A 144,179-nucleotide genomic window follows, 5' to 3' on the forward strand; every position below is an offset into this window, starting at 1 on the left:
TCACCGTTTTTGATTGGAAACAAGAGGACAAATTTAACGAGAGAGATACCAAGGCTTAAAACCCCTGGGAGAGAAACAGTGGCTGGAGCAGAAGTGCTTTTCAAGGCTTCGGTTCTGGATCAGTCAGGCAGACACCTGTGTGTATATATAGACAAATCTTCAAACACCACCTCATCACACCTAATGACTGCCTGTGACCTCTGCGGAGCATCTGTATTCTCTACTTCTGGCTTTTCCAACAGCACAAATATGGGTCTTTACACTCAGTCCTGGTTCTCAATCTATTCCCTAACACTAGTCTTTGTTTGTTTGTTCTTTTTTCCGATAGGCAAGGTCAAATAAATGAGAAAGCAAATACTTTTCAGTTTTAATTTTGATCCAGATCTAAAATTGTTAAATGACTTTTTATTCATCACTCTCCCATCTCTCCCCTTTTTTCCTTCAGTGATTCAGGTAAATGCCCTCCCCCCCCCCCATCACGAGGTCTGGTTCCCCCAGGAAGAAAGTCAACATTCTTAGAATGAGGCTATCAAGTAAAAACAAAACAAACAGAAACAGAAAGACGCAAACAGACAGACAGACAAACAAACAAATGGTGCTTCCATTCTCCCCGGTCCCTTTGGCCAATGATGCGGTGTGCTTAAATCCGTTTACAGCAGCTGCTTGGGTGTTAAGTTTTGGGCCGTTACTGAAAAGGTTTAGTAAGGTCCCTGCCAATTGTCGTCGCAGCACAACAGAAAAGCAACCCAAGCCCTTAGTAACAACGACACTACAATGGCAGAAGCAAACGGGGGTGGGCACAAGTAGGAAGAGAAGAAGAGTACCTGGGATTGCCAGATTGGAAAGGGGGACGTTGTGCAGGTGAGCGGGCAGCGAGGCCATCCAGTCGGCGTTGCAGACCTCCGATGATGTCTTTGTCCCGCTGGGGTTGGGGGAGCAGATGGTCCCCATCCTGAGTTTCCTCCTTACCTTCCTAACTGCTAGCATCCCTCTTTGTCAGTCAACAAACTGCCCAGGCTCAGCTCGGTGCCACTCACTCGGAGAGCATCGTGGCCCGTCGGGGCCACCTGGGTCGGGCCAGTCTTGCAGAAAGACCTGCCGGCCCGGGACGCGGGGCGCAGAGGTGGCCCCCCGCCCCCCCCCCCGCAGCCCTGCAGCCCCGCAGCCCCCGCAGCCCCCGCCCTCGCCGGCCCAGCCGCCCTTCCCCTCCCCTAATCTGCTCAGAGCTGGCTCCGTTAAACTTCTTACGTGGCCCCCAGGAGCCGGGGCCAGGTAGGCCCGGGGCAGCCACGCCCGCAGCCGCTCACACGACAGGTGCCCCCGCGCTCACCGCCGCGCCGGAGGGTCGGTGCCCCGCGAGCGCCCGGACGCGACCTCGGCGGCCAGACCTGCGCCCGGGTGGGCGGCCCCGGCGGGCGCGGACGCCGCGGCCCCTCCTCCCCCTCCTCCTCCCCCCGCGGCTTCCCGGCTCTCGCTCCCCCTGCCCTGCGGCTCCGCCACGGCGCCCCAAGCAGCAGCCGGCGGCCCGCGGACCCCGGCGGCCCCGCCCCGCCCCGCACTGCCGGGCAGATTTGCCGGGCTGCGCGGCCCGTGATTGGCCGCCGGCGGGGCGCGCTGCGATTGGCTGCCCTGCGAGCGCCCCGCCCCGGCCCCGCCCCCGGCCCCGGCCCCGCCCCCGGCCCCGCCCCCGGCCCCCTCCCGCCCCGCAGAGCTGCCCCGCGCCCCGCGCCCGCCCGACCTCCCGCCTCCCGCGCAGCCCGCACCCCGAGGTTGAACGCGAGCCCAGACGTTTCTTCCCTTGCACCTTCCTCCTCCCCGCGCACACGCGCTGACGGGCGCAGAGCGTGTATTGCATGTCCAGTAAAACCGCAGCAGCAGCCGCGGAAGACACGGCAAGTGAAGAAGCCGAGGGAGGGGCAGTCTGTCACCGTCAGGGATGGTTTGTTGCGACCGCTAGCAAGGTCTACCTTGCACAGCACTTGTCCCCATTTTTTCCAGAGGACGGGATGATGGTGACTTACGGTGGTGATTATTCTGGTATTTGAAACCTTCTTCCAAATTCTTTGTCCCGTTTGCTCTTCACGGGACCCCCCAAAGGGCAGGGAGGCTTGCAGGTAGGATGCCCTTTTGGCAGATGAGATGGAAGTCCTGGGGCATGCAGGGAGCAGTTCGTGTCCTGGCAGTTATCTGCAAAGCCCATTTAAACAAAACAAACAAACAAAAAAGCCCCTGGAGTCCAGAGGCTTGCAGGCACAGAAACTCGTTTCCCTGCTTTCCGCAATATTCCCTACTCCTTCAAATGGTGCTCTTTTTTTAAAAAAAAAAAATATTTTATTTATTTATTCATGAGAGACACACACAGAGAGAGAAGCAGAGACACAGGCAGAGGGAGAAGCAGGATCCCGGGACTCCAGGATCACGCCCTGCGCGGAAGGTAAGTGCTAAACCGCTGAGCCACCCAGGGATTCCCTCAAGTGGTGCTTTTTCATGGTGGTTTACAATAGGGTCTCTAATGATAGGAGAACTTGCACATCAATAATCACTGAAACATCTTGGCAGGCAGGTAGAACAAGAAAAGCACCCTGAGCCCTGATCCTGGGGCCCTGGAGGGCTTTAGGTCTGGCCACTCCTGGGTGACTCCGGAAGGGCTTCTGTGAAAAGCAAGCAGCAGGCTTTGCAAAAACTGACATTAAATCACTGAAAGGCCCCACTGGACACCAAGGTGACTCCAGCCCCAATGCCTGCACCCCAGCCACCTTTAGGTGCACATAACTCATATTGCTGCATATTGCCCCCTTTTGCCTTTACTAAAATGTCCTTTTCCAGGCTATTCTTTTTTTTTAATAATAAATGTATTTTTTATTGGTGTTCAATTTGCCAACATACAGAATAACACCCAGTGCTCATCCCGTCCAGTGCCCCCCTCAGTGCCCGTCACCCATTCACCGCCACCCCCTGCCCTCCTCCCCTTCCACCACCCCTAGTTCGTTTCCCAGAGTTAGGAGTCTTCATGTTCTGCCTCCCTTTCTGATATTTCCTACCCATTTCTTCTCCCTTCCCTTCTATTTCCAGACTATTCTTAACATTCATTTAAGCCTTCCTTATTGCCCTTTGAGCTGCATAGAATTATCGGAAGTTTGTTTGTTTGTTTGTTTTAGAGGAGTATCCCTTGGTTAATAAAAAGAAAATGTACACTATTTATCATGTATCTTCGGTGTTTAAATGGAACTCCAATACAGTGCTCTTTTTTTTTTTAGTTCACCACAGGACATTGAGAATGTCACCTGGTTGAGTCCACAATTTTTTATTCCTCATAGAAAAAAAATCACTCTAAAGGAATATTCCAACATTTACTTTGGAAATGTTCCCTTTCTGGGCTTTCCTTGAGCTTAAAACCCTTTTTAAAAATTCCTAAATGCAAACAAAGCTTTATGGAAGCTGACTAAGACAAGCAAAATGTGTTCTTGAAGCTCTATTGTGGAATGCTAATTTCAATGTCATTTTTCCCTTTGACTTTTTTTTTTTAGCTCTTAGTGGAAGGAGTGAGCATATTAAGAAAGCATTAAAGGGATCCTGGGTGGCACGGTCAGTTAAGCATCCAACTGTTGGGGTCATGATCTCAAGGTCCTGAGACTGAGCCTCAACTTGTGCTCTAAGTTCAGTCCAGAGTCTGCTTAAGACACTCTCTCTCTCCCTCTGCCCCTCTGTCCTCCAATAAATAACTTTTTTTTTTAAAGAAAGCATTAAACTTTAGACTTAGAGACATCACTGTGTGAGAACTGAAAAAACAGAAATAAGTGGAATCACTTAAGATGAGAGGTTTTGTATCTCTAGGAAACTGGCAACTTCTTTGATCACAACTACTTGACTTTGCCAAGAAAACAGTTCAAAAGAAGGCAACACTCTTCGTATATTCTTGAGTCAGTCCTGGAAGAAATCTTGGAGATGAAATCACAACATGTAGTACAGTACTTGGCATATAGCAAGTGCTCGATAAATGTTTCTTAGAAGGAGACAGATGCTTGGTAAAACATGTTCTGCAGGGTTCTAGGTAGTGTCTTACAGCAGTGTTTTTCTAACGGTAATGTGTAAATCCATCACCGTCTGATTACATTATTCTGAGATGGACCCAGATTCCACATTCCTAAATTTCCAGCTATGCTGGTTCAGACCATACTTGTAGGTAGTAGTGTTTTAGAGAATAGACTCATGTTTGATAGGTGGGAACTTGTATTGCTTTTTCTCTTTCTTCTCCAAGGTTTAAGAATATTTGTATATCACTTTTATAATTTAAAAAACTTATATTAAGAATCTCAGCTAAGAGGGGCCCCTGGGTGGCTCAGTCAGTTAAGCAGCCTGCTCTTGATTTTGGCTTAGGTCCTGATCTCAAGAGTCCAGGGATGGAGCTCTATGTTAGGCTCTGCACTCAGCCCGCAGTCTACTTCTCCCTCTCCCTCTGCTCCTCCCCCTGCTGTGTGCTTACTCTCTCTTTCTCCCTCTCTAAAATAAATACAATCTTTAAGAGAGAGAGAGAGAGAGAATCTCAGCTAAGAATCTGTAACTCTAAGAGATTAATTTTTCTCTCATGTAATGTAATGGAAACCAAATTATCAGTGGGAATTTTATACTATGCCACAGGTATTCCAGGATGAATAATTTTAAAATAAAAGTAATATTTAGGATTTGGCTAAGCAATATTTTCTTACATGCTTCACTATGAAAGTTGCTGAAGGGTTGGAGGACTAACAGAAGGAGTGTGATAATTACAACAGAATGGAGTGCTTCTCATGTACAAATCGTTCCACTAGGTGCTAGGAATGGAGGAAAAGTTAGGTGAAAGTTGGCATCTTCGGAACCTCAGATAGTGTATAATTCAGGAGAAAAGAGAGTGAAATATGTGAAGTACATGGTGTGATGTCACATGGAATGAAAGGATAATGGAGACGTGTAGGTACGATCACCAGCCCCGTTTGACAAAGGACACTAGAGCTTAGAAACTACACAATTCTAAGATCTCATAGCTAGTCAGTGGCAGAGCTGTGACTCCAAGCCTGTTGCTCATTGGGCCAGTGGCACAATCATATGGTAACATCATATGTTACCACTGAGTAACCCGGTAAAGGTTGTTTATGACCAAAGTAGATTAAAATGTTTGAAATTTGTTTTCCCTTGTAGACAAAACAGGCCATTGCAGGTGTTTGAGGAGTAAGATGACTCGCATCATCTTTAGGAAGATAAGTCTGCTGTCATGAAAAATGGTTGGAGAAATACAGTCTTCCAAGTAAATCACTGAAATCAGTTATTTAAACAAGAAAAAAAGTGAGAAAGCTTGTTGAAGCCCTGGCACACAGACCCTAAATGCATGGACTTTCTTAATTATGCTGCTTGCTTCCCCATTCCCACTTCTCACCTCCAAGGACCTAGAATTCTAGGGCCCTAGTGGATGGTCTGACTAGCTCTGTAATTATTATTATTATTATTATTTTTGGTCACTTGAAAGTCTCATTAAATTGTTCAACCATTTCTTGTTATAGACAACCAAATCTGTTTCCAGGAGCATATCTACAAAGTGAGTTTCCTTTTCTGGAAATTTTTCTCAATAACTTGATCAAGGGCCTCACTGAATTCCTGAAGCTGTGACTATGGGCTTTGCCATCTTTGGGAAGCTACATTATATTTCACAGGTGTATGAGATGGTTCATGTTCTTTGGGATCGTGTCATAAATGAATAATGAGGGTCCCAGCAAGCACCCCAAAGAGCTTGCCATTTGGACATGTCCGGTTGGTGGAGCAAGATAGCCTGGATTTTACTTAATTGAAGACACCCTAGGAAGCACGGAGGAAAAACTTTGACTTAATGACACGGCGACTCGGGCTGTCTCTGGTCCCCAGATCCAAGCCTCTGTGCTGTCTTACTTCCTAGGATGTGTCCTAGGTGGCAAAGGAACAGATCTCAATGAGAATCAGAATCCAGGCACTTTGTTTGGTCTGGGGACATTGCCTAGAGGAGAATGAGGTGATAGGATGCTTGGAGTTCCACAGGCACAATTTTTTTTTTCTCCTGGCTGGGGGGAGGGTGTGGGGTGAGGGAGGGGCAAAAGACTGACATGAGGTACACGAAAGCTGGGATGTAGGCTGCTCTGTTTTGTGTCTCACAGCAGCAGAGTTTATCCCTAGCCATTCCCAACCATCTTTCCCCAAGTCAAGCCAAAAAATTCTGCGATAAGGATCAGAGTAGGATGGAGAAATATCATCAACGTGGGTGGTGTTGGGGACATGATGACAGCAGCAGCAATTACCTCCAGGAAGAGTGACATCATCGTAGCAGCTCGAGCCATTCAGGAGCCTGCAAGGAGAGGGAGGGAACCGAGCGCATTGCCTTGTGAACACTACTTGGTACAGCTCAGATTTTCCTGACATCCAGGGCAGGATGAGGCTCTGGGGAGCCAGTGATGTTGTAGAGTAGGGCTGGAGCCAGACGCCATGTCCTTGTGGCCCATGCCCTGCTGACACCCAGGTGAGTGTCCTTGAGGACCTGGGGTAGAGAGGAGCAGTAGCTGAAACAGGAAGTGGTGGTATGTGCCCACCAGGTGTTTCTGGCCCACGACTGGGATTTCTGTTGATGACACAAAAGTGGATGGCAGTAATGACCGGCCAAAGGTTGTTTCTCTCAGGTTTAAAAGCTTGGTATCAAGGAAGATCCCGAGAGCCTCTGTGTCTTTTATATTTATTGGACATCCAGGATTTTTTTTAGTATACGTCAAAGGAAATACCCTTTATCAACAACACAGCGTCACTACAATAACTTCGAGAGGAGCTAATAGCAGCTAATGATCGTAAAAGGAGTTTAAGATCCCTTTATTCCTTCTATCACACCACATTCCCGCATCCTCTTCTGCTCCTCTTTCCATCCCTCCCTTACCTCCCTTCCCATCCTTCCCTTCCAGAAAAGTGATCCAGAGAAAATAAAGGCTCTGAGGCCTTTATTTCCCAGCTGGTTAGGAAGTGGTAAAAATGCCTGATTTAATATGTTATAGAGCCACCTTCTGGTACTAAAGGCACACTTCACGCACACAGTAAATTTCCTTTCAGTTTCAATTATCCTGAAAACCATCCGCCCAGCACCAGTAAGACCACTGGGGAGCTTATTTAGGAAGGCTGGATTCCTTGGTCACACTCCAACCCTACTGAATTAAATCCCCTGGGGGTGACACCTTTTTATTCTGCCTTTTAAAAAAGCTCCCAGGGGGATTTTAATGTCCCAAATGCTTTATTTATATCAAGACTTTGAAATGTCGAACCAATTCTCTTTCAAAAAAAGTTAGGATAGGAAGAACGGCAAAGGAAATGGACTCTTATCCACGTCATGTGTAGATTTATGCAATTAGAGGAGAATATTTTGGCAAAGATGCTTAATCCGGGGTTAACTGGCAGGAAAACCAACTGCTCTCCTTCTTTGCCCCACCCCAAGGTCGCTGGACTTGAGAATGACATCAGCTGAGGGGAGCTTGTGTGTACTACTGTATGTGAGGAAACACTTGACCTTCAATCACAATCAGAATGACCTCTGTACATTCGCTATTCATCGAGCATATTGGATCTTAAAAAAGAATGCACTCTTTTCAATGACCTGACTGCACTTGGGGTTGCATCAGTTGGAAACAGCATGATGACATGTTACCTATGGAACAAAAATCAGAGTAACTGAGAGCAGATATTATCATTCTCTACCAACTTTATTACTAAAATTACAAGTTTGAGAAATCGACTTCAACCAACAATTTAAAAAAAATCCCAATGTAATACATTTTAGTGTAAATAAAGAATAATGAGACCTTAGTGTCTTTCCCTTATCAACTCTCTCTGAATGGTAGGCCATGGTCAAAAGCCTTTAGTGTGTTCTTTGGCTGTTTGCTGACTTGGTTTCAGAGGATTCTGATCTGTTGAAGTTTCTGCAGCTAACCGCCCAACTCAGCCACACGTCTTGTTTCACGGAGGAAGTTGTAGTTTGTCTTAACGATCTATTGGTGCCCACAGCTTCCACTTCCCTTTAGTAGCGAAAGTAAAAAAGAAAGTAAAGTTTATGCCATGCATCTTTGTTTCAGCCATGTATAAAAGCGAACGTTCTAGGAGTCAAGAGTTAGGCAACAGAATGAAATAGGGGAAGATCGGAGTCCCTGCAATTGGAAATATCCAAGCCAAGTTTAGCAACAAGAAGATAGTAATGTGGTAGAGGGTGTTGAAGCATTTGATAGAAGATTAGACTAGATGAGTTTTATGGTCTCTCGAGCCATATTCTGTTTTCTCCCCTGCTTCCAGCTGTAGATACTATTTTTACCTTTTCATAGTTAGGTCTTTCCTTCTTCTCCTCTCTATTACCTTTTCTTACTTAAATCTTTGACTTCTTTTGCCGGAACTGGGTCTAGTGGAATGTCTTCTATAAATATGGACCTGATATTTTAAAATCAGTACCCAGGATGAGATGCTCGGACCTCAAGAACTGAGCCTCAGGAAACACTAGAAGTTCTCAGAATGAGGCATTTGAATGTCTTGGATGAGAGTCACCTTTTTGTGCTTCTAATACCTTTACAGTGGTAGGACTGGTGTGTGTGCCGTCCTACGGCAGAACTTTTCAGTCTTTCCTCCTGAGATGCCCCAAGTATGAAGAAGAGTAAATGCATACTGCCCAGAGCCCCATATGGCAACCACGGATCATGGCATTTCCTTCAAGTGGCATGGTTTGTCTTTTTACAAATCCACTCAAATTTTGTTATATATGCATATATAACTTGAATAAAGTTGATGTCCTAGATGTCCTAGGTTTATCCCGTGGCTTTGAGTCCTTCTTGGCATATACATCCATTTCCCCGGGCATTTATCCCATAATATGAAAGTCTCAGGTCTGAGAGAAATGCACCAAGGAACGGATTATACATAGCGAAGCTCTGTAGGTTTAATCTCCAACCTGGATCAGCAGAGTAAAAGACTACAGGTGGATTTTGAGGCCAAAACTTGAAATAGTGTCTATTTTCCAAACCTTAGGCAACATGGGGCAGCAGTGGGTTGAGAATCAGGAACATGAGCCAAACTTTTTTTTTTTTTTTTTTTTTGCCATGAGAGACACGACTATCTCCTTAAAGAGAGTAGAGGGCCAAAGACTTCCTATTCAAGACTTAACTCTCTGCCCTTGACTTGATCAGGAAAAAACTTCACGTGTAGAATTCCCATGGCTACTCTTGGACCCGTTGAGATCTGCTCTTGCTCTCAGAGTTTCAGACCATGGCTCCTCACTTGGCTAACTGCTGTTCTTTTTTGCTTTCCCAGCTTTATTAAGATATAACGGACACATAACATTGTGTAAATTTAAGGTGTATGATGTAATGATTTGTTAACATGTATGTATTGGGAAATGTTTACCACAATAAGGTTAGTTAACACATCCTTCACCTCACATAGTTACATTTTTGGGGTTGCTGTGATGAGAACAATTAAGATCTATTCTTTCAGCAACTCATAAGTGCACAACATAGTATTGTTAACTATAGTCACCATGCTGTTCGTTGGGTCCCCAGAACTTATTTCTTTTACAACTGGGCATTTGCACCTTTTGACCAACATCTCTCGATTTCCCCTCACCATTCTGTGGTGTTTACTTATTTTAGTCTTCACTGATTCCTAGGATCTGGCCTTCTCTCAGTACCTGTGGATACATGCCTGATTCTACCAATCTGAGTAAAATATTGAAACTGACTCAGAGGCAAGTTCAGGCTAAGGCACCTGCCAAACCACCCAGATCTAGACCCTCACCTGACTGACCTCCCAGGTAAGATTTTGAAGACCACAGATGTCAAGGGGATGTATTCATCTGTGACACCGAGTAAGTAAAAAAAAAAAAAAAAATCTCAGGTCATCGTGATGAGTGAGAGACTGTCACCTGTCTCAGCTAAATTCTCTGTTCCACAAGACATTTTTCTTTCTCCTATTCACTCATTGGCCATCATCTGTCATTCACTCACATGATACGTGACTGCTAACTCATCCAGGGTCTGGCCCTCACTCTGGAGGGTGCTGATACGTACAAAGCTATCCGACACCCTTGAGGACATTCAAGTCCGACAGAGGAGTTCATGGCCTGCATGCCCTTATCTGCAAGTTTTCGATTAAACATTACACTAAAGCAAAGACAATACACTAAAAAGTTTGGTCTCGGTAAAATAGAGAGTATCTTCAAATTAAGTATTTACTGAACAAACACGTGTGGGTCATTTATCAAAAATTTGGGGTGATGGACACAGTACTCTAGGAGGGGAAGGGTTAGTGATTGTTGAGCCTTCTACCTCCAGCACCTGCTCACTGCAGGCTGCTACTGCCCTGAGTGTGACATCTGGAGACAGGGCCTGAGGGAAACCATGAGCGGTTTCCATAATTTCTACGAGGGTGTCAACAAAAACCGCTGCCTCAGGGTTTGAGGAAGAACTGTAGTCTCTCTCTTGGGTGAAATCTGGAGTGACATAACTTAGTCTCCTTTGATATGAAATGGTTTAATGGTGAGAGGAAAAGCTTGCCCTGGAGTTCTGGGAAAATCAAAGGGCTCTATTCATTTCCTTAAGAAAGAAAAATTGATTGAAGTTTTGATGGATCCCAGCCAGTACCTAAGGCAGAATAAGACCCAGAAATGAAACAAAAACAGCCACCAACATGATGAATCCTCATTTATTTTCTCCTGAACTTTCAGATTAAATAACTCCCAGAGAGTAGTCAAACAAAACTCCTTGGAATGAACAGATCTTTGTCATTTGTCATATCTTCTAAGGGCTGCAGTGTTTGAAAAAAAAAATAGGCTCATTTGAAAAAGAAAATAGGTGAGTTTTGAGTCAAATTAAGCATTATTAAAGTCTCACTTAAGCACTTAAAAGAATTCTCTTTGGAAATAATTTCAAACATTATAAATGATTGCAAAAATAAAAACAGACCCCCCACATTCCTTTTATCTAGATTCATATATTGCTTCTCTCTGTGTGTAATAGTGCATGTGTGTATATGTGTGTATTATATGTACACGCACACACAACCATCTGTAAGTAACTTACATCCATCATGGCCATTTACCCCTAAATATTCAACTTGTATTTACTGAGAATAGGAATATTCTTTTACAGAACCACAACAGAGATATCAATGCTTTTATCTAGTCTTCTGTCCATATTCTGATTTTGTCAGCGGATCTGATAAATGTCAGATCTGACTTGTCAGATATCTCTATCATCTATCTATCATCTATCTATCTATCTATCATCTTCTATCATCTATCCATCTATCTATCTATCATCATCATCTGTCTATCTATCACCTATCTATATTTTCTTTGTAGCTTTTCTTCCCCTCCAATCAAGAATCCAGTCTGGAGTTAGATATTGCAATTAATTGTCACATCTTTTTAGCTTCCTTTAATCTGGAATATTTTTAGAGCCTTTCTTTATCTTTTAAAGATTCTGTATTTTGTATTTATTCAGTGTTACTTTGTGAATGGATTTAGTTTATTTTTTCTCTGCCTTAATAGTGCATCAGTGATTTGTGTCCTTCCTAGGGTATCACATCTAGAGGAGCACAATGTTCATCTATTCCTCACTAGGGATGTTAATTTTGATCACTTACTTGGTCAAGTTGCTGTTCTCCACTGCATAATCACTGTTTCTTTTCCCTCCCTTGTAACCAACAGGCACACTTCTGGAAGACCCTCAGAGGCCATGAAAATATCCTAATTGTCATAAAAAACTTCTTCCTTGATTTAGCATTTGTTGATGAATCTAGCTTGATCCCATCTTTCCTCCCCCACCTCTCCTTCCTCTTGCTTTCCTTTTCCCCTTTCTCTCCATCTTTCCTTACCTATATTTTGATCACCTATTTCTGGTAAGGATTCATAAATTCCTGGTTTTTTCCCCCCAATGGTTTCTAATTAATTAGTATGCTTAATTATATTGGTGCTCAAATTATCCCAAGGTTAGCCAGTAGGAGTCCCTTTAAGCCGACTCTTGCATCCTCTGGCATACCCCAGCATTTTTTGGAATGGGTTCTTATTTTCGACATAACAAAATACTCCATCTCACACTATATCTTCTTTGCCTTTAATCAGAGATTTCTTTGAAAAGTTCTGATTCCTTTCAGCAAGAAATTATGTTAAGGAGCAATATCTGAGTGCCAGGTGTGCTCACTATTACTGGAATATCTTTGCTCCTTGGTCCTTTCAAAAGACATATCTGGGAAAGAAAGGCATGTGTAAATGTATATACTTACAATACAACATACACAATTAAAATTAACACCATGAATGAGAGACGATCGGACATTATATTATATACATTACATATGTTTATAATTTTTCTTTCTTTCTTACAGACAGGTAGCATATTATATAGTCTTTGTACTTTGCTTATCATTCTTAATACTATCTCCTGGAAATCACTTTATACCAGTCAATGGAGATTTTCTTCTTTCCTATTTTGACAGCTGCACCATCCTTTATTTTGTGTATTTACTATAGTTTATTCAACTAACCTCCTGTGTTTGGACATTTGGATGGTTTTCAATCCTTGGCAATTACAAATAATGCTGCCAAGAATAACTTTGTGCATATATTGTTAGAGGTAGAGCTTCAGGGTAAATTCCTGAAGAGAAACTCCTAAGTCAAAAGATAATGTAATATGTAGTTTTGTTAGATATTGTCAAATTCCTCTCCATAGTGGTTTCACCATTTTGCATTCCTTTCAACAACGTATGAGGGTACCTGTTTCCCCATAGCCTTGATAACAGAGCATGTTGTCAAAGGTTTGAAATTCTTCACAAGTGAATGAGGAAGAAATGATGTCCTAGTGAAGTTTTAATTTGCATTTCTTTTAATATCAATGACTGAACTTTTTTGAAGTATTTAAGAATTATTTTAACATCTTCTTTGTCAATCTTGGTTCATATCTTTGACCCATTTTCCATAGGTTTTTAAGGTTTATTTATCCTCAATATTTGTAAGTTCTTTCTCAGCCTTTATCTGTAATATATGTTGTGAACATTTTCACCTCGTTTATCATTTGTCTTTGACTTTATTTTTTTGTCATGCAAACTGCTTTTATTTTTAAGTAGTCAAATGTATTCATCTTTGCTTTCATTGTCTCTGGACATATATATTTGTAAAGTTACATTTATAGTAATTGTTACAGTATGGATGTATTATGACTATAGTATATATTATAGCACATGTGTATATGTATATGTACCACAGTACGTGTATACATATAACAACTTATAATGTCTGTACACTACAATAGTGTACGTACATATGTATATAGTTATATATATATATAGATATGCATGCACATATTATGTATATACATATCGTTAAGGAAATATACCATTTTCTCAAGCGTTTTTATTAGGAATGGGCACTGGATTTTGCCAAAGGCCTTTTCAGCATCTTCATCTTTTAAGATTAATTGCATTCTCTTTCCTCCTAAGCCCTATTTATATGGTAAATTATACTAGGAGATTTTATGTTATTGAACCCTTCTTGCATTCTTGGTATGCATGATCCTTAATAAGGTTTTCAAGCCCTGTTACTGTGTCTCAATGCCTTTGTTTCTATTGACGACCTCCTCTCTGAAGCTTTTTGAAAATATTTCTTACACTCCCTCTCTGAAATGATACCCTCTTTTTTATTCATTTCTCTTCTTTGTACAAACTTTTCATATGCATTTATTTGTTTAAATGTCTGTCTCTCCCATTAAACTCTACACTCACTGAGGATATGGAGGGTGTGGCTCTTAGATATTTTTAGATCAGTTTCTTGAGTGTGGAAACTATGAACTCTAAATGGCCATCCAAAAGAGGTACTCAGGAGCAGTGCTCGTCATACTTTTCTATTAACTAGCCACAGAAATTAAAATCAATTCCTATTACAATTATGCCAGATTCAGATCTATTAGGCGTCAAAGCATGTCCCTTTGGATCAGTGCAACAGTTTTATGTATAAGATAAATCCAATGCAACCCAACTACCTATAGTTCCTATTCCATTCCTAAGAATGGGATTATGCTGATTCCAAACTAGTGGTGCAAAAGCGGCTCTACCATAGACAGAATTCTCCAAATCCTTTTCCTCTTACTGTTCACCATGAACAGATACTTATGCCTTGATGAAAGGAAGTGCAGGATAGAGAAGCTAAGTCTTGTACGTTCCCCAGATTATCAGGATCTCCACCAAATCTCTCCTCACAATTTGTGTCACTGTTTTCCATCCCCTCCGCTCTGTCTTCCTAGTACTTTTGAGTATTTTTTTCTGGTGAGAGCTAAATGTCATTATTACTGTAATCAGTTTTATTTGTTGGTAGGACTTCTTTGGACAGTTAATGGGGAGTTTTCTGACGGAACTCAGGGCAAATGTCCACATGTACCTGACATATACCAAGGGTTGCTGCATGTAGCCCCATCCATGTTTCCTCTCTTTAAGATTATTTATTTATTTGAGAGAGAGAACAAGAGGGGGCAGGGCAAAGGGAGAGAGAGAAGCAGACTCTCCACTGAGCAGGGAGCCCACCTTGAGGCTCGATTCCACACCATGGGATTATGACCTGAGCTGAAGGCAGATGATTAACTGACAGAGCCACCCAGGTGCCCCCACATTCTCTTCTTTATATTGTGATCTTGGGTCTGGTACCGTATGGTACCCTTCTCCTCTATTTTCCTCAGTGTATCACCATATAATCACAATCTTACAGAGCCTTTGAGCAAACATGAGGAATCTTAGTGAGCAGACCAGGCAAAGAATGTAACAGAAGTTAGAAGACTAGAGAGATGTGGGTTGGGGAGAAAAATTGTATTCTATTCTGTGGTGTTCTTATTCCTGTGTTAATTTGTTCAGACCCATCACAGAAGCACTAGACAGTGTTTAGGAGTAATTTCAAGTATTCTCTGGCCATGATCTTGCCTAAGGTCATAGTATCCTACTCTCTCTGGTCATGCCTTCCTGGCTGCAGCACCCAGGAAAGAAGCCCCTTTGCAGGAGATGCAAAATAAAATGCCCTGTGCTCACCACTTTCATCTTGTGTTTCTCCTTGGAACATCAATCCATTTCTGCCAGTGAATGTCTTTTTCTCACATGGTGGTAATTTTCACTCACCATTTCACCTATCTCTGCTGGACATTCAATCTTTGGTTGCTGTTGTCAGAAACTCAGGCTATGTACGTCAGCCCTCAGAGAACAGAATTTCTATATTTCTGCAGATTCGATCTTCAAGTTCAAGCTAAAGCCAACCTTTCAGCATGCCAAGAGGCCTGCCTTCAAGAACCTCTTCACTTGCTCAGAACTTCTGAGGCAATGCTCTTTTCATTATCTCTGGCCTTGGTTAGATTCTCTAAACATCTGATCTTGATTACTCTTTTTTCTTTTCTTAGTTTTTTAGTTTTTTTTTTTTTCAGTTTCTTGACTACTCTACCCTGAAGGGTCAATTATTTCTACTTTTCTTTGTTTTCTGTTGACAGTTTTGGGCATTAAAAAAAAAAAACAATGTTTACTTCAAATCACACAAAATACCTCTTATTTATAATGAAGGAGACACCAAAGCAATTAAATATTATGATATAATGGAGATTGATCACTCTGTGGACTGGAAATCAAAGATTGGATTTCCATCATTTTGGCTCTATCACATCTAATTATGTGATGTGCAAATCAAATTCAGAGTGTCTTAACTCCTTTTTTTTTTTTTTAACTCCTTTTTTGGAATAGGACTTCTAATGCCCATCCTGGCCAAATGTTTTATGATTTAAAGACATATAATGCAAAGTTAATTTGGTCAAGCCAGCCATATGTTCTTCAGTTAAAACTTACGCTGAATCAAAAAAAAAAAGCTACTATTTTTGATAAAGGCACATTTTCTCTCTCACTCTAGGCACTTGCATATGAGCCAAAATATGCCTACCTCTGGATTTAACTGCATAGGTTAACTATTACTGAACAATGCTGTGTAATGGTTACACAATTTCGGCATACAACAATATTTAATTTATGCACCTTTGAGGTAGGCTGGAGATTGGTTGGTCTAGACTCTGCTTGGTGTGGTTCTGGTCTGCTCTATGGGTCTCATCTTCTTCAAGCTGGCAGGTTAGCCTGAAAGTGTTCTTCTCATGGTAATGGCACAGAACAAGAGTGAGTCCAATCACACGAGCAACTTTCAAGCCTTGGCTTAGTCACACCCATGATATTCCACTTTCTAAAACAAATAACATGGCCAAGCTCAAAGTCAAGGCATGCTTATGGTGAAGGTAGATAAGGAAGAGGATGTTTCTGAACAATAATGTCATCTAACACACTGTGCTTTGAAAATAAGTGATGGAAATTCTTACGCCTGGCTTCTTCTCAGTGAAAATGAAGGCGGTGATGAAGACATCCAGAAACCTTGGGGATTAGGGTCTAGTGTTGCTATTTCTTATGTGGGACACAACTAAATCCACCTCTGGAGAGAGGAGTTGCTGGGTTAAGACAGATTCTATGGACTTACTTACACACAATTTTCAGGTGCAGGAGAAATGGTCATTTCAGTCAAATGAGAGAGATCAAAATCACAGCACTGCCTGAAAAGCATCTAGAGTCTCTTTATTTTGTAGATTTGTGAAAAATTCCCTCTGAACCACTGCATGAGTATCCCTCCATGGGTAAGCAGCTGCTGCTCTCTGTATTCACATTGGAGATGAATTTGCAAATGTTGAACAGAACTTATTAATTAATAAGACTAAAGCAGGTCAATTCAAACAGAAGCTGATATAAAAACGCCATGTGACATCTGTCAAAGAATAGACTGAAAAATGATAATGGACTTTTGTTATACTGTAAAACTGTCCATCCCAATCTCAACATTCTGCATCTCTGCTACTTTTACCCTAATACCTCTACTTGTATTCATGTCTCCTAATGAAGCAGTGAAATAAAGCCATGAGGACCTGAACACAAATTACTGGTGATTAAATTGTATTAAATAAAAATAACTACATGTGAAGCAACCAGTATATACACACACACACACACACATAGTCTTATTTATTTCTATAAATAACTATATATATATAGTCTTATTTATTTCTTGAGAATTAATGAGGAATTGGGGGTAATTAAAGCAGGCAAACATTAGTTTATTTTTCCATTCATTGGGCTGTATTAGTTATCTATTCCTGTGTAACATATTATACCTAAAGACAGTGGTGTTAAATAATAAGTATTTATTATCTCATACAGTGTCTGTGGGTCAGAAATTCATAAGAGGTTAGCTGAGTGGTCTGGCTCTCATGAGGTCCCACTCAAAAGATCAACTGTGTTGTTAACTGTGGACTTAAGTGGGGGCTGGAGGACATGCTTGTAAGATGGCTCATTCATATGGTTGGCTAGTTGATACTTGCTGTTAGCAAGAGCTTCAGTTCCTTGACAGGTAGACCTCTCAATAGGGCTGCTTGCATGTCTTCACATAATGGCAAACAGCTTCTTCCAGAGAGAGTGATCAAAGAGGTCAAGGTGGAAGCTACAATGTGTTTTACGACCTAGCCTTGGAAGTCACTTCTGCATATCTTCTTGGTTATATTGCGCCTGGAACTGGTACTTACTTACAAGATTGTGCAAGTGCATGGCCCTGAATTTGAATATCTCTTTAAATTTTACACCCTAGGTATCTTGCTTGCCTTACCCTAGTCCTGGTCAGCTATACAAGTCAGTTGCATTCAGTATCAGAGAGGACTATATGAGTAGAAAGAATCATAAAGGACACGTTGGGGGGCTGGTCACCATAAGAAATATGTACTTAACCAAGATTCTGATTAATGAGGAGGGACTTCCACTGATTCAGCAGTTCTCAACTTTGGCTGAACTCTCTAGTCACCTGGAAGTGTTGATGCCTGGGCCTCATTCCACAAGGATTCTGATTTAATTATTCTGGGGTGGGACAGCCATGGTGTTCAAAAAAACTCAAAAACCTCTCCAGGTTATCCTCACATGCAGTCAGGGATAAGTACACTGCAAATGAACTAATTGTTCCTTTTGAGACTAAAGTCTATGTAGCATTTGCCTATCATATCTACAGCAACATATGCTGCTCCTTCCTAGGGCAGTGGTGTTTGGGTGGTTTAGAGGGATGAGGAGCATCAATAATTTATTCACTCAGGAACTCTGGTTGAATACAGAACAGGTCTGGCTAACTAGGTTTCTTCTCCATTTACCTATACATGATTTGAACTATTTTATAAAAGATTGGTAGGAGCAGGATTAATTCATCAATGCTAGTCTGATTTGAGCCTGTACATATTTCAAGATAGATGAAAACATGAGAGTCCCCGGATAAAAAGAGAGTAATAGGAATTACAAGAGTTGGATTGGAATTAGGGTGCCTGTTTATTCGTGTAACAACTTGGTAATAATTTGATGTACCCATGCATATGCACTCACACATGCATACATACCCAGAGGTAAAGCTGAGGATAAGACCACTCTTAGCTTATATCATTTGAGAGGCCAGTGAAGTGTTATCTATGTCTACTAGGCTACTTGGTTGTTGGCTAGTTTTCCCTTTGATCCCTCCTCATCCCATGGGGCAGGATGCTGGGTGGAACACGGTGGGAAAAAAAGAGGATTGGGATTGGTGTTCCTCTGCAAGGTATTCATATTCGGTTTTCCCTCCAGCGAAAATTAGCAAAATATTTTCAGTACACAGACTACTTGCACTTATTTGGAACACTTGATAGAGCCTTTACATTTTCTTCTTTTTGTAATTTTCCTAGGGAATGCAACAAACCTCAGAGATGATCATACTTTTGGCAAATAGTTTAGAATGTTGGCAGATGCCCAGATAGAAGAGGATTTGGCTTGGACATATGCTTGAAACCATTGTCGTCACCTCAGTCAGAGAACTAAAATGAAAAATAAAAACACTGCAAGTACTTTTTAATAACAGCAGTCTAATTTGCACTTCTTACATAATCAAGAAAATTCCTACAGATCGCATTGGGTATGAGCATGACATTGTCTCTCATTCTTGCTCAGTTTCAGGCATGTGCAGATGAAACAAGCTGAGTTGCTGGGAAACAGGTCATTCTCTTCTGACATCCATCGCAGCTGCAGTACAGGCTTGGCTAGAGGGCAATTATATTAATAAAGCACAATATCCACCTTCTCAGAGGATTCTAGCAGAGTTCTAGTCAGCAAAGTCTCAAGAGACTAGAGTGTCTCCAACTCATGACAAGGCAAATCACTTCCAATGGACTCTTGAATGCAAGTGTACTTGACGGGAGGTGGGGGTGGCTTGAAAGGCGGGGGTCTTTCCATGCTAGGAACAAAACATCACTCTTTCAATGCTAAGAATATGAGGCAATGATCCAAGGAAATAGGAAAGTAGGGAACAGAGAAAGAGATATGTCCACCAGTCCCCTCAGAATTTTTCCTTCTGCTCATTAGCCATGTTACGATAATATCATTAATTTTTTTATGGTATTTTATAGATTGCAAAGCATTTTTATCATAACATTATTTAATTTGTATCTAGGGATGGGATTCACCATTCTACAGATAATAGTGAGGCTCAAGGTCTTCAGCAACTTTCTGGTCTTTTAACCAGAACCCATACTCTCCATAGCAACTGCCTCCTAATAGAAGTGTTTCTCGTATGTGGGTTAACACACTCCCCCAGAGACAAAATTTTTAAATTCTGGGACTGAAGAGTGAATCTTTTCAAATAATCCCTTTGCCAACCTTACCCCCAGCCTTCACCCACACATTCACTGTATACTGTGAGGATAGGGTTGAGGTGGGAAGAAAAGCTCTTCTGAATCCTTGAATTGGTTGGTACTAGAAGGTTAATGCCGGAATCCCTTACATTTGAATCAGTGAACATTCTTACAGTACTGTTCTATGTTAGCACAACACATCTCTTTGTCTGAAGTGCATCAAGGCATATATGTAAATTTGGGATTTAGCTGTACAAATGCTCCAGATCTGTTGATATCAAGACATGGAAATTCATCTGTGAGCAGATTTCTATCCCTGACTCAAACACCTCTACCCTTTGTTGGTAAATCCATAGCACCTTAATTTCTCCAGAAAGATGGACATGGACAGGGACATGGACATGGACATAGAGAAAGACACACACATACATACACACACACACACACATACACACACACACACACAGAGAGATATTCTCATCTCTATATAACACAAACATTTGAATACAGAGTGATAAAAAATCAATTCAAAATTTCAGATTTCCATTTTAATATTTTAATAAAAATATCTAATGCTTATTACCTGTTTTTCTGATGCTTTGGTGCCAACAATATATTTCAAAAGATAGATAGAATTCTGAGAAATTTGTACTTCTGTATTTTCAGGGATATTATAAAGTCCTCAAGGTCATATGGTAGCCAAAGCATAGTCCTTGGATAAGAGCCCAGGATTTCTGACTACTGCTTTAGTGGTTTTTTTTTTTTCACCATGAAATACTCCCTTCACATGGTTATAGAGTCTTTGAGGTTACTTTTAGTAGAAGGTACTGTACAGTGGTCACTGGCATCTTAGATGGTAGCAGTAAGAGAAGTGGAAGAGGAATCTGTGTGTTGTAGGGATCTCCTCTGATCATGGTCTAATCTGGATCCAAAATAGCCAAGTCAGAAAAATGAAGCTTAATCTTAAATGCCATTTCAGATTGTGGAGTGGAAGGAAAAGATTTTTGGAAAATATTTTAATAAGACAAAAGAGGGGTAACCCACAGTTTACTTTCTTCTATCCTTAGGGAAAAAGGAAAAGGATGGTAAAAGCCCATTCTGCTGAAAAGCAGCTGGAGTTTCTTAATATTACCTTTCTCAGTCAATTTCACACTTGAGCATCTGAGCCCAGCTGGGCCCAGGCAGTTCAGAGATGCATGAAAATGAAAAAATAATGAAGATTAAAAGAAAAATCAGTTTTAGTGTTTGAGGTGAGGCAAGGCTCAGTTCTCATTTCATGCCCACTGACTTCTTCCAGACTGTCACAGACCGAATAGATTGAGGGGGACACTGAGTCAGTTGTGCAACTCATCCCAGCTGGATGGTCCTGGGCAAGCTGGGGAGTTTCTCTGGGCTTCTCTGGGCCTCATTTCCACAGTTCTGTGTGAGAGGAACTTCATATAGGAGTGATATTTAAAGTGCTGGGTGCATATTTTGTACTGAAAAAGTATCCCTGTTCCTGCAGATTCAGTATACTCACATTTCCTTCTGGTATTGACACCATTTTCTCACTCCAAGACCAAACAATGCTATGCAGAAAGAGAGCAGAGCTGCTACGATCACCGGCCAGGACATTCCATCTTTAGGTTTATTAACCGAAATACCTGCAAAGGGCATAAAGAGAGACAAACATTAATGCCAAACTTTGGCAATTAGAAAGCAGGATGAATTGAACTGTCTCTTCTACCTGTTTTCTCCAACAGCCATCATGACCACAATCATGCTCTGCGATCATATCTATGCCTTGTTCTTACTTCTGTTTTTGTGTGTCTGCAGTTAACTTTTTTGGTGAATGTCTTCCTTGTTAGAATTTTCCAGAACTAATCTTTTTTTTTTTCTTTTCTTTTTCCCAAGGCCCTGGATAATTTCTGTCACATAATGGCCAATGAAATGTCATTTGTAAGAATGAATAAATAAAAGGGATAAGCTTAAATCTGTATAACAAATTTACTCCAGTAAAGGAAACTTTATATGTGAAATAATGGCCTAGTTTTGTCTTCTCTTATTCTTTAAGGAATCATCAAATGCTTTAAGGGATATTAGTGTATTAGGAAGAGGAAGAAACAGTAAAAAGCATTTTAACATTTTAATGTTCCGATGCCCTAAAAATCCAAAACTGAGAAGGCTTGGCTACTATCTTTAGATTTGTAGTGCTCAAAACACCATCATCCAAGACTTTTAATTTAGATGTCACTCAAGGAATGATATCCAAAATAGAGATTTTTTTAAAGATTTTATTTATTTATTCATGAGACACACACACACACACACACACACACACACAGAGTCAGAGACACAGGCAGAGAGAGAAGCAGGCTCCATGCAGGGAGCCCGACGTGGGACTCGACCCCGGGTCTCCCGGATCAGGCCCTGGGCTGAAGGCAGAGCTAAACTGGAACCACCTGGGCTGCCCCAAAAATAGGGATTTTTCTAATCCTTTCTACCACCTTCCCTCTTTTTCTTTTTTTCTCCTATATGTATCCACAATAGAAAGAGAAGTGACAAAAGGGATAAAAGTGAAACCAGTTAGTTTTGCTCTTTCCATGGTCTGCAAAGGGAGGGAGTCAAAAGTAGAGGGCTGGCAGAAATTACATTGGTGGCTGATACATGCACTGATTTATCTTAGCCTTTCTGATTATATCCACACTCAATTCATTACATTTTTAGCATTTGTACACCAAGTCAAATTGTGTGAATCAAAGACTTTCAGATATTGTTGATTTTAGACCAAAGGCAATGTAAATATCATATTCTGGACTGTTTTACTTCTAATATGAAGGAAGAATGAAAAAGATTGACTCTCTTAAGAAATAAGGTTGTCTGATTCTACTGTATAGAATAAAAGGAAATGTTTATAATTCCATAGTTACTTAATATTTTCATTTTTAAAAAGCATTTTACAATCATGTTCAAACAGCATAGAAATATAAAACTGTAATGAAAAAGGAAGTGTCCTTATGATTTTGGATGCCAGTTATCCATATTAGAGGCAATAAATTTTGATAATTATGTATCACACTGAAAATTTTCTATGCATATATAAACATACATATGTATCATGAATATATGTCTCTCTTCTTAGAAATGAGGGCATACTATACATATTGTTCTGTCCCTGCCTTCTTTCTTCTTAAAAAAAATGCTCTTGGAATACTTCCACAGGCAGTGCATAGAGATTTACCTTATTTGATTAAAAGAGTGGATAGCTCCCAAATGTATAGATGTATCATGGCTTATTTAATTGGTCTCTTAATGTTTGAGGGTTAAATTGTTTCTAGGCTTTTGTTATTTCTAACAACACCCCAGTGAAATTCCATACATTATGGATAGATCTTTTTTTCTTAAAGATTTTATCTATCTATCTACTTATTTACTTATTTGACAGAAAACTGAAAGAGAGAACACAAGTATGCAAAGCAGCAGGCAGAGGGAGAAGGAGAAGCAGGCTCCCCACTGAGCAGATAGCCTGACAAGGGGCTCGATCTCAGGACCATGGGATCATGACCTGAGCCAAAGGCAGACACTTAACTAAGCCACCCAGGCGCCCCATGGATAGCTCTTGAGATTATGTAGACCATTTCGGCAAAAAGTCCATTTTGTATCACAATTACCCGGATTGATTTTCTTTCATTGTTTCAACTAGATTGTCAACTGATTGTAGGTAGATATTAGGTTTTTAATTTTGTTCATTGCCTCATATTTATTATAGTGCTTTTTATGAAGCTAAGCCTCAAAATATATAGGCAAAAAAAACCCAGATTCAAAATATTAGTTACCAAATCTTTTCTGTTTTACCTAGTTTGGACTGTGGCAATATGATGTCATGTTTACAACACAATCTAGAGTCTTGGAGTCTTCCTGATGTTCACCCAACCTCGGCCTAGCATATACTGAGGGTACTCTGGAAGCCCATGTACTCCTATGAGACCTACCCATACGCTATGTTGTATGTGCAGTTAACTAGTTCACACTAGTTTATTGTAGTAGTGGAACTGTTAAAGACTAGAGTATTATGATCATAAAAGAAACAATCTTACAAATAGTCAACCCAAAACTACACAAAATTCTGTTTTAGTCAAGTCAAAATTTACTAGGCTCTACACTGGTAACATGGAGGGATATAACATTTTACTCCTAAAGTTTCAGAGAAATAAAAGAACAAAAGGTTTTAAATAGGTCTTAAACCAATGCTTAAATTTTTTCTCCCAACCAAATACAGAAAATGAGACCATTGACTTCAGAAATGTCTCAGTGGAGAAGCAAAGCTTCAATCTTGCTCCATGTTTGAACTAGGCAGTTTTTTAAAGCATCAAAATCTGAAAGACATTGGTAGGACTTCAGTTCTATTGCCACATTGTATGCGGGATAATGCTCCAGTGATCTGAGGACTGGATGACTTTCCTTACAGAATAAGGTAAATAATCAAGTGGAGTGTTCACCAGTCAAGTGAACACTTCTTGAAGTGAAAGAGTTGATTATGCCTCTGAACTTACAATCAAGACCTGGGCTGGGAGGGTCTTGACCTCTTATGATATAAAACAAGAAACTATATTCAGTAGTGACAAAATTTTATTAATTATAGAAATACTCTTTGTTCTAACAATCTTTCTTGTCTCAAGATATATTTTCATAGGATAAAATGTTTCTCACTACTTTTCACCTGGCTAATCTTTATTTATTTTTCAGATTTTCATTTAAATATATCTTCAGAGGTTCCTTTCCTATTAATATCAGATCCTTTGTTACACTCTGACAAACCTTATACTATATCACAGTATCTGTCTCAAATAAATTTAATTATATGACTATTTACTTAATATTTATCATCTTCAATAGAGTATAATATTCAGAAGGCCAGTGTTTTCAAGGTCTCTCCTGTATATAAGACAAGAAAGATCTACTTCTTTCACAGTGTATACCCAACAACTGGTACAGTGTCTGGCAAATGGTAGGTACTCAGCAAATATTCATGGAGTGAGAAAACACAGTATTTAGAAAAAAGTAAATGACTCACCAGTAATATGGATGTGAATATTTTTTGTAGATCCATTGGCAGTTGTGGGAACTTCTGAAAATGTTCTGGCTGTGCTGGTGAAGACATCACCTAGGAATACACAGGGGATATTTGAACTAATCCTAATAGCCATCTCAACCCAATTGAGGGGTGTAAAATATTATTGTATTTCACTTGCCATTAGGAAGAGCTCATTTTTAATGGCCTAAATGCTCCTACAGTACTATGTATAAGGTTTAGTAAGAACCAATTTACAGCTAGGCTAGGACCTTAGAATCTAACAACCGCCAAAAGAGTGAAATTCTCTATTGGTTTAAAGAAGAAAAAAGAAGCTGTATAGCACACCGAACAAAACAATATCTGCTAAAGAATCTCCATGAGAAATTTAAGTAGTTATAGGAAAATGTCTTATGTTGTAACCATAGAAAAATGGAACCTATCTCTATTCTCCCAGGGTACCAGAGATCCAGTCAATCAAAATACCGATTCTCCTACTATGACGTATTGGATAAGGTCAATTAAACTTCCATCTTAGCAGACAAATCCGTGTTGACAAATCATCTCATTTTATAACGGAAAACTGAAATTTTAAATGCTTTGTAATGTATTTAATTATCCAAGATATGCTATTTTATAGATTTCATTTTGAAATAAAATAGAGAAAAAAATCTAAGACTTGGTTTCTGACTATCTTCTTTGAAGACCATGGCTGGGAAAAATTTTGGTTCTATTCATTGTCATTTTCATCATCAAGGTACACTTTTCAATATCTATCTGAGTTTCGAACCAGTTTTTGTTTTTCCACCTCTGCCCAAATAAAGCAGACTACTATCTTTCTTTTCTGTATTTCCCAAGTACTCACCATGAATTGTTGAGCTTGCCCCTGAGGAGGATGAACTATATGTTTCGTTGGGCATCCATGAAGCTGCTAAAGGAAGAAGATATTGGAAGAGTCAACCTGTATAAGAATAGTTATGTTATTTTATTTATTTTTAAATATTTCATTTATTTATTTGAGAGAAAGGGAGAGAGAGAGCAAGCTCAGGGAGAAGTGTAAAGGGAGAGGGAGAAGCGGACTCCCGCTGAGCAGGGAGCCTAATGTGGGGCTTGATCTCAGGACCCCAGGATCATGGCCTGAGCCAAAGGCAGATGCTTAACCAACTAGGCCACCCAGGGACCCAAGACTAGTTATTTTATTGTCTCTTCTTGACCTAATAATTTATAGTAAAATAATAAAATGAAAAAAAAATATTATTAATGAATATGTAAAATGAAATTACTTAACTATTCTGCAGCACACATTAGAATGTCCCAAAATAAAGTGGGAATTGAGTGAAAACTTGTGATCCTGATGTCTCCAATAGGGAAGGTTTTGATTATGGCCACTTAGAAGCAGGAGGCAGGAATGGATGCACAACATTAGGAGAGGTTTCTCCAGTCACAGAGAGTGTGTTGTAACTGTTCTGGTGTCCACCTAATACATAGGAGACATAACCAGGTGTGTTATGGTGGCCTTTACTCAAGCAAAGGTGCCAACAGGACTTTGAAGACCTTGGTAGAACATGTACAAAGGAACAAAATAGTTTGTACATGTGGATAAGCCGATATTCTTATTTGGCTATGAAAACTTAATGATGTCAACAGTGAATTATCAGGCCTCTTGGGTCATAGGCCTTGCTAGCTGTTGCATTGAGTCATCTTGATGGATTCAGAAGCAAACATTCCCTTTGAGTGGGGCAGTACCTATGTTTTTTGAAGTAGATCTATCAACTCATTTTGTTTAGTTCCCCATCTCTGGCAAGAAAGGTCTACTTCTTGGCAGGCTCTGCATTTCTGTATGTGATAACAGGCCTATAATGCAGTGTAAAGTAAAATAGCTATAGTTACAAGGAGTTGCAGTCAGTAGAAAAACATTATGTTCATTTATTTAAAACATTAGCATGTATGCTTTTCTATGTTAAGTGCTTTCCTGTGTGTCAAGACCAAAACAAAAAAACCAAAGCAAACCAAAACAAACATTAAGAAAAAACCAACAACCCTTAGTCCTCCTCTTTCTTGGTTTCCCCTAGATGACAATGGCAGTTGCAGCTGCAGACAAAGGTATGTGATCAGGCCCTTCAGGAGAGGTGCAATTCAGTGCTTTCCGGGATTGCTCACAATACAGTCTGTCATAGCTAGTTGACTTGAGGTCACCGCAGAGATAAGGGGGGTTTTGTACACAGCTATTTTGGGTCTGACTAGGTCAGGGTGACGTTCTTATCTTCAGTATAGTTATCTGACCCTGCACATGTGATCCTGACTTTTTGTTGTTGTTGCTGTTCTAGAATAGAATACCAAGGTCAGGGACACTTGGGTGGCTCAGCGGTTGAGCATCTGCCTTCGGCTCAGGGTGTGATCCTGGGATCCGGAATCGAGTCCCAAATCAGGCTCCCTATGAGGAGCCTGCTTCTCCCTCTGCCTATGTCTCTGCCTCTCTCTCTCTCTCTCTCTCTCTCTCATGAATAAATAAATAAATCTTTTTTTTAAAAAAGAAAAAGAATACTAAGGTCAATAGATGATCATGGACTGAGCCTTTTTCAAAAGACCATTTTGAAAGGCTAAGCCATTTAAGGTAGGGATCTGAGTAACAAAGAACAATAACTAATTAAAAAGAAATTAGAACTAGGCCTGGATTTAAGTAAAATTATGATGAAGGCAATTTGTTTTGGATAAGCTTACAAGATTTTTTGCCCAATATGGTGCCTCTTTTACTTCTTATTTTTAGGGATTGATACCTTTTTTCTTTTTTTTTATCTTTTCAAAGTCTATTTGCAAGAAAGGATGTGATTAATTTATGCTAAGATATAAATAGTTGAACAAGTGCTAACCCTTTGAGGGAAGTGGGTATTAGATTTTTTTCCATTTCATGTTTATCAATAGCAAGTAAATACAGAACATTTTTAAAAGGTTTTATTTTTAAATCATCTCTACACCCAATGTGGGGCAAGATCAAGTGTTGCATCTTCTACTGACTGAGCCTGCTAGACACCCCAACATAGAACATTTTGTAATGGTCAGTTACATATGGGTACCAACAGTTTTTTCACCAAATGAGGAATGCCAACTTTTTCTGGTCAATATTAATTTTCCCCAGGCAGAATAACCAAGCATAGCACAATTTCAAGAGTTGGTGATGCCATTAGCAGCACAATCCATCCAAATTACAAAAAATGGTGGTATTTAAAATTACTTGACCAGTTTTTAAATCTTCCTTTTTAGACTTCTAGGAATTCTCCAAGTGTAGAAAGGCTCCTCAGAAAATGTGTGACAAAATTAAACTACAGAACCCACTGTGGAAAGCAGAGTTATTTTTCTAATTTTGGCTTTAAGATTTGTTTTTAATCTGTTAAAAAATATGGTGGGGAATCTGTTGAGAGAGGTGAAGAAAAAGGAGACTCCAGTTGATGAGTTCAATATGTCTGAAAATACTTAGGTAATGTAAAGAAAAAAACTTCAAGAGAAAGAATGTATTTTACATAAGATTCTTTCAGCAAGATGAAGAGATGAACAATTCTTGTATCAATTACTCCCATAGGAAAGAGGTCTTCCTGAAGAATACTTATTTATAGAACCCTAAGTAAGATAGAGTTGGCTACTTCTAAAGATTCATATTTCACTAACATAATATATTTTCTTAAAGCTCATCCTCTTTTATCATTTAGATATCCAATATTTGGGATGTGCTCCACATTGGTCACTCCATCTGCCAATCTTAAGTCTCCTTGAGAGTCTCTCAGCAGAATTATGTTTCTATGTCTTTTAATTCATTTAAATATTCTGTGTTCTTCAAACCACCATTATGTTTGCTAAATACATGAGTTAACTCTCCTTTAAGTCTTTTGAGACTCCATCTTCATCAAAATCCATGAATAAACACTACTTTGACATTTGGCTGATAAACCCCAGCTTGATGGATAACCTTGAATACATCACCATTATCAGCCGAAAATATGAACCCAAATAGGTGCTTTAGCATGCCTTTCTACCACAAAGGGGTACTTTCATTTTATGGTTAAAAATAATCAATTTTGACAACATAGTATTTTTCCTTTGTTGCAAAAACTATCTTGTCATTCATTTGTAACCAGTGTACAGTGATCAATAATATTATAACATGTTGGGCATCTTTCCCCTTTGTGGGAAAATCTATTTAGTGTCATAGCAAAGTCCATGGTTATCTGCAGTTTGATAGCTCCTTTTTTGATAAAGCTACAGATAATTTCTTTTATTCTTACAGGGTCTTGGTGCAAGGTGAACTTCTTTAGAATTTGGGCATCATTTCTACATGTACATTTACCAAGACGTATCTCAGTTATCCAATTTTCCTTATGACATTTTGAGTTCTTCTGTCCTTGATTCTATCCTGGAACAATGGCATGGGTGGCAAGCAATATCCAGAAATGTAGGACTTGGATACTGGAAATCTCAGTGATCTTGATTTTCTACCCCATCCTCCACTTCAGGGTGAAAATGTACTGGGCCAGCACCACTCCCTACACTCTCTACACCAGTATGCACAGGCTGGCACCAGCTACTCTGTTTGTTCTTGCCAGACAACCTCATTCACAGATGGGACCCTCATGCTCTTCCTGACCATGAAAAAAGATGACACTCATGATCTTTGGAAATGCAGTGCTTTTGTGATAGCTGTGGAGAGACCCATGAAGCCCACAGAATTTGGTATTTTAACATAAGCTAGAACTTACAATCAGAAACAAATCTTTAATATGTGGTTGATATAATCAGGAACTAGGTATCAGGACTGGAGGAGAACAGTGTTTTAGAGAAGAGGAAAATAGAATGAGAAGTGACCTAAGACATATAAGATTTTGGAATTTGAGAGCAAGAGTGGTGAGTGTAGAGAATCAGCATCGTAGCCAACGGTGAGCAGCATAGCCTGAAAGAGGGGCAGGGCCCAACATTGCTGTAGGCTCTGGCATTGCTATGTCCCCGTAATTGACTCTCAACCCCTCAACTCCAGCCTCTCCATCCCCCCTGCCTATGCAAAGTAGAAGAGGTTGCTATGAAACTATTAGGCACAGTTACCAAGAGCCTTCGATGAACCAACCAGGACCAGGAACAGGGTACAATGCAATTGCAAGATTTACAAAGAAGAGTACATAAATTTTGAAGAATAAGAAATGTATGGTCAAAGAACAAAGTAAAGACCCCAAGTGCTGTCTTTAAGAGGTACTCTGAGGCCCAGGGGTGTATGTGTGTGTGTGTGTGTGTGCGCACATGTATGTGAGGTAATGATAAGCTTGTTGATTTTGGTAATGAGGTAAATTGGAGGCATAGGGTCCTAGGGAGACTCCTATCATTTTTCTGCTTGTCTAACTTAGAAAGACTGACTGATTTCAATGTGGCTTTAGACTCCACTGGACCAGATGGAAGGCAGGGAAAATCAGAAAGAAAAAAGTAATTAAACTTCACTTTTCTGCTCCAGGGCCTGATCATCTCCATGGCCTGATCATGTGAAAATATCCCAGGATGTTATTAACCTTATACACTTGGAGTATTTAGATGGTCAGATTTGGTATCCCCATTTCACAGGTGGTTAAAATACGCATTTCTGTTTCAAGTTGGAAACTTGCAAATGTAACTAGGATTAGATACTAATATTCTAAAGTTGATAAAATGACAACAAAAGAATGTATTAAAACATATACTTATAAATTTAGTGTAAGCGCAATGCACCCAGAATCTTCTTGTGACATTCAAATACATATAAGCTATGCAAAATGCATGTATAAGCAAATATCACATTAGAATGTGCTCACAAATAGCAAGAGCCATAGAAACACTGCTTGTGGGTTTATTTCACCAGATATCCATCCATTATCATTCTCTTACTGCCTGTGAACATTTCATAAATCTATTGAAATAAACATACTGGAAGGGAAAAAAAATCCTATTACCAATGCCTGTCACGAATCTTGCCAAATGCATCATCTAATATTGGATGTCACATTACAGTCCAATCCAACGAGTAGAAACATGTTTCAAAAATTGTTTGGGAGTGAGCAATCAATATTAACTTGTTGGATCCTAATGTGTTTTTGTGAATGATTATAAATAGAGCAACTCACTGCAGGGATTTTTTTTCTCTAAGCTTATGGATTAAAAATGGCAACTAGTAAACAAGATATCCTTATTTGCATAAGTAAGAATGTGAGTTTTCACTGCCAGGAAAATTTTGTTTGTTGGATTTTGGAGTGCCTTCCTAGATTTCACAATTTCTAAGGCTATTTCATGGTAAGAATGGTAAAGAGATATCTGAGGATAAATGAAGTTTTCAAGTGGGGAAGGACAGAAGATACGAAGAATTGCAATAGTTCATTTCATTATGAAATCTACTAAAAAGACCAAGAATATACTTGTGTAAATTATAAAGTAGTTTCATGCAAGACCTTTCAGTTTTCTAGTTTCCGGGGCAGAAAATACTTTGGGTTGCCTCTACATTACCATAAAGATATGAGGCATGGAATGAACAGGATTTCTTTTTTATTCTGGGCACACGTAATATTGGAGTAACAATTTAAGTAAAGCAAACAAAAAGCTCAAAAATTCCAATTAAGTAGATAATTTCTTTTCACTGTGTGCGTTTGGGTGTATTTTCTTGTTTTTGCCCATATGTACACATACTCTTTCAATTATTCAAGAAATATTTGCTGAGCACCTACTGTATGCCTGCCACTGCTACAGACATTATGATACTACAGTTGACAAGACAGGAAAAGGTTTAGGTCCCTGTTCTTGTGTATCTTACATTTCAGTATAATTTCAGCAAAAAATCAAATCAATAAAATAACGGAAATCATCAGACACCAAGTAGTTTGCTGAGAATGAAACTATAGGTTAATTTATAAATAACCATAGCATAAATTTAAGTTGGAGTTCAGATTTGTCCTATAATATTGTCCAATAATCTTTTACTTTTTAAAGATTTTATTTATGTGTTTATGTATTTATTTATTTAAGAGAGAGAGAGAGAGAGGAGGAGGAGCAGAGGGAGAGGGACAAGCAGACTCCACACTGATTATGGAGCCCAACACAGGACGGAATCTCACAACCCTGAGATCACAACCTGAGCCAAAACCAAGAGTTGGATACTTACCTGACTGTGCCCCTCTAATGATCTTTTATCACCATTGCTACATAATTCCCCCAATAACCAACAGATATTGATTCATTTATCTATTCAACAATATTTTTGAGCACCAGCTGTATGCCAGGCATTACTTTAGGCACTGGGGATGCAGGTAAGCAACAACAAAAAAGATTGAATTTAACTTGTATTATACTATCAAGAATAAAGAATGACAAACTTGTGTAGGTAAAGGAGAATCCAGCATAGTTCATTACAAATTCAATTTTATGTTAACACCATATAGGATAAATGCTAGTCTATTAAGTATGGACTTTCATCCCCAGTCTACCTAATATTTTTATTTTCAATTTATATCTGATTGGTTAAAAATTTTCCAGCCAGTACCGTTGTCTCTACAATTAGATGTACTGGCTAGCTTAGTACATTATGGCTATTGTTTGGATTGGCTTCATAATATTGCACTGAATTATTATATCATCCTATTTCACATCCTCTTATTATTGGATATATTTTTCCTTAACACCCTCCCACCCCCACTCATACACACAGATTGTTGGACTACTATAAATAACATCATGTCTTCTCCCTGCCTCATCCTTTGTATGCCTCTTCCAAAGCAAATGCTGTTTTGAATGTTGTGTCTATTATTCACTTGCTTATATAATTTTTAAGTTTTTATCACATATTATGCCTAAGCCATATGGTGTTTGGTTGTACTTACTTTAATATTTTATATTAAAATATCATTCTGGGGTGCCTGGGTGGCTCAGTCAGTTGGGTGTCTGGCTCAGGTCATGAATCTCAGGGTTGTGACATCAAGTCCCATGGTGAACTCCTTTCTTCGCACAGAGCGTGCTTAAGATTCTCTCTCCTTTTCCCTCTGCCCCTCCCCCTGTTGCACTCTCTCTCTAAATAAATAAAATCTTAAAAAATATATATATATGATATATATATATATATATATATATATATATATATATATATATATCATTCCATATATTGTCACCTGGCATTTACTTTTCTGACTCAACACAATGTTACTAAGATTCATTCATGCTGTCATTCACTCATTTTTCATTGCTCTATAATATTTTATTATATGACTATGCAATTATTTATTTTCTTGACTATGGTTATTTAGGTTATTTATAGTTTTTGCTATTATGAATAGTGTTTTCCCCTGACGTTTGTGTGCATATTTCCTGGATTCATGTACTAGCATGTGTGTAGGGGGCTGGAGTATATATCTAGGAGTGGAACTGTTGGGTTGTAGAGTATGAAAATATTTGGCTTTAAAACACCACGTCAAAATGGTGGAAAGTGATGGTACCAACTTATACTTTCACCAGCAGCATATAAAAAATTATATTAATCTACATTCTAGCTAACACTTGAGAATTCCAGACTTGTTAATTGATTGATTATGTGAAATAGTTATCTGATTCTTGTCTTTGTTTGCATTTCCTGATCACTAGAGAAGCTAAGCATCTCTGGATGTTTTGTAGCCATTGCATTACATCGTTTGTGATGTGTCTCTCTGCTCATTTTCTAGTGCTTTTGTATTTTTAAAAATTGATTTGTGAACATTCTTTACATATTCTTGATATGAAGTCTTGATCTTTTGTCAATTACATATTCCTGATCATTTTTCAAACACATATGCGGCAAATATCTTCTCCTACACTATAGCTTGCCCTATTTTTTTTTTTGCTTTTGCTAAATTGTCTTTTGATTAAAAGAATTTTCTTGACTTTATGGTATTCTGACGTTTCCATCATTTTTTTAAAGATTTTATTTATTTATTCATGAGAGACACAGAGAGAGAGAGAGAGAGAGGCAGAGACACAAGCAGAGGGAGAAGCAGGCTCCATGCAGCAGGGAGCCTGGTGCAGGACTCGATCCCAGAACTCCAGGATTGCCCTGGGCTGAAGCCAGGCACTAAACTGCTGCGCCACCCAGGGATCCCTGTTTCCATCATTTTTATGGTTAGTACTTTATGTCTCTTTAAGCCCTTCCTAACCCCAAAGTCAAAGGGAAATTCACCTTTATTTTATTACATGCTTTAACGTTTTGCTTTTGACATAAAGCTCTCACACTCTATGAAGCCTACTTTTATGTAATGTACATAGCAGGCATACATTATAATACTTTTTTATTATAAATAATCAGGGTTTGCAGATCCATTTGCCGATTGCCTCTTCTTTTCACAGGAATTTGCCATGCCACCTCTGGCTTGTCTAGGTTACACTTATTTGAGGAGCTCTGGATGTGCTCTTTCATCTGATGCTCCCCTTTTCACTTCTCATAGATGGGCACTGAATTCACAGATGTCCGTTATATTATTAACATATTTGTTAAAAAATATGTTAAATTAAATTATAGAAAGTCATATATAGACTAGTGGTCAAAGTGTGTCATGAATTAAGGTTTATGATTAGTCCAGATCTGTGAACCTGAGGTCCACAAAAGAGAAAGTAAATAACGAATGCAACGAAGAGCAATATTATACATGTTCCTCTTTGCTCTTTGATTTATTTCTTAAGGACAGTTCCCAGCAGTGAAATGACTGAGCCACGGGGTATGAAAGACTTTAAGAGGCTTTCAATGTACAACTTAAATGCTTTCCCAAAAGAGACACACACACTTACTCTTTGTAGCCAAGGGCCTAGTAGTAAACCCAGAGTTCTGCACTAGTGGCATCTGGGGTCTTTGCTTGGGCCACATCCCTTGCCACTTCCCTACTGTGCAGATCTTGGGCTTTTACCACTGAGAGGCAGTATACTTCCTCTTCAGATCCTGTCGATACCTGCTAATGCAGCATCAGCACACGCTGCTGCTAGGTGGCCAGAGTAAGTGGCCAAACCATTTCTGTGCCTCACACTGGGCTCCCTCTTCTCACTGCTTTTAGTGATATGTGTATTTTGGCTGGTTCATTCTTTCCCCAGACATCCTCATAGTTGGCTCTTTGATCTCTGTGAGTTATGTCTTTACTAAGATGTCACCTTTCTCAGGAAGGCCTTATGAATCCACCTTGTTTGAAATAGCAGCCCACCCTCCCACCGGATCCTCAAGGTCTCCCTTCACTGCTTTCTTTATTCCCTAATCACCCATCACCGTTCACCTGTCTCTCTTCCACTGGAATTTGCAACTTAGATCTGTTTTGTTCACAGATGTATCCCCAGCAACTACAACAATGCATTAAAGACAGTAGATGTTTTCTAAGTATTTGTTAATATGATTATGAGCAGAGCACAGTGTAGTTCATTATAGGTGCTGGATGAATTAATGAGGCCCAGAAGACCCCAAGGGACTCACAGTTACACGTACAGTTTGTGGTATCTTTCCCATTAGAGGTCCAGGAGTAGTTGAAGCCTTGGGTAGTCACACTGGAATTGCTGGCTGAAAGACAAAATTCTCAGAATCCAACCTTTTTCTACAGCTGTAATTTAACTTTACTTTGATGTGCTGAATTTTTAATCTATGTGACTTTGGGGAAATCTGAAATTGAAAATATGCTTTCCTACACAGGAACACAGCTGGCATATTAAACACAAGCTCTGTAGTTTATGTTTAATGCCAACTTGTTACTGATTTTCTTTCTTTTTCTGTTCTTGTCATCAACTCCGATCACTGGGAGTACTGTCAAGACTACTTTAATGTTATCTTAAAATTCCACAAGAAATGAGAAATGCAGTATAATAATTCACCACCCCATATTTTAAAGATTACAGTGATTGTCATATCAATTTATAGCCACCATTTAGATTACAATTCGCCACAGAGCAATTCAAAAGCAAAATATCAATATCAAATGAAAAATACAGCCTCTTGCCCAAACCTCAACATTGTCACAGCTGTACTAAAACTTGTGTTTTGTCTGTTTCCAGTCCCCTAAGGAAAGCCTTCCTATACTCACTCTGTGGGGCGGTATTTGGAGTCGAGGCACCCACGTCTTCAAGGGCTGTGGAAGTTACAGCTGGATATCCTATTTTGAAAACAAAATTCCCAAGTTGTTATAAGTGTTTACATTCCCATGTTTAATATACTGCTGTAACTAATGAGGGTGGTGTGCAGAGCTTGGAATATTAGAGAAGGAAAGTGAATACAGTCTAATGACTTCCTTTATAAACTATGAACCTGAGTCCAATGGGCATACACTTGTGGCTGCATATCCAATATTCAATATCATTTATATTAACTCAGTTCTCCTAACTCCCAGTGTATTATGTTCACACTTTCAAAACATGTTGTTTTAGTGTCTATTGTGTGCCAGACTCCAATCTACATGCAACAATGAAGACAAGGTTCTTGCCTTCATGGAACTTACCTTGGTAGTGAGTTTTCACAATTGTACATAATATTTTCTTTCTTTTTTTTTAAAAAAAGGATTTTATTTATTTATTCATGAGACACACACACACACACACAGAGGCATAGACACAGGCAGAGTGAGAAGCAGGCTCCCCACAAGGAGCCCGATGTGGGACTCAATTCTGGACCCTGGGATCACACCCTGAGCCAAAGGCAGGCACTCAACTGCTGAGCCACCCAGGCACCCCTGTACATAATATTTTCATATGCTCAATATGATTATTTACCTACTTCAGTTCTTAGCTTTCAAAATCATCCCCATCTTTATAGTCCATCATTTCCCATTCTTCCCCACTCTCTATTCCTCCCAAAATGAAAGACTAATTCATATTCAATTGAAAATATCTCCAGGGATGAAGCAAGGTAAATTAAAAAAGAAAAATACCCAATCACAGTCCATTGAAAACATGGTTCTATCTCTTGGGAAAACAAATATATTTAAGATCGCTTATATAAATACTCAATTCAAGAAGATAACAGAGTAGACAGAAAGGGAAACTAAAGCCAAGGAAAATATAGTTAGAGAAAGTATGTTGATCCTTGTTGAAACCTGGGTGGGGATATTATACAAAATTCATTTCTTGATGTCGTATACTCTTAATTGATGTGGGTCCCACATTTAGTCAGAACTTTCTAGTAATGATGCTAAGAAATAAAGAGTATATGTTATGCCATTAATGGCTATTATAGGATAAAAATAGTCAATTTCAAGAGAAACACAGCTATTCTTTTTATTGTGATTAAAAACAAATTTCTATTTATTTATCTATTTATTTACTTATTTATTTATTTATTTAATTCATGTGAGACACAGAGAGAGGCAGAAAGAGAAGCAGGCTCCCTTCAGGGAGCCTGATGTAGGACTCGATCTCAGGAGCCTGGGATCACGACCTGAGCCAAAGGCAGACACTCAACCACTGACCCACCCAGACATCCCTCTCCCTAGTCTTTTAAAAAAGAAGACTGTATACTGTGTCTAATATTCTTAACAATGTCCTTTTAGTATGACAATCAGTATACTCATTCACCTGTAAGCTTGAGTTAGTAATGAATGGCATCCCACCTTCCCAGGCACCTCAGTTCTGGGAAATGACATGCTTAAATAAAAAAGTAGATAATCAAATCTCTGAAAATAAATAAGTAGGATACACAAATAAATTGGCATCATGATTTATGCATCTGAAAGTGATTTACAGAAATGATCAATAACAATCATTTTGCAATGCAGGCTGCTAGTGGACACCAAAGACACGCTGTACCCGAACTTCAGGAATATAGTCAGTTATGGAGAGTTGCGTTAGAGGCTGCCTCAGATGGTGCCGTATAAGGAACCAAAATGGGCAACCAGCATCAGGATGGCAGATAAAATGTCTTAAATACTGAATATGCACAGCTTCATTTATCCAACAAATACTTATTGAGAGCTCAGTGTGTATGAGAATTGGGAATGAAGTGAAGAGAGAAATATGGCTCTTGCTCCCACAATTTAGTGAGAACAAAGGTCAGTGTGGTAGACTAGCAGATGGTCACCAAACCCCTTCTTCTCTCTGGTACAGGTGAACTATATCTCAGAGCCTCCTATGGGGTTGGTTAGGTGTGGCTGTGTACTAAGTCTTAGCCAATGGAACATGAGTGGGAGTTATGGTTGTCATTTTAAGACCTGATGTATAAAATCTTCTATGTAATAAGCATCATGATCTTCTCTCATGTGTTATCAGATATTATGATGCAGGGGGACTTAGAGGTCACAACCTAAAGGCGATAGACCTGCTGGAAGCCTGGGTTATTAAATGATGTATGGAACAGGACACCCAGCCACTGGATCACAGAGTGAATTTGAATTTTATTTCTTTCATTGAGACGGCTTTGTCTTTATCTGCAGTGATTCCTTCAATAACTTATTTATTTATTTTTCAAGTTTTAATTTAATTTCTAGTTAACATATAGTGTAATATTGGTTTCAGGAGTACAATTTATAGTGATTCATCACTTACAATACAACACCCTGTGCTCAACACAAGTGCCTCCCTTAATCCCCGGTACCCATTTAGCCCATCCCCAACCCACATCCTTCCAGCAACCCTCAGTTGGTTCTCTGTAGTTAAGAGTCTCTTATGGTTTGTTTCCCCCCCACACCTCTTTTTTCCCCCCTTTCCATATGTTCATCTGTTTTGTTTCTTAAATACCACATATGAGTGAAATCATATGGTATTTGTCTTTTTCTGACTTATTTATCTTAGCATAATATACTCTAGCTCCAACCATATCCACATCATTGCAAAGTCCACTCTCATCATTGTTATTTAATGTAGTACTGGAAGACTTAGCCTCCGCAATCAGACAACAAAAAGAAATAAAAGGCACCCAAATTGGCAAAGAAGTCAAACATTCACTATGTGCAGACATGATACACTATGTAGAAGACCCAAAAGACTCCACCAAGAAATTGCTAGAACTGATAGGTGAATTTGGCAAAGTCGTAGGATAAAAATTCAATGTACAGAAATCTGTTGCATTTCTATACACCAATAATGAGGCAGCAGTAACTGATTTTAAAGTTTTTATGTTGTTATGTATTTTTAAAGTTATCTCCTATCCTTTTTAAAATAAGGCAAGGCAAAAAATGCATAGAAGGATATAAATGACTAATAAGTAATCTTTGGATACTGAGTGATATGCTTTTCCTAATTAATAGAGGAACAAGTGAAAAAGGAAGGGGGAGGGGAGGGGAAAGAGAAGAAAGACTCTATCCAGGTTTTAAATGATTCTCGGAAGAAGAAATGAATGATCCTTTTACTCTGGGATTTAATTCCTTACATTGGAGAGAGTGAAGCTTTCATTGTTGGTCAATAGTCACCTCTCATGGATGACCGACCTACCTTCCTTCCTTCCTTGCTTCCTTCTTTCTTTCCTTCCTTCCTCCCTCCCTCCCTTCCTCCCTCCTTCTTCCCTCCCTCTCATTCTGAGAAATGACCTCTGTAGAATTCACTGAATGATTTAGTAAGTAAAAGCAGAAAAGAATGGTTTTAAAGTAGTGATGTAATAACAATGGTGATAATGATTAAAAAAAATAAAGAACTAAGAAGTAATCACCAGAGACCTTTGTATTTATTTGTAGCCAATAGTACTATTACCTAGAAATCTCAGTCTATATGGAACTGCCAGCCACCTTTGAAAATATCTCTTACTGGGGATCCCTGGGTGGCTCAGCGGTTTAGCGCCTGCCTTGGGCCCAGGGCATGATCCTGGAGTCCCGCATTGGGCTCCCTGCATGGAGCCTGCTTGTCCCTCTGCCTGTGTCTCTGCCTCTCTCTCTCTCTGTGTGTTTGTCTTTCATGAATAAACAAATAAAATCTTTTTAAAAAAATCTCTTACTTAACAAGCTAATGGACATTTTCCCTAGCCGGTCAGATTGTCCACACGGACCATTAGCTCCATGTGATTTAATTTTGTCAGTAATCAGAGGAATCCCAATGAAGTATGATAACTTGACTGAGAACTTCATTGGTATTAAAATGACTAAATTTCTTTTCTGAAGGATCAGAAAATAATGTGACATAAATCCTTGCTTACTGCAGGTTTACTGCAGGGAAAGGAGAATTCATTCATTGATTCCATTTAACATGTTGTTCTTGGATCACGTTGGAGGAGGGACGCTAACTGCCCCAGGCTCACGGTATGGCCCTGATCTTCGTGTTACTGTGTCTCCTGCTTGGCATAGGTATCAGTGCTGCTCTACGCTTCCTCTCATAGGCCTGTGGAGTTTATTGAGGGCTGAGTGTGTGCCAGTAAGCGTCTGGGAACAAAAAGATCAATGACACCTCATCAATAACCCCAGGGAACCCAAGCTCATTTCGGTCTTAATCGTCTCCAGCTGAATGTTGTTTGGGTCTGTACCAGGTTGCATAGATTATTGGAAGAATGATCTCTTTACTCTGAGACCTTGTTCCCCATGTGCAAGTCGTGTTAAAGCCATTTAGAAAACTATCTAGTTCTTTCGGTATTTTAAAGCCCACTCACTCCTCTTGGCTTTACAGTATACTTCAAGGTTAAGATTGGCATTATGCAACCTGACCTCTAACAATCTCCACCTTGTTATCTCTTGCTACTGCCTTCCCGTGTCCTTTCATTTATTGACCCAGGATTTGGAAGCCTCTATCTCCCAGGCACTGTGCTTGGCACTGGGGGCATCATCATCAACTCCCTTGGAACTGAAATTCATGGAGGATACAGACACCAACCAGAGAATACAGAAACCACTCCAAATCTGAGAACACATGAAAGGGGGAATGGCTTATTCAGAGTCCCAGGGAGGTTTCCCTGAAGGATGTAGTGAGGGTGTGGGAGGGTTGATGGAAGCCTCCAAGCCTCCAAGCAGAGGATACAGACAGTACAAAGGCCCAATGGGTGGTCTCATGCACTGTTAGTACCAGCAGTGTGTGGTACGTGTCTATTCAGGGTTGGGCCTTTGTAAGCCCTCAGCGAGGTACTGTTCTGTGTGTTGAATTGAACTGAGGATGAGATTGAAAGGCATCACTTGCCATAATGCACACCCATGGCCTCAGCAGCAGAGGCCAGTGATGCAGCTGTAGGACACTAGTGGCAGCAACACTGCTTGTTTCTCAGGGCTTTTTGTGTGGTTATTTTTGTTTTTAAAAGAACGGTCTTCCTAGATGTTGACTTGGAGATCCATTAACTGTAAGAGGACATGATTGGCTATCTTTTGATATAGAGCATTTTATAAGAATCATATGCCTCTTAGCCAAGTCTTTGAAATTTATATTGATCATATTTCAGCATGTGAATATGACAGCTTGTTTTTGTGTTTTCTGTTTCAAGGGTTATATTTACACTTACAAAACAGCAAAGCCTCTTCAGCACTCAATAGTTGGCTCTGTATGATGACATGCTGTGTAGGAGAGTAATATACCAAACCCACTGACACAGAGTTGCTTGCTTTGTCTGTTGGTTGTTTACTTGTTCTTCAGTTTGAATGCTCATTGTTATTAAACCTTGCAGGTATCCAGAGATAGATAATAATGACCTATGTTTCCAGGAAAGAAGAAAGGGGTGAGTAGAAAACACAACTTCATACAAAATGTCTTGCTTATATTAATTTGAAAACTGCCAGGAGGTTAGATGAGAAGTTTCAAAACTTTCCTAGCCCATTTCTAGTTCAACTGAAAATTTCTTTTTCACTAAAATTAAAAAAATGACCCCCTTTATATTATCACTAGAAATTCAATTAAATCAGAAGACAGCTCTCGTCAGTCAGTCCCGAGTTAAGCAGAGGAGATAGAAACATGTTCTATAAGAGCTAATTCTGGTTGGCTCCTCATGACATTATGAAGCAGAATGGAATCTCTTCACCTGGACTCTTGCCATCTTCCCAATGACTGTCCCTCTCACTGCCAGAGAAGGGAAACAGAGGGCAATGCTGGAGGTCTCATGGGAGAGGGGGAATGGGTCCAGGATGGTTAATTTGGGAGAAATATTGAGATATTTTCCAAACAAATTTTAAAGATCATTTACTATGGACTTACTGTGTACCAAATAAAAGAGGCAGGTGAGCAGTCTTGAGGTGAGGTAAGCGGAGGATAAAGGATAAAACGGTCATTAAAAAAAAAAAGAAATATTGATTTGGTCATTGTTTCCTTCTTTAAGGAATTAGAAAATACATGTAAAGGTCTTGACTTATTTTGAGATTAGCTTTGTTTGCCAGACTCTTCTTTTGATCATGGCATGCCTCCTCTGACTGGCCAGTGTGGGTCTTAGCCTTGTAGTTATTCTTTACGAATTTTCACATTTGATACTCATAATAACCATATGAACTAGCTAATACTCACTCCTGGTTTTTAAGATAAGGAAACAATATCAGAGAGGTAAAATGACTTGCCCAGGTTACATAGCTAGTAGGCAGCAGAGATAGGAATTGAACTCAAGCCCGTCTGACACCAGAGATTGTATTCATTCCCCTCTGGTATCGTTATAAATCACAGTTAGCCTTGCTACAGAAGCCGAGTGCAGCTCTGAATTCAGTCATGGTCCTCAGCACACAACCACCCAGAATCACTGAGAGCCTCTGCCTCTCTCCCATCATCCCCTCTCAGCCTCCCATCATAAGACTGCCCAGTCTTCAAGCCCTGGCCAGGAACTGTTTTCTTCAGGGAACCTTCCTCTGCTCTCCCTGAAGCCCTTCCTTTGTTAATCAATTCCTCCTTTGTACCTGAAAAAATATCCTTAATCCCCAGGATATTTACTGAGTTATCAATACTCACAGACAACCATGGGTTATCACTGTTCTAGGGGATAGAGATACATCAGTAGACAAATCAGACCAAAAAAAAAATGCCCTTATGGGATTCGCTTTCTTGTGGGGAGAAGCCAAACTACTGTATCATACAGGATGTTAACAAATAAAATAAATAAAAATAAAACAGAGAAAGGGGATAGGAACTGAAACAGAGGAGGCTGTAGTTTTAAGTTAGATGGTCATGGAAAGCCCCATGGAAGAGGTGACATTTGAACAAAGATTGGGAAATGAGAGTATGAGCCATGTGGATTTGGTGGGAGAGAATTTTCCATGCAGAGGGGAAAAAGTGGAAAGGCCCTGAGGTAGAAGCACCGCTGGCATGCTGTGGGAACGGTGAGGAGGCTGATTTGGATGAAGCAAAGTGAAAGAAGAGCAGAGGAGAGTAGTAGAAATGCAAGAAATTGGATATAAGATGAGAACTTTCAGGCTAACTCTGTAGATATTTGCCCTTCCTCACCATCCTGGCTCTTCCTCCACTCACATGACCATGATCCTGGCAGCGTTTTTATTTACATCACTATCCATCTCAAGTAGAAGTAGACATAAAATTCCAGGGCCAGATAATCTGTTTTTAGTAAAACACACACACACACAGACACACACAGACACAACTTAGATGAAGATGGGCTGGTGGTTAATTAATCAACCACTCTGTTTCCTACCTTAAGTTTCTACTATGTTCCAAAGGGATTTAAGGGGACAAATAATACAGTGTGACATTTTGACACTTGTGAACCAGGTAGTATATTAGGTGCTTTGTATGCCTAGTTCTTTCTGTTGCTCTTAATAATTCATTGAGGAAGGTACCCATACTCCTGTTCTTCCCTTTGTTCTTTCTCTTGTTTTCTCCCATTTTCTTCAAGCATCCTCACCTTCAACCATGCTTTTAGAACCTTGTTTGTTATTTGCCAGCCCATCACACTTATGCCAAGAACAACAGCTCTCTGTGGATCATCTCAGCGGATAAGCCATCGCCTTATGATGCTTGCTCATTTTCACAAAATTATTTTACTTAGTAATTTATTTTAATTTTTTATCATTTCATATTATTTTATTTTTTACTCTGGTAAGTATACTCTTTAGTTCCCATCATCTATTTCACCGATCACTCCTATCCACCTCCCCTCTGGTAATCACCAGTTTGTTCTCTATAGTTGAGTCTGTTCCTTTTATTTTTTTAATTTTTAAAATTTTATTCTAATTCAATTTAATTAACATGTACTGTATTATTAGTTTCAGAGGTAGAATTCAGTGATTCATCAGTCTTATATAATACCCTGTGCTCATTACGTCACATGCCCTCCTTAATGTTCATCACCCAGTTACTCCATTCCCCCACCCCTACCCCCTCCAGCAACCCTCAGTTTGTTTCCTATGATTAAGAGTCTCTTATGGTTTGTCTCCATCTCTAATTTCATCTTGTTTTATTTTTTTCCTCTCTTCCCCTTTGATCCTGTTTTGTTTCTTAAATTTCACATACAAGTGAGATCATATACTGATTGTCTTTCTCTGATTGACTTATTTTGCTTAGCATAATACCCTCTAGCTCCATCCACATCATTGCAAATGGCAAGATTTCATTTTTGATGGCTGAGTAGTAGTCCATTATATGTATCCTCTCTATATATATATCTTCTTTATCCACTAAGAGTCTTTTTCATGTTTTGCCTCTCTGTTGTTTCTTTGCTTATTTGTTTTGTTCTTAAATTCCACATATGAGTGAGATCATATGGTATTTGTCTTTCTCTGACTGACTCGTTTTGCTCAGCATTACACTCTCTAGCTCTATCCATGTTGTTGCAAATGGCAAGATTACCTTCTTTTTTATGGCTGAAAAATATCCCATTATATAATATATATGTAATATATATATATAGTGGCTGCTTCCATATTTTGGCTATTGTTAGTAATGCTCCAATAAACACAGGGATGCATGTATCCTTTTGAATTAGTGTTTATGTATTTTTGATAAATATCCTATAGTGTGATTCCTGGATTCTGGGGTAGTTTTATTTTTAATTTTGGGGGGAATTTCCATACTGTTTTCCACAATGGCTGCATTATTTTGTATTCCTACCAACAATGCAAAAGGGTTCCTTTTCTCTACATCCATCCTCACGAACACTTGTTTCTTGTGTTTTTTATTTTAGCCATTCCAACAGTAGGAGGTGATATCTCATTGTAGTTTTGATTTAAATTCTCCTCATGAGGGATGCCTGGTGGTTCAGCAGTTAAATGTCTGCCTTCAGCTCAGGTCATGATCCCGGGGTCCTGGGATCTAGTATGGCATCGGGCTCCCCGCGGGGAGCCTGCTTCTCCCTCTGCCTGTGTCTCTGCCTCTCTCTCTCTCTCTCTCATGAATAAATAAATAAAATCTTAAAACAAATTTCCCTCATGATGAGTGATGTCGAGCTTCTTTTTACGTGTCCACTGGCCCTCTATGTCTTCTTTGAAGAAATGTCTGTTCATGTCTTCTGCCCATTTTATAATTGGATCATTTATTTTTCTGGTACTTATTTGTATCAGTTCTTTTTGAATTTTGGATATTAACTCTTTGTCAGGTATACCATTTGCAAATATCTTCTCTCATTCAGTAGTTGCCTTTTAGTTTTGTTGACTATTTCCTTTGCTGTGCATTAGCTTTTTATTTTGATTTAATCTCAATAGTTTATCTTCGCATTTATTTCCCTAGCCTCAGGCTTTTATTTTATTTTTTAAATAAAAAATGTCTATATTTAAGGTGTACAACGTGATTTGATATACACATACATGGTGAAATGATTAGTACAGTCTGCTAATTAACATATCCTTCCTGAAATAGTTACCATTAATTTTTTTTGTAGAATGATTGCACTTGAAATCTACTCTTAGCAAATTTCCAATATTCAATACGGTATTATTATAATCATCATGCTGTAAATTAAATCTCCAGATTTAGCAATCCTATTTAACTTCAACTTTATACCCTTCGACCTACATCTCCTCATTTTCCCACTTCCCCACCCTAGTTAACTACCGTCCTACTCTTTGCTTCCATGTATTTCACTCTTTCAAATTCTACTTGTAAGTGAGATATGCAGGTTTCTTTTTCTGTGTTTGGTTTATTTCACTTAGTATAATGTTATCTAGGTACATCATATTGTTGCAAATGGGAGAATCTTCTTTTTTTTTTATGGCTGAATTATACACACACGCACGCAGAGGTGCACACACGCGCAATTTCTTCATCCCTGCATCTGTCAACGTAAGCTTAGGATGTTTCCCATTCTTTTAAAGGTGACTGATTTTCTCTTCTTTTTGTATATACCCAGAATAGAGATTATCGGATCATATAGTAGTTCTATTTTTACTTTTTTGATGAACCTCAAAAACTGTTTTCCATAATGTTTTTCTTATTGTTTTGCATAATGGCTGCATCACCAAGGTGAGAAGAGTCCTTTCTCTATATCCTCTCCAACACTGTTATCTTTTATTTTTTTTTTTGGTAACTGCCACCCTACCAGGTGGGAGGTGATATCTCATTGTGGTTATGATTTGCATTCCCTATTGATTAGAGATGTTGAGGATCTTTTCAAGTACTTGATGGCTATTTGCGTGTCTCCTTTGGAAAAATGTCTATGCAGGTCCTCTGCCCATTTTTAGAGTTGTTTCTTGTTTTGCTATTGAGGTGAATGAGTTCCTTACATATTTTGGATATTAACCTCTTATCAGATACATGGCTTAAAAATATTTTCTCCCAATGTATAGCTTGTCTTTACATTTTGTTGTTTGTTTCCTTTGCTGTGCAGAAGTTTTTTAGTTTGACGTGGTATACCTGTTTGTTTTTGTTTTTGTTGCCTAAGCTTTGGTGTCCTATCTAAAAACTCAATGCCAAGGACAATGTCAAGGAGCTCCCCTGTATGTTCTTCTAGGATTTCTATAGTTTCAGGTATTATGCTTAAGTTTTTCTCTATTTTGAGATCTTCGTGTATGCTGTAAGATAATTTCATTCTTCTGGATGTAGATATCTAGTTTTCAAAACATCATTTATTGAGGAGTCTATCCTTTTCCTTTGTGTATTCTTGCCCCCCTCCCCCGCCCTGTTAAAAACTAGTTGACCATATATGGTTGAATTTGTTTCGGGGCTCTTTATTCTGTTCTGTTGATCTATGTGTCTGTATGTATGCCAGTACGATACCGTTTTGATTACTGCAGCTTTGTAGTATAGTGAGAAGTCAGGAAGTGTGACGCCTCCAACTCTGTTCTCTCTCAAGATTGCTTTGGCTATGTGGTATCTTTTGTGAATATAAATTTTAGGATTGTTTTTCTATTTCTGTGAACAATGCCATTGGAATTTTGATAGGGAATGCACTAAATCTGTATATCACTTTGAGTAGCATGGGCAATTTAACAGTATTAATTCTCCCAATCCATTAACATCAGATGTCTTTCCATTTGTTTGTGTCTCCTTCAAATTCTTTCCCCAATGTTTTTGGTTTTCAGTGTACAAGTCTTTCACCTCCTCACTTATATTTATTCTTAAGTATTTTAGTTTTTTTGATGCTATTATAAATGGGATTGTTTTCTTGATTTCCTCTTTGGATAGATCATTGCTGGTCTCACTGAAATTCTTTAAAGAGTTGATTTTTAATGGATACTATGTAATAGAATTTACAAATGGAGCTCTTTATACCTTCATTTTAGATGAAGTTCCAAAGGCTAAGAAAGATATAAGGGCAAGTCATCCTTACTTCTAAAGTAGACTTCTAGACCACCTTTGAAGGGCATGTCGAGTGGGTTCCATTAACTCTGGTCCATCATCAACCTCAAGACTATGTAAGGGCAGAGGTGCCCCAGGTGAGGATTTTCTTAAAAATAGTCATCAGGGTGCTATGAGTCGGGTCTCCTCTAATGGGGGGAAACTTGGGGGGGGGGTAAAAGAAGAATCTGCCTCCTTACCTTAGTCCAAATATAGTGTGGTTTCAAGAGAACCACTCAGAACTGTTGGCCTATGTATCCTGGAGTCTAGGATGAAGAGGACCAGTGCCTGACTCAAGCTGAGGAGACTACACTGGGAGCCTATGCTTAATTAGTAGTGTTGAATGGGCATAGAGGAGAGAGATTTGGCCATATTGGAGAAGAAGAGTCTTCCCCCAAGTAGAAGGCCAAGGTGCATGTTTTACCAGACAAAACAAGATGCCATGAAGAGAAATCTCACCCAGGAAGAACATGTAGAGAAGCAAAAAGCTCCTAAGGGGACAGACCTCCAGAAGCTCAGGGGCTATAGCAAGATAAAGACTGGAGGAGAGACATGGCCTGCATCAAGGGAACAATAGTGACAGGCCAGTTACAGATTTCTGAGAAATCTGCTAAAGTGCCTCATGAGGTCAAGATGGCACATTTTTTATTCTCCCCATCTAGAGGGCACTTAGGTCAGGCTATAGTCAGCCTGACAAGGAAAGTCTTTTATTATCTACCTCTCTCCTCTTTTCCACATGATATGACTCCTAAAGAAAGGTCCAAACCAACAACTAGGAGTGGAGGAGAGGATTGAGCCAGGACATCACAGACATTTCTTCCACTCACTACCCTCCACCCCCAGACATAAGACACATAATCTCACACCCCAGGCTTCTGCAGCTGAAGTACACCCACACGTGGTGGGCAGGAGAAGGCGGGGGGGAAGTTCTGCATCAAATTAATTTTTGCAAGTTTTGATATTACATTTGACAAGCCTTTTTAATTATTGACATAAGGCCGTTCTTGAATCTGTAAAGGACCAGACAACATTTAATATAGGAAAATCACCAAAAAACCCTTCAGAGTCTAAGGAGGATTTATTCAGGAGAGCTCATTTGGACAGGGAATAATGGGGAAAAGAAAATTCTTTTTTTGCTAATGTACCCAGTTCAGCTTATTTATTCAACTAAACATAAAGTTATTTTGTAAGTTCAGGCTGCAGCTGTCAGAATGATCTGGTTTGTCAAGCTCAATTGTCCAAGACTTTGCCTTATTTCTATGTAAAACTGAACCCGCAGATTAAATTTATTCTTTCAAATAGTATTATTTTTACTTGACCTTCCACCTATTGACATAGTGTCTATCTACATAGCGACCTAGCTTCCTTGGCACATGTGTACATTGTACTCCATCAATTCACTTGCAGCACAAAGAGCCTTTAAACCCACAATGACATTGACTGGAGCCCTGCACTTAAAAGAATATGGGCCTTCAACTACATCTAAACACATCTGTGCCAGCTTCATCAACCCCTGCTGTCAGGATTAGGTGGACATTGACCTTCACACCAGCATGTAGGAAATATATGGTGTGATATCTTGATCTCTGCACAAGACTGTTTGCTCAGGGGAGGCAGACTGTTTGAGGAACATGTGCTTACTGAATGGCTAAGGCAATGTGTATTGCTGGATTACTGGTCTCGAAAGGGTTTTCGGGAACCCCTGGGGGAAATGACAGTAAGCAGGACAGAGCTCATCACAAGTCTTGCAGTCTGTTTATACTCAGTAATTTATGAAATGAATGGAAGAAGAGGCCATCCAATAGGTTTCTTTCCAGAGATACCTTACTCCAAAGAGGGAAGATTGGATAAACAAATGCTCAAAGTAAACTAGTCATCAAGAAAGCTACCCTTGACCTATGGGTGACAGGTCTGGAAAACAATGAGAAATTTTTTAACAACCTGCAACATGTGTCCCAGGTGAAAAGTGGTTGGGAAGATGCAATGACTGGAATTAAAGGGAGAGCACTGGAGTTTTGTATGGATTCTGTACATATCCCTGGGCAGTGAGATTATAATGATGTTGAGAAGGCAAGGGTGACAAATGGAGGAGGCCTTTTTTTTCCAGTTTATTTCTGACTGAGGAAATGTTACCCCCACTTCTGGAGGCTGCAGTTCTCAGAAAACACTAATCCAGAGAAGAGAGAGATTAATATAGGCACAACTGTCATGTTGACTTTTTTTCATATCAGCTATACCAGCTTGACACAGGACTGGATTTATTCAGTGTCTAAAGACATTTTTTGAGCACTCATCTTGACTGTCAGAGGCAGTAGGACTCAAGCTCTGAAGCTGGTCTGGGTTCCATCTTGGATCTTGCACTTTTTGCATGACTTTGGTTAAGTGATTTAACCTTTATGTGCCTTGTTATCTTCCTCTGTAAAATGAGGATAATGATGGTGCCTGTAGCATTGTGTTGTTGGGGAATTAAATGAGATAATATATTTACCATCTTAAAATGGACCCAGGTACATCAAAGGCACTCAAATACTAGCAAATTAATATTATTGCTTAATACTATAATTTAATCAAGGGAGCTAGTTAAAAATTTTGATAATTACTAGGGAAAAAACCTGATACAACACTCTTCTAAAAACCTTTTATCCCTCCTATTTAGGCAGACAATGGCGAGGCTTCTGTTGGTAATCGCCTCCATTTCTATATATACCTCCTCTAGTTCAGACCCTGATCACTTAAAATCACTTGAATTCTGCATCATTTGGTCTTCTCTGTTCTTGCTGCTACTGCTTATCATACACATCACCTCTGTTTCACTCATGTTTTTCATGTACTCACAAAGCCACTGTGGCTCTTTGTAGGCATTCTATTCCAGACCAAATATTTAGCCTGTAACAGGAGCTCACCTTTACAGGGCTCCAATTCACCGCAGCAAGCTGTGGCCCTCCCCACAAGCATTGGCAGCACTCCCTCTGCTCACCTTCTCATGCCCAACACTCATTTGATTTTATTTTTTTACTCAGGAGGATTGCCTGAGGGTCTGTCTCTCATCTCTCTTCCATCTGTGTCTATATATTTCCTTCCAGACCTCTGTGCAGACTTCCTTGGTTCTGGCCTCCTCTGTTACCTAGCACTCATCTACTACAACAGGCAGGCTTTCTCTAGATCCCCCTCTTACTTTAAAACTCAACATCCCAACCTGTGACTGATCTTCTGATCTGCTTCCCCCATGATTTATATTTGACAACCTTGTCCAACGGCATATCTTCCCGTATAACCCCCCAGCCATTCTACATGCTTTCTCACAAATCAGTAGTTTCATTGCATCTGTTCCTTCATTCTGTACTCCTGGGCAGCTGTTCCTTCATTCTGTACTCCTCAAAGTCTGACCCCCACCCATCGAGCACCAAGTGTCCTTACTTGGAGAGTTAGCCAATGGCTAGAGTCACATTGGACCTGATATTTTATTTGAAGTGTTCAGGAGTAGAAAGATCTAGACTGTGAGGATGAGCTAAAGCTTTAGAGAAGGCTAAATATCAAAACCAACACCATCAGGTTCAAGGGACATAAAAATCAGAGGCAGAGACAAAAGGCCTTTAGCCTCGTGGACAATGAAATGGGAAGGTAGGCAAGTAGGTCATGCTACAGTGTGAGCCCCGTGCAACTGGGTCCAGCACCTCTAAAGTTCCTGGCACTTTGTAGGCACCCAATCTATATTTGTTGAATGAATGAATGTCTTGGATGATTGACACCATTGGGATTGGCATTTCTGAGGCCTGTTCTCTTCAGTTACACACCCTGTAGTCAGTTCAGACCCAGAGTTAGAAGGCATAGGGCGCTAGTCAGAGCAACAGGAGCCCCTGAGTTATGGGTTGCCCCACCTGAGATTGGTCAGTTGCTTCTTATTGTTCCATCCCACCAGCTTTCCTCATCTTCCCATTTAGCTTGTCAGCCTCATGTCTTTTCCTAGGACAGGGCTGCATTCTGCATCTGGGCCTCAAAATACCAGCAGTTGAGGCTGACTTGCTCTGGGCTCCCTGGGTAGTAACTCTTGCAGTTTGTTATGAATTATAAAGTTCCCCTTCTCTAGTCAAAGAATATTGTTTCCATTACCTTACATTTATTTTAAAAATATCCTTTTGCTGAGAAAGAAAAAAATACAAACTTGGATGTTTGCAGTAAGACATGTAGCTTAATAATTATGGCTGAATTATATAGTGCATTCCATCTTAGAATTTGGAATGAAACCATACCCTTTTGAAGTTGGTTCCCATGACATGTTCCATCTTGCCTCCTTTCTTAAAAGAACACAAAGGGTGAATCCTTTTAGCTTCTGAGACATGAGGCAGCTAGTCATCATGTGATTTCACAATTACCCTCCAGATTTACAAGGCAAAATTTGGATTTTTCAGTTGTAATTCAGTGTTTACTCTTAAGTTTTATTTAGCCTAAAAGAGCCATTAATTTAACATTTTTTGACATTTTAGACTGAAAATTGTTTCAAACATAATTGATTATTACTATTTTGATAGAGGTCCACAATTTGTAGAGTGAGCAACAGATAGTCTTGTTATACCTGAGTCTTGATCTAAAATGGTTTCTCAAGCTTGGCACCATTAACATTTTGTACCAGATAATTCTTTGTTGTGGAGGCTGTCCTGTTCTGTGCTATATAATACGTAGCAACCTTGGCTTTAGCTAGGAGCACCCATCCCCCCAACCAAAAATGTCCCCAGACACTGCCACATGACCTTGGGAGGGAGGATGGCAACATTTCCCTGGTGAGAACCACTGATCTAAGATAGTCCTGAGGTTCAGTGTGGTAGGATCTTATTTTAAGGAGCTCTTGTGACTCCCCAGAGATTTCTCACCATATCACCTTAGTATGATAGTAGATCAAGTAACAATTTTCCCCTGCTATTTAGCAAATATGTTCATTTGACCGTATTCTCTAACACTAGAGCTATCTTCTATTGCAGACCCCTTAAGGTAACAAATGTCCTTTTCCTTTCCTTGAATTTCTTCAGAGAAAAGGAATTGTATTTGGTGTGATGGATGCATTTAATGTTTGTCAACTAACCCCATGGAAAACTCAGCTGGAAGAAATTCATTTCTGCTCTCAACTAACAGAATGTTAACATCATGAGGGCATAGTTGTTTTCTCCTTTGGTCGCTGTTGTATTTCCAGCACCTAGAAGAATACCTGGTACATGGTAAGTGCTTAATAAATAGTTGGTAAGTGAATTATATAACTTCATTTCTAAAAAAAAATTTTATTGGGCTGCTAGCCCCATTTCCTAAGGGATAACACTGAGAATTCTTAGGATGGGGCTTGAGGCTCTCTTTATTCTGCATTTTCTAATCTTTCCCCTGCTTCTCTGCTACACAATCCTTGACCCAAGCATATCTACTAATATTTTCTCAAATTCCCACAAACATCCTTGCCAAGGCACAACTACTCACTTTGTTCTCTTTGCTTAGAATGTTTTTTTCAAGCTCTCAATTGAGTCAAGTAAATGCAGCACATACTTAAAGGGTCAGTCATCTTATTTTCTCTCTTTGGTGAGATTTCCTGACTCCAAGAACCCATAGGGACATCTCCTTATTCAAAGTCCAAAATTTGCTAGTCTGTACCTCTCCCTGAGGATTTTAATTCTACAAGATGTAGCACCTTTCACCTTACCATTTTGAATTGCCATTTTCATGTGCACATATCATCTCTTCCCAGGTATACTGCAACTTTTTAAAGGCAGAAACAAATGATCATCTCTTTTTAAAGAAATCTAATAAATGACACTTATATTGTGAAGGAACCGTATTCTCATTAATTCTTTTATTTATCCTTTTATCCAACTAGTACTTTTGTGCGTCTACTCTGTGCTAGGCATATGTCCTCTGTTCTCCCGAAGTGTTCAGACCAGTTGGAGAAAACCTGATATCAAATGTGGTAAGAACTAGATTTGAGTCAGAAGACTGTGGTTTTGAATACTAATCTTTGCCACTTACTAGTTGTGTGATCATTTAAGCTCAACATCTTAGTGACTTCATCTGGAAAATGGGGATGATAATGCTTGCTCTGTCTGCCTCTCATAATAAAGATCAAACCGCATTGCACTTTATGTGCAAATATTTTCTAAATGACAGGATATAGTGGTTTTAATTTGTCTACAAATTCTTTGATAATCTTCCCTTCAAGAAGTGGAGCCTAATTCTCCTCCTCTTGAGTCTGAGCTAGATTTAGTGACTCGCTTCTAACAGGTGCAATAAAGCAAAATAATGCTGTGCAATAAAACAGCAGTGCAACTTTTTTCTTGGTTACCCTATTTATTTCCTTTGTCTGAGGGAAGGCAGCTGCCATAATGTGAGAAACCATATGGAAAGGAACTAGAGCCTCCTGACAACATGCTCAAACTTGGAAGCAGAACCTTCAGCCCCAGACAAGCCTTCAGATAACCAAAGTCCTAGCCAACCCCACTTGACTATAACCTCATGAAAAGACCTGAAACATAGCACCCAGCACAGCTGCTCCTGGCTTTCTGACCCCCAAATCATGTAAGACAATATATGTTTTAAAAGTTGTTTATGCAGGGGGTAATTGGTTAGGTAGTGCTGGATAACTGGATAATATGTAGCATACTAAAGAAATTTAAGGTATTATTTTTGACTGTTAATATTTGTTTAATGAAGAATAATATAATCTATTGGAGTTTATTGCTGAATCATGATGAGCTCAAAGTGGAAGAAAAAGTGGCTTCCAATAAAAATCACAAAACATTAAGATCTAGAGAAAAATCAGATGGATGTAAAATTTCTGATAGGTGATTTACAGACATTTCTCACCTTGCCACAAGCTTCATTTTCTGAGAGGTTTCAACCTGTGACAGTGACTGCAGGCTACATGCCAAAAGGCTACAGGCTGGAAGAATTGTTCATTTTTCCTGACTGCTTTTGTTTTATTTCATTTTCGGTTCTCATTTTGAGCTAAAATTGATAGTTTTAATTAAATAAGAAATCAGAACTGTACTTCTCCACTACATATAATATACATTTTTTTATACTAAAGAAAGTAACCATGGTTCTTTGTTAAACATAAAGGCCATAAATGTGGGAATTTATTATTTGTTTGCATCAATGTGACCTTCTGAAAGTCACTGCTATCCCTTTGCCATAAGTAACACTGACCCAGCCTGGCTTCCATTATTAATAATGCCACTGGGAGGCTGAATTCATAGACCTCACCAGTCAACTTTGTCAAAATTAATTTGAACCAGAACAAATTTAAATTTAAAACTATCTAACTACATCTGGTCCACAGGATGCCCATTTATAACCAATTTCTTAAACACCCCACTGAGAGCACAGTTGTGGAGGAAGACTGTCAATTTATTAACCTATTTAATAATAAATACAGAATTTAAATTTCTCACTGCATATTTATTGACTCTAATTTTGCCAGGGCTTTAAGTGAAGGGCTTTGGAAGTTATGTTAACTCTTTAAAGCCATGAGAATAGTACTTAATATGTTTGCCTTAAGTGTTATAGGTAATAAAAGAATATGAATCATACAAATCTTCTGGAAATATCTTCTTTATCAATCTGCTTGGTTAAAGGGTTGGATACTTCATGGAAAATAAAATAGTGCAGTTACTAGCTAAACATGACATGCTATAATATATAGAGAAAATTCTGAAGACTCCATCAAAAATCCACTAGAAGTAATAAATGAATTAAAGTTGCAGGGTACAGAATTAATCCCCAGAAATCAAAAGCTTTTCAATATACTAATAAAGAAGTCTCAGAAAGAAAAATTAAGAAACAATTCTGTTTATAATTGCACCAAAAAACCCTCAACCCTAAGAATAAACTTAACCAAAGAGGTGAAAGTCCTGTATTCTGAAAACTATAAAACACTGATGAAACAAAATGCAGATGACACAAATAAATGGAAAGGACTCCATGTTCATTGATTGGAATAATTAATATTGTTAAAATATCCATACTGTCCAATGCAATTTACAGTCTCAATGCAATCCCTATCAAAATACCAAACACCATTTTTCACAGAACTAAAACAAATAATACTAAAACTTGCATGCAACCACAAAATAGCCCAAATAACCAAAACAACTTAAGAATTGAGCTGGAAATATCACAATTCCAGATTTCAAAATACACTACAAAGTTACAGTAATCAAAACAGTATGATACTGCCATGAAAACAGACACATAGGTAGTGCAACAGAATAGAAAGCTCAGAAATAAACCCATGTTTATATGGTCGATTAGTCTATGACAAAAAAGGCAAGAATATACAATGGGAAACATATCAACAAATAGTGCCAGGAAAACTGGACAGCTACATGTGAAAGAATGAAAATGAACCATTTTCAGACACCATACAGAAAAATAAACTCAAAATGAATTGAAGACCTAAAACCATAAAAATCCTAGAAGAGAACACAGGCAGTAGCAACATTTTTCTAGATATGTTTCCTAAAGAAGGGAAACAAAGCAAAAATAAACTATTTGAGCTACATGAAAATAAAAAGCTTTTGCATAACAAAGAAAACCATCAACAAAACAAAAAGTCAACCTACTAAAGGGGAGAAGATATATGCAAATGATATATCCAGAAAGAGGTTAATATTTAAAATATTTAAAGAACTTATAAAACTCAACACCCCAAAACCAAAAATCCAATTAAAAAATGGGCAGACGACATGAATAGACATTTCTCCAAAGAATCCAGGTGGCCAATAGATGCATGAAAAGATGCTCATAATCACTCAACATTAGGGAAATACAAATCAAAACCACAATGAAATATCACCTCACACCTATCAGAATGTTTAAAATAAAAAAACCCAAGTAATAAGTGTTGGCAAGGGTGTGGAGAAAAAGAAACCCTCATGCACTGCTGGTAGGAATGCAACTGGTAGGGCCACTGTGGAAAACAGTATGCAGGTTCCTCAAAAAATTAAAAATAGAACCACCCTATAATCCAATAATTGTGCTCCTGAATATTTACCAAAAACCCACAAAATTACAAATTCAAAGGGATGCATATTGACAGCATTACTTACAATAGCCAAACTATGGAAGCAGCCAGTCTCCATTAATCCAGATGAATGGATAAATAAGATGTGACATTTATAATGGAATATTATTCAGCCATAAAAAGAATGAAATCTTGTCATTTGCAACAATATGACAGAAGTAGAGAGTATAATGCTGAGTGAAATGAGTCAGAGAAAGACAAAAACCATATGATCTCACTCATGTGGAATTTAAGAAACAAAACAAATGAGCAGACAGAAAAAGACAAAGAGAGAAATCAGGAAACACTCTTAACTATAGAGAACAAATTGATGGTGACCAGAGGGGAGGTGGGTGAGGAAATGGGTGAAACAGGTGATGGGGATTACAGAAGGCACTTATGATGAGCACCAGGTGATGGACAGAATTGTTGAATGATTATATTGTGCACCTGAAATTAATATAACACTGTATGTTAACTAAATGGAATTAAAATAAAAATGTAAAAAAACAAAATAAAAAACTTATACAAATCAACACCAAAAAACCCAAATAATCCAATTAAAAAAAAGCAACAGGTGGAAAGCCCGAACAGATATTTTTTTTCTACAGAAGACATACAGGGAAATGCAAATCAAAAGCACACTGAGATATCACTTTACTCCTGTCAGAATGGCAAAATAAAAAACAAAAAAATAACATGCTGGAGAAGATGTGGAGACAAAGGGACTTTCGTGCACTAATAAAATGTAATTTGGTGCAGCCACTGTGGAAAAATAGTATGAGGAAAAAAATAAAAATTGAAATACCATATGATCCAATAATTTTACCACTGGGGATTTACTGAAAGAAAATGAGGGGTTGAGCATCTGGCTTTGGCTCAGATCATGATCCCTCGATCCTGGGATCAAGTCCTGCATCAGACTCCTCACAGGGAGACTGCTTCTCCCACTGCCTATGACTCTGTCTCTCTCTGTGTCTCATGAGTAAATAAATAAAATCTTAAAAAAAAGAAAAAGTAAATTCAAAAAGATATATGTACCCCTCTGTTTACTGCAGCATTATTTACAATAGACAAGATATGGAAGCCACTCAAGGGTCTATCAATAGATGAATGGATAAGGAAGATGTAATATTATGCATCTTTGAAAAAGGATGAGATTGTGCTATTTGCAATAACATGGAAGGACCTTGAGGGTACTATGCTATATGAAATGAGTCAGACAGGGAAAGATAAATACCATATGATTTCACTTCCATGTGGACTCTAAAACCAAACACAGATACATAAGCAAACAAACAAGCAAAATCAGATCTATAAATACAGACAACAAACTGATGTTTGCCAGAGGAAAGGAGGTGGGGAATGGACAAAATTGGTGAAAAGGAGTGGGAGATACAGGTTTCTAGTGATGGAAGGGGTAGGTCACAGGATGAAAGGCCCAGCATAGGGAACACAGTGGTATTTTAATAGTGTTGTATGACAACAGACACTGGCTACCATTGTGCTGAGCACAGCATAACACAGAGAGGAGTTGAATCAGTATGTTGTACACCTGAAACTAACGTAACATTGTGTGTCAACCACACTCAAATAAAAAAAAATTAAAAAAAGAAGAAAGTAAGACCCTGTGAAAACTTTCTTACTTGTAGGAGATACGCTGTTGACTGGAGAGGGTTGGGTGCCAAGAGTAGATGTGACTCCTTCAAGTGGAGGATCTGCTGAGGGTTTCACGGAGCCTGAAGGGATGAAATGGACAATAATGATGAACAAAATGTTGTAATAGAAAGATGATGTGTTGACTTAACTTCCCCCACAACTTTATCCATTCACCTAGGAAATCATTATGGAAGGGCCGTTACATGCAAGGTCATGCGATATGTGGTGGAAGATATCAGGCTGTCTTTAAGGACCAGATGCCTCGGTAACAGGCAGGGAGCCAGGCATTGTGTTGCGTGTAGGGCACCAGGGGGATGCAAAAAAGGGGCATCAGACAAGATTGGAAGGTCAGGGGAAGCTTCCTGAAAGAATATAACATTTAACCAAGCCCTGGTGAAACGATTACAGCAGCTAATATCTCGCAGCATTTGAGAAGTAATCATACAATTTACAAATTCTGAGCCTGCAAACTTTTATTGGCAGGATAGAAACGATGTAACTATCCAACTGGAAGTAACATCAATGAGCCTAAGATGAATGGTGTGATTACTGCTTTTTCGAAAACGCCTATTTTTGTCAGAACATTTTTATCTTGCTATAACTTTTCTCTTTCTCTGTGTCGGGAGCAGGTAGGGATGAAGGAGGGGCTAGACTATATTGTTTTATCATACTAGACATTTATGTCAATTCCTTAGAGCTCCCATTATGAAACTGGAAAATAGCCCTATTAGCAGTATAAAATAATTTACAAATGCCAGAGGATCTACTGACTTTAGGAAGGTCTGGGTTAAATATGGTTAAATGATTTTGAGGCTAGGGAATTTTGTGATTTTTCTAGATACAGTGACATTGGGTATAGTGTCACACATCTGATGAGCTGTGTCAATTATCTGGACATTTAATTATAAATTATACTATTGGTTCTATTCTATAATTTATTTTAAGAGAAAAGTATATATTACATAAGCTGTCACCTGATAGCATATAGCACATTGAAAGGGATTTGTGTTTTGTAACCGAGATGTTTCTAGATTTTATTTTCAGTGTTGGTAATGTTGTTATTGCTGTTGGTTGTAGGTGATGCTTGCAGCTGGCTCTGACTTGTTATCACACAAGTGATCCCTTGCTATTAAGTATTAAGCTCCGAGGACGTAGGTGTGGGGTGGGGAGAAAGTAACCTGGAGAGTAGACAAATAGGTTAGTGGAATGACCACCTTCTTCCACCCAAACCATCTGAAACATGTTTGAACACTTCAGCATGACATTCAAATCCAATCATTATTTTTTCCCCCTATTTCACTCCCCACTTCATTTCCCAATGCGGCCTATCATCTTTTATATCTCAAATCATACCCTCAATCCAACAGGTGATGTTTCAACCCAATTTCCCATGGATTCTTGCTTTCTGTGCATGCTGCTTCCTTATACTTTCCCACTGCAAACTGCCTGGTAGGCACCTTCTCAAACATGAAGAATCCCGGGGATCTTTGTGATGTGCTCTTAGTCCTCAGTGTTTAACTTAGCAAAGGCCTTTTTACTCTACATCATCAGTATATCCCTCAAGAGAAATGATTAGTGTTGCTCCTCACTGTATTTCTGGTTTCTGGCAAATGCAAGTGGATGAATGAATGCGTATGGGTTCCTCCTAACCACTGAAAGAGAGAAGACCGACTTTAAGTACATATCTGACCACCGATGCATAATAAGGATCATCTTCCAAAGTAGTAACCTTAATGAGCACGGGCCTGGAAAAAACAATGCCTAGCTGTTTTTCTCTGTAGATTGATTGGAACAGAGAATGGCAAACTATGGCCCACAAGTCAAATTCTACCCACTGCCTACGTTTGTAAATGAAGTTTTATTGGAACAAAGCCATGTCCATTTGTTTCTGTAATGTCTATGGCTGTTTTTGTGTCCTCAGTGACAGAGCTGAGTAATTATGGTAGAGACCAGATGATCCACAAAGCATAAGATATTTACTACCTGGTAGATAAAAACAGAAAATGTTTGTTGACTCCTGGAAAAGAAGATATTGATAGGTTATGCTTAATCCTAGACTTCCACAATGGGAAATCTTTATTTTTCATTTATTGAATATTTCTATTTTAAGCTATTGTTCTGCTGTATTTAACACCCACATAGCTTTGTAATCTGAGGGGTTCTTGGCACACACATCCTTACAGCATATTAGGAAGTTCCTACTGCAAGATTTGTATTTTAAGATGAACTCTTTGCCCTGTAAGAAAAGTGATGCATAGCTCTCAACATGAAACCTGCGGCAAAAAAAAGGGGGGGTTGGGGAGAGCTCCTGGTTTCAGACTGTCCTGTAAAGTAGAAACTCTGCCTTGGTCAAAACAAAACTGAGGGGGTGTAGAAAGAAGTGGCTAAAACCTAACAGAAAAAAAAAAAAAAAAACTTTTTCCCAAAACTCAAATGCAGAATTTAGCAGAAACATGTGTCAGCCAGTTTTCAGACCATTGTGTTTGCCATTGTGTTGTATAGGATTAAGCTGTTGGCCTAAAGCAACTTCATCTGTTCCTGAGTGTGTCCCCTCTGCAGTAGGCCAGGCAGGGTGCTCAGGACCACGCTCATAGGCAGCAATGGCCAGATGTCTGTCTGTCCCACAGGGCAGCTGGTCAGGTCCAGGGCTTTCTCAGAACTCCAATCAGCTCTTAGCTGGTCTGCTTAGAAATGAACCAAACTCCAGGCCCTGCTAGGTCTTTGCATCTCATAATGTGGCCCATGGTTCCTCTTAGGAGATTGTTAGAAATGTAGAATCTCAGGCCCTGCCCCTCCACCTCAATTTAGTGAATCAGAATCTGCTTTTTATAACAATATCCTTAGGTGACTGCTGTGCATTATTAAAGTTCTTAACTGAGACTTAGGATCCCTAGGATCGGTCAGGGCATGAGAAAAATCATGAAATAGGAAGCCTTTGGCATATTCTGGCTCAATATTCAGTGGTTCTCTTGCCCCGTTATTGAGATATCTCTTTTTAATCCTTTCTCCACATCCCAAAATACACATGCACACTCAAACACACAGGGCTTATCAATCCCTAACTCTTCTTCTATCCCAAATGGGTATTTGCAGTCAACTTTTGCTTTAAAAAAATCCCCTCCACCTCAAAACAAGACAACTCTTTGTATATGCCAAAAATTTGACCGTACAGTACTACAATTTTAGATATTCTGATAAGCTAGGCTAGCAGTAAGACTACCTTGGCCTCTTCGGCTAACTAGTAGTCTTTAAACTTTCGCAAATGTCCTTAGGCCATGTGATAGATTTTCCTTTGAGTATCTGTAGATCTTGCATTCTTTCCTAGAAAGAATAGAGTATTCTTATATCTCCTGAAACAGGAAGCAGACCCCTTTGTACAACCCTCCAGTATGGAGATAACATCTCTAGCTGGGACCACCAAGTCTACACATCATCAAGAAATGTAACAGACCATTGCAGTCCCTTATTAATTAACTGCTCTGAATCCTTTGAAAAATCCTTGGGCCAGGCAGAGACCTTGGAGTTGGCTTTTGGACAAAAATCTGCCTCCTACCCAGGTGGTCAGTCTCCTGAATAAATCTCACAGACTTTTCCAATCAAAATTCCTCTTTTGAGTATTGGCCTATTGAGCAATGGGCAGCCTGACTTGGGGTTTGGTAGCAGCAAGATAGGATATTTTGGAAAGAACTTAATATATATATATATATATATATATATATATATATATATATTTATTTATTTATTTATTGTTGAATCACAGGACTCTGCAGGTCCTGGTACTCAAACAGCTGCCTGATGAGCCACTGATCACCCTATCCTGACCCCTTTCCCTGTCTGAGTTTACTAGAATAAGAATCACTGAACCTTTCAACTTTCTGGGAGATGTGAGGTAGGTGGGGAAGGGAGCATCTCTGAAGACTAACAGCTTGTAGATTTCTAATTCTTCTCTGGGAATAAAGTGGAACAAAAGCTCTTTTCCTCTCACTAAATCTCCTTTTTTCTCTGTAATATTCTCAAAATTTCTTTACTTTAGATTTTTCTTCTGTATTTTCATCTCAATATCTGTCAACAGTAATGGCTTGATAAAGCAATAACTCTTGCACAGGCATCAAAAGTTTTCCCAGAGTTCATAAGGCACCCAGAAGTACGACCACAAGCAGAAAGCATGTTTGGAAGTAAGTGTTTAAGAACATACAACAAGTAAGGGAGTGTGATCCAGTGATGACATGGCTTTACAGAGTCTCAGCTGCATCTTCTAAATCATTCCCAAAGATACATGCTAGAATGTGACCAGATGTAAGCTATAATTTTGGGAAACCAAACTCCTCAAGATTTATTATCTTTAATATTTGATCATAAAGGACAAAAATTCATTTGACAATTTAAAAATAACCATCTGCTCAGAACCTAAAATTATACTAGATCAAGGGCTGTCCTGTAAAATTGGAGTTATGGTATGCTTTGGGTAACAGGATCAGTGCTTTTCCTTATTATCCTAAAATTATTCATTATTTTCTGATCTTAAAACTTAGCATAGTTCAAGAGAAAGAAAAGACAAGTCACAGACTGGGAGGAAAATATTTGCAAAAGACTCAACTGGTAAAGGACTATTATTTGAAATATACAAAGATCTCTTAAAATTCAACAGTAAGACACTAACCAACTTGATTAACAATATTGATTAACAATAGGGTCAAATAGACATCTCACTAAGAAGATATATTGATGGCAAATAAGCATATGAAAAGATGCTTCACATAGTATGTTATCAGAGAAATCCAACTCAGACAACAATGAGATACCACTACACACCTATTAGAATGGCCAAAATCCGTAACACTGACAATATGAAATTCTGGTGAGGATGTGAAACAACAGGAATTCTCATTCACTGCTGGCAGGGATGCGAAATGGTAGGGCCACTTTTGAGTGTTTTTTTATAAAACTAAACATACTCTTACCTACGGTCCAGCAATTTTATCCCTTTGTATTCATTCAAAGGAGTTGAAAACTCATACATGGATGTTCACAGTAGCTTTATTCAGTATTGCCCAAACTTGGAAGCAACCAAAATGTTTTTCAGTAGGTGAACAGATATATAAACTGGTACATGCATAAAATGGAATACTATTCAGTACTAAAAAAAAATAAGCCATCAAGCCACAAGACAACATCTAGGAAGCGTAAAGGCATATTACAGAGTGAAAGAAGCCAATCTGAGAAGGCTACATACTATATGATTCCAACTAATAGGACATTCTGAAAAGACAAAACTGTGAAGACTGTAAAAAAATCAGTGGTTGCCAGGGTTTGGAGGTGGGGGTAAAGGATGGATAAGTGGAGCATGGAGGATTTTTAGGGCAGTGAAAATTTAGGCTTGTTTTAAACCACTGATGGGTACATGTTACCATACATTTGTCCAAACCTGTAGAATGTAGAACACCAAGTGTGAATCCTAAGGTTAAATCATGGACTTTGGATGATTATGATGTGTCAGTGTAGGGTCATCAGTCATAACAAATGAATCATTCTGGTGAGTGTAGCTGATAACAAAGGAGGATATGCACGTGTGTGGGAGGGCATATAGGAAATCTCCACACTTTTCTCTGTTGCTGTACCTAAAACTGCCCTCAAAAAATAAAATCTTGAAACCAAGAAAAGCTCAGTTTTTTTAAATAAGTTTTTATTTATTTATGATAGTCACACACACACACACAGAGAGAGAGAGAGAGAGGCAGAGACAAAGGCAGAGGGAGAAGCAGGCTCCATGCACCGGGAGCCCGACGTGGGATTTGATCCCGGGTCTCCAGGATCGCGCCCTGGGCCAAAGGCAGGCGCCAAACCGCTGTGCCACCCAGGGATCCCCAAAAAGCTCAGTTTTAACATCAGAAAAGATTAGAATTTCAAACATGGTTCTGTCTGTGAGGAGAATAAGGTTTTCCTTAGGAATTTGAGGTTATTTGGTCTTTAGCTCATATCCTTAGAGTCTGCTGAAGTTACTGGCAAATCTTTGTGAGAACCAGTTCCTTTATCCTGTTCCAAGACCATAGCCCTAACTGTGTTCATCCTTCTAGAAAGGAAGTGCACTTATTCTTGAGGGAATTAGACAAAATTGAGTATGGATGTTTCAGTGCAAACCCATGACCACTTCTGAATGATTAACTCAAAGTTCACAGGGAGATGAATTTGTGTTTGTAAATACACACACACACACACACACACACACACACACAGAGGCAGCATTATAGGCATGATGCCACTGCCCCAGATTCAGGATGGCACCTGCTTCTGAACAGTGGGGATGGATTTACACTGAGCCATAGATCCTTCCCATCCAAGGCTCCCGCGACCCAACTGCCTGCATTTGTGAAAGGGCTGGGTAGGACCCAAGATGCAGATAGTGGCCTTGGAACAAAGGGTCACTTTCCCTTATAAACTATCCTGGGTTTTATGAGTACATTACACACTACAGTATCTGAAAATGAGAAGGTGGTAAAAGATGTTAATGGTTCTGTAGAGTTGTAATAATGGCTACCAAAGCTGTTTAAGTATTACTTTACTGTGACATATGCATGTTTGATAGTTGTCATTACAGGCCTCTATTTTTTATAGGCAATCTGTTGTTGCTGTATTTGTTGAGACATTTGTTCATATCTTTTATGTAGTAAGATCTGCATTATTTGGTCAGGTTTAGAGTCGTGAATATTCTGGTCAATCAAATATTGTGATAAGTAGAATGATCCTACATATCGATTTTCAAATCATAAAAGTCTTCAATGTGCCAAATTCTGTGCTTCAACCTAGGGGCACTAAAGTCATTAAGATATAGTCCTTATCCTCAAGCAATTTATATCTCATACATGGTTTATCCATTCCTAAGTATTAAAATTTTAAGTGTTGTATATAATTGAGGGTTTTTAGTGACTCAGAAGGAATTTTAGGATTTTAAGAATCTTTCTTGATCATCAATATATTAGTGCTAATTTTTATTATAGAGTACTTTAACAGAAAGTTATTAATGAAATTTGAAAAAATTGCTATATTCACTAGAAATTCTTAGAAATAGGAATCAGCTACTTTTTATTTGAAGAGATTCTTTTAAGCAGAGTCCCATTATTTTATCAAAATTTTAATAGTATGGAATTTAATAATTCTGAGTTGTGTAAAGAGTTTTCTGAGATTAAAATACCATGGAAATAATGAGCATTCTATTTGTTCTAATTAGAAGTGTTCTGAGCTTATGGCAGTCTTGGTCACCCCTTGTTGACCTTATGAAATAGACAACTCACCCAAGGAAAAAGTGATCTTTTCAGATGAGATATTCCACACTTTATTTCCAGGGGCTGGAGACAGAGCCGTACACCAGATGGTCAGGTTTTGTGATTGGGCTGGTTTATTACCATACACCCTTGTCAAAACAGACTTCAGCTCCAAAAATCCACTTTTGTCTTTTCTCTTTTCATTTGTAATGTATATTTCTGCAAGACAGATTAAAAACAAGATCAATCACCAACATTTTCTGTATGAGCCATAAAATGATGTCAGGGCATGGCTGGGGGTGGTTCAGTTTATGGTAACAGAGAGTCTAAAATGGTCAAACCACAGCTTCTGTACAGTTTATTCCCACAGGCCTGGAGTTAACTTAAATGGCTTTGCTCACGCTCCTACATGGTATTGATCCATGGTCAAGGTACAAAATGTACTGATTCATAATGTTGCTTTATTTGTGACCATGGGTCTGAGGGGGCTGGGGGCCAGTTGCCCTAGCTCACCAGCATTGTTTATTCATAACAGTGAGATTGATGATTTGCACCTGATCTGGGCTAGAACCTGGGAAGTTTCTGTAGAGTCTGGTTACATAGCAGAGATGTACATAAGGAAAATATAAAACAATCTCATCTTGACTCCCCACTTCTGAGGTGTTCTGTGCCATACTGGTCATCCCCCCTTTACCAAGGACCCATGTCTGATTTCACTGGCCCTTTTGCTCTACATCTATACATGTGATGCATATCTTTACTTTCATGGTGTTGTTATATTATATCTTTTTCCTGAAATAATCTGTAGACTTATAACCATTGTCATTTTGGGTCCTGTAAGTCTTCTTTAGAAGTAGAAACTGTTTAACTGCCATTGTGAGCTCAACCTCCAAATAGCATACATGGCAGCAGGAAATTAATGTAAAGCCATCTGTCACTGTAGGCCAGAACTTTCTGAACTCTTCATAGCTTCTTTACACTACAGGTTCTAAATCCTAGTTTTGAGGCTGTTACTTGCCAAAGAAATAAGTAAATGGTTGTATCCTGGTAGCATTCTCACCACGCTGTCTGGCCTCATGGTTGGGAACATAACTGACACATCAGACCAGGGCTTACTTACAGAAGAACGTATCTATAAAGACCTTTATGAGGCATTTTCAGGATGGCATCCAGTCCTTATTATGGGTGAATTGTTTTTAAAGTGAATAACAAAACCAGTAATGATCTCAAAATGAATCAAGTGGATCGCTACAATCGTTAATCAATATGGACTTTTTATTTTATCAGTTAAAAATAATAATATAGCAAGAGCTATGGGACTTACGGCTGAAAACATAATGAGATTTGAGGGGAAAAAAAATGACTCAAGAGAAAGAAGAGGGGGTGTTGTCCAGGACAGAGAATGGCTGGGATCATTCTGGCCAATGCTGCCTGCTTGCTACCTCTGAAAAACGTGGCTTTGTACATTCTCACCTGAACTTGTCTCAGTGTGTATGTTTCCACTCCAAGAATTTTTAAGCCTCTTGGTGGAGTTCCTTGTCATAAAGTCCGGTCTTTTATGTTTACTTCTAGTCTTCCTCAGACCACTCCACTTAGGGCCTTACAAGAAAAAGTAGAAAGTATTTCTTTGTGGATTTAAAGCAGTGGTGCTAAGTTATTTGAACTAAATCAAACTATTAATGAGTACACGTTGAATTAAACTTTTTTGCCTTCATATAAAAGATCTGCTTTTATTAATAGTTGAATAAAGCACTAGTGTTTATATAGGAGTTAAAGAAGTCAGGTGTGGGGCACCTGGGTGGCTCGGTTGGTTAAACATCCAACTCTTGGTTCTGACTCAGGTCATGATCTCAGGGTCCTGGGATCGAGTGGGGAATCTACTTCCCCTCTTCCTCTGCCTCTGCCCCTAACCTGCTCATGTACTCTCTCTCTCTAAAATAAATAAATCTTACAAAATAAAAAGAAGTCACGTGCATTTCTTAATTCTGGGAAATGCTACCTACGCTAGTCCTCTTGGAGGTGCTAGATGAGATATCCAAAAATGGCATCTGGTAGGCAAGATGATGTTTGTCTTGGAATGAGAATTGTTCTTCAATGCCAGGATCAACTTGGGCAATGGCAGTTTCTATTCTTTGTTTTCTTTCTTTCTTTGCCAAATCCATTTCCATTGACTGACTTCCTTACCTTTTTTTTCACCTCGAGGAAAGCCTCCTTTCGTAAACCACGTGAGATTTGCTGTGGGAAATACATTCCTCAGGGAGCAGGTAAATGTTCTCTGGGAGAAAAGGCAGACCATAGAAAGGCTTATTTGCAAATTCAGAAGAAATTGGTACCCCTTCCATCCCTGCCAACTCTCACACAAGGCAAGTTGGCAGGAAATGATTTTCTCCATCTTCAACAAGGCTGTGTTTACCTTTCAGAGGTTATGTGAAAATGTGAACTACAAATAGGCTGTCTCTTACATAGACATCATGAATTCACAGGTTAATTTGTGAAGAATCTTGGACTAGACTAATGTTGCAAGTCTGGAGTCCAGGTTCTGGAGAAGGGAGATCACAACTCTATACAGGAAGAATAAAATAATATTAAATATAAGCCCAAGACTAGAAAGATATCCTCTAACAGGTAGAGGACAGAAAAGAATATTCTGTTAGACTAAAAGCTAAAAGATATCCACATTTTGGTTGTTCCCATTCCCAAAATAATATAAAGTACTATTAGTAGCAACAACCACAGAAACCATTATTGTAAATATTTCACTTTTGACTTGTAAAGAATTTATGTAATTGAATTTTCACTTTAGCATCTTAATAATCCTATATGGCAGGTAGGACATGTCTTATTATTGCCATTTGACAGATGGAGAAACCAAGGCACCAAGTCACAGGACCGCTAAAGGGGGTGGGACGTAGTCCACAGCACAATTGGGAACTATGTTACCCCAGTCCCAGCCCAAGATATTTCTTGGTTTAACATATTGTACTGAAATATGAAAGAGTGAGAACAGATAGCTTATGTTACAAAACCAGAAAATAGAGTCAGTTATGTTTTATTTGCAGCACGTATTTGCTCCTTGTGAGATGATAGTTTACTTCAACAGCCTGGGAAAAATATCCATTAAGACTTATTGAATCCTCGGGGATGCCTGGGTGGCTCAACAGTTGAGCATCTGCCTTCGGCTCAGGGTGTGATCCTGGAATCTGGGATCGAGTATCACATTGGGGTCCTTGCATGGACCCTGCTTCTCCCTCTGCCTGTGTCCCTGCCTCTCTGTGTGTCTCTCATGAATGAATGAATGAATGAATGAGTGAATCAATCAATCAATCAATCAATCTATCTATCTATCTTTAGGAAAAAATACTTATTGGATCCTCATTATTTTATATGAGACACTGCAGAATTATAATCCCATTTATCGTTATTTGTTTTCTCATCAAGAGATGCATGTATTTTACATACAACCAACCCTGGTTCTTCTTCTCAAATATTTTCCACAACTGATGAATTCACCAGTTAACCAGTAAAGAACAATGAACTACATGTAACACTCATTCCATACTTGGCAATGGGGACATGTGGTAGGAATTCATGTGGTAGGAATGCAGATCCATGACAGGCTTACTGAAGAAACCTCTTGTCAAGTTAATAAAAATGTTAAAAAGTTTTACTCTTGTGGATTCTCTGAATCCAGATTTTACAGAGTGATTCAGATTTCAAGAACTCTCTGCCACCTCCAGACCATGTTCCAAGATTTTTGTTTCAGAATGTGGTTCTTGTCCTGAACTCCTCCAAGCCTCTCTAAAATTGAAAAGCCACAGACTAAACTAGCTCAAACTGAGGTCAAACCTCTTATGAAACATCAAGATTATGGTTTTGCTGAGCAAGCCAAGCTATCGCTGGTTGGGAACTTCCAAATGAGTAAGAAAAAAAACATGTTAAATTTTAAAAATATGATATTAATATGGACAAAAGTCTCTGTGTACACACCTAAAAGCGCACACCCACATTCCTCTGTTGAGAAGGTAACGCCACTCACTCACTTAACATGTGGCTATTACATCCATGAGACAACCGAAGAATTGGTTTCTCCAACACATTATTCTAAGTTACACATGGAATATGTGAGCAATAGCACAAATAATTATGTAGTAAGTGGTGAAAAGTATTTGGGCAGTTCTGTAGGAGAGCAGAGAAGAGTGAGCTCTGGGAATGGAACAGAGTTATATTTTGCAGACAGGGAGGAGATGGTCCTGGATTGCACAGTTGGTCTGTGGTGGAAAGTAGTGGATAGATGGAAAGGGCTTGTAGGCCTATTTGTGGGGTGGGACTTTGTCCTGGAAGCAGAGGGAAGCCAGCAGGGGGAAGTCAGAGCATGACAAGATTGAGGAGTCAGGAAAAGTGAATCCAAATCTGGCTGTAAGAATGATCATTCCCTTTTTTTCCACAGACGAAATACCGCAACGCTGACCATTTGTATGTCAGCCCAGATTCAGTTCGCCTAAGTTTGGGCAGAACCTGTTCAAAAGGGCTTTCTGTAAAATCATTTAAAAATGTTAGCTTTTTTGTTTAGAAAGAGGAAAATTAAAAAAAAAATTCCACTATTTGTTTAACAGCTCTTCATTGCTATTTAGAGTTTTTCTGCCCTTCAACCTTCTTGCTTCACTTGAAAGTTTATCTTTCTGTCTCTGTTTCCTACTCTGCCATAGAGGACTGGCATAGAAGATAGTGGTTTCTATCTTCTCTTCTATAACTCAAGCATTTGTCTTCCACAGACATCTTCTTTAAATGTTCCTGTCTCGGGACCCCTGGGTGGATCAGTGGTTGAGCATCTACCCTTGGCTCAGGGCGAGGTCCTAGGTCCTCAGATTGAGTCCTGCATCGGGCTCCCCAGGAGGAGCCTGCTTCTTCTTCTGCCTATGTCTCTGCTTCTCTCTCTGTGTCTCTCATGAATAAATGGATGAAAAGTTAAAAAAAAAAAGATGTTCCTGTCTCCTCTTGGTAGCTTCTCCTTCCTGAATATACATATATAAAAATATAGCATTTATGTAAACATAAAATTTTTGCTTAAACTATGACTATTCTTTTATTTCACTCCAACTGAGAATAGAAGCCAATAGCAATTCAGCTTTCCCAATTCTAGTTACATAATGTAGTAACCAGCAACCTTAAATCTGTCTCCTAACTTGTCATATTTCTTTAAACTTGGGAGGCTTCCTTTCACTTATTCTTCCCTTTTCTGCAAGTTCTTTGGCTTTTCCACTGACTGTATTTACAACATCCATAGTTTCCAAACCCCAAATTGAGACTCACGGTCTGACAATTGGACAAAATATTTGAAAGCACAGATGTCGTTGAGGCATGTGGATTCTCTGCTGAAATTTCACCCTTTCCCCCGCTTAAATATTTTTCTTTGCTTAAGAGGCCAGATGATCTAGCTATCCGGAAGCAGAGGGAAGACTTGTAGGTGCTTGACTTATTTATTGTTTTACTCCATGCCCTGTGCCAGGAACATCTTTTTTCAGCGGTGGAGGGGGGCGGAGAGAAAGTCTGCATCTGTGTGTGGGCAGGTAGAGACACACCCACTTGGCAAGGAGGCAGCCCTGAAAGTGGGAGGGAACAGGAACCCCCGGTGCCCTCCTCCTGGGGGCAGGAGTCAGCTAACCACTGCCCACAGCACGCAGGAGCACTCATCCTGCCCCAAAGCCTTCAGAGACCAGTTCAGAGCCTTGCTTGCCTGTAAGTATCCACTTATGGGGTTGGGGGTGGGAGTATTTCCTAACTCTTTGGGGTTGCAAAGTTTGACGAATAAGGCTCTCAATCACTTAAGAAATGACCCCCCCAAAAGGAGAGAGAAGTCAGGCTATTTTTTTTTTAAATAATGTAATAGACTCATCCATTTATTTCAATGGGATGAATGAGCCAAACACCTGGGGTACGCTGCTGTCGAGAAGGTCTTATCAGCTCTTGGCTTTGCAGGTGACGGTGCCAGGGAAGGTGCAGTGTAAGCTACTTGCTGAGGACGGTCGGGGGACAAGTCTGCGGAGATGTGCTCCACCTCTTTCTCCTCTGTGCCAGCCAGCTCCTCCTGTTGAAAATAGCTAAGCCTGCTGTTCGGGATTCTTAGAACCGCAGCCCCAGAGGGACCTCTCTAGGGGCAAACTGACCCCACACACTGGGAACTTTATTACCTAGAGCTTGGCCTGCCCACTGCAGCAGTTCTCAGGAAGTGCAAGTGTCTCCCACAACAGCATCTCTCCGTGCTTGCTTCTCCCTCCTCTGAGGAAGGGGTGAGGCCCCAGCCCTGGGGGTCCCGAGCAGCCTGAGGGTTCAGAGCCTCTGAAACCTGTCTGTAGGCACCCCGGAGCACAGAGCCAGTGGAGGCGGCCAGGAGAGAATCAAGAGAAAAATCTAAAATTTTCAATATTCAGAAACACACGTGGTGGCAGTTGGTGTAGAGAACACCGAAGTCACTGAATAACTGTGTAACTGCTGGACTACCTTGTTTTGTCTTTCTGGTCCAGACAAGGAGGGATCGGTCCGGATCTGGGGCCTGCGGGGAATGTCCATGGGAGCCTCAGAGGCCATTTCGCGTGGCTCTGACTCACCCTGACTCTCCCGTGGAGCGGAAAGGAGGCAACATCACGCCACTCAGGTGTGGCCAGCCTTTGACCATTGTTGTGAATCCCCAGGAGTCACCACAGGCCCTTCCCGATTACTCATTTCACTTTAGCCGTGGTTCAGCTAAGACTTTGGGCTCAAGGAAAGCCGTAGAAGAGGAGACAGGATGAGGCGGGAAGACGAGGAAGAGGAGGGAACCAGGATGAAGGCAAAGGGAGACCTAGAGATGAAGGAGGAAGAGGTGGTCAGTGAGAAGGGAGAGCTGGTTGGCCCTTTCGTGAGCACCATGCCCACCCCTATGCCGCACAACAAGGGGACCCGGTTTTCCGAGGTGTGGGAGTATTTCCACCTGGCCCCCGTTCGCGCTGGCCACCACCCCAACCAATATGCCACCTGCCGCCTGTGTGGCAGGCAGGTGAGTCGTGGCCCTGGGGTTAACGTGGGCACCACAGCCTTGTGGAAACATCTGAAGAGCATGCATAGAGAGGAGCTGGAGAAGACTGGCCATGGTCAGGTGGGGCAGCGCAAGGACCCGAGGCCCCAGGGGCCACAGCTCCCCGTGGGTATTGAGGGCGACTGGGCCCGGCTCCTGGAGCAGGTGGGGGCCCTGGCTCTGTGGGCCAGCCAGAGGGAAAAGGAGGTGCTTAGGAGGGAGAGGGCAGTGGAATGGCGGGAGAGGGCAGTGGAAAGGAGAGAGCGAGCCCTGGAGGAGGTAGAGAGGGCCATCCTGGAGATGAAGTGGAAGGTGAGGGCTGAGAAGGAAGCCTGTCAGAGGGAGCAAGAGCAGCCTGCCGTGGCTCATCCCTTCCATTTTGTTTAATCAGTTGGGGAGGTATCTGTTCCGAAAACACAGACTTCAGGCTCACAGCAAAGAGCCACTTTAGCTTAAGTTGAAAGTATTTTGTTTTTAAGAGAAAGCGTGCATAGTATGAGTTACTCTCAGCAGGTGTAAGTTGACCAAACACCTTTCTACAGGTTTCCTGAAGCTGTCCTGATCAAAACGTAAAAATGTATTGACTGAAGATAAATGTTGTTTTGCCACCATGGGTCTGCGAGTTTGGGTGCAGAATGTACCATCTTGTCAGTGTTGATGAGTGAAAATAACAGGATTTATGCTCAGCACTTGGTTTTGGTGGAGGTGACGGTTCTGAGAGTTGAGGCTGGTGGGGTAGCTGGAATGTGCCTATGTGACCAGCTCACTCTAACAGGTGACACCAGGAGCAGAGCCTAGGCTTCCTGGGGCCCCTGCGTTTGCACCCATCCTGGTGGTGAGTTGAGAACTGGGTACAGAGCTTGTTTTGTGGGGCCCCGCTGTGGAAGGACACCGAAGCTTGGGCCTGAGATCTTGGGACCCATCTTTCTCTTGTGCCACCTGCTCATATTAAAGCTGTGCCACCAGCAGAACCTGTCTGAATCCTGTAAATCTTTTCAACAACTTAACATAAATGTAAATAGTGTGTAATCAGCACAGAGAGAATTAAAGACTTTACAACTCACTCAAATGAAACGTTAAGAACAGAGGATATAGAAACTTATTTGTAAATATTTAAAATATAATCCAACATCATATTAAGATCTGTTGAAGAGGGAGTTCATGAGGAAGAGATGAGAGAAACTCAGAAAGGAAAAGAGAAATGTAGGGAGGTGGGTGAGGAAGGAGAAACAAAGAACAGAGGCAGAAAACTAAAAAAGAAAGAAAAAGGGATAGAGAAGTGTGGCCACAGAAGAGACAGATTTCCTCCCCATCCCCCCAAAAAATCACCATGCAAAGATGAGAGACCATGACTATCTAGGAGACTGAAGGACATTTTCCTAGGTCCTGAGGTCCATTTTAACACTTAAGTTGCTTTTGTTTTTGTTCCCACAGACCACTCATTCATTTGAGCAGTAGGTTTTAGATTTTATCCCTGCCTTTGAGATGTTGGCTGCATGCCCATTGTTCCCTGATTTTTTTTTTAATGTTCATTTTTAAAATACTCAGAGATGCTTTGAAAAAAGGGAAGCTAATAGTCTATAGGGAGAGGACAATTCTGTGGGCTGCTGAGGATATGCCTAATTTGTTCACTCAGGAGTAGAATAAAACCAACCAGCAAGGACTGTGGCCTTTGTGCTAGGGTGGGCTTTTATTTTGAATGATTCTTCTGGAATCTATTATTTGTTTTCACTGGATTGGGGGTGGGATGAGCCGTAGTGGGAGCTGGCAGGGAGACAAGAGCTAATAAACAAACACAGTCTCTCATTATTTTGTAAATAGGCCCAAGCCCTTTATGGGTATCAACCTTCCAGAAAGTGGACAAGATCCTGGTATGTATAATAATGGCTCCTTGCCACACTCCATCCTTAGCTGTATATGGCTCCCTTTTTAGTGCTTGTTCTAACAGCCAGATCTGTCTTCCCTGTGAGCTGTCTGTGGAACAAGCACAAGTCTAAACACAAGCTTGTGAAAAACCCAGACTGTACTACAGGCTTATAATTTCCCCTTTTTCTAGAAACCTGCCTGATATTAAAAATTTCACCTCCCATATGGTTTCCCAAAGGGGTATGGTGCCATTTTTACGGCCCTCTCCAGCTAGGGTGAAAGCTCAGGGACTCACCACTGCAAATGATGATGACCGCTGGGAGTCCCATGGCTGGACCTTGGAAATCAGATCCTTATTGGGTCATAAGAAGAAAGAAAGAAAAGAAAAGAAAAGAGAAAAGATAAGAAATCAAGAAAGAAAGGAATGAGGAAGGAAGGAGGGGGAGAAAGGGAGTGAAAGGAAGGAATGGTAGAAAGTTGAAAGGAGGGATGGATGGAAGGAGAAGAAAAGCAGCTCTAATACCTAATCTTAAACACACACATATACATTTGAAATGGAGTTTAAGAAGGACAAAGAGTCCACAACGTTTCAGGCTTTGCAAAATCACAATTAAATAAACAGCAACAGTTAAAATCACCAAACAGCCACCAGAGCCATGCAGCTGAATGGTAATGTGTACTTTTAGATTACGGTGTCTGCTTCACAGACTTATTGACTTTAGCTTCTCTTCATTTTCAGGCATTTTTTAATTTCTTTTTTTTTAAAGATTTTATTTTTATTTATTCATGAGAGACATGAATAGAGAGAGAGAGGCAGAGACACAGGCAGAGGGAGAAGCAGGCTCCATGCAAGGAGCCGGACGTTGGGACTCGATCTTGGGTTTCCAGGATCATGCCCTGGGCTGAAGGCAGCACTAAAATACCCTTTCAGGGATTTTTAAAAAGATTTTATTTATTCACTTGACAGAGAGAGAAAGCACATAAGAAGGAGGAGCAGCAGGCAGAGGGAGAGGGAGAAGCAGGCTCCCTGTTCTGTGGGGCTCAATACCATGACCCCGGATCCTGACCTGAGCTGAAGGCAGATGCTGAACCGACTGAGCCACCCAGGTGTCCTCAGGCATCTTTTAAAAAAGATTTATTTATTTATTTGAGAGAGAGAGAGAGAGAGAGAGAGAGAGAGAGAGAGAGAGAGAGAACATATGAACGGGGAGGGGCAGAGGGAGAGAAGCAGATTCAGCTGAGCCTGGAGCCTGACACAGGGCTTGATCCCAGGATTCTGAGATCATGACTTGAGCCAAAAATCAAGAATCTGACACTTAACAAACTGAGCCAACCAGGCACCCCCTTCTCAGATATTTTAACCCCAAATATTTTTATTTCCTGTTTCATGCTAGGTAGTTATCTTTATATATTTTTTTCACCTAACTTTTGTCAAACATAATAAAGGTAGAGAGTAATGAGCATGAGACCCACAGATGGAGTTAAAGCACAAAGTACAGGCATCAAATAAAGACATATGTGGCTCCTGGAAAGACCAAACTGTTGAGTAAACCCTGGAGTTTTCATGCATCTCTCTTGTGCCTTCTTTTGCTGGATCATCAGGGTGGGCATGCAGGGCCAGGGGCTGTGGGCTGACAGCTCTTTGGGACAGCATCTTTTGTTCAAATACAAAGTCTCCTATGTGAAGGGGCCCAGTGGTTTCAGTTAAAGACTGTCTTTCCATGTCAGCTGTGGGGGTGATGCTGTGGGCCATGCTGGAGCGCTGGTGAAACCTGGCCCTGGAACTCACAAGAATATGACACCCACAGGTGTGACACTCTCCTTGGACAGCCCTGGCATGTCTAAGCCAAAGAAGCATCATTGTTAGAAAGTGTGGAGGCTTTTCTATTTTTCATGAAAACCCAATGAAGCATAAACTTTATCATTTTAGTAATGCTGGAAAACATAACTGACCGAATCCCTATTACTTTAACACCAAGGGCTGCTGGTGTAGTGAATACGTAACACATAGTAGGCAGCCAATATGAGCATGTTGAATTAGTTAATTTTTTTTTTATGATAGTCACACAGAGAGAAAGAGAGAGGCAGAGACACAGGCAGAGGGAGAAGCAGAGGGAGAAGCAGGCTCCATGCACCAGGAGCCCGACCTGGGATTCGATCCCGGGTCTCCAGGATCGTGCCCTGGGCCAAAGGCAGGCGCCAAACCGCTGCGCCACCCAGGGATCCCAATTAGTTAATTTTTAAGGAATAAAAATGGGGTTACAAATTACCATTCATTAACTAACACTTATGGTTGCCAGATGATAGATACTTTGCGTATGTTCTCTCATTTGATCTTTATATCACTCTTGGGAGGTTGGGATCATTCTCCCGGGTCACTGATGAGGAAGCTAAGGAATCGAGGTCCCAGGGGCCAGAGTTAATAAGTGATGGAGGAGAATACAGACCCAGGGCAACTGGATTCCACAACCCATGCTCTGTTTCTTCACTATCCCACCCTGTCTCCTAAAAATCAACCACACAGGAGATTTATGAATATTTATTCAGATGAAAGGATGGGTAAAAGAGAATAGGTGAATGATTAATAGTGGGGAGGAAAGAAATATTCCCGAGACATCTATTATGTGCAGTGTACTCCATTAATGTGCATAAATTTAGTTCACCTAAGAATCCTGTGAAATATTAATCCTGATAGCAGTTTTAGATGACTTAGCTGAGACTCATGGAGGTTAACTACTGGGTGAAGATATGGAGCCAGGAAGTGGTCAAATTAGGATTTGACGTTAGTTCTCTCTGCCCCTGAACGTTGGGGCCCCTCTTATTACACCACCCTGCCTGGAACCAGGCATGCTAAATTCTCATCCCTGCTCTGCCCTTTATTAGTGACTCAGTCAGTTGTGTAGACTCTCTGGGCCCCAATTTCTCATCTGTAAAATGGCTGATGCCCTACCTTTTTCAGAGGTTCACTGACATCACTGGATAAAAGCATGTGAAAGGACTTTGAAGAGTTAAGAAGCTATTAAAAATACAATAGAGACTCTAAGAATATTAAAGAAAGGAATTACTAATGTTTGGCAAAATCTTAAAAGATCCACAGGCAAGCTGTATCCTGTCACTGGTTATGTAGAGTCAGTGAGAGATTATTCACTAATTCCCTAGGAAGGAAGGTTCTCTGACTTTGCCTAGTCAGAACCTAGGTAAGCATGTGTACAGAAGAGGAAATCTGATAATATGTAAGAGAAAGTCCTTTTTTCTTTTTCATTGGAATTCTTGGATCCAACCTTAAGGTTCTGTTTCTGGATGGAATTCTTACTACCTGTAAACACTGGCACAAAGAACCTTCAAGAAATCCTTATAAGAAACAAAAATATCCATCAAACACTGTGCCATTAGATTGTTTTATTTAAAACTATTGAAATGAAGTCCACTAGTTTAATTGGAATTAATTGTGGAAGAACCAAAAATTTTAAGACTTTTTTTTATATACTCAGGACTACAACAGCAATCATCTAAGAGATGAATACATAAAATCAACAGAAGACACAAGTATATGCTCATCTGAAGCCATCCCACAGCATTTGAGCTATGGTTTGTATGCAGCTGTCAAATTAAATGACTGACACTCAACAGGATCAGAAATCATAACTTATTTAGGGTTCTTAGGACTAGAAGAAACTAGAAGATGAGCGTAATTTTCTCTCCTCCCATGTAGCAAGAAGTGTTTGAGAATTCATGGGAATATTTATTTTATAACTTGGGATTTTGAAAAGCTTGAATTAAGTCAAAAGGTCCCAAGACAGCTGATTAACACTAATAGTAATAACAATATAACAAGTATAATGTTTATTGAGCATTTAATATATGCCCTATTTATACTAAGAACTTTCTATACATGATTTCATTTAATTCTTAAGAACAACAATATGCAGATACCCTTCTTCTCCTCTTCGTATATAGAGAAAAACTGATGACAAAGATGTTGACATAATTTGCCTAAGTCACAGCCAGCAAGAAGAACTGGCAAGTGAGCCCAGATCCCAGTGACTTGAGGCTGGGAACTACCTACAAGAAACTGAAGTCAGACGGCCCTACTCTACTCTCCTATTTCACCTGCCTTTTCTTCTGTTGCCTGAGAAATAGCCAGGGTTCTGAAGGAATTACAGAAAAGCATCTTTCCTCTTGTTACTTCCAAATAAAAACTATAGGATGGCTGGTACAGGAAATGGATTAGAGCAAATTAAATGCCAGCTGAGCAAATGCCTTATTCTTACACCAGGATTCACACTGATTTCTGTCCAAGTATTTCCTTTCTATCCTCTCTAACTTTTATTAAGGAGAAGTTTAAACAACTGAGACTATTTTTCCAGAAAACTTAAGGACTAAGGATTAGAGATCACATGTTCTAAGAGCCCGAAGTCAGAAACTAAGGATGCCCATTTGGTTTCTAGGATTAACTCAGCTTCCCTTCTTCTGCACCAGAAATTAATTGGCTGAGGGCCAAGGAGTAAGGTCCTTTGAGAAAACATTCAGGACAATGATGCAACCCAACATCCCTTGGTAATCTATAATACCATAGATTTTCAAAGGCTTTAATGTGACTCACCTCTCCCAAGACATCCGTAGAGTTATTTTCCGTGATCATGGAGATTTCTGGCTTAGCTTAAAGGCAAATAAAACATAGTTAGTGGCATTGACAGTCATCGGACCTGGCCACTAGTGTGTGTGTGCGTGTGTGTGCGTGCGTGCATGTGCACGCATGAGTTCATACACATAAGATTCATCATTCATCAAATATTTATTAAATACCCACTGTGTGCCCAGCAGTATGCTAGATGTTGAGGAAAAGTGGACAGATCAACTTCACTGACCTTAGGAAATTTACATTTTCATGGAAAATACAGATCTTAGAAAACACCAGAGAATATTTCCGTGATTTTGATGTCCTGCTAGATCGTAAGTGCCTTGAAGTTCAGGCTGCTTCATTCATCTCTTTATCTCTAGCACTTAGCAGTGCCCTGCTCAAAACAGACATCGAGTACATTATGTTTAACTGAAGGGGCTTCAAGTCAGTTCTTGACGGCAGAAGAGCTGTCTATGAACCAGGGGAGGAACAGTAAGCCTGTCGCAGGTGCTGTCAATGTCTGCTATACTCACTTGGCACTAACTTCTACATGTTGAAGTCCTCTCGTTGGGCACACCTATGACTACCTCCTAAGGACTTATGGGAGCACACTTAGTCCACAAGTAGGGCAAACTGGAAGTCTAGAGAGCTAATGGTGATAACAGATGGGGCGTTGGTGGATAATACCCCAACTGCCTTGCCTTTATTTGGGAGAACTCTGATGTGTGTTCTTTCAGAGTTCCCCAGTGGGAATGAGCTCTCAGCCCACGCTGGAAACTGGCACGCATGATCATATACATTTCATTATCTGCCTTCCCTTCCTCAGCTTTTCCACCCCTCTTCTGATTTCCCTTGATAAATACTTCTCAAAGAAATTAACTTAACTCAAATTCTGGTCTCAATGTTTTCTTCCAGGAGAACCCAAATCAAAATACACCTTAAAACACTAACAGGAGGAGGGGTATTCTGACTTCATACTGGCAACAGATACCACTGGAATGAAACATGTTAAAGAAAGAACAGTTACTAAAAGCTGTAAAGGTACTAGAAAGACATTCCTTTTGAGGCTCAAACAATCAGGTTTGGGGCGTAAGAGGAGGCAGGAGCAAACCTGTGACGGCAGGTTCCCTGCTAAGGAAAGTAAAGTCAAAGGAGACTAGTGAGAGAGGGGCACGAAGTAGCAAGCAAGCTGTGGAAACTTCTGGTCTCTGGACTGTTAGAAAATGGAGGCATTATTAGGAAGAAGAAATAAGCTGGATTTAGGGCATCCAAGCTAGTGTGGGTCTGTGCTACGCTTGGGTATTTATTTCAAGATTTTCAAGTTTTTATTTTTGGCTTGTTCTATTTGAGGGATCACTGAGGGATGCTGAGTGGGTTCTCTGTAAGGTCTGTATTTTACTTCCATGCCAGGGCCACTATCGTATACACTTGGTGGCATATGCAAATAGTCTAAGGACTGGATGAGAGCGGCCAAGCACAGCCTGGCTGGCCCATTCGCTAAAGGGGAGAGCCAGAAGGCAGGGAAAATCTAATGAACAAGCAGACAGACTCTCACATTTTTGAGCATCCACTGAAAGGAGATCAAAGAAGAAACAGAGACGTAGAAACAGAGCCGACGTAGACACAAAAGGGCCGTAAGAGCGAGATGTGAAAGAGTGAAAAGCATTCAAGACCAAGATGGAAGTATCTACTGCCGTGAGGTATGGGGCATGGTTTAAGGGTTGACAATGCAGTTAGATCAAGTTGTGGTGCAAAAACCCTTGGTCAAATGGGACATAGTTCGCCTTAGAATCGACATTTCTTTTCACATCCTGGATGGCTGCCTTCATTGATTTGTTAAAAGTCAGGCCTGATGAGTCAGTTCCATGTTGGGTTGAAGACAGTCATGCCCCAGTAAGTGAGTGGACGGTGATATCCACGAGAGATCAACAGTCTTTCCCACTTCTTCACAGGGCACTGTTCAGGCTCCATAGGCAAACCTGATCATCAGGCATGATTGATTATCTCTTAGCCCAGAGATGGTGGGGGGGAGGGGGAGAGAGGGCAAGCTGGAGAGAGATATAGGAAGAGCTATAAGCAAGAGCCTTAAACTCCAGAAATTGTGGCTGTAGCTGCTTCCATCTTTAGGCCCCACAGACTGTGTTTCCCTTAAAATACTTAATTCTCTGACCTTTAAAAATAATGCAATAAGATTCTAAGTAAAAACAAAGATTATTCACCTGTCCAGTCATCCAGAGAACTGAGGGAAAAATCTAGAAGCTCATGCCCTTAGATTTTGTGAAGTTATTTTGTTTACCTCATTTGCGAAAATAATTAGTTGCTCATCCACATCACTGCTTTTTCTTTTTGCCTTCACTTAAAAATGACTTTTAAAAAAATACAGTTCATGGTGACAAAGATTTAAAAAAATACAAAGCCAGGGGTTTGGATTTATTAATATTGCCATGCATCACTGTGTAGGATTTTCACATTTCCCCCAAATTTACTCCCTGCAGAGTCTGTGCAATTTGCGTGAGGCCACAGTGGATATGTCAGCTCGGCTCCACACTTCTGTGAATGCAGGGACAGAGGGCCATCCCTGCAGGCTCCTTTGAGGAGGAGCTGGCCCTGCTGGGGGTGGAGAGACCCCTGCAGTTTCTTTGGAGCTGTGTTTATCATTTTCGTTTTCTCACAGTCCCAGTTCCGCCTTCCTCCAGCAAGCAACCAAGGCAATTAGACAACCAAGTAATTAGATTTTGGCAGTTATAATTAAAGAGATTTCCAGTATTCTCAGGAAACATTAGAGTTGTAAATAAGGAGTGGTCACCAGAAAACTGGCCAATCTATGGCTTTTCTGTGTGATTTTATTGTATTAACTCAATCATTAGTCTTTAACTTCCTATCCTTATCCTCACCCCTACCATGAATGACAGTACCAAGGGAAACAGAGCTCTAGAATAGCTACCCCGGGGGGCTACTCTCCAGTTAATAGGGCACTTTCTTTCCAGGGTGGAGCCAGGCACGGGAAATGGACAGGAAGATGGCAGGGAAGTCCAGAGAACAAAAACTCTTACCAAAAACCTTGACTGTGATGGAATTCCTCAAGATTTTGCCAGGTCTGACCATAATGTGGCAGGAGAACTTCCGGTCATCATCATGGATTTGGACTGGAGAGAGGCAGAGTGTATAGTCTATACCTAGCTTGACTCTGTCTTTAAATAATGTGGAATTGCTGATGGCGTGACCTTGGGTGATACGTGTTTCCTGAATTCCATTACCCTCCTGCTGAAGGAAACAGTTACCAGTTACTGAGCACTCAATCATGCCTGCTCTGGGCTAGACGTTCCACATGCATTAATTCATTTATATCATGGGAAAAAAGAGATGATGAATGAAGAATCAATATTTAGTATGTTACTAGAGACTCAAGATCTTTACAATTGACTTTCAGTTGACAACTAGAGTCATCCCCTCCTCACATGAATAAAAACTTGATGCTCTTCTGACTAAACTTCCCCTTCCTAACTTTCCATAAGCTGCATATCAGGCGGTGGGATTTGGAAGTTTCATTAGCAATGGAGGCTAATGAAAGATACTAGTTCTCATTTTAAGTTCAAGAATCTTGATGCTGGGCAGCCCAGGTGGCTCAGAGGTTTAGCACTGCCTTTAGCCCAGGGTGTGATCCTGGAGACTGGGGTCAAGTCCCACATCGGGCTCCCTGCATGGAACCTGCTTCCCCCTCTGCCTTTGTCTCTGCCTCTCTCTCTCTCTCTCTCTCTCTCTCTCTCTCTTTCCATGTCTCTCATGAATAAATAAATAAAATCTTAAAAAAAATCTTGATGCTAACATGTACTGTATCAGCTTTCTTTTAAATCTTCACCTCAACTGGATGATTACAGTTGTCCTCCATCCCACCTTCCCTTTAGAAAAGGTCTCATTTTAGCTCTCCTTGGGGTCAGAACTAGGATGAGTGAAGAGGCTCCTAGGGCATAACATTTCAGGAGGCACTCACTCTCAGGGGCTTGGAAATAGAGGGTGGGCACCTGAAAGTGCCTCCTTAAATTTTGTGCCCTAGGCACCTTCTACTCATGGTCCTTACCCCCCTGGCCTTATTTCTGTATTACCTTCAAAGAGGACACCTAAAGGGTAGACTGCAAACGTTAATCAATCTGAGTTACACAAATCAGAGTTTATTTGAAGTAGTTGGTTCTTCTATTCCATATCCTTTCTTGGGTGTGTGAAGTAAAGCTCCTATTATTCATTCTTGCCATAGCCAGAATTTCCAGGGACAAGATCACTATGCAGGTCAGTGTCAGTAAATGTGCTAAGGGGCAGTGAGGAGGGGACTCTTCAGGGGCACAAGGGTAGAGGATGGGTTATGCCCTCATTCTTCTTTAGTATAACCCAATATTCTCAATTGAGTTGCTTTGAAAACATTCTGATGCACAAAGTCTCTCCTCTGGAGATTCTACTTCAGTTGTTCTGGGATGAGACTCAGGCTGGGGCATTTTTTAAAAGGTCCTCAAAGGCTCCAGGTTTGAGAACTACTGTCTAACTCTGAACAACAGACGAATCATGATGGGCAGAAATCAAGGGGAAATGAAGGGAACTAAGATGAAGAATGTTGAACAGCAACGCGTTTGAAGGGGGGAAGAAGTCACAAAATATTGAAAACAGAACTCTGTCCATTGAAATCTCTGGCTTAAGTCTGTTAATAAGAGACAGATTCAGAGTAGTAGAAATGGAAGGTAAGAGAGAATTCAAGTATGAGCTAGGAGAAGAAATAGGAGAAACACAAAGGCAAACCTCTTAAATAGTTCAGACAGGCATTTCCAGAATATTTAGTAGAAAGTCTTCTGTAAGACATGATTCTTTAGGTGCATATGACTAGGATTGATAATTAGCCTTACATTACAGATACATAGACAGTAAGGCTTGCAAAGAATGATACCCTGCTCAAGATTTCCTCCTGAAACAATGTACATATCCCCCATGAAGCAGGACCTAGGGATCTGTGCTGCTATCTTCCTAATGAAGAAGCACACAGAAAACTAAAGGGAGAGAGCTTGTATCCTGGAGACAGAGGTCTTGAAAGGAGCCCTTAGCATTTATTGGGTGGTGACAGCAGAGAAAGTGGAAGGTAGTTCACTCAATGGCTGCTGATCTGGAGGCCAATAATTAAGGAAGCAGGCTCCCCCTGCAGGTCTACACAACTGACGAACTTACACAGCTCCGGCTTCACGCACAGGCTCTGTTTTTGAGAAGATCTTAGAGTTCAAAATGCTTTTTGGTCACTCAGTAAATGATTCCCCACTTGGAACATTTCCATCTGTTACTTTGTAGTGGGTAGAAGGGCAATCAGAGCCTGAGGTTGGAGACTAGGGAGACAAAAGCTGCCTTTCCTTTGTTGTGCAGCTTCCTGTGGCTGGCCAGGGTAGTTTCATTGATGGAGGAGTTATAAAGGGGGCCAAGGCAAGAACCTATACATGAATGGCCACCTTCACAGAGCAAATGAGAGAAGAGGTGGGGAAAGAATGAGCCCAGGCAAACAATGAAATATCTAGAATTGGGAGAGGGGAAAATAATACTATGCTATAACCACTACTAAAATTTTATATTCTTATTAATCGTAGCTTAAATTTATTTAGCACTTACTATGTTTTAGACATTGTGCAAAGTTCTTTCGAGTCTTACTTATTCCTTATGAAAGTCCCCAGCATACTAAGGCTAACTAATTTGTGCAAAGGTCAAGCAAAGCAAGAACGTACTTATGTCACAGAATCAAAAAGCACAAATGCCCAGGTCCAGAGACACTTAAGTCCCAGAGACAACATGTACTAATAAAAACCAAAACCATCACAAAACAATAAAAAGAATTTTCTTCTGATGATCTGAAATGAAAAATTTAAAAGAAATTCCAGGAAGCTGAAGGCCATTATACAAATTGCAGATTACAGAGGTGTGGGCAATTTGTTTATTGAAAGAGCTCTTTTATGATATATTGATCCAGTTTTTGGTGGTAGGGGTCAGAGAGTATAACTCAATTCCTACCTGATAATAATGATTTTAGGCAACCTGGTCTGCTGGAAACAGATTGGTAAGAGGTATTGGACAGAGTCTTTTTATTTCTTACCAGTTTGTGTGTTTTTCTTGTTCTTCAAAGAAAAAAAAATGATCACTTGAAAAAATAGTAATAAATATTTCTAAAACTTATTGGGATTCTCAGTTGGAGCACCCATATGATTGAAAGAGGAATGCAGACTGAACTAGCTTACATGGTATCCCTATGCTTGTCCTGACACTCAATACATACTCAAGTAACACAAATGCACTGTCCTCCAGCCTCACTGATGATCAGTCTTTATTTCCTAAGAATTCACCATCTGCAAGGCTAACTTAAAGAATTATGGAGAGTCATAAAATCGATCTTTTAAAGATTAACTTTTAATATGTATGGTGTACAGGTACTAGGCTAAGCTATCTAGTTTGTATTACCTTATTTATTCTTCATGATACCACCATGGGGTCAGGCTATAATCATTCCCTTTTACAAATGAGGGAACTAAAACTTAGGTAACACAGCCAAAGTCACACTGAATTCTGAGACAAAAGGAAAAACTTGTGCACCTATATGCACTTCTTACTCTCCCATATTTTGACCAAGTGGAAAAATTAATGAAAAATCTATAATTAAAAATCTATAATCTATAATTAAAAATCTAAATCTATCATTAAAAAGAATTTTTTATGACTATGTAAAGTTGTGCCCATGGGGGACATAATACCATGAAGTCCCAGAAACCACAAGCTAATTAGAAAATACTTCTCCTTGAACAGCATACCAGGGTCTCAAGACAGACAAACAACAGCCTACCTTTATTTAAAATTTTGATATTTGGTTTATAACACATCTCCCCTAAATTTTGGTTTTAAAAATATTTAATTAAATTATATATCTTAATCACTGATTTTGGGGCAGTCCCTTAAATTTTGCACTGAAGGAGAGGGCCTTGCTCACTTAACCTTAATTCCAGCTCCCAGGTCACACAGTTAGTAAATGGCAGAGCCAGTATTTGAAAACAACAATTTCCTCCTAAAAGTCATGCTGTTAATGATTTTGCTATATTGAGCCTCATAACAGGAGTAGAACAAACAGTCCTTGCCTTTTCTGCTTATAGTCTATTTGAGGAGAAAAATAAATTCACAAGAAAAACAAAAAAATCAGGACCCATTGAAGAGAAATAAGTAAGTAATGAAATTTTGGGCAGCAGTTGGATAAAATAATCAGCTAATGCGGGTTTGGCAGGGTCATACTGAATCATGAAAAACTCTTCCTATATGTCCCTTAATGACCTTAATGACAAAGCTTAAAATAATTTGTGAAGGCTGGTTTTGTACTAGAACCGGAATTTCCAATGAAGAAAAGAGAGCTTGGTACCTTTTGATTCAGTGATGTCATCTTATCTCCAGGCTGGCCTGAGCCATGTCAGACCTGGCTGTGTTGACCACAGTATGTGGCAGGCGTTGAGCGTATAGAGCTCATTCAATAAATTTTGTTAATTATACCAACTGCTACTTCTTTATCTCCAGACTGCTTCCTCTCTTCACATTTCTTCCATATATTTTCCATCCAGTCAGTGCTGTGAAAGCAGGCTGCTTACAAAAGGTCCCCACGTCTACTTTGTAGAGCACCGGAACAATATTTTTCCAATCATCACAATTTGTTGTCACTCCTTTGTGGGTTGGCTACCACTTTATTTCTGATTACAGTGAAGGCAATTAGGGTCAACTGCCATCATGTAGAGGGTGAGTTTTGTTTTTCGAATAGTTAGGCTTCCCACAGGCATGGGAAACCAACATCATTCATAATGCCAGTTCACTTTTTACTTAAATATGAAACATTACAAATGTTAAAGAAGAGTATATGGAAAAGATATATTTAAAGAGAGAAGTGTAAAGAAATATAAGCATCTGGGTTTTAGTTATGTACCTTATCACAAATATTGAACTGTTTGAATCTGATACGGCCTTCTCCTTTTTTTTCATGGTTTTAAAGGAAAAAAAAAATCATGGGTTTCTCTTTATCCACCAACTTTGGAAACAAATGTTTCCTTGATACCTCTCTCCACCTCCACTACCAACTTGTACTCATGGGTCGTAGGGTCTTGGTATAGTACATGTCTGATGTTTGCTGGCCAACTCTTCTTTAATCATCCAGCTCAAATATAACCTAAGAAGCTTTTCCAGGTCCATTTACACAGAATCAAACTATTTTCCCTCTCGGCTGCCATTTTTTATGTTTTTATTAAAGCTGTATTTCATGGCAGGAAATGTATTCGATATGGTTGTGTATCCCTGCAGGACCTAACACTCAAAACAGATTCATATATGTTTGTTGGACTGAATTAAAATTTATGCTGTAGAAAATCAGGGTGATACCTTGGAATGGAAACAGAATATTAGGCTTGTATTTAGAAGCTCCCAGAATAAGCCCATAGAATTTCCCAGATGACTGTATATTTGTGCCCCAGGACATAAATTGGAAAAACTATTACTTGTCCTTTATCTACCAACTGCACACCATCCAAACATAAAGCTCCTATGACTTCTTATTCATCATCCCATCATATACATAAGCTCTCAGTGACCCCTGAAGGATTAACTCTTTATGTTTATTTAATTATCTCTCATGCTAGATGAGTGTTGGATATGCAATTTGCATCTGATGACTTCCTACTTCAGTATAGTCACCATCCTGGCATGTAACTTCCTCAAATGCAAAAAAAAAAAAAAAAAAAACAAAAAAAAAAAAAAAAACAAAAACAAAACAAAACAAAAAACATTATATTCATTCCTGAGAGACACACACAGAGAGAGAGAGGCAGAGACACAGGCCGAGGGAGAAGCAGGCTCCACTCCAAGCAGGGAGCCTGATGTGGGACTCAATCCCCGGCCTCCAGGATCGCACCCTGAGCTGAAGGCTGTGCTAAACCGCTGAGCCACCCGGGCTGCCCCCATGAGCACATTTAACAAAGCCTTTACATGGGATCCCATACACAAGGCAAATACTTTTTTATGATAACTGAGGATCCTAATGATAGCCTTTTCCTAATTTCCTTACAAGAATTAGAGTTCACAAAATCCCACATACAAGAAGACATGACTTTTGTTTTTCAGTGACCTAGATTAAAATTATTTTGGCTTAGAAAATTGTTTCCAGGGCTCAATGAGGCACTTGAAGTCGGGGGGCAGGGGGAGCACCTGGCAGCTGCCTGGCAGGCTCCTATACTCAGCTCATCTTCACCACCTCCACTCTTTAACCTTTTTCTAAAAGGCATATTGAATTATGTTTTTAAGAACAACTGGCTTACTGTGATTATTATTGCAAGTTTAACAAGAGATCAAAGAATGAAATATGGATTGAGGGGGTATCTGTGTCCTCTGAAGATCTGCGACAGTCATGACTTGAAGAGCTGCAGTTGATTCCCTACTACGAGCACATTAGATGGTTTCTTATCAGACCTGCTGAATCCCACAGCTGCCAACAGTGTGGAGCACAGATGTAAATTGGAAGAGCAAATAGATTTTGACATTTAAAAAGGGAATGCGCAGTAGGAATTTACTCAGCACATTTGGCAATACAACGTTCCCTTTGAAGAGACGTTGCTTTCAAAATGATTCCTCAAGTTATCTGTATCATGGTGCATTCTTCAAAGTGACAGCATGGCTGGAAGTTCTGGAAGTTTAGGACTGCCTCACTGTGTGACCTTAGGTGCACTCTCTCCGTCCCTCATTTATCCTAAATGTCCTGGCAGGATCCACAGATAACATCTGCATAGCCTTCTCTGTTTCTTTGAAGACAACTACAACATAGAAGGTGCCTTATCAGTTATCTAGTTGTTGATACTTAATGAGTTGCTCAATAACCAACCAGCATGAATTTAGTGACCATCAGTTTAATATGAGGCCAGTGAGTAGGACGGTGGGGGAAAGGGACAAAGAGAAACAGATCTATTCAATTATTTATTGAGTCTTTATTGAGTGCCTGTGTTCTAGGTACTAAACCAGATGCCAGGGATTTTTTTCAATGAGAGGCACTGTGTTTAGACCTGGAGAAGCTCAGAGTCACACAAAAGACACAGGCTGGCTGAAGTATTGACACTTGCTTGGAAAAACAGATAACCTAATCTTTAGATAAGTTAAGAACACTATAGATCAGCTCAGTAGCCAGGCTAAATCTCTGCAGTCAAGCTTTATTCAACTGTATTGTTATTTATTATTATTAAACTTGATTATTCCCCTTGATAGTGAAATTGTGATAATTAGAGTGTAAATGTTTGCCCATTGGTGGGAAATAGGAATAACACAAAGTACAGACGATGCACTTCCATTGCTGTAATGTTTAGTAGGGCCAGTTCCTGGCCTCTTGAGATCATCTTCTCTTTTCAACTTTTTTTTCTGAGAACCACTCTATATCATGCTTTAACAACAATTGCCTTATACTAATGATAGACATACTAATGATAGGAAGACTTACATTTTGGAAACCAAATCCTATAAAGGGGGAAAAGTGGTTTTTGACAGATGACAAAGGAGACACTATAGATTTTAGAACAGTCTGGGAAAGTTATTTCAGAACATTTTTTTCTTTTCATCCTACTGACTATCCAAAAAATATCTAGACAGTGAAAACTCATTAGTAAGTTGCATTCTGTGGCCTCCTTGCAAGCCCATTATTTTGGATTTGGCACATCCTCAGAAAAATCTCTGTGCGTTAGGGGTCTAGTTTCCAAGACAGTCCTCAAAAATTTCGGTAACTTGTAAATGTGAATTATCATTTACGTGGATACGGTATTTTGCAAACTGTAGTAGCCACTACATTCATGGAGATCTAGGAGTTCTGCAAGAATTTTTAAATCTTGTGTTTTCCTTTTGATGACAGTCTAAAAATTATTATAATCATATTCTGGATCATCCAAATATGCACCCCATTGTGTGATTCTCAAAACTGTGCTGATGGTGATCTTTGTGTTAGTCTCATGTCATCAAACAATTTAAGAATATTAGAGGTCTACTATAAATTTAGATCACAGCTAGCTGCCATTTGGTTGAATTGCCTCGGAAAATTTCTCATGAAAGTCTAGACTTTTGGCTCCTTCCTTCCTTCCTTCCTTCCTTCCTTCCTTCCTTCCTTCCTTCCTCCCTCCCTCCTTTCTTTCTCTTTCTTTCTTTCTTTCTTTCTTTCTTTCTTTCTTTCTTTCTTTCTTTCTTTTCTTTCGATTTCATTTATTCATGAGAGACACAGAGAGAGGCAGAGACATAGAGAGAGAAGCAGGCTCCATGCAGGGAGCCTGATGTGGGACTCGATCTCGGGACTCCAGGATCAACACCCTGAGCCGAAGGCAGATGCTCAACCACTGAGTCACCCAGGCATCTCTCTCTTTTATTTTGTCTTTTCTTTTCTCCTTTTTAAGTCAGAAAACATGACATCTATGGGCATGCCACAACCTGCGGCAATAATAAAACTGAAATTGCTGCTGAGTGGTTGCTTCTCATACAAGTCCTGCTTCTCTCATGTAGGTTTTCTGCCAATATCTCGTAAGTCTGAGGGTTTGTGTTTCCTCATCAAAAGGAATGTTGTGTATTCCCCAGGATGCAGTAGCAAGGGTTCTAGGAAAAGGGGTTTCTACCCCTGCATATGTTGTTTATAAAACAAATATTTGTGTGTATAGGTTTCTGCTGGATTTGGCTTCTCTCCGGGGCACCATCACACTTTTTTCTCTCTATAACCATGGTTTGGTATATAGCTTGAAATAGAAACTAACCTTTAGGAACTAATTTTTAAATAACTGCCTTCATAAACCCAAAGGCTTGCCGAACTGGAAGGAATCATAGTGCCCTCCCTCCTTCCCCTCCCCCAACAGTCCCCAACCTTTCACTAGTGTGCTTTCTTCCCTATTATTACTTGTTATTCATTTTTATTTCATTAATATTTAAAGATCATTGCAGTTATTCACCGAAAAGGGCAACACTTACCACCAACCATGCAAAGGTGGACTCAGACAAAATTTCTGAGGAGATATTTTGAAAGCATGGAATTTCCAGAGTCTGATTTAACCATACTTCCATTATATGGCTGCTTCCCCATTCATCTTGTGTCACTGTAACAAAACATAGGTGGAAGAGATATGAATATGTGATTGGTTTATAAAATGCTTTTTGTGAGAGAAACAGGAACAGTTTTAATGGAGAGATTCATCTACCCTCAGCGCAGACCTTTGTCAAGGCAAGACCCCACTACATTCCTCATTGTATAAATGGCAAAATGGGACCACTGAGAATCAGAAAGTTCCTTATCACTGAAAAAATACAGAGAAACTACCCTAAAAGAATCCAACTCACTATTTGGTATGTTCCTTTGCTTTAACCCCAAAATTAGGCTTCAGACCATATTTTCTTGATTAGTTAGAATATAAAACTTTATAACTTAGCCTCTAATTGTCTCATTAAACATTCTAATAGGTTTCAATTTCTTTTGAGATGTTTAAGGTTCATAGCAAAATTGAATGGCAAGTACAGAGAGTTCCCATACATTTGCCTCCTATGCATGCACAACCTCCCCCACTATTAACACCCCTAACCACAGTGGTACTTTTGTTACAATCAATAAAACTACATTGACACATCATTATCACCCCCAGTCCACAGCTTATTTACATTAGAGTTCACTCTTGGTACTGTACCTTCTGCGGGTTTTGGGGAATGTATAATGACATGTATTCACCATTATAGTATCACATGGAATAGTTTCACTGCCCAGAAATCCTCTGTGCTCTCCCTATTCATCCCTCTCTCCTGCCAAACTCTGACATTTATCAATCTTTTTGCTGCCTTACTGCCTTTATGAGTTGTCTTTTTAGAGTTTATAAATATTCCTCCAAAGAGGGACTGATACAGAAAAATATATAAGGAAAATCTGAAGAAGCATTATTAATGGACTATTTTCTTTCTTTCTTTCTTTCTTTCTTTCTTTCTTTCTTTCTTTCTTAGTAATAATGGATAAATATCAGTTTCATAGCCTCTCTTTGGGTAAGTCATAGACACACACATACGTGTTTATGACTAAACTATAATAATATCAAAGAATAATTTATAAATGAACTCTATCATCCAGATATTCTAAAAATCCGCTTTTCTTTTTTCCATGTCCATACAAATCTTGTTTGTATGCATATGTTTTCTCATACTTTGCAGTCCTTTTAACCAACAAACATTACTGTATGTTTACATAAAATGTTTTGCGTGATTCTTAAGCTATTTGTGGTTGAAATTTTCAGACTTTATGTCATGCTGTCACATATACACATCATCATTTGTTTTGTCATTTCCAATTACTGAATAATGTGTTCTTTCAGTTTGGGCTTTTAGTTTATTTAAACTATTATAACCAATATAGCAAGGACCATCCTTATACTAATAGCTTTCTTCTGACCATTCAGCTACTTAACATAAATTCCATGAATTTAATGGGCATGAGTATTCTCATTATTATCAACAGCATATTTTTTGAAGTGGAATATTTCTCAGTCTGGAATGTTACATCTAGACTGTAGGAGGACTTTGTTACATTCCAATCTCTCAGTAATAGAAGCTATCTTCTTTACTGATAATTCTTTCCTCCTCCCTTAATTGAAACCAGGCCTTCCCAGTAGGTCACATCTTCCCTGCATCACTCTCAAGTAGTAGCTGTTTATTTTCTCATACCCTTATTTCCTCAAGATTAGGAGGTGGGATCAGTGCTTTCCTTGTTCCTCATTACTGCTTCCAAATGTTCCTCCAACCCCATAATTTAAAAAAAAAGGCCCTGCCCTTTATAGTTAAAACAATTTAGCTATAACAGTACTTCCAAATGGAGTTTTTTTTTCCCCAAATGGAGTTATTTGTATACTCCACCAAAAATTGTTTGCCGGGACTACATACCACCATTGCTATTATTTAATTTTATTCTTGATATTATTGTAATTGGATTTTTTGTAATTGTTTTACTTATATAAGTTTATTTTAAACAGAGAATGATCTAGACACTAATATTTGAGAAGCACAGGAAATCCACTTGATATGTTAATTGTATTTTAATGTACATTACTCAAATATATAAGTATTAGGTTTTTGTAAAGTTTATCCAGGTTCTGGGAAGTTGGGAATGCAACCGATCTGACTTTTTTAATATTCCTGAAACTCCCTATAGAAACAGACAAAGTTAACTAGAGTAGCAAACCTAAAAACACATAGGCGATACATATAGGAACACTAATTAACAATATACCCCCCATAATAGGTGGGGACAAATCACTGGACCACTGTGGTATCAGCAACTGAGCAGAAACAGGAAAATTGACTGGGCTTCTGATGCCCCCCAGAACTAGATAACTGCCCCCAAAAAGCAACAGGTAATCACTGGAAAGACATGCAGACTAGTCTGAGAATAGCAGCAGAAATGGAGAAATGAGTTTGCAGGCACCAGATTACCAGTGCCTTCAAGGGAAACAAGAAGAGGCACAGCAGTGCTGGAACACAGGGTGCTTTTCAGACAGATCCCATACTGTGAAGAAACCCCTGAGAATCCAAATTAAACAGGACAGGTCCAATAGGAGAAAGCAAACGGGCAATTTAGATAAAAGTGAGGGATAGGAGGAGAGGAAGTATATCTCAGAAAGTACAATGGCATATCATTTACCTCAAAACTAACAGAAGAGAGGACTCTAGGGGCACTGAAGACTTTACAAAAGCTAGCCTAGGCCACCCTTCCACGGCAAAAATCAACATGCATTTACCTTAAGCATGAGCAATAGAAAAGGAATGGGGTTGAATCACATATGAAGATACTATAAGAAGAAAAGAGAGCAAAAGAATATCCCCACAACAATGATGGCATATTAGAAAAAAAGAATTTCACAATGAATAAACACTAGAGTCTAATAATTCAAAATGAGGTAATAGAAATAAGGAAAATGATATGAGCTGCAAAAAATTTTAGCAAGACTGGTAAATGAATTAACTGGCAAGAAGGAAGAAAGCTCAGGGGATCCCTGGGTGGCTCAGTGGTTTAGCGCCTGCCTTTGGCTCAGGGCGCGATCCTGGAGTCCCGGGTTCGAGTCCCACGTCAGGCTCCCTGCATGGAGCCTGCTTCTACCTCTGCTTGTGTCTCTGCCTCTCTCTCTCTCTCTCTCTCTCTCTCTCTCTCTCTGTTCTCTTATGAGTAAATAAATAAAATCTTTAAAAAAAGAAATACATATTGAAAGATTATACTGCAAAAGTAGGGAAATGGGTTCAGAATAGACATTAAGGCATATTATTATAATGGTATTTTTAAAAAGTCAGTTACAGAAAATGGGATTATTATTAGCTTTTTGACAGCCACTCATTATACCAGAAAATAGGGTAGCAACATATTTAATGTACTCAAGGAAAGAAAATGTGACCTAAGGATTTTATTCAGCAAAATTAGCCTTTTGATATGAAGACGACATAAAACCTGTCAGAACCATGTATAAGAACTCAGGGCATATTGGTCCCATGAGCACTTCCTGAGGATTCTCCAGTAGAATACACTTTAGACTGGAGAGGCATTTACATAAAAGCTGAGATAAGTGTTGAATCTACGCTCACCTTTAGCACTAAACATAAATCATTGCTATAGGGAAGAGAGTAGTAATAAATATATATTTTTAAATGAAGATAAAATAGAAGTATTATAAATGGGGTAGGGGGACGGTTGAAGTGCTTATGGCTATGGGGCCATGGAAAGGTCCGTAAAACAGGCATGTATAAAACCAAGCAAATGTATAAAAACCATCATTTCAAGACCAAAGGCAAACATAATTGGGAAGCATCTCTTCTTGGAAAAATGCTAGAATTTCACTAAGAATAGCAAGACTCTACTCTTCTCACCTAGGGATCCTTCCATTCCCTTCCCCAGCATTGTCAGTGAGAAAGAAGCTTTACCATCTTGGAGCTGGCTGCAAAAAACAGCAGCTTTTCTTCCAGAAGAAGCAGACTTAAATTAGGTTTGAGTGTGAAGATCCTTCACTTTGTTAGCTAACAGGCACAAATTTGGTAGGAAACAGAGAAAAACTGAAGCTTGGTTAGCGTGGGTTTGCAAATCCCACTTGGAGTGAGTAGCAGACCAGACAGACATTTAACACAGAGATTCTGGAAATTTGAGTCATGAAATAGCTCAGATGAATTATCTGCTCATCCTAGGCTGACTGAGAAAATAACTACACGGGGGAGTGGGGAGACCTCAGAGAGCTTTCTGAAAAGCCAAACCCAAAGGAGACCATGAAACTGTCTGCAACTCTGCATGAACCCTCTAACCACCTCCTCCCCCTAATCCAACACACACATACATCTATATGTAGAGGGTGGAGGCCTAATAGGCCTGAGGAATTTGAGTACAACTTTTGTCAAATTCATTGGTGGACCAATAAAGGAGCTTTGCCAATGCAGGGGCAATTCCTTGGAAACCAAAGTAAAGACATAATAATTCTTATAAAAAGTTGAGTAGAAAAATCAATAGCCACACACTGAAGAGGAAATAGGTTTTATAATTTAGGTATGAATAGTTACCAAAATTTAAAAAAATTAAGAAAACCTAAAAAAAAACCCCACTGGATCTAGAGCTGTCACATTATTATTATTATTCATGTCTAGATTTTAACAAAAAAAAGATGATACATGAAGAGGAAAGAGTAATCCATACTCAGAAAAAAAGGCAGTTAGTTAAAATTGATTCTGAGTAGGCCCTACATTGGATTTAACAGACATTACAGCAGCTCCTGGAAGTATGTTCACAGGATTAAGACAAAATATGATGAAAATGACTCAATAAATAGGGAATCCTAGTGGAGAAATAAAAAACTATCAAATGAACCAAATAATTGTTCTAGAGTTGAAAAGTCAATAACAAAAATGATGAAAAATTAACTAGGGATTCTCAATAGCCAATTTGGGATGATGGCAGAAGAAAGAATCAGTGTATTTGAATATTGATCAATATAAATGATCTAAGGGCACCTAGGTGGTGCAGTTGGTTAAGCATCAGACACAGGTCATGATCTCAGGGTCATGAGATTGAGCCCCACATTGGACACTGCACTCAGTGTGGAGTCTGGTTAGGACTCTCTCTCCCTTTGCACCCCCTGCCCTGTGCCTTCTCTCCACCCCCCCCAAAATAAATCTAAATATATATATGTAAATTATCTAGGACAGAATCAAAGGTTCTAACAAGTATGAAATGGGAGTCATGGCAGGAAAGATGAAAGAGAGTGGGACAGAACAAATGTTTGAAGAAATAAAGGCTTCTTATTTGATTTTTAAAAACTTTCTGCAAAGGTAAAAGACACCTCCAGGAATCTTAAAACTCAAAAAAGTTAAACACAAAGAAAAACCCACCTAGGCATATGAATATCAAACTGCTGGAAGCCAAAAACAAAGAGAAAATTATGGAAGTAGCAATTGAAATCAGTAAGAAAAACAAAACAAATCACATGCAGAGACCAATAATACAATGGCTCACTTCTCACAAGGAACAAAGGAGATCAGAAGATATATTCAAAATGCTGAAAGAAAAAACAGCCCACTAAGAATGCTACATTCAGTGAAAGTATCCTTCAAAAATAAAAATGAAAAAAAAAAAAAAGGATTCCGCAAGTAGATTTGTCTTATATAAAATTCTAAAGTAAGTTCTTTAGGCTGAAAGTAAATGATACCAAATAGTAACATCATGCCATGAGGTGGAATGAAGAGCAGAGGAAATGGTAAATACATGGGTAAATATAAAATACTATATATTTCTTTTTTTCCCTCTTAATGTCTTTAAGAACAGAAATTTTTTAAACCATTAATTTTAGCACTGTTCTGTTGGGTTTATTTTATAAATATATAATATATAATATATATATATCTTCAAGAGTTATAATGAAAAGAAGAGATATGCTGGAGGAAGTTGCAAAAAGAGGGAGAAAGAGAGAGAAAATAAACATAGAAACATACATAAGAATGATCATGACATTGAAGTTATCCAACAAGAATATTAAAATAACTTTTTAAATGTATTCAAGAATAGAGAAAAAGATGGAGTAAATGAAAAGATGGATAATCTGATCAAAGAATTAAAAATCTACCCAAAATAGTAACTTAAAAACATAAGATCAGAAATTAAGAATTAATCTGATTGGGTTGAAAACTTAACTGGACATCACACAAAAATAAAATTTCTGAATTGGATTATAGGTCAATAGATACTTTCTAAGCTACAGAAAAGAAAAACAGAGAAAATATAGGAAAAAAAGCATTAGAGAAACACAAAAGTAGAAATTTAGGCACATTTCAGCATAATAAGGATAATCACCATAAAAAACTGAAATTCATCAATATGTTCAAATTCATATGAATTCATAATACAAAATACTTTTTGGTCAGTTTATAAGAGTGCTAGTGAACCAGTTCATTTTTAAAACTTACAAATAAAGGGAAAGAATCAAGTATCTGTTCTGCTTTTCTTATACAAACTGCACATCAATAAATAATTGGCTCATGAGAGGAAATTTCTCTATAAGCAGACTTCAGGTAATAAATACAAGAAGGATAGAATTTGAGCATCACTATTTGTCAACCCATAATGAATTAATGGATCCAGGCAATACTCATCAATGGTGGTTAACATCACACAACCAGACATTATGTGCCTCTGATGTAACTATGCAACATCATCTCTGAAGTACTTGTGCCAAAAATCAAAAAGTAAAAACAAAGTTAATGTGATCAAATCTCCATATGCAACGAACTAGTGAAAGAGGAACATGAGATATAAGAGCAAAATCCAGGCTGTGATAATTTTACAGGATAAAGAGTCAAATTTACTTGAAAGAAAAAATAAGAAATATAAAATAACCTTTAGATTAAAAGAGAGTTTTGAAGTGTCTGGGCAACTCAGTTGATTAAATGGCTGCCTTTGGCTCAGGTCATGATCTTGGAGGTCCTGGGATCAAGACTCCCTGCTTCTTCTTCTCCCTCTGCTCCTCCCCCACTTCGCTCACAGGCTCTCTCTCTGTCTCATAAATGAATAAAATATTTTAAAAAAGGGGGGGAGTTTTGCAATGATCACAACACTTTGAGTTTATGTGAATCCAATTTAAAGAACCAAAATGTAAAAATAACAACTATGAGCTCAATTGGATATTTAATGGTATTAAGAATTTACTAGTTTTTTTTAGTTCTGGTAGTGGTATCGTGGCTATTTTATATATATATATATATATCTCTTTTAAAGAATCATTCTAAAATAAATAAGATATCTTGGATTGTCTTTAATCTGGGAGGTGGCATGTTGCTAAGAGTTTAAGTGAAACAAGATTGTCTGTAAGTTAATAATGATTAAAGTTGCATGTTCAGTACATGGGAGCTCATTGTACTATTCTATATAATGTTGTATGTTTGAAATTTTCCCCAATTAGAGCTTTTAATATTTTTCCATGAATCATCTGAAGTCATCTTGAGTATTGCCAGCTATAAGCAGCACACTTTGAGAAAAACTAATCCTTCTCTCCCCCAAATTCACTATTATCCTCCGATTCAGGGATTGCCAAACTATGGCCTGTGGGCTGAATCTAGTGGCTATTTTTGTAAATAAAGTTCTACTGGAACACAGGCCCATTCACTTATATATTGTCTATAAGTGCTTTCATGCTACAGCAGAGTTGAACAGTTTTGACAGAGGCTGTACAGGCTGTGTGGACAAAGCCTAAAATATTTACTATCTGGTCCTTCAAGTTTTCCAGCTCCTACTCTGATGTCCCAGGCCTCATCCATTATTTGTCTTTAGATCTAATCCTGAGTGGTTTCAGTAACCTCTCAGTTGACCTATTCACTATCTGGCCTCTCAGGACTGCCACTGTTATTCCCCACTTTCTCCACTCCATTTCTGCTTTCCACTTTCACCATCAAATTTGGACCTTTTGAGCCACACATAATTGCTTCACCTACAAAATCACTCCTGCTGGTTGTTTTGTGCAACTAATGTTGTCTCTCCTGTTCTCTGTCTTCATTGAGACTTTAAATGAGTTGATCTCTACTTTCTCCCAACCCATCAGCTTTCTTTTCTTTGCTTCTCTCATCATCTATCTAGAGTTCTATAGTCCACCATTTCGGTGACATTCTTGTTATTATCCCAAGTCCTTTGGCTCTTGTTTTCCTCCCATTAGTATACAGGGAGTCCAATAGTGAACTCAACTAGCTACTTTTTAATGCCCAGATCTAAGCAGCCAAGCACTTCTGCCAAATTGTCTTCACTACAATTTCTTATCATACTCAAATGAATATTCAACATGAACAGAAAATCCAAATGCATTTACCTAGGGAACTCATTTTCCCTCTATTCATAGAAACTATTTCAAAATTTTCCAACCTCCTTTGATGAAGCCTTCTCCCTCTCTCTACCTGAAGATAACTTTGTTTCCTATTTTATTTATTTATTTTTAAAAAGATTTATTTATTTTAGAGAGAGACAGAGAAGGAGAGAACGAGCAGGAGGTGCAGAGAGAGAGAGGGAGAGGGAATCCCAAGCTGACCCCACAAGGAGCATAGAGCCCAATATGAGGCTTGATCTCAGGACCCTGAGATCACAAGGTGAGCCGAAACCAAGAGTTGGATGCTCAACCAACGGTGCCATCCAGGGGCCCCATGTTTCCCATTTTCAAGAAAATAGAGAAGGGCACTGCCGTCATCCTGTGCTTTTGCCCCAACTTCCTTCCCTTCTGTTACAGAATTTTTTAAGAATGTCCTTTTGTCCATTAGCCATAGTACTAATGTTATAGATCTCATTGTGCCTATATTCTCCGAAACCTTAGTTTATTTATTGTACTAAGTGAACAGTATGGTGTATTTAACTATACTCTTTCAACTCTGACTTGATTTTAAAGCTTAGTCAAGCGTCTTGCATTAATTAAAACCATCCTGCTCCCAGCAAAATGCCAATGCAAGCACTCATGCGAGCACTCCTAGCCTTCCACTCACTCCTGACAGACTTGTTAGCAGTTGCATCAACATTTGTTGTCTCCTTTTCCTTGCCTCATACTCACTCCTCTGCTCCCTTGAGTCTGACTTCCATTTGCCTTCTGCTCTACAAAAACAGCTTCTGTGAAGATGATCAATAACAACCTTGTTCCTAAATACAATCCAATAACCATGTTGTCCTTTCAGAAACATCAGAATTGATAGCTACCTCCTGTCACGAAATATTGTCATTCTCGTTTTCTTTTGTGAGCCAACTCCTCTCCTGATTTTACTGCTGCCTCTTTAGTTACTCTTCTATTTCCTTTGAAGATTTATCTTTCTCCATCTATCTCAGTTGACGGGCACATTGCTTTTCTCACTTGATTTTCTCTGCCTACATTTCTTTCACTCCCAAAACCTCAGTTAGCATACACTCAGATACCTCACCAATTTGTATCTTCAGCTTAAAGCTTTCTTCTAGAGCAGGAGTTGTATATCTACCCATTTCCTTGACATCTCTTGAATGTGTCAACTTCAGGTCTAACTCCACATGTACATAATCAAATTCAAACTCAAAACAATCCCTGCACGTTTGGATTGTCCTCTAGTTTTTCCTAACACTGAATTACTGAGTAATTCTCCCATTTTTTTTTTCTGTTCCACACATCTGAAACCAAAACCAAAGCATCATCCTTGATACTGCTTTTTATTCTTCATTTCACATGTGCAATCCAACATCAAATCCTGTAGGGTGAATATCCTAAATATATTTCTAGTTTGAACATTCCTCCCCATGTACCTCACTGCCACTCTACTCAATGTTACTAGCATCTCTCACTTAGATTTCCGTCCTGTCTTAACTGATTTACCTTATCCTCTCTACCTTTACTCAATCTGTTCTCTACGCTGTTGCCACAAAAATCTTTTTGAAACGCAAAATTTTGATAAAGAATCAACAACCACCTTCCAGTTAGTTTCCACAGCTCCTAGGATAAAGATAAAACTTCACTGAACCATTCAATCTCTCTAGCCTCATCTTCGACTGCTTTCCTTTTAATCCTGCTTAAGCCATAATACATTTTAAAACCCTCCACAGAGGGCACCTGGGTGGCTCAGTGGTTGAGCATCTGTCTTTGCCTCAGATCGTGATCCCAGGGTCCTGGGATCGAGTGCCACATCAGGGAACCTACTTCTTCCTCTGCCTCTGCCTCTCTCTGTATGTCTCTCATGAATAAATAAATAGAATCTTAAAAAAAAAAAAAAGCCCTGACTGTTGCAATATCTCCTTACTACCACAGAGCCTTTAACACATCCTGTTTTCTGTAAAGCTGTGTTCCCCACATTTACCTGGTTAACTCCTGTTCAAGCATCACTTCCCCAGGAAACCCTTCTTGATCTTCCTACCGCAAGAGTACATCTCACTGTCGCAATTTGACCCTTTTCTTCTGCTTAATTGATTATTTTGTGTCTATTCCCGTTGGACTTCATGATTCCTGATGACAGAGTCATGTCTGTATTGTATCACTGGTGCCTTGCACTCAAAAAGTATATGTAGCACTCAAAAAGTATATGTAGCACTCAAAAAGTATATGTAAGCACTCAAAAGTATATGTAGGATAAAGATTGAAGAAGAGATAGCATTCAAGTTCAAAAACAAATTATGCTATAAAAGAGACACACAGATCAATGAAATAGAGAGCCCAGAAATAAACCCCCATGTAGGGTTAGTTAATTTATAATAATGTCATTATGAAAGGAGCCAAGAATACGAAATGGGGAAAAGACAATCTCTTTAGTAAATGGTGTTGGGAAAACTGGAGAACTGCATGCAAAAGAAAGAAACTGGGCTCCTGTCTTATACCATACATAAAGTCAAATAAAAACAGATAAAAAACATGAACATAAAACCCCAAACCATACCACTTGTAGAAGAAAACACAGAGGCAATGATTTTTTGGTCTTGGCAACGATTTTTTGGATTTGACACCAAGAGCAAAGGCAAAAATAAACAATGGGACTGCATCAAACTAAAAAGTTTCTTTCTGGAAAAGGAAAACATCAATAAAATGAAAAGACAACCTATGGGATGGAAGAAAATATTTATAAATCACATATCTGATAAGGGGTTAGCATCCAAAATATATAAACAACTCATACAACTCAACAACAATGACAACAAAATATACAATCCAATTTAAAAATGGAGAAATTGAATAGACATTTTTCCAAATAAGATATCTAAGTATCAAGTAGGCAAGGAAAGGGTGCCTGACATCACTAATCATCAGGGAAATGCAAATCAAAACCACAGTAAGATATCACCTCACACCTGTTAAAATATCTATTCTCAAAAAGATAACAAATATAGGAACAGATATGAAGAAAACGGAGGACTTGTGAATTGTCGGTGGAAGTGTAAATTGGTGCAGCCATTCTGGAAAACAGTATGGAAGCTCCTCGGAAAATTAAAAATAGAACTATCAGGGTGCCTGGGTGGTCAGTGGGTCAAGCTTCTCGCTCTTGGTTTTGGCTCAGGTCATGATCTCACAGGTGGCGGGATCAAGCCTAGCCTCTGGCTCCACGCTCAGCAGGGAGTCTCTTTGAAGATTTTCTCTCTCTCTCAAATAAATAAATATTTTTTAAAAATAAAAATAGAACTACCATATGATCCAGCATTTCCACTTCTAGGCATATATCTAAAGGAAATAAAATCACTATCTTGAAAAGGTATCTAGCCTCCCCAGGTCTATTGCTGCACTATTTACAATAGCTAAGACATAGAAACAACCCAAGTGTCTACTGGTGGATGAATGGATAAAGAAAATATTCTAATATTCGAGGAAATATTGTTCATTCATAAAGAAGGAAATCCTGCCATTTGTGACAACATGGATGGACCTCGAGCAAAGAAAGACAAATACTGTATGATTTCATTTATATGTGTAATCTTAAAAAACAAACCACAATGAACCCCGTAGATACAGAGAACAGACTGGCAGTTGCCAGAAAGGGGAGTGGGGGTGACATACATGAGGAAGGTCAAAAGGTACAAACTTCTAAGATAAATAAATTCTGGAGATAAAATATACAGCATGTTGACTAAAGCTAACAATATTGTATCATATGTTTGAAAGTTGCTAAGAGATAAATAAAAGTGCTCATCACAAGAAAAAAATTAACTCTATGAGGTGATGAATATTAATTAAACTTATTGTGGTGATCATTTCATGATACATGCAAGTATCAAATCATCTGTGTACACCTAAAACAAACACAATGTCATTTGTCAATTATATCCCAAGAAAACTGGAAAGAAGTCAAAGAACATAGACAAGTTATCAAGATTATATTATTAAAATATTTTATTCCATTACTCATAACAGAATATAATAGTTCTTTTATCATATTCTGTACTACTTCTCTCAACCCGCCTCCTCCTTCTTATATTACCATTATTTCTTCCCCCCTCCCCCCACCGCTTTCAATAAAAACATTAATAGTCCTCTAAGGCTTTTTTTTTTTAATTTATTATAGTCACACAAACACACAGAGAGAGAGAGAGAGAGAGGCAGAGACATAGGCAGAGGGAGAAGCAGGCTCCAGGCACCGGGAGCCCGACGTGGGATTCGATCCCGGGTCTCCAGGATCATGCCCTGGGCCAAAGGCAGGCGCTAAACCACTGCGCCACCCAGGGATCCCAGCCCTCTAAGGCTTTTATCCTGATCTGGGAAATTAAAGTCACATTGCACTTTTGTAACAGAGCCTAGTAACTTCAAATTTCAAAATGCACCAAAATCATACAATCTCAGGCACTGTGAGTCCAGTTGCATTCAAATTAAGGAAACCGGGATTATAACAACTCAGGGCTTTACTCAGAAAACTGGGTTTCTTGGGATAGCTTGAAAGCTAACCTAGGAGGAAACCCTGTCAGGTGAAAATGAAAAAGCAGCAAATGTCCAACTGTTTATCATCATTTCTACCCTCGTCCGCAGCCTCAGAGCACCAGCTCACACAGGAACAAAATATTGGGAAAAAAGAACAGAATCCATTCTCAGGCCCTCGGGGAACATGGGAACAGAATTTAGACATACACTGTTTTGTGAACACAGGGAGGAGAATGGCTCAGAAGACAACAGAAGTGAAACAAGAGGTCCCGACTGCCTGCGGTCCTTCAGATTTTCATATTTAGATTTTTCTCCACCACTTCAATTTGCTTGTGTCCATGTGCTTCATGAGTATTTACACTTCACATGTGCTTTGCTTATCCAACTAGCTTGCCAACCTGAAGATCTCACAGGGATGTACGAGGGAAATGGCAGGAGTCAGAGAAGCAGGGAGTGAAGATCAAAGGATTAAAGGAGAAAAAGGATGTGTCATGGGGGGGGGGGGACTTGACAGGGCTTCTGAATGGCACCTGCCTCATGTGAGTTAAGTGTCTACTGCTTCACTCTCTACCAGGCTTACACTGTTGGTCACTCTGTAATGAAGGATGCTTTGTCCCTTTCTGTTTTGCAGTTTTGTATGTTGCTCCCTTTGGACTCAGTACAAATTATCAGAACTATTTCTCTAACACTGAGGCCATTTTTTTTTCATCTGGTCCAGCTGACCAACAGCAAAGTTACAATCAGAAGACTGGGAAATTTCCAACTGCAGAGCGTGTGGGCATGGCTTCTGCCCCTCCAGAGATTTGCAGTTTTTAGTAGCTACAAACTTGGCTTCCTTGAGTTGCCCTTTATTTTAAGAAATATGCTTTCCTTAAAGGCAACATCACTCTCCTTCCCGGATAACATACTACCTCTTCTCCAGCTCCATCCTCATGTCGAGCTAGATCATATCCCTTATTTCCTCTAAGGTACTACAATCCATGTTGCCAATTCTCGATGGGGTTGGCTTTAGATCCTCAGAGATGTAATTGCACAGTTTACAGATGTAGGCAAAAGGTACAAAATCTTTATCGAAAGCCAAGGTCAATGTGTACTTGTGCTAATGTACGTTCAATGTTCCACTGGGTTCCAAATTATGCAAATATAAAAAGAGAGGGAGGAGGATCCATCTTAAATAAGAACTGATAAATAGAGTTCACTCATTATCATTATTACTCTTCTTAATGAAAACTACCCTTTTCTAAACTCTTACTCTCTGGCAGGAGCTATGGTAAGTGCTTTACACAAATTATCCCATTTAATCATCAAAATAATGGTACCTGCATAGGAGGTACAATAATTATCCATATTTGTTATGGAAGAAAACAAAACCTTAGAGGCTTAAAATGACTTGAATATAAATATATAATAAACAACAGAGCCAACACTCAAGTCCAGGCTATCATACTCCAAAGTATGTGTAGCTAAGCACTGTTCTACACAGGTCTCCTTATTTCTCTTCATTCAACCTCACCCCACGTCATCCCCAATTTGAACGTAAGTATTTCTTTTTTCCTGGAAAACATCAATGGGAATAGGGCACTGTAAACTATTGGTAGAGAAGCTTCTGGTCTACAGGTAGATTGTTCCAACACCATGGTCTTGTCTCTTGGTAAGAAATGGAGAGGAGGTAGTAAATCCATCCCTGTTGCCTGTCCTGGGCAGTTCTGTGTCTCTTTTAGTACAGTCTTCATGAGTTAATTTTTGTTGTTTTTCTCTGATAGTAACAGGCTACTTTGCTCCTGAGTTAAAAACATTTCATTTCCAGTGCATTTTCCATTTGTTGGCTTTCATTTTCATTCTTTTCCATTAGTATAAATCGAAATCATTTACTGTAGGACCAACTAATTTAGGGTAGGCATTATTATCATCATTTTCCAGATGGGCTCAGAGAATGTACACGAAAGGCCCCAGGTGAAATTTATTTTTGGCCAGAAAGGAGCTAGAACTTAAGCCTAGGATTCCTGCCTCCAAATGCAGTTCCTCCAAAAGCAAGAATGTATGAATGCTACATGCCCAGCAGCCTCCTTGGTACCTTTACCTGCCCTATACTAAACATGTCATATACCCAAACCGACTTGCAGACATTCCCCCACAAATCTGCTCTGCTCCCTCTGCCTTCAGTGAATGGCAATCCCCCACCTTGATGTCACCTTAAATTTTTCTCCCTCCTTCACTCCTACTACCATTGTTCTATATCCATTCTATTAGCGAGTCACATCTAGTTATGCCTGAAGCATTAAATTTGTTGTTTCTTTCTATGTCTACCCAAACTATCACTCTGTCTCCTCCAGGCTACGGGGACTGTCTTCTAGCTTGCTCCCACCTTTTCTTTCTTGCCCATTTTTGCTCCATTCTCCTACTGAAGCCAGCATGATCTTTTTCTGACACAAGTACAACCAGATTATAAATGTCATGCCATCCTTCTGTTGTGAATACTTCAATGTCTTCCTCTGGCTCTTATATAAAAATCAAAACTTCAAATATGGCTGACAAGATCTGACATGATCTGGTCCTTGCAATATCTCCCACCTCATCCCTTAACCTCTGCGTCACAGCCCCGCTGGCATTTTTCCATTTCCTCAAACACTGCAAAGCCCCTCTCACAAGCTGTTCCCTCTCCCTGGATCACTCACAAACCTCCCACCTCCTAAATGGTGTTAATGTCTACTCCTTCTTCAGACCTCCGCTCAGGTGTTGCTTGCTCAGGGTCAATTTCCCTGGCCTCCATGACAGGCTCTTTCACAAGACCATTGTAGTCTTTATCACTTATCGCTGCTACAATTTTACATGTATTTGTGGAATTATTTGATTAATTCCTGTCTTCCTTCCCAGGCAATATCACTTCTGCCCAACCTCTGCGTACTTAGCACCCTGTCCAGCACATGATTGGCTTCAGAATACATGTCCGTCGAATCAGTGAGAGCTGAATGAAAGCATTTGCCCCTTTCCATCCACCAGTTATGCTTACCATTTGTCTGAATGAGTAGGTTGTAGATTCTAGTCCGAACACCCTCTGGATACAGAGTAAAGGTACACTCATACTTTCCAGTGAGTGAGGAGGACATGTTCCTTAAGTGTAGAGTCCACATTGACACATTTCTGGGAGTTTCTATGTAAGTCACCAGTGACTCACAGGGACCGCCATTAGCACAGTGCAAGCCATATTTGGGATGATAAAGGGCAATCAGGTCCAATTTATCAGTGACCTTGGACCATTGCATCTGCACCAAGAAGCCCTTCTTCTCTGTTTGGCAGGTCAGGTTGACATCAGAGCCAGGGAAAGCATAGGTGTCTTCTGCATTGGGTGCTTTTCCCCATACTCCTGAAAAGGAAGGATGTGAGCCATTAGTTTACGTGATTCATGTGGAATGACTCTTCTTTAAAAACCTTGGTCACTTTGGTGAGGCGAGGGAGCTACTGAAGAATTTTCTCCCTGGTTGCCTTATGTGTAGGAGGGAGCCTGTGTGTGATCCCAATAGAGAAGCAGAGACACAGTATAAATGAGGAAGCATTTGCTGAAGGACACTAGAAGAATATTCATCTCTTTGTCTGTTGCTCTGCCCAAAGGATAATTTAAGTTCTCTGACTACCTGTGAATAAAATTAAGCCAATTCAGAAATTGAAGCCCACCAGCAAACTTATGACAACTACTTTTACAATGAATACAACTGAGTTTTCTTTCTTTTTCTTTTTCTTTTTATTTGGTTTTATGAATCAACAGCTGCCTATAACACAACAATAACATCTTCTGAAACTGAAAAAAACCCTGATATGTGTATAGTTGTTTTTAAAAATATATGTAGGCTATTTTATTGAATCCTGCTCACATACTACAGAATGATGTTGTTAACACTCTACCAAAGAGGAAACTGAGGCACAGGGTGATTAGGTGATTTGTTTAAAGTCACACATAAGTAAAAGTAGAAGAACATGGATTTCGTTGCCTCGAGCCTGTGCCTTTTCTATAACCTTCATAACATGTAAACTGACTCTCCATTCAGTTGAGAAGAGTAAGAAATTTGACATTCAATATGAAGATCAAAAATACCTTCATGTCCATGAAGCTAGAGCTCCTGAGGAGAGGAAGGGAGAAAATACCTCAGGTAGAGTTTCCACTAAAGATAAACTGCGGTCGGCATCTATTATCAACACTTTGAAATACTAGACATAAATGAAGAAGATTCTCTCCCATCAGCTCTCTGACCACATGGTACAAGGCACTTAAAATATGTTAAGCATTGGGCCTTTGACATGCCTTCAATAGTGGAGGCCTCAATCTTAGCATTAATGGAACACCGTTCCAGGAAGGATATATTAATATGACAAGTGCCACAAAGGAAAAAGATAAGAAGATGACAAGCAATGGAGAAGAAACAAGGCTCTCAAAGGTACTTGACAAATGGGAATTATTACACTTTTATGGATTCAAAAGTTTGGGTAGGCAGAGGTTAGTACAGTTAAATGTCACTCCCTATAAGCTCTCCTTTGACTGATAATATGCCTCTGATTCTATCCACAGCATTGTATTCCAAAGTCTCCTTTGACTTAGAAATTCTCCTGAAAATCTTTGTAGCTATATCTGTAAAGCATAGTTAATTCTTGAGACACTCAGGCTCACTCTAATTCCCCCATGCTACAGAATGCAGAACAAATCTTTCCTCCTGCTATTTTTAAATAGGCCCTGAAGGCACTGGCTCCCACTGTTGTAAGGACCCTACTTTGTCTTCCAGGTCCATACCTACACACGCCTCATTAAAATTCAACATATGTTCAACTCCCAAAGACATTAGTATTTGGAGGAGGAATGCTTGTTACATACAAAAGAAAAAGGATCCTCGAGAGAGAGAAAAGTTGAGCAAGGATCCCGTAGCACCAACGGCTTTGTGATTTTTTTAGTATTTCGGAGTTGTTCTGACTACCATTTGGAGAGCATTTCGTTTCCAAGAAGCACAATTTCCCAGTTACTCCAGAGATCCCCTTAGGAAAGAAATGGGTGAAAATGTCTCAGAGCGGTGGCACAAACCACTCATTCCCTTCTCATTTTTAGTGTTCGTTAGTAATCATTTCTAGACTCTAACATCTTTCCAATAGCTGCCACTTAAATTCGTAACTGAAAACCTTAGCAACGATCTGCCTTCGTGATCAATGGCAGCAGTAGTCACACACATTTTAAATGAACAGAGGCCCCATTCGCCCCTACAGCAGCTGATCTGACAAGAAAGGACAACTGGAAGCCTTACCCTTGACGAAATGTATTTGGATAATGGAGCAGACAGCACAGTAGGTCCATTTTTTCTCCATCGTCTCCTGGAGGCCTCACACCAGCATCTCCATAATCACAGAAGTCAACTGATAGCTTGAAGCAAACTCCAGCTACTCTATTTGTGCAGAAAAACCCCAAACCTTCTGCACGCCTGGGTCTGCTTACCACTCAGCAAGACCCCAGGAAATGAAACGTAGACAGGAAAGTAATGTGGTTCAGAGCTAAGTATAACCTTCGACAGAACAATGTTGAAATTGTTCTCTGAAATTGCGTGTGTCACCTTTGTTAAAAGACTTCTCGGGATCCAAAGATTCTCTGCTTCAGGATCTCTGTGTCAGTCTTGCTGCTTCGAAAATCCAAACAAAGGAAATCATGCAGAGCGACTCATAATGTGCTTTTTATACATTTCAAGAACACAAAGTCATTTAACAAATGTGAACTCCGTGTCTTTGATAACAGTTTTTCTGTTCACTTTTAAAATATGTTTTCTTTCCAGAATTGCTCCCGGGTGAAAGAACAAAGGATTAACACGTGTAATTTTAATAAGATCTGAAAAGTAACAGGGTGTAACATCAGCTATCAAACCGAATTTTATTGTCACCCATATGGCAGGAAAACCCACATTTCCTGGCATTGGGGAGGTGAAGAGGGGCGGTTCCTCTTCTCCTCATCTGGCCTAGGGAGGAGGTCGGGCAGGGAAATCTTCCACCCTGCTGGCTGGAGGGGTTTTTCTCATTGTTGTTGTTGCCTCAGCCAAAAACTAGATAGAGTAAGGCTGAAACAATCTGGATCCAAAGGTAGAGAGCCTCCTACCTCAGCCAGCTACCGGGCCTGTGATATCTGCCCCATTAATTCCATTTACAGAGGACTGAGATTCTCAGGGGCTTAGAGAAGTGACTCCTGGTATAGGATGACTTCCCTGGCAGATACGATGCCAATACTGGTCCAGCTTGAGATAAAATGGGCTGTCTTCACCTTCCAAACTTAAGAGAACAAGCGTTAGGTTGAGGATTACAGCATGGGGTTGATGAGCAAAGAATAAAGACGCGTAAATATGTATTTACATGCAAGCATATCAACAATTGGTGAAATGTGACCCTAGTTTCACTACTACAATAAAGGCAGCAGCCAGCAAGCCTAAAAGACAAACAAGAAGGTTGAGCTGTGTTCCTGAGGTGGATGCTCTTTTGAGGTCACAGGGAGACCATTCAGTCCATGTCATCTTGTATATTGTCATCGTATATCACGACATCATAATATACTGATCTGTCCCTATACGAGGACATAGAAGGAATATCGACGATGCCAAGACATAAGGCATCATCTCTGCCATTTAGAGGACCAGAATTTAGCTGGGGGAACAGAGATTTGCACGTAGTGAAACAGGAGTTGCTGCCCTGGATGTCCAGACTACCCTCTACCCTCTACACCAGGCTACCTCACCCCTGTACTGCCACTGCAAACACTTGCCATGACAACCATCACACATGTTCCTCACCACAAAGCTAATGTTTCTGGCAAAGATCAAAAGATGGAGTTACTTATTTCCTAGCCCAGAGCTCCTGAGACTCTGCTTTGTTCCTACTCCCATCTCCACCTGCATACTTACTCTCAGATCACTGGAGGTGTTGGGTCAGGTGGTATTGACAGGGATGTTTTCAGAGAGGCTGCAGCGTGTGAAGACTTTGACTGCCAGTCAGGAGACACTGCCGTTCTAAGTGCCTTTGTCTCTTCGTCTTTACCCCTGGAAATTCTAGCAAATAACAGTGATGGAGTATAGTGGCAAACACAGCCTAGGAGATCCCGATCTGCAGGTTGGTGTTTCCATCCTGTTGGGACACATGACAAGCATGGGGAAGGATTTCGGGCACTCATTCCACCTGTCCTGGTAAAGAGGAATTTGTCTATGTGAAATGCATAAAAACCTAAACAGTACCTCCCCTTGAAGCAGTTAGTGGTCTCCTGTGTCCTGCTGCTTTAAACTAAAACAGCTTTTCAGGAAAAAAAAAAAATCCCTCAAATTCAGAAAAGGAGAACACATCACATATTTTCCAGAGCTATAGACACTTGGAATCCTTGCCTTTCATGGGGGTTGGGCTGCCCCGGGCACCCATTCAGAGGCTGCTGGGCAAATCTCTCTCTGGGTGTTACTTAGAGCTTAGTTCATGGGTTTCATAGCTAGAAACCTCTGGGGCCCTGAGTCATAAGATTTGACTAGTTTTCCTTTGGGATTCACCCAGGCTCTCAGAGAAGAAAAATTTCAGATGCCCACAGAATATTAATCGAGCACACCTGGTGTCCTAGAGCTGCAAGACCCGCGCAATAGCCTCTCCATGCCTGTCTGCATGCAGCAGGTGGCAGCAACGCCCTGCGGACCAGCACTGTGCTCCCAGGTGATGGAAATTGCCCCCGTGGCTTTTCAATTCCAGTAACATTTTCTAAAGGCCCTTTCAGCATGGGGATAGGCATTCTCTGTACTTAAAAATAACTCCTCTATGGAAGTCTTGAAAATCTCTATTATCCTCCCTGCTCACCAAATCCCAATTGCACAGCATTTCTTCTGCCTCCGATTAGAGTCTGCTGCATATAAAGAGAAAACAGAAGCAGTCAGTTTCACACACAAAAAGAAATCTTGAACTTCTTGAACTTCAGAGGCAAATTCAATTATTTACAAAGAGAAGCTGGGGCACGCATTATTTCTGCTGGAGGCAAGTCATAATTGTGTTTTGAGCAAACTTTTTAAATGTTCCATCTAAACACCCTCAATGAGAAAAGGACATTTTCAGAAATAGGAAGTTGAGCAAAAGGTAAACTTACTTTTGTGGTTTGCAGAGAGGTTAACTCAAATATTACTGATTTGTCTTGGATTTTATTCTTTAATTATTGTGTATAAAGATTCTAATGTGGATGTTGTACCTTTGTACATGTTTCTCTACCCAAATGCTTAGAAAACATGTCGCTTAATGTTTCAATTAATCAAGAGATATTTATTGAGTGCCAACTCTTAAGAGATTACTGAAGAGACATATTTTAAGGAGATTTTATTTATTTATTTTGGGGGGAGAGTGAGAATTAGAGAGATTGAGAGGAGAGAGCAAACACATACAAGCAGGGAGAAGGGCAGAGGGAGAGAGAGAGAGAGAATCTCAAGCAGGCTCCAGCCCAGTGCACAGTCCTGCTTGGGTCTGGATCTCAAGATCCTCAGATCATGGGGATCCCTGGGTGGCTCAGTGGTTTGGCGCCTGCCTTCAGCCCAGGGCGTGATCCTGGAGTTCAGGGATCGAGTCCCACATCGGGCTTCCTGCATGGAGCCTGCTTTTCCCTCTGCCTGTGTCTCTGCCTCTCTCTCTCTCTCTCTGTCTATCATGAATTTAAAAAACAAACAAAAAAAAAAAAACAAAAAACAAAAACAAAAAAACGATCCTCAGATCATGACCTGAGCAGAAATCAAGAGTCGGATGCTTAACCGACTGAACCACTCAGGTACACCAGTTTTAGGTGATTTAAAATACAAATGATAAAACACAGCTCTTGCTCTTAAGGCACTTATTATTTTGCTGAAGAGAAAACTGAATGAATAGATGGCCCAGGATTTTAGGAAAGGAGGAGGTGTAGGAATCAAGTCAGTGTGGAACCTCAACTTGGCTTCATATTAAAGGTGAGTCTGGTGGAAACCATAAGGTAAGTCATTCCAAGCAGAGTAAACAGTAAGAACCTAAGTTGGAACTGCTGCAGTTGTTATCATGGAACAGAGGCTTTATTGAGGGGTTTGGGAGTCAGACAAAGCTGTCCAAGGGGTGAGATCAAATCATGGAGGGCTTTCAATCCTGAGCTGCGCATTTTTTCCTTCCTGTCGGAGAGAGTTATAGGTTTTTCAACAAAAGAGTAACATATATAAAATAACATTTTAGAGAGATGAATTGGGTGGACTTGTAAATAAAATAAGGGGAAGGGAGGAGGAACATCTTTTAGGGGACTTATATTTCTTTAAGCAGCAGAGGACAAGAGTCTACCGATTGGTCAGGGCAGAGCGCGACGGGCAGGAACACTACAGAGAAAGAGGAGGTAAGGTTGATGTCCAATTGGACATAGAATCAACATCTGCTCTAAAGTTTCATGCATCAGAATGAGGAGAAAAGAAAAGATATAGTAGGTGTAAGGGCTCTAAAACGATGTAGATGTGTCATGAATTATATGTACTGGGTCCCTGCTGGAAGAGCCACCTTACCCAGGACTTCAGATGGAAAGTAAGGGATAGCCTATTAGGGTATAGATAGAGGCCCTGCCTTCATGAGAAGCAAGCTCCCCCTTTTGGTTTTCACTAAGATTTTATGAGATTTAAGAATTACCATCTAATGTGAGAGAAAGAATTTCATGACACAATCAGCATAGAGCAATCTAGTTTATCACCCTCATTTCCACCATGCTCAATTCCATCCATTAAAGACTGATTTTAATGTAATACATTTTTCCAATGACAACATCAATATCTGTTCATTACCAGAATGCATTTTAAAAGGTTAACAAAGAAAATAAAAATCAGCTGGAATCCTAACCACCCACAGACAGCCAGTTCTTATATTTTGTCTTACATCTCTCTGGACTTTCACATAAATATGTATGTATGAAGAAAATGGATTTTTACTATGTTTACCACATGCGCTCCAACCTGTCCCTTTTGTTTTACTTCATAATATATTGTGGACATATACATGTTACAAAACAAAGATAAACTTCCTTCTTTTGAAATAGTTGCATGGTATTTTATTGTACAGATGCACAAAAGATAATTTTTAAGATAAATACAAAATTTCTACCTAATGCTTTACTCTAAGAAATAGAATTTTAATTTTTTTTAAATTTATGATAGTCACAGAGAGAGAGAGAGAGAGAGAGGCAGAGGCTCCATGCACCCGGAGCCTGACGTGGGATTCGATCCCGGGTCTCCAGGATCGCGCCCTGGGCCAAAGGCAGGCGCCAAACCGCTGCGCCACCCAGGGGTCCCCCAGAAATACATTTTAAAAACTATTAACATTTCTAGGATCAACACAGAATAAAAGAAAACTTTTAGAGTCTATATCCCACCCAGTTTCAAATCATTGAAACTTATTTAAGACGTCTCTTCACATGCAATGGGGGGAGAAATGCCACCAGAAAACCTGAGAAGTGTTCCAGTTGATTTTAGAGCTTACAAAAAGATAGTATGGAGCCCAGTCACATACTGTGATCCTTTTGTAGACTGCTGCAAATGTGTTCTTAGCTACACACTACATTGTGTGTGTACACACTACATTGTGTTTTTACGACTATAGATTCACGTATAGATACTGTGTTTCTATACTTGGTGAAAACAATAGACCAACTTAAATCAACCAAGGACTGGATCTGACCTTTTGCTAGTAATCCATCCCCCCAATGATTTCCTTTTAAATGGAGTTCTAAGTTTGTGAGCGATAGCAAGAGCCAGCAAGTAAGAGAGGAAGTAAGAGAGGAAAAGGGAGACAGAGGACAGAGGCCACTTTGGTATTGGTTGTCTTTTGTAATGGTGTGGCTCAATAGAACCTCAATTGGCAATGTTACCAGGAAATAGGAGATTGTGATTAATAGCATTTCCTGGGTAACGGAGTGCTAAATCAAATTCTTTCCTTGGAGGGAGAAGAATTGTAATGGAAAAGTTAAGTAAATGGGATAGAAAGTTAGTCCTCATTGCTGAACATCTCTTCAAAAATATATTAGTTCACATTACTGGCTTAATGAAAACCTTTGTAATAAACATTACTTCACTTTATTTGGTGACTGGGGATCTTAGAGAAACCACAGACATTGCTCCAAACCTCAGACCCCGGGGTGGTTTAAGAATAGAGAGGATGGTTGTGAATAAAAACATACTCCCTTTCTCCAAAAAGAAGTCTGACTTTTGAAAAATTTGCCTCCTTTATGGAAGAGTCAAAAACAGAGGCACGAGCGTGTCCCATGTCCCAACACAGAAGTTGTCCATTTCCTGCCAAAATCTTTAGAATTGTTGGAGCTAGAAGGAACTGTACTGATTTTCTAGTATAGACAGAGCTCTTCATTTTATAGAAGAAACTGAGGCTCCAGAGTTAAGTGTCTTGCCCAAGGCGAAAGAGTTTGTTGTAAAGAACCCGGTACTACTTGTTATACAGAGACATTGAGTCTTATCTGGCACTATTCAACTATTCAGTTTGCTCAACTGGTTGAAGCCAACCATTCTTCAAATTAAAATGCAAATTGCCTCCAATATCTTAACAAGTAAGAAACAATCTAGGGATGCCTGGGTGGCTCAGGGGTTGAGGTCTGAGGTCTGCCTTCGGTTCAGGGTGTGATCCTGGGGTCCTGGATTCAAGTCCTCCAAGAGGCTCTCTGTAGGGAGCCTGCTTCTCCCTCTGCCTATGTCTCTGTCTCATTTCTGTGTCTCTCATAAATAAATAAATAAATAAATAAATAAATAAATAAATAAATAAAATTTTTTAAAAGAAACAATCTAGAAATCATTTTTTGTTGTTTTGCTTTGTTTTTTTATTCCCATTACATTTCTGTCTACTAACCTGTTCTAGTATGTCCGGAGGTAAACAACAGTGAGCAATTTATGTCTAAATGTATAGATGTACACACATACTCATTTGAGAAGTTTCTGTTTGTGTATTTGTTCACTTGCTTGCTTGCTTTTCAATTTAATTTCCTGGAGGAATTCTGACCAACTCTCTGGGTGATACCACATAGGCTATTTTTAAATCGAAGGTATTGAGTTAACTTCATCTGATGTTATGTAACTCAGCATCAATTTGATTTTATTGCCACGGTTCTTTCACCATTTATTATGTATTTTTTCCTCTTTCGTTTTGCTCAGAGAAGGGATTGTAGATCTCTTATTTACTTCTCCAAACAACTTTGCTTTCTCTTTGTGGCCTCTCGTCTCTCCTCAGTGCACACAGCCTGCAGATGGGGAAGCTGCTCTAATTACCCAGTGCCCAGCTGGGAAGGCCACATTTCCAGAACTAGATGATGATGCAAACAAGTGAACAACAGAAAACACTGTGTGTGGAGAGTCTTCTGAAGCAAGCAAAAGATCCTCAAAGCTTTATTTTCTAAAACAAAATCATGCCTTGTCACTTTTGAGAAAGTTAGAAAAGCTTTTCTTTTCTTTCTTTATTCCCCCCCCCCACCAAAACTAAATCATGTCTTGTTGCTTCTGAGAATGTTAGAATCTACTTGGAATTACCAGCATTTGTATCAGTTTCGCACTCTAACCATAGTTATAGAACTCTGGAACTTCAGAATAATCAACCTCTTACTTTATAAACAAGGCATCCGGTGCCCAGTGAAGGGAAATGATGAACCTGACATCGTGGAGTTATGTATACCAGAAATACTGAACTCAGAGGCATGGCTTTAATGTGGGCCTCTTCTTCATACAGAAACAAGGGCTATTCATATCATAAATATTGCTATTTACGTGACCCTGCGAAAGGGACCACAAAACCAGGCTGGGTTGTCAGCTGGACTCACGTCTCAATACATACCAGTCTCACAGTACGGATGACTCAGACGTGTGCCTTTGTGACAGAACAGTGTGTCAGAGGCCTGCCACTTACCAGTAAGAGGTGTAAACCTCAAATGCCAGCTCTATAACTGTCTAGGCTTCTCTTTGCATACATCTCTAAGGCATACAGGTGCTTAAGAGGAACCCAACATCTCATCATGGCCCTGCACAGCCGACCACTAAGCCCCTGGCTTCGGGTCCTCCCTCCCCACCTCAGAGGGCCTCACTTACCACAGTACCCACCCCCCTTCCTCTCTGTCCCTCAGGCCTTCTGTGTTCTTTCAACCCTAGGGTCTCTACATGTGCCACTGTCTCTGCTTAGAACTCTTCCACATCTTGTTAGGTGACTGGATTCTGTTAGTCCTTGTCTTCCTCTTCAAGGACTTTTCTGACCCTCATGATGGTGTAAGGGAGCATGGCCCCTCTCCCCGCCCATGGGTCTCTTTCCCATCAACAGCCCTATTTGCTTCATGATGCTTATGAACTATGGGAAGTTGGGCTGCTTACTTTCTTTTTTTTAAGATTTTATTTATTTATTTATGACACACACACACACACACACACAGAGGGGCAGAGACACAAGCAGAGGGAGAAGCAGGCCCCATGCAGGGAACCCGACGTGGGACTTGATCCCGGGACTCCAGGATCACACCCTGGGCTGACCACGGCGGTTTTGAGCCACCAGGGCTGCCCATCTGCTTACTTTCTTGTTGGATCTATTGTCACTTTACTTTCCTTAGTATGTAAGCTCTGCAGGGATAGGAATTTTGTATACTAATCACCCCTTATGCCTCACCAAACGTCCCCTCCACCCACCCTTTAATTCCAGCTGTGGTGGAAGCAATCGGCCACTTACAGATTCACCCTGAAAGCACCTCTCCTCAGCTGCCCTGAATGCCCCACTTTCTGCCCCTCATCTATTCTGATACCTGAACAAACTTGAAAATGCAAGGCAGGTAATACTCCGCAGGGCAGTACATGGTCCATGAGGAGCAGGAGCTAGGGCATAAATCCCTCCTCTTGTGATGCTCATGTGAGTGATTCTAAAGTGTGTTCTACATGGCTCCTTAGAGGGTGCCCAGAGAGACCCAGACACATCTGCACACAGTACGCTGCTTCAAAATATGCTCTTGTGTTGGCTTTTCCTCCGTCTCTGCTCTACTCTTTTCAGTGTCTCCTTTCTGTTCCAAAGAATAATACCCTAAAGTCGCTGTAAACAGGCTCATACCTCATGCTGTGTCTCTGGGGGGAATGTACGCCTAGGCTGACTCCATATTTACTGCTCTATCTCCAGCCCCCAGAGTGGGTTTGGCCACATAACAGATACTATATGAGTATTATTTTTGGTAATACTCTCTTTACTAAATAATACCATTTCCCATCAATGGGAACAACATAGCATGCTCATCTCACAATGTCCACAAAACTGAAATAAGCTAGTCACATACCTTAAAAGTAATATGTATCCTTTATTCTGAAGAGTTTCTTGACAGATATTGGGCTCCAACTACATGTCAGGCACAAGGACTGATCTACACAGACAGAGATAAGGAACCTTTCCTCTCCTCTCTACTGACATTGTTTTAACATTATCAAGGAGAGGGGTGACCAGTAAGTATGAGCAGTTCAGAGGCCCCCACTGGGTCTCCCACCAATTGTGACCTTTAGGTCCACATTAAAGTATAAAAGACTAATGAAATTAGCAGCTCATAAAAGAGTAGACAATATATACCTTGACAAAGTCAATATACATTTAAAGACATTTCATGGCTGACTTGCCAAATGTTCAAATGAACTGTAGAAAATAAATCCTGTCACATGAGCCATGGAATTCAGTAGCGTTATTTAAGATAGAAGTGACAAACCTACCTCTACCAATGACAAGACTCTTTTCTCTGATAGCCAGAAAGCTAAAGAGTATGATGCTTTAACTATGGGAAAATGAAAATGTAAAATCTAGGTCTCTTACATATAGGCAAGTAATCTTTTAAAATAACAGAGAAGCTGCAGTGCAACTTCTGCTGGCACTAATGACTTAGCTGTCACTCCCTGAGAGCTGCATTACTCCAGAGTCAGTAAGCCGATCTCATCCCAGCAGAAAACAAAAGGCATGCCCCAAAGTGATCATTGAGATGAGTTTAATATAGGGTTTACATATAAGATGTGGGATGTAGGAGAAATAAAAAGGGATGGCTAGCAACACTGGGGAGACATTTCTTTTCTCAGGACTGAGGGGATTGGGAGAGGGTCACTGGAGAGAGTAACTATAGGGAGAGGGCCTCCTGATAGGAACTGTGACCTTCAGTATAGAAATGCAGGCAAGCCATGACAACCATTTGGGTAGGGAGCTAGGAACATAAATATCTCAACCTCACTTTACATCGAGGGAGGAAGGAGAGTAAGGGTGAGACATTTGTGGAACCAGAGGTCAAGAGAACTCATTTGCCATCTTAGCCTCTCAGGCCAATAAACATGGTAGATCTGGAGGGGCAAAAAGGTAATATCCAGCAGACTAGCTATGTGGTCCTCGGTTATTGTAACAGAAAAGGCTTCAGGCTTTCTTGCTGGTGCACCTGTACCATGGCAGCTCACTTCTGAGTGCCCAGACTCCGAGGAGTCACCTCAGAAGCCACCAGTCGGAGAATTTGTAGCAGGGTGATGGATGAGAGCCAGTTAAAGATCCTTTCCCTTCTGCAGGAAAGGCTTCAAAAGATGTCACTTCCTCCAGTCCTGTGCATTATGAGGTTAAGTCCTATCATGAGAAAGGGCTCTCCCTACTGGCAATGCCTGCAAGAGGATTTCAGATCTCATGGAAGAAATAGTTGAAATCAGAAGAATGTGGCATTATGTTCTGCATATAGAGTGACTAAAACATTGTTTGAGACTCTGACCATTGTAGAATAGGACTTAGTTCTTGATTTTAAAGACAAGGAAATGATCAGCACCTTTCAACTTCAGTGCCATCACCTCTTGTCACCTCCTTGTATGTTAAGAGTGTTCCCTGGGGAGACAATGTTACCCCCTTAGTAGACACTCTTGGATTTTTCCAAGAAATTGTCTACCTTTATAATGTGAAAAAGAAGCCCGTTATGGTGCATGAAATATTACAGATAAGGAAAATAACTCCATGACCTATTAGGAGAGGAAATGAATAGTTGAGAATAAGCAAACCAGAAATGGAGAGTTCAAAGTGCGTAGCAGGACCCGGCCACCATCTATTAACTAAGACCCTTTCTCATGAATATCTGTCAGACATTCTGCAGCACCATGGGATGTCCATGCAGTCCTGGATCCTGACGTATTGTTGTCATAGGTGCATGAAGTGCATCGGACAGAGATATTAGAGACCGTGGATTTTAAATATATAACTTCTTAGGGCACCTGGGTGGTTCAGTTGGCTAAACATCTGCCTTTGGCTTGGGTCATGATCCCAGGGTCCTGGGATCAAGCTCTGCATCAGGCTCTCTGCTCAGTGAGGAGTCTGAGCTTCTCCTTCTCTCTCCTCTCACTCATGTTCTCTCTTCTCAAGTAAATAAAATCCTTAAAAAAATTAAAAAATATAATTTCTTATGTGGGGATTAAATGGTGTAATATATTTGTTTTCTTAGGGTCACTGTAATAAATTACCACAAAATTGGTGGCTAAAACAACAGAAATTCATTATATGACAATTCTAGAAACGAGAAGTCCAGAATCAGGTGTCAGCAGGGTTGCTCTCTCTCTGAAGGCTCCATGAGATAATCCGTTCATTAATTCTTCAGCTTCTGGGGACTGTTAGCATCACCCTGTCTGTTTCAATATTCACATGGCCTTCTCCCCCTCTCCCCATGTCATCTCCTCTTCTGTTTCTTATAAAGACATTAGTCACTGGATTTAGGGCCCACCCTGTTAATCCAGGATGATCTCATCTTGAAATCTTTAACTTAATAACATCTTCAAAGACTCTTTTTTCAAATTAGGTCACATTTATAGGTACAGGAGGTTAGGACTCACACATTTCTTTTGAGGGGTCATCTTTTAAACCACTAACGATATCTTGAAGCAAAATCATCTCAGATAATCAAGCGTGCTCTCAGCACTGAGAAAACTGGCATCTTAAAGTGGATACTGTGGTGTGCTGAAAAACTCCCCCATTCCAGGCTGAATCACGCATTTCCCCTGCTGCTCAAAGTGTTGCCTGCTAATGGCTCATGCCTGAGTCACTCTCCAAGAATTTTCTTCATCTGAAGAGAGCTGCCTCTGCTAAGTTTATGCCTCCTTCTTGGGAAAAGCCCACGTGTAATGAGAAGATAATGAGGGCCAGGTACAAAGGCCTGGTCTGTGCCTCAAATCTGGACAACTCTGAAGAGTCATCCCAGCTCAAGATCTCCTCTATAGAATGGCCTGAGTCCTCTGCTTCAACTTTATCACAAACCAACTTCTCCTTCTGCCCCATTTCACTTCCTCAGTCCCTAATAAGTGTTGTTCCCAAGAGCAGCCCCCATTATACCTCCTGAAGGCAAATCCCACCACATATGTTTCCCAAAGACCCTGACCTAAGAAACATCCTGACATGAGATAAACCACAGATATTCTAAGTAGCTCAGAAAGAGTCTTTTTGGAGAACCATCTGCTCAGTGGGCTGGGAGAGCCACTCAGATGATCGAAAGAGAGCTTGGGTAAAAGAAGTCTTACCCTGCATTGTGTGAGCTCTTTGCTCTATTATTTTCCCTGTGGTTAGAAACATGAAGTAAGAAATTAAACACATAATAAGAAGGATGCCTGGGAGGCTCAGCAGTTAAGTGGCTGCCTCTGGCTCAGGGCGTGATCCCAGATTCCCAGGATCGAGTCCCACATCAGGCTCCTTGCATGGAGCCTGCTTTCCTCCCTCTGTCCCTCTGCCTGTGTCTCTGGTTCTCTGTGTCTCTCATGAATAAATAAATAAAATCTTAAAAAAAAAAATAAACACACAATAAGGAAAAAGACAAAACATTTTTTAAAAATATAACTAATATTTTTCAAAACTTATAAGGATAAACAGATGATTAGCAGGTACTGAATATTAGTAAGAAAAATCAAACTAAAACCTATCATATTAATAAAAATCAGAGAATATATTTTTTAAATAGAAAAGGAAAGCAAAAGGTCCTAGATGTTGAAAAGAGAGAATAAGAAAAAAAATTAATAATGGAAGGAGGAGAAGAAAAAATGAGCTAAAAACTAATAAGTCATTTGAGTTTCTGTCAGTGTTGGGATGAAATGAGCTTCCCACAGTGCGGCTCCCCTGTTGTGACAGAGGGGATCTGCAGTGTAGTCTTTCTACACGGTGATTTACATAGAAAACAACCAACCTTTCCAAAGGTGTAGTTTCTTAATGTGACCACTGTGAGAAGACTATAAGTAACATCTAGCCTGGCCTCCAGAAACTTAGAGTCTATACTCTCAATGAAGTATTTGGGAGCAATGTATCAGACACCTTTCCACTGAAGACTGGTTCGCCATGTTAGAATCCCAAACCGTATATGAAAACCACATCCAAACCTGCATGTGCTCTATGGTTAAATCTGCTTTAGTTCTTGGCTTGGAGATTTCTCATTGCCACCTTAAACAAATGCTTAACCCCTCTGAGCTGCTGTGTCTTACCATCAGTAAAATGGGTGAGTGTGAATATTTATGACACGTAAAGGAGCTGACACTAGAGTAAGCCCACTGCAAAATTAGCTATTATTAACACGAAAGGCCTAGTACTATTATATTGTTTTTATAATGACAATAACTTTTGCTAAAGTGTTATTTTGCATTTATGTCTAATTCTTTCCTTGATGAAAACAATTTGAATTTATTTTTTTCAACATGTGTCAGCTAGTTTCCAAAGAGCTAGAGAAAAGTGATCTGTGCTCTGGTTAGTGCCATCCATCATTAACTAAAATTTCCAGCTATGTTTTGAATCCCTAACACAGACAGTAACATGCAGTGCGAAAGGCTCGGTCAAAGAGAGTAATTTTCAGACAAGGATTTGAGTTCAGAGCACGAGAAAATTAGAAAATCACATTTTGCCTTAAGAGAGACATTGGGAAAATGAGAAAAGTGAGGGACTGTTGCAATGTCATTTTTCCTTTCTTTTTTTTTTTTTAAGATTTTACTTATTTATTCATGAGACACACACACAGGGAGAGGTAGAGACACAGGCAGAGGAAGAAGCAGGCTCCACGCAGGGACCCCGATGTGGGACTCAAACCCAGGACCCTGGGATGAAGCCCTGAGCCAAAGACAGATGCTAAACTGCTGAGTTACCCAGGTGTTCCACAATGTCGTTTTTCTAAGCAATGTTACAGGTAGGGTATGGTTAGGAATTTAGGGTTTGGATTAAAACCAACTTTAATTTTGAAATCTGGGATTCATTAGCTATTAGTTAAATGACATTGGTCAAGTAACAATTTCTTTGAGCTTTAATTTTCTTACATATGAGGGTAGTGACAATACCTAGCCTCCACAGTTCTGTGAGAAATCAGTGAGGTTGCACATATGAAAGCACTTGGTACAGAGTCTGGCCAATAGTGTAGCTAATGAAGCTACAAAGAATGGTAATAAAAATAAGATGCAAAGGAAGGGAGTCAAGGAAGACTTTCTAGCCACAGCTCTTCCTCAACTCAGTGATATTGGACAGATAGGTCATTTAACTTTTCTGGGCATGCGTTTCCTCATTAGTAAAATAGTAAACTGCTAAAGATTACAGAAATGAAAATGGCCTTCTAGTTCACTGATTCAAGACGAGTCTAATGGTCATCATTAAATGACTTTTAGAGATCTCAACATTATAGCAGTCTGGTAGGCCTGCTATTAAGCTGCAAAACATAAGATATCCATGAAGTACACAGAAGATGATAGACCATATGAAACATAGAAAATTACAATAAATTATATGGATGAATATCTTCATTTTGGCAGGTGCAGCCTATAATCCCTTAATGTTGTCGTCCGTCCCCCCCCCCCCCCCCCGAGTAAGGAGACTTTTTTCTCTAATCCTTAAAAATCAGTGCTATAGTAGATTAATCATAGCCTGCTGTAGTGATTGGATTAACGGGAAGATCTTGCTAGGGCTTACATGAAAGCCTAAAAGTAAACAGCCACCCAATATAGAAATGTACTGGTTAGGGCATAGAGACACTATAAAATCCAGTTAAAATGGAATTAATAGATCTATCTACTTAAAAAGAAACCTAAAGTGGAAGAGGCTGGGATCTCAGATTCTTATCTTTTTTGCCTCCTTAACAATTTTGCTCAAATAAAATTTAAGTTTTATTAAAGCCACAGATTCCATGAAAGTCTTAGGCAAGTTAGCCCAGTTGCTTCCTAGAGTGGTCTTGTTTCTGGACCACTTACTCTAGATCAGATAAATGCCTGCGTCTCGCGTCAGATTCATTTGGGAATTTAAATTAGCCCCAGATCATTCAACAACTGAGGGTTTTAAGCTAACCCCAAGGAAGTCCTTAAGCTTCCTCAGTGGAGGACAGCTGTAACACCGTGATAGAAGATAGCTAAGAAGTTCAGTCTTCATGAATCTACATGGTTCAAAATGTTTGGCATAAAAGTTCAGGGAATGATGAGTCGATATGTACTCAGAAGTGGCCATAATGTTCTGATTTATCATGTTTCACTTTTCCCACAAAGCAGGTGACAAAATGGGAATAAAACAAAATGAATCTATTCTTATTAGATTGGGGCCACAATCTCATATTGGGTTTAGATATTGGATTTCCTGACAGCTTCCTGTGTTTCCGGCTTATTGCTTTCAAGGGAGCCAGCAATGGCCTGGGATAACAGAGTGTCTAGGATGTGAGACATCTTAAACGGATGACACAATTTCCCTGGGCTCTGCTGCCAGCAGAGTTCCCTAAGCAAGTTAGTGTTTATGTTTTGGTGATGTTTGGGGGCTCAGTGGAAACTAGACAGGAATGATCCCTGCCTAGAATAATGATACCATAAAAGAAAGTGGGAACACTAAGATGAATACTCTTACTGATAATATTTACTCAGGTTCAGTATTGTCTGAGTGAAGAGTTTTGTTTCTTTGGGCTGAGAAAGACTCAAGAGTTCTTTCTGCACTGGTCCCCGTTTCCTTTCAGGTTGCTTCTGAGTGTACTTGCCTCTGACCCAGTCATGACTATTTCTCTCTTTCCCAGATCAAATGTGACACATGCCCCTAAATCCATACGTTGTAGAGTTGGCCTTTCATATTTTCTGACATAAGCTTGATCTGTCTGGCTCAAGGCCTCAGTGTGACAATACAATAAAGCAGTCTCTTCTCTTTGAGTTATATAGGAGCCTTGGTCTGTCTGGTTTGCTTCTTATAAATGTAAGTTTGATGATAAGTCCTGAAGTTTGCTGATAGGTCGAAGATCGAGAACATTTTCCATTAATTCAAAGAAAAAGGACATCATGAGACAGGCTCTGAGAAAAGAGCAAACTTAAATGAGCATAAACCCTGGAAATTTATAATGCTTTGTGAAAACTGAAATATGTGGGAAGAAGTGAGGAGAGAACGTGCCACCTAACCAGAAGTTTCCTTTCTCCTCTAGTCACTCCATCAAGGATTGCTGGACCCATTGGCATCAGCAGTTGACTGATTTCTCAGCCCAGCAGTGTGTGGCAGGAGGACCAAGCTCAAGTACCTGCTGCTCTGGGACTCCACTGTCCTGTCTCAGCAACTTGCCCATGACCTGACTGTGTTAAGGGTCCACTTGGCTGGAATTGGAACACCAACCTTTTCCCGACCTGATTCCTCTTGCTCAGAGGGTGGGACTTCTGGGAAACTTGTCTGGCTCCCGGGGGCACATCCAGGGCAGCTCTTCTGCTCCCATCCCCCACCCCATGCACACTTAGTGGCCAGCTCTTCTCCATCTTTCTTTGCAAGTCATTCAACCTTCCACTCCACAATATGAGTCTTCCTAAAGTTCTGTTTTCTTTCTTCTTTTCTTCTCTGCCTACCCTCCCTGCTCTTTTTCTCACTAGTAGTTCAAGTAGGTGGTGGCAAGAGTCATAGCATACACAGAGGCTGAGTTTCATGTTGGGAGGCAGAAAGAATAGAGGATTCTTTTGAGAAAAAAAGGGAAAGTGTGAGGTGGCAGGAGTGGGAGCAATTAAATATTTTTAGGATAGGATTTGGGGTGGTATAGTATTGATTTTAGCAGAGAGTGAAGCAGAAGAGACTGAAAATGCAAGAAAAGGGGGAAAGTTACAGGAAAGTGTCTGGGAAACAATGAGGAGGGCTGAGATCAGAACATGGAGTGACCACACTGCAAAGGAAAAGGGAAGTGCTTCCCATTTGATGCGGAGAAGAAAAATTATTGTAGGCTTGGTATGTGGAGAGCAAGAAAGTTGGAGGAGTTCAGATCTGAGCTCTCAGGATTGTATGTAAATAAAAAAGCAGGTGGGTAACTTGCAGAAAATCGCAGGTGGGGGGTGGGGGAGACCCCGAGGAAAGTGGAGCGCGGAGTTTTGGACTACGGGTCAGGAGGATAGTGACAAGACAGTGAGAGAAATAAGGAAAAGGATTCCTGAGCAGAGATGAGACTGTGGTTGAAGATGATGGGTTGACTTTGTCCTGAAATCAACAATACCTGATGTCAGGGGGCAGGAGAGGAGAATGCATGACAGGAAGTTCCAGCTCAGCAAGGGTGGGATGTCAGGAGGCTGAGAGGCCCAGGTACAAAGAGAAGACAGAGGACAACTAAATTTGCTGATTATGGGGTAGTTAGGGACAAATGGAAACTGGAAAGGTGGTTGAAAAGTGGGGAGAATAGAGTGTTGGAGAGGAAAAGAGAAATAGGGAAGAGGAAGGTCAACTCTCCCTTCATGCTTGCAGATTGTTCTCCATTCCTATTGGTTTATAATTTTGATCCAATTTCAACAGTAATTTTTTTTTTAAAAAGGACTCCTGTAATTAATAGCCAATGTAAAACGTAGCTACTCCTGATCCCAACAGCTCATTGTTGGAGCAGCTAACACCAATATATGTAGAAAAATGGCCTTTGTTAAAGGGAGACTATACAATATAACCTTTCTGAGTGGGCTGAAGAGAAAAAAGGTAGTGCCTACAGCCTAAGATCAGCACATTGGGAACCACAGACCTTCTGGGGGCAAAGAAGTGAGGGGTGATCCCTAAGGAAGCAGGCTGCCAAAGAATAAGCTTTGCTTACACCATTCTGGCTGTGTTGTGTCTCATGCATATCTGGCATTAAGTGATGTAGAGAAATGGTTATGCAATTCTGTCCTGCTCTGCCCCACGATCATGCTAGTGCTCGATTAGGAACACAAAACTGGGATTGTGTGAAGCTGTGGGAGGGAAATCACCTGATTAGATCAAGACAGTTCTCCACATCCAAATACAAATGATGCCAGCCCTCGATTGTCTGATTTTCTTTGGGCAGCTGCCAACTTTCATCCCAGGAGGTCTTTATTTTCTTTCAAGAGACCCAAAATCAATTACTTAATTCTTGGTGAGGTTAAGGTGGAAGATTAGAGTGGATTAGAGTCAATTATAAACACAGTCCCTTCTGCCGTGCTTCCTGGGGACCAATAGAAGCTCGCCAGACCCCTCATTAAAGCAATTACTCTCACCAGCCAGTGATACTGTTTCTACTTACCTATTGGCCATACCTGAGTTTATATTGAAACTAAATCAAAAAAATCAAGGGAATTAATAGGAAATGGGGAGGAATAAAATGGAAAAGAAATAAAAACCTGAAAAACCTCCCAGTCTCCGACTGGAAAGACCCTGCTTAGAGTCTAGACAGACAGATAGATAGGTAGGTAGGTAGATAGATAGATAGATAGATACAGACAGACAGACAGACAGATATTATTTATCTTAGATCAAGACTGGGGAGAACCATTAGCTTTTGGAATTGACCAATGTAGATATTAATATTAGAGCAACATTTTCTGAGTTAGAAGAAATTGAAACAATGGTGGTGGGGATGGGAGATGAGAGAAAATTGAACATTAAGTAAATGATAGAATGCCAAGGGCTAAGGAGACAGCTGGACCTGGAACATACTACTGGTGCTCCCCCATACCACATGGAAATGCTCGGACTTGATGGTGTGGTAAATGGCATGTCTGCTCAGCTGGCTCCTCTGCCGGAGTAGAATCCATATGAAGCATTTCTGTTACCCAAAAGAATAGCTAAATAGTTCACAGATGTGTTGCTTAAATATTTGCCAGCTGCCAAGTATGAACTGGAATTTGACAACCTAAAGTCCCTACTGTGTGACCTCAGTCATTTCAAGCTACTTCCTCATTTTTTTGTAGATATTAATTGAGCCAATGACACTTTTTCACATTTCAGGCCTTTATAATAATGCTTCATTTTCAAAAAAAAAGTTTTATAAAATAGGAAAGAATTACGGTTAAAATTAATGCAGTCTCAAAATCGGTATTTTAATCCTACAGAAAGGCAGAAAATGTGAAATTGTGACTCCCTGTTCTACTACAATCCAATGTCCTAGCAGTACTTAAAATTTTTCATTAGCTGGTATGGTATTAATTCCTTCTTCTGCTAGTACAATGGGCTCAGCTATGTTTGCCTTGGGATTTTAAACTTGGGATTTTTACTGGCATTTACATGATTAAAAACACAGCATTAATTTTGCCTTAATACTTAACCATGCTTTATTTTTATTTTTCCTTTTTAAGGAAGAAAAGTTAGTGAGAGCAGAAAGGGGAGAGAGACACTAATTTGGTAACTCAGTCAGAGAGCGAGTCTAATGTAAAGTCTTATGGAGGACCCTGAAGGGAAGCATGAAATGAAGGGCAAATAGCAGTGCTCTCACAGGTTGTTATCCACAGTCATTCTCTACCAAAGTGGACCAGTCAGTTAATTTACAGGAAAGAACCTCTTCCACCTGCAGGATTATAACAGAATTTGAGCTATCAACAGCACTGGGTTTAGAATCATGAAACCTTAACCTGAGCCCTACTTCTATCATTTACTAGCTCTGTGAACTTAGAGAAGTTATTTTACCCTGAGTTTTCTTTCGTTTCTGAAATGAAAATTCTCCAGGATCTTCCAACTAGAATAGAATTCTCCTGGAATTTTAGATGGATTAGATGAACTCACAGAAGCAGCACGAGACACAATGCCTGGTGCATGATAGTCATAGAATAAATACTAGGTAATTTTCTTCTTTCTCATTTTAATGAATAAAGGATAGCTTTTGAAAAATTGTTTCTAGAAGTCACACTTCTAACTAAGAATATTAGCAGAGAAAACTGCTATGTGAAGTAAGTCATTTCACAGCAATCTTCAAAGGATTATCACTCATACACTACCCCTTGACAATCTTCTAGCCCAATTCCCTCATTTTATAGGCAAGAAAATTGATCCAGAGAGCTTAAATGAGACAACCAAGGTCACACCTATACATGGTACCACTGTCAGGACTTGAAGCCAGCTCTCTTGCTTTGAAGCCAGCTCTCAATTACCATCTTGATACTACTGCAGCTTGAGCAAAAGAGGTGTGAGTGGTCAGAATGTACCTGAAGTCTGAAGGTTTAGGGGCACTTGCAAGTTTTCAGTCAGTTTTTTGGCCTCAGCAAGGGGCTGAACCTGGCATTTACTCAAATCACAACAGAAAAAGAAGCATTCAATCTGTCCTACAAATAAATATACTTTCAGAAATTTATGGAAGGGCTAAGACCAAACTTGAAACTAATCTAGAGCTGGCCTCATACCCATATCACCTTGGCCCATAGTTGTCTGATTGTGTCCTAAACAGCCTTACCCAATGGTGGCAGATGAGAGTCTAGATAGAATGGATGGGATAGAAAAAAGACTTGGGGGATTTCCAAATTTAACATATGCCATATTTCCCCCAGGTACCTCTTCTTCAGATTGGGCTTGCAGCTGAATGTTTAAAAGCAGATAACATCATGTGGCACACTTCAGGGAATATTCACCAGCCCCACCAACAAATTGTATGGGATTTTGGTTGAGGCCATTTGGGGAGAACTCTCAGATCAGTAGTTTTCAAAAGTCAGTGTGAAAGCTTGTGTCATGCTGGCTAGGGAATCCTATGGAGAGAAAACTTGAAGAAACAGAGATCCTCCCCTGGAGATCCTCTTTCAATCAATCTGTGGTAGGGCTTGGGTATCTCCATTTTTCAGAAGCGCTTCAGATGCTTTCATATTTAGCCATCATCCTAACTCAGGGTAAGGATACTTGGGGGGGGGGCATTAGAAATTTTACAAGTCGTAGATATGATGGCTTCTAAGCCAAGTGCCTCCCCTCACGGCACAGATGTGGTAACATGCCAGATAATGACTAGGTGTCCTCACCTTGTTCTACTCTACCATTAGCTACTCTTCCATTGTCAAACCTAACTGCCCATCTACCAGAATCCAAGCATATACCTTGATTACACCTCTACTCAGTATTTCTCTCTACTTTGTGGAAGTACCTGTCTGCTCCCCTAATAGTCAGTGACCTCCTTGAGATAAGAATGGAGACTATGTATATCCTCCAATGATCTCTGTACCTAATGCTGGGCCTGGCATTGGTAGGAACACAATAAACATTGGAAACATGAATTAAATACACCCTCCTTGTTATCAGGGTATGGCACCATCTCCGTCTTGGCTTTAGGGGAAAAGAATGTTGATATCCTTGGGGGGAAACCTTGTGTTTCTCATAATTCCGAGATTTATTTTTCCAGGAAACTGGTAGACTCAACCTTTGAGCTCAATTTCCATGAGACAAATCCTAACCTGATGAGTGATATAAACACCCACAGCGTCACTTCAGGAGATGAGCCATGTGGCCCCTGGGCCTTCCACATGCTTCCATGATTTTCAGAGTGATTCAGCCAATGGCTGTTAAACAAACACAGATGCTGATCTGGGAAGCAAAACAAGGTTAAAAGCTGGTGAGCCCACAAGTCTACAATAAATCAGCTCTTGAATCAACTGGGAGACTTTGGGAAGCATGTAGTCTTCTGAAGCAGATTCATCTTCAGCTGCTCTGAATTAATTTGGGGATTATAAAATTGGAGTATACAAATGAGAAAACAATGGAAGTGTCAGTTTACTCTGGCACCCAAAGAACTCAATTGCATGAACAAGAGTTACTTAGCATGATCCAAGAGACAATTCTGTTTTTTATTGAAAGTGAGGAGAACTGAACCTACCCTCTTTTTGGCTGTGGCTAAAGCAAGGCTGGATAACCCTGGCCAAGTCAAGAGTAAATCTACAAGAAGTTTATGGGACTATGAGTAATCTTGGTGAGAATTTATCTCAGGGCGGCTGAGAGATAGTCAGGCTCCACTTTGTAGTGAAGCCTCAGCCTCAAGAGGCAGCAGGAATTCTGTTTCGGTGTTTCTCCTTCATATTTGTCTCCTGACCTAGTGCTTTTGAAGTCACATCTTATTCTGTGAAGGGGAGAGGAATAGGGAAGGGATAGGGTGCTGTGCAGTACATAATTATGGAAATATCTACACAGTGTGTATAAAGCTGCACCTAGTCCAGACTTCTTTATCTTTCCAGTATTATGTGAGTAGAGAAACTTAGTACATGGCTAATCTAATAAAAACTTCCTGTCTTCTTTAAATTCTTGAGCATCCAGAAATCTCCAGATTCCTCGAAGTTTCTCATTCTTACATCCTAACAATTCTCCCATCTACATAGTCTTGTCCTCACCATCCTGATCTATCAAGTTCCCCATCCTCTGCACAGAGCATTCACAAATGTATCTGACATGGGATATCCCTCTACCATAAGCCCCCTACCCCCTAATTGTATTTGTAGTTCTATTTTTTGATTACTTTTCTCAAATAATACACTTATATTTTGTCCTTTATCTCTTCAGAGAGGAGGGAGGCAAAGAGGTTAGTTATGAACATCTGTATGTTAGGTTTATCTTATCACAGCTGCTTGAATTAAAACTCTGTTGAGTTTGGAATCAAACAGCCCTTTTCTAATATGCCACTAAAGGAAACAACACAGGTGGAGAGAAGAGATCTTTACAGTTTTCCCCAGAGCCCCATATAGCTTTGGTCAGGGTTCCTTGAGGGTTCATATGGAATAGCAGCCCCAATGCAGCCAATGGTAGTCAGAGTAAGTGACAGAGTGCATTGAGACATTAGTGGCATATTGTACCAGCAGCACCCGTCAGCACTCTTTGAAAGCAGTACCAGGGACAGACAGTGCCATGCCCAGTGTCAACATCAAGGCTCTATGGAAGTGATGATGATACCCATGAAAGCAGCTGTACCGTCTAAGAATTACTGTGGGCTCGGCTAGCTGATGCAGGGCACCTTCACATGGGTCCACATGAACTGGAGGCCTTGGAAGCAGACATCTCTCGGCAGAAGAGTAAGAAAAGGGCACATGACTTTAGGTTACTAAAAGAATTATTTGAAGCATATGTGAGATACCATTTACAAATTGTGGGATTAAAATGGGAGCTAATGATACTATAATAGCAGATTGCAGAATGATCCAGTAAAAAGTTTGTTAATATAACCTTTACTCCCAGGGTGCCTGGGTGGCTGAGTCTGTTAAGTGGCTGCCTTCAGCTCAGGTCATGATCTTAGGGGCCTGGGACTGAGCCCCATATTGGACTTTCTGCTCAGCAGGGAGCCTGCTTCTCCCTCTCCCTCTACCTGCTGCTATGCCTATTTGTGCGTGTGCTATCTCTCTCTCTCTCTGTGTGTGTGTGTCAAATAAAATCTTCAAAAAAGAAAGAAAGAAAAGAAATTTTAAAAATATCACTTTAATTCCCATGTTTTACGCCCTTCTAGAGAGTAACACAAGTGCAGGAGTGAAGACATATAGATCACTTATGACAAAAAGTAACATCAGTATGTAATTCAACTTGACATACTGATGATATCCAGGTTTTTATAGCAAAATCTAAGTAAAAAGTTTCTCTTTTTAATATGAATTATTTTTGGAAGTCCCCAGAAATCTTTGACCAGAAGCTTATGTATGTCCACTAACTGATTCAGTGGGGTTTTAAAAAAGATTTTATTTATTTATTCATGAAAGACAGAGAGAGAGGCAAAGACATAGGCAGAGGTAGAAGCAGGCTCCCTGTGAGGAACCTGATATGGGACTTGATCCCAGGACCCCAGGGATCACGACCTGAGCCAAAGGCAGATGCCCAACTACTGAGCCACCCAGGCATCCCAGATTCAGTGTTCTTTTAAGTGTGGGATCTCGAATATATGCCCTCCATATGGATATTAAAGACATGGTTTTAGTCTTCAGACTTTGAGTGCTTGAGAAGTCGGTGAATTTACTAAGTATTTCTGTTGTGAAAAATATAATCAGAAAGAACCCTCTAGTATTAACCTATATTTCCTTGGCTTAGGGTGGGTAGATGGATGAATGGATGAACGAATGGATGGGTAGATAGATGAATGAATAAGGACTAATATGTTTTAATAGTTCATGGGATCTCTAAAGTATCTAACAATACCACGGAGTTTAGTTAGTCTTAGAAATATATTTTCTCACCTTCCATTCTTTAAACATCCCTGATGTTATAAAACAAAAAGGGAAGAACACTGGACCAGAAATCAACAGATCTATGTTTGCAAATCACCATGAGCCCTCAGACATGTTTCTTCACTTCTCCCCAACTCAATTTTCTCATTCATATAATCAGAAAATTGGAACAAATTGTCTCTTAAATCTCTTTTTGCTCTAGATTGCTATGATTCTGCTTTTCTTCAGCTGTTCTAAATTGGGTAGAGCAATGGTTTTCAAACATTTTAAACCAGTTGTATGCATAATTGATATGATAAATAAATTAATCTTAACATATAAAAATAAAGACAGATATTCTGAGAATGAATTATAGATGGGATGTAGATTTTACATTTTCTTCGTACTCTCGTCTACCCTCCTCTGGCCCCTTGCGTGTTCTATAGACACCAATTTTTAAACTATGGAAATAAAGGTTAAAGTACTTGAAACTAAGTATATTTGAAGTGATGAAATAGAAGCCAAATCTTGAATACAGCTAGAGATTGGGGTGTCCATGGTTCTGGTTAGTTCCAGAGTCATCTAGGAAAAGCATCAAAGTTTCAGAGAGATGCCCCATAAAAGAAGGGACCGATTTTCTTTCCTCTATGACTTCAAGACCAAATTCTGTAAGTTTTGTGTCAAGCTCACATTCCTTGAAAAATGAAGACACAAAGAGAAGAGCATACCTAGAGGAGTTTTGGGCAGACAACCTTAAATCAAACTCAAGGAAAGAAAAATGCATTTTAAATTGTATCAAATAGCATGATGCAATGACACATCAATAACAACTGCCTGTGGCCACATTTTTAAATGATGGCTTGAATTTATCCTCATTGCCCTCCTCCTTACCTTGTAGAATAAATCACAAATAAGGGTGAGTGAGGAATGTCATCTATGCTTTTCCCATTCTTCTTCCATCCAATTCAGAAGTGAAAATGATGTTGATTTTATTTCGGTCATCTTTTGTTAGAATTCTCACCGCAATCCATCATGTTCTCTAAAAATATTAGCGATTCCTTTTGACCTAGTAAAATACACTGAGCTTCAAATTGACTTGTTGACGGAGGTAAGTGATAGACTATAGTACTTTTCAGCTATTTTAGGTAAAGCCCGATTTTGATCTAACTCTGATGGATGGTAGTAAAATATACAATGGACAAGAATTAAAAAGGGGCAATGAAAAAAAAGTGTCATGATATTTCCCCTACTTTTCTCTCTTGTCTACCTCTTCACAAAAGAATCATATGTCAGAGAGATCTTCACTGTGAAATTTATAATTGTTCCTTTATTTAGCACAGCTCAAGGCTGTAACTGTATCAGCAGGGACTCAGAAAAACTTGAAATGGTCATCAAAAGTGAAGGATAAAGAATAAAAAAAACAAAACTCCTGAGTGATGTCATTTACTGCAAACAAGAATTACTATTCCTTATCTCCTCTTAATTTATCCCATCTCATCTTCAGCTTTGTTTAAATTGTGTAAGACTGTACTGATTTAAGTTTCAGGCATAAATTTCGCCTTAGTGAAAAATAAAAAAAATCAAAGATTTCCTTGCTTAATTTGCAACATATTTTTTCTTCTATTTACTTATCTAAACATTAAGAATTTATGAGGTTCCTATATGCTAAGCACTATTAATTGCTGGAAAGAAAAAAAATGAGTGAGACATGATTCTTCCCCTCAGGAAACTCATGGTTTGATTTTTCTGCACTGAAATCATAGCCTGGGTATCAACAGAAAAGTCTCTAAGCAGAAGGTATTGCTCTTAATAGGAAGCTTAAAATAAAACCAAAATAAATTGTGATTACTAACAAGAACACAGGGAGAGAAAAATCAGCTAGTTCTCCATATCCTATCATAGCTTAGTTACTTATGATGATATTTTCATTCTTTCCTATTTTACCCAGTTGGAGGTGCAATGTTGCTGCATCAGGCCAGAGCCTCCCTTCTCATACTAATGATAAACGTGAGCGACAACTTGAGGAGAAGCAGCTCACTGGTCCTTGCTTTCTGAACCTAAAGTTGTGTAAGATCTTAATATGAAATCTGAAAGGAAAACAAATTCTAAAAAGCAAATAGTACTTTCAAGTCCCTTATAATTTTTCTCTCTATTCCACTTTTACGTAAGATTATGTAGCACAGGGGTGCACCCAGGTAGGTCAGTTGGTTAGGGATGGGACTCTTGGTTTCAGCTCAGGTAGTGATCTTGGGGTCCTGAGATCAAGCCCTGAGTCAGGCTCCACCCTTAGTACAGGGTTGGCTTAAGATTCTGCTCCTCTGCCCCTTCTCTCTCTCTCTCTCTCTCTCTCTCTTCCTCCTCCTCTTCCTCCTCCTCTCTCTCTCTCTCATAAATTAATGAATCTTTTTTAAAAAGATTATGTAGGGGAAATCATTTTTATAGCTATCTGATTTAATCTCGTCAATGTTATTGTGAAGGAGACATTGAGATTCAAAAATTTGGGTACCTAAAATTTCTTTTAACTCTGGAAAATCCCTTTTTATTTTGAATAGTGCTTTGAACTTTGTTTTATTTTATTGAGTCAAGAAAACATAACGTGAGATCTACCCTCTTCACAAATCTTTAACTGTACAATATGGTAGAGTTGACTATAGATACGTTATATGGCAGATCTCTAGAAATTGTTCATCTTGCTTAATTGAAGTTTTCTATCTGTTGATTAGTAATTCCCTTTTCTCCTCTCCCCCTAGCCCTTGGCAATCACCATCGTACTCCTTGATTCTATGAACTGGATCATTTCAGATACCTCAAGTAAGTTGAATCATGTAGTATTTTCTGTGACTGGCTTATTTCACCCAGCATAATTCCTCGAGATTATTCCATGTTGTCACATCGAATACACATGTAGTCTGTTGTGACATACTACAGAATTCACATTTTTTTAAGGCTGAATGATATGCCACTGTATGTATAAAATACATTTTTATCCATCCATCCAACCATCAATGGATAGGTTGTTTCCACACTGGCTATTATGAATAGTGCTGAAATGAACATGGCAGTACTAATATCATTTTGAGATCTTGATTTTAATTCTCTTGGATAAATATCCAGAAGTGGGATATCTGGACAATGTGGTAGTCTATTTTTTAATTTTTTCATTCTTTTGCTTGTAGATATCCAGCTTCCACAGCACAATTTTTTTTTTTTAAGAAATCGCCCTTTTCCTATTGTATATTCTTGAAGGTCAATTTACTGCATATGTGAGGGCTTATTTCTGAGCTTTTTATTCTGTTTCATTGGTTTGTACATAAGTCTTTACACCAGTACCATACTGTTTTGATTATTGTAACTTTGAAATATGTTGAAATCAGAAAGTGTGATGCCTCCAACTTCATTGTTCTCAAGACTTAAATAGCTATTTTTTTCCCCAAGACTTAAGTAGCTATTCATGGTGCTATATGAATTTTAGAATTTTTTTTCTATTTTTGTAAAAAGTGGCATAGGAGTTTTTAAAGGACTTGTAATTAATCTGTAGATGGTAGATAGTTTTGGGTAGTGGGGACACTTTATAATATTAAGTCTTCCAATCCATGAACACTGGAAATCTTTCCATTTGTTTACGTCTTCTTCAATTTCTTTCATCAGTGTTTTTATAGTTTTCAGTATACAAGTATTTTATCTTCTTAGTTAAGCTGATTCCCAAATATTTTATTTCTTTGGATGCTACTGTGAATGAGATTGTCTTCCTAATTTCATTTTCAGGTAGTTTATTTTTAGTGTATATATGTGACTGATTTTTTGTTTGTTAAAAGGATCATATACCATCATCAAATGGGATTTATCCCCGGGATGCACTCTGAAGTTTTTATCTCATGCTAGTACATGCTCAGTCTCCAGCAATTAGTCAATTATCCTTTACTTATTTCTAATAAGCTCCAGCAGTGGCTTCTGATCATACTAAGCTGTGATTTCCTATATTCTTTTTTTTTTTTTTTAGTTTTTATTTATTTGACAGAGAGAGAGCATAAAGCATGGAGGGAGTGGCAAACAAAGGGAGAGGCAGAAGCAGGCTCCTCGTGGAGCAGGGAGCCCAATGTGGGGCTCGATCCCAGGATACTGGGATCATGACCTGAGCCAAGGCAGATGCCCCTGTGATTTTCTATATTCTGACTCCAGTTTTCAGGGCAGTCATTTGCATTGTGAAGTCAACTGTAAGATGAATCTAAGAAGAGTTATTGTTTTTCTTAGCTTGTATAGTTGTTCTTTATTGTAAGCATGGGATGACAATTTCAAAACTCTCTACATGTCAGACCAGACACTGGAAGTCTTCAAATTTTCAATTTTCTCTATACAGTATAAACTTTTTTTTTTTTTGGTGTGGTCTCTTTCACATAATTTTGAGATTCACACATGCTGTTGCACATATTAACAGTTACTTTTTTTTAAATAATAGGATAGAATTCTATTGTTTAGATATAGCACAATTTATTGATTCACTCATCTGTTGGACAAAATTTGGGTTGTTTTCAGGTATTGACTATTGCAAATAAAGCTGCTATAAACAAAAGTATGTAAAACTTTGCATGAGTAAATTTTCCCTTTCCCCCCCCCCCTTGTTCCTTGAGCCAATTCCTAGGAGAGGATTGGCTAGGTATTTAACTTCTTTCTAAATTGCCTAAACATTTTCCAAAGGGTTCTACTATTTTACACTGCCACCAGCAGTGTATGAGAGAGAGTTCTACTTTCTTTACATCCTCATCGACTCTTGACCTGGTTAAGTTTTGTTAATTTTCTTCATTCTAATGGGTGTGTAGTAGAATCTCATAGTTTTAATTTACATTTTCATCATGGCTAATGATGATCATCTTTTAATGTCCTTTGGTCCTTATTTGCTTTTGGTAAATCTTCATTTGTGATGTCCATTCAAACCTTTTGCCCATTTGGTGATGGTAAGGGGGTGATAGATTTAACGGTCCTTTGTCTTTCTGTTATTAAGTTGTACATTTTTAAATGTATTCTGGAAACAAGTCCTTTATCTGATATATGTATTCTGAATATATCCTCTCATATTCCGGCTTGCCTTTTTTCCCCTCTTAATTATAATTTTCAAATACAGAAGTTTTTAACTGTGGAGATGCTCTAATTGCCTTTTTTATGGTTTTGCTAAATTATAAGGAATTTCTCTTGTGTTTTCCTCTAAAGTTTTATCATTTTAATTTTTATGTTTAGGCCTATAATCCAGTTTTACTTATTTTTACATATGGCAAGAAGCAAAAGTCAATGTAATGCATCATTTCATAGCTGCTTTCAAAATTGTTTATATGTCTTTATTTATATTGTTTTTTCAGCAGTTTGATTATGCTGTCTAAGCATGCTATTTTTTCCTTCTGTTTTTATATCCTGTTGGGGGATCAGGGAACTTCTTTCCATTGCTTTCAAGTGTATTTTCCATGGCCTCATGGAATATAGTTATAATAGCTGCTTTAAAATGTTTTTCTCATATTTTAAACTCCAAGTCATTTTGTGGTTAGCATTTGTTGATTGTCTTCTCTCTTGAGAATTCTTCACATTTTCTAGATAATTTATGATTGTATTTTGTAAATTGTGTAATGTTATGTTGTGTAGACCCTGAGGTATGTTATAATCCTTTCATGAATGTAATGACTTAACCATATAGGTGCAGACCCAAGTACTATTTCATTTTCCTACGGTTATGGCTCACATGTAAGGTGGGTTCTCTAAGGCACTGCTATGCTGGTTTGGGTTTGCCCCACACATGCACAAATCAGGAGCCAGACTAAAATCTTTAGGTTTATATGCATAATTAGGGATCCCTTTCTGAGATGGGATTTTCCTTTCTCAAGCCCTAGCCCCTAGAATGTCTTTTCCCTGGCTCTTCCAACCAGAAAGATGGATTTTCCTCCACAATTTGCTTGCTGTTATTTAATTTTAAAGGCATTTTTATATTTTATCTAGGGTTTTTAGTTGTCATCAACTGGAAAGGTAGACCACAGTGGACTTAGGCCACCACGATAGAACTGGAACCAATATGCATATTTCTTTTCAAGGTTATTCTTAAGTATTTCATTTTTAATTGTTAATATAAAATATGTTTTCTCTTCCATCATATAATTATACTTCTATCTGGTTATTGCTCATATATCTGAAAGCTATCTATTTGCATGGATTTTGTATCTTTCTATGTTATTCTTATTGGTTGTGTTCTATGATTTATTCCTTTGAGTCTCAAAGGTATTTTATTGTAGTCTCTCAAAAAAGGTGTAATTTTGCTTCTTCCTTTTCCAATTTTCATGTGAAATTATTTTCTCTTGTCTAATTATATTGGCTACTACCTGGAATAAGCTGTTAATGGAAAACAGAGTGGGCATCTTTAACTTTATTCTGACCCTAGTGGGGTAGTCCTAGTGGGACTACCTCTAAAATTTCCCTGTCAAGTAAAAATATGGATTTAGAAATGAGTTATACATATTTAGTGTTAAAGAAGAAGTAATACTTATTTTATTGAGTGTATATATTTTTTTTTAAATTTTATTTATTTATTTATTTATGATAGTCACAGAGGGAGAGAGAGAGAGAGGCGCAGAGACATAGGCAGAGGGAGAAGCAGGCTCCATGCACCGGGAGCCCGATGTGGGATTCGATCCTGGGTCTCTAGGATCGCGCCCTGGGCCAAAGGCCAAACCACTGCGCCACCCAGGGATCCCGAGTGTATATTTTTTTAATCAGAAATGGGTATTGAATTTTGTCAAAGACCTTACCTTAGTATCTGTAAGAAATAATCATTTATTATTTTTCCTTGCCTATTAATGTTAATGAACAATATTAGATTTCTCAATATTAAAACCCTTTGGAATAAATCACTTGATCATGGCATATTTTATTAATATGCCATTGGAATCTAGCTGCTGGTGTTTAACTTTTTATTCTGGCATCAATATTTAAAACTGAGTCTGGGGGCAGTTCTGGTGGCTCAGAGGTTTAGCACCGCCTTCAGCCCAGGGCGTGATCCTGGAGACCCAGGATTGAGTCCCACATCAGGCTCCCTGCATGGAACCTGCTTCTCCCTCTGCCCGTGTCTCTGCCTCTCTCTCTCTCTCTCTCTCTCTCTCTCTGTCTCTCATGAATAAATAAATAAAATCATAAATAAATAAATAAATAAATCTGAGACTGGTTCTTAAGTTTTCTTTTTATGTTTTATGTGATTTAGGCATCATGTCATTCTTGTTTAATTAAAGGAATTTGGAAGTTTCCCTTCTTTTTCTATGCTCAGAAGTAAAGATGATGGAATATCTTTGAAAAAATATCTGAATCTGGTGCTTCATGTGAGATAATTTTTTACATTTCACAAATTTTTCCTGTGAAAATAAATTTTTAAAGATTTTATTGATTGATTGATTGAGAGAGTCAGAGAGTGAAAGAGAGAATGACGAGGGGAAGGGGCAGAGGGAGATGGAAGAGCAGACTCCCAGCTGAAGAGGGAGCCTGATCTGGAGCTTGATTCCAGGATCCTGGGACTATGATCTGAGCCAAAAGCAGACACTTTTTTTTTTTTTCAAAAGCAGACACTTAACCAATTAACTGATTGAGGCACCCAGGTGCCCCTTTCTGTGAAAAATTATTTGCTTAAAACTTTTACCTCTATTGAGGTCAATTCTGGCATATTGTATTTTTGTGGGAAGCTATCCACTTGATTTCATTTTTCAAATATATTTGCATAGAGCTGTACAAAGTAATGTTATGACTTTCAAAATTGACTCTTTTTCAAGTTGTTTCCTCCACATCATTTCTTATTTTATGTATCTATATTTTCTCCTCTTTTTCTGGGTAAGATTAGCTAGTGGTTTGTCTATTTTGTTAATTTTTCACCAAGAATCAGTATTTTGATTTATTTATCTAGTTTTACCATTTTCCTACTTTTTGTTTTGATTTCTATTTCTTATTTTAAAAATTTTGTTCTTCTTTTTCTCCCCTATCTTTCTGAGTTAGAAATTTAATTGGTTTAATTTTAGTTTATCTAAGTATTATAAATATGTTGGGCTTTGCATTTTCCTCTAATCACTGCTTTAAATGTATCTCACAAATTTCTTAGGAAGAGTTCATGTGTAGGTATTTACTGATTTTTTTTGTCTGTATCAGACTATTTTTCTATAGGACTGATACTTATAAGACAACTTGCCTACATATAAAATTGTTGGCTCACATTTTCTCCAGTTTCTTAAAGTTGTTCTTCCACTATTTTCTTACTTTATGACCTTATAATCTATGTAAGTGACTTGGCCTTTTTGCACGGATACACAAAAGACTGCTTTTATATATCTGATGTTTAATAGGTCTATTATCTTACATCACAGAGTTGACCATGATAGGCCATATTTTTTCTGGGTACACAGTGGATTCTTTCAATACATGGATCCACATTTTTTTTATTATTATTATTTGTTTTTGGTACAAAAAGGTGGTTTTACCCAAGGACAGGACCGCTGGGCTGAAAGAGCTGAATTGGGGTCATGTGGAGTGGCACATTATATATTTTAAGTTGGGAGGGGTTAGAGGTAAGGTAAGCCTCCCAGCTATTTTGGAAACAAGGTTTCCAGGATCCTGACAGGGCTAGCTATTGTTAGGAAAGGTCTTTTACTACTCTTTAGTAAAACCTCAGTCATGAGACCCTTTGGATGTATATCAGCAAGTCATATGCTTGGGGGATGATTGGCAACATGTATTTTGGCGGTAGGGGTACAGATACAGGAGGTTTCCAAAGGAATTTTTATATGTTAGAGTACACGTACAGGGTCCTGAGGGTTGGGCTAAGATTGCCTTTTGCCCTTGGCAAAGTATCAGTACTGAAGCAGCTGAGTCCCTAGAGGAATGTCACTCTGCCTGTTTCAAGGACTTGTCAATGGGCTGTAGGTAGTAAGAAATTTTTTTAAAAGTCTTTATTTATTTATTTGACTGAGAGAAAGAGAAAAAGAGAGAACAGGCAGGGGGAGTGGTAGACAGAAGGAGAGGGAGCAGGCTCCCTACTGAGCAAGGAGCCTGATGCTGGGCTTGATCCCAGATCCTGGGATCATGACCTGAACTGAAGGCAGACATTTAACTGACTGAGCCACCTATGTGCCCTGTTAGTAAGAAAATGTAATAATTTTTCTTCTGCCTTTGTTTCCCATATCATTCCCCCTAAACAATTTTAACCCCTAAATCTTTAAGGTTGCTGAGGGTGGAAGGTCTCAGCTTCCACAACTTCTTCCTTCTGAATAGGGGCATAGAGATATCCCTACCAATGGGTCAACATTGGTCAGTTGGGGAATATATATAGATATAGGAGATATGAAAGGCAGAGGCAGTTGAATCCAAGAGAGACCACAGTGTGGATCTTCCTGAGTGGAAAGGATCATCTGTGGGCTCGAAGTTATGGCAGTGAAGGAGTCTCAGCACCAGGTGGAGAGACAAGGGAGAAAACACCAAAACGCGATCAGAATAACAAAAAGAAAACGAAACCCAAATAAGAGTCCTTTAAGAGCTGACAAAAATCATTGTCCAGGAGTTTAACCAATCATTAAAGGAAAGAGAAATCATTTAAAGTACCTATCTGAGTATTCATGTCAGTTAGAAACCCAGAAATATTTTTGTGGTAATCTGAAACGTATTATACAACATTTTGTTTTTACGATAGCCACACTCTAACTTGTACAACAGTTAAAACATCTACTGTCATTCTATTTTGTAAAATTGCTTAATGCATTTGTGTTACTTCAGTATTTAGTAGAGAAATGATATTCTGAGTATCATTTCAGGGCTCTGACTGTATACTTATAAGGAGCTTCTATGTGCCAAATAACATCCTCTAGTCCCAAAGAGGAAACAAAGATGGATGTTAGTTGGTCATACCAATGAGGCACAGACATGTCCACCATTGTTTTAAATTTGGAAGGTTGGCCAGGTTGGTTACGGTTTTAATAATATATCTGTGCATCCAGGCAAAGCCCAGAATACAGCAGCCTATCCAGCCTGGGGGAAGCCATGGACACAAATTAGAATCACATAGCCACTAGGTCCCATTAGGAGCCGGCCAACTAATTCTGGGCCTCCTTGAACTGTAGTCAGAATATCAAGGGCTACTTGGTTTTAGAGGGCCACCTTTTGAATTTGTGGGTGAGTGCATGTCAAGCTTAGAGATCATCTCTGTATGCTTGACTAAAGTGTCTACTTGTAATGTTACACCAATAAAAGTAGTTCCTAGGACAAATATGACTAAGGAATAAAACCACCAAGGAGCCTTCTTTGTTTGAGGTCTAGCCTTAACAATATCCTAATTATAAGGAATCATTGGCAAGTGGGAGAAGACCTGTCTTAGAAGATAAGGGCATCTCCAAGTGCATCATCCAATCCAATCATAGAGAAAATGGGGTCATCTGTTATCCCCACAAGTCCATATTAACCCCATGGATTGGGATATGCCCTGGCTCTTAAGGAGAGATTTGTGTCAGCCCAACCACACAAAATTGGTCAAGGTGCTAGTTTTTTTTTCAGCTGTTCAAATAATCATATGCTCATGGGGTCCTGTTATTATACTCACTAAATAAACAAGATTGTCTATGCATGAGCCACTGTGGCAATTTCTCTGAAGTTACCTCAAGTTATCTAGCTTAGGTAAACAACAAATATTCAAAGACAATCAGAACTAGATTTCGACATCTGCAAAGATGTGTTATTGAAACATAATTTTTCTCTCTAAAATCACCCTTATTTTCAGAGATAGTCAAATCAAGACTAATTTGTTTCAGAACAAGTCCAATTTTAACAAAGTTGGCCTAATTATTTATATAAGCTCAGCAAGAGTAGTGATTGTATATAGATCTTTTTAAAATCTGCTTGGCTGGAACTTTTATAAGGAAAATCTCTAGGTTGAACTTTTAGTAACCTCTCCAGGCCAGAAGCCAAGCCAACTACTTGATATCAGATATGCCTGCAATACCTACAGATTTGGAAGATTCTTCTTCTCATGGTCCCCAATGTATCCTGAGGTTCCTGCACCTGCTAGGAAGTGA

At 39.5% G+C, this 144,179-nt stretch overlaps 3 protein-coding genes and 1 pseudogene across 6 annotated transcripts in view; 1 reads left to right on the forward strand and 3 right to left on the reverse strand.

Moving 5' to 3' along the window:
- Positions 1 to 1,128, reverse strand: part of PLCXD2 (phosphatidylinositol specific phospholipase C X domain containing 2) — an 86,369-nt gene extending 85,241 nt beyond the window's left edge. For all 3 annotated transcript variants that reach the window (XM_055316054.1, XM_055316052.1, XM_055316053.1), the window contains exon 1: positions 825 to 1,128. In XM_055316054.1, the coding sequence (XP_055172029.1) occupies positions 825 to 987 (163 nt within the window). In that variant the 5' untranslated portion in view covers positions 988 to 1,128. The remainder of the gene's footprint in view (positions 1 to 824) is intronic.
- A 17,931-nt stretch (positions 1,129 to 19,059) lies between these two features.
- CD96 (CD96 molecule) lies at positions 19,060 to 109,195 on the reverse strand. 2 transcript variants are annotated; one of them, XM_055316228.1, is made up of 15 exons: positions 109,063 to 109,195; positions 106,791 to 107,144; positions 90,879 to 91,003; positions 81,917 to 82,124; positions 78,846 to 78,901; positions 67,510 to 67,600; positions 66,799 to 66,924; positions 65,356 to 65,544; positions 58,054 to 58,146; positions 35,868 to 35,936; positions 35,279 to 35,350; positions 25,664 to 25,729; positions 24,802 to 24,891; positions 21,268 to 21,391; positions 19,060 to 19,351 (listed from the first exon to the last, which is right to left on the reverse strand). In XM_055316228.1, the coding sequence occupies exons 1-15, from the start codon at positions 109,121 to 109,123 to the stop codon at positions 19,243 to 19,245; spliced, it is 1,833 nt and encodes a 610-aa protein (XP_055172203.1). In that variant the 5' UTR covers positions 109,124 to 109,195; the 3' UTR covers positions 19,060 to 19,242. The 2 variants fall into 2 exon arrangements, with proteins under 2 accessions (XP_055172203.1, XP_055172204.1); XM_055316229.1 differs by lacking the exon at positions 66,799 to 66,924.
- Positions 28,404 to 31,549, reverse strand: LOC129503995 (cytosolic 5'-nucleotidase 3A-like; annotated as a pseudogene).
- Positions 70,971 to 73,347, forward strand: ZBED2 (zinc finger BED-type containing 2). The gene is made up of 2 exons (XM_055316230.1): positions 70,971 to 71,061; positions 71,302 to 73,347. Exon 2 carries the CDS (start codon positions 72,110 to 72,112, stop codon positions 72,761 to 72,763), a length of 654 nt encoding a protein of 217 aa, XP_055172205.1. The 5' UTR covers positions 70,971 to 71,061; positions 71,302 to 72,109; the 3' UTR covers positions 72,764 to 73,347.
- Positions 109,196 to 144,179: the final 34,984 nt, after the last annotated feature.

Source organism: Nyctereutes procyonoides, unplaced genomic scaffold (assembly GCF_905146905.1).
Source record: "Nyctereutes procyonoides isolate TBG_1078 unplaced genomic scaffold, NYPRO_anot_genome, whole genome shotgun sequence".
Taxonomy (NCBI): Eukaryota; Metazoa; Chordata; class Mammalia; order Carnivora; family Canidae; genus Nyctereutes; species Nyctereutes procyonoides.

What these genes read in the sequence shown, in the direction of transcription:
- ZBED2 (XM_055316230.1), top strand. Translation starts at nt 72,110, where the DNA reads ATGAGGCGGGAAGACGAGGAAGAGGAGGGAACCAGGATGAAGGCAAAG.
- CD96 (XM_055316228.1), bottom strand. Translation starts at nt 109,123, where the DNA reads ATGGAGAAAAAATGGACCTACTGTGCTGTCTGCTCCATTATCCAAATA. An exon ending in CCTACTCATTCAGACAAATG is followed by an intron (nt 91,004 to 106,790) that starts GTAAGCATAACT and finishes GTTTTGTTACAG; the next exon opens with TGACACAAGATGAATGGGGA. An exon ending in TGTCAATACCAGAAGGAAAT is followed by an intron (nt 19,352 to 21,267) that starts GTGAGTATACTG and finishes TTTTGTTCCTAG; the next exon opens with CATGGAAAGACCCCCGCCTT.